Source organism: Saccostrea cucullata, unplaced genomic scaffold, assembly GCF_032062105.1.
Source record: "Saccostrea cucullata isolate Sc308-1 unplaced genomic scaffold, CSIRO_AGI_Scuc_v1 ctg854, whole genome shotgun sequence".
NCBI classification, from domain to species: domain Eukaryota; kingdom Metazoa; phylum Mollusca; class Bivalvia; order Ostreida; family Ostreidae; genus Saccostrea; species Saccostrea cuccullata.
In genome coordinates this window covers 449,915-594,093 of record NW_026934639.1, presented here as the reverse complement: position 1 = coordinate 594,093, position 144,179 = coordinate 449,915, and the positions used below count along the sequence as shown (strand labels likewise).

Here is a 144,179-nt window from a genome sequence, read left to right as displayed (position 1 = left end):
CAGATAACATTGTCCACAAAGATCTTGAGATATTTGATTTGAATATTGAATTTTGCACAAAATATCAAAAAATCAATGTGAGCGACGGCTGTGGACACTGTTTTCTAAAGGAAAATCACCATTGAAATGTATCATTTTGAGATTTTTTCTGTTGAAAATAGAGAAATGCTTCACATTAATGACGTCATATTTGCAGAATGGTAAACCTTCATGCCATATTCTTTCCTGATTTATCAGAGTCATTTATTTAACTAATATTTAAGCCAGTTTCAAAACTTTTTTGATATCATTACATTTTTAGGGTGCACTAAAGCTGAAACCGTACCTTCTTCTTTCTCTAGGAATGAAATTATCATTGATAATTGACAATACGTCCTCGATATATCTAAATGTCGAGTTGAAGTCCATAGCAAGTGTTTTCTTCTTTTCACGCATAATATTATGCACAAATTCTGCTTCATAAAAATAGGTCTGCTAATAACGGAGCGCAGTGGTACCCATTGGAATCCAAATAGATTGTTGGAAGACTTGGTCTCCAAAAGCGACTTAGATATCGTCAATCAGAAGCTTAATTTTTTTTCGATGTCAACTTCAGAGTACTTGTGTATGTAATCAGAAAGTATGTGTAATTTAAGGAATAACTGTCTTATTTTTCAATTGCATAATGTGATCAATCGATTTGCCTGCGTGATAATTTTATACATAAACGCATTCGACAATCGCGTTTATGCAAATTATCACGCAAAAACCAATGGATTGATCATCGCCATGAAAATGGAAAATCTGACAGCTTTTCCTCATACTGTAGATCACTTAATTTTCGCGACACTTTATTTTCGCGAGATAGTCATTGACTCTTTATAAGCGAGACATAATTTTCACGAATTGTTAATATTTCTCTATATTATCTTAAGGAATACAATTATACGCGAGAATGAAATTTTCGCGTGTTCATTGTCTCGCGTAATTACGCGAAAATAAAGTTCTCGCGAATAAAAAGTGATTTACAGTATTTACATGGTATTGATTTCGCCAATCCATGTGCTAGAAGCCCCGCTTCTTGTCTCTATTTGTCCCGGCCTGCACGTGGTTTTTAACCGCGCCAATCGATGAACAGTACATTGATGCAGAAATAAAGTACATTTACTGTATGTAATTTGATCACCTACAAAGACATTGGAAATGTATATATAACAAAAACTTTTTGCAGATGACCAATAACCAGGTAAGTAATTTTACGAGTTCCATTTTAGAATAAAAGAAATGAAGAACTGGATTGTCGGCGGATTTTCTGTTGTTTTCCGATCACGACATCTAGCACATGATCCCACCTCTGATGTTCTAGAGATTAGTTACTGTATTTGATCTGCTCCAAGGTTTGATGGACTTCTTAGATTAAATACTGTACCCAATCTCCATATATTTGATCAACTTGTATGTCAATAAAAAAATCGTCTTAGAAATTGCTCATACTTGGAGCATATTCTTACGTATCCAATCATCAGATACGCATACACCTCGATGAAGTTGAGACATGTTAGGGTACATATATATTGATTCATGCGTAAGGTAAATTGGAGATTGAAAAGTGTGTCATCATGTTTACCAATACTTTTACAACATTTGTTCGCAGATATAATAATCAAAAGACAATTTCTTTCATATTTTATTATTCAAGATATATCTTTTGAATATCAAGTATTATATCGTGATGCTAAATTTGATTTACTGTATTTCAGCTTTTGTGGAAAAATTTTAATCGTCAAAGTTGCACGCATCATAATCACTGCTGAATACAAGACATTCTGATAATATTTTGATTAGTCTGTGGTGTCACTAATATAATTTCATCTGATTTTGCATATAAAGAAACTTTTGTGTAGATTGGCATTGAAACATATATCGAACGTACTGAAACTCCGTGTCCGCCCAAAATATTATTAGCATACCTTTGAGAAAGCAGAACGGCACATTTTAAACCCGCTACAAAGTTCAGCAATAAATTACAATGTATATGAAATACAGGGGTTTCTTTATACATCTGATTACAGATACTGCATTTATGTATTCTAATGTACTGTTTTATTCCAATCACTTACATGTACTTTAATACCAACTCAATGGTTCAATTTGACGAAATTTAATTTCAACTATTCAGGAATGCTCGAATAAACAAGAAGTTCGTGAGCCAACGCTCACTAGTAATGTCCCACTCTGATTTGAATATACATGTATTCAGATAGAAAAGGAGATGAAGAAAAGTGACATCAGATTCGTTAAAAAATGAATCACGCTATATCGCATGATGTTTAAACGAAGAGTATACTGAAATAATACCAATATGCAATCAATAGCTGCTGCAAATATTCAACGAACATTTCTTACATGAAACATATGGAGATAACGAACAGTATTCAAGATCAAGGGTCCATAAATCAATGAAACAAAAATAGGAGCAGAGCAAACACAGATCTCCAAAACATCAGGGGTGGATTCAGGTGTCATGGAGGATTAAGCATCCTCTGCCTACCGGTCACAACGTGTGCTTCTTGTCATGCTCGGAAAATAACAGGAATATTCGTCGTCAATCCAGTGTATAAATAATGGATTCACAACTAGTATGAAAAACGCCGTCAGCATTTAACTCAATAAGAAATTGTATTTGCTGCCAAGGTGATTGTATCAGCCATAGAAGTGAAAATATTCTTGTTTCATCATCTTGTTTATCAATAATTTACCTTGTTTTGGAAATTGTTCATACGTAGAGCAAGTTCTTGCGTATCGAATCAACTGAGATACATTAACCCCGTATTCATATTTCATATGAAATTTTATATCTCAATGTAATATTTGATTCCTTATTGTGCCTCTTTTACCCCGGGGTCATGATATATTAAATATAAATCTACACAAGGATACTTCCACAGGTCTAGTGGTTCTTGAGGAGCAAATTTTTGGTTATTTTTATTTTAAATCAATGTTTAATTTGAATTTCATATTATGACTCAGCCCCACCGTTTGAGGTCAAGATGTGAAAACCTAAGATAATCTAGCTACGTTGCCCCAGGATGATTTCACATAAGATTGATCTTTTCTAGCCCAGTGGTTCTTGAAACTGGTAAATATTTATTCTATTTATTTTAATAAATATTTGGATTCGCTATTTTGGCCCCGCCCCGCCCGGGAGGGGAGGAGTTGGGGTCATGATCTGTACAATTTAAAATCTGAACTATTCTAAGGCACATCCATTCAAGTTTCAGCCCTGTGGGTCTTGATAACCTTTAAAAAATATTTCTTTTATATTTCAATGTAAAACTTTGTTTCCCTATTGTAAGACCCCCCCCCTCCGAAGGGTCATGATTTGAACATTTAAAATCTACCCTAACAAAGGATGCTTCCACATACTTTTCAGCTTTTCTGGCCCAATAGTTTTTTTAAGAAGATTTTTAATGACCGAACACTATTCTTTTTTTTATTATCCCCAATGTAAGGGGGCCGGTTTTCATTTTAGAAACTCTTCTTCACTCAGTGATGCTTTGTAACAATTTTGGTCCAGCGGTTCTCGAGAACACGTTGAAAATGTGATAAATTTACAGACGGACGGACAGACAGCTAGACAGACGCTGCACAAGGAGTGATCAGAAAAGCGCACTTGAGCTTTCAACTTAGGTGAGCTAAAACAGGTAGAAACGTTTACTTCGATCTGCAGTCGAAACTTCTAAGTTAATTATGTCGATCTTTCAAAGACCTTAAAAACTGAACCCCTGTTTAACGGCGGGCGTTGGCACGATTAAGATCCCCAATATTCATTAGCTATGAGTGTCGAGTAAAGGTCATAATTTGAAGCCCTTCACATGTATATGGTTACGTGTACGAGTTTAAAATTGTCTAATGGGACATCAAACAATATACAGTCATTCAGTCAATGTTATAAAGTCCGTTAATATATGGCTTTACCACATGACTTGTTGTCCCAATCTTGAAACCTGCTTTACAGTTCTTAGAAAACGCCTTTATTATAAAGTTTTAAAATGATATAAGACATATTCGAATTCAAAACGTTTCAGGATTTCACTTAAAAGGCAAATCTGCAAACAATGTTTACCTTTGCATTCACCGTTTTTATTTTTTTCGTATCCAATTTGGCACTCGCATGTGTAATTCCCATAGACATTTTGGCAGACTGTTGTTGATTGTGGGCAATCATTCAGCGATTCGTCAACGCACTCATCAATATCTTAAAATAAAAAGTACTTGATGTAAATATATATCAATCTTTCTTTTTAGAACAGAATGAAGTGTATTTTCTGGTTTAATGTTTACAATCGTTTTTGATTAATGTCCAATACCTGTGCATGCATCACCCTGAAGTTGAAATCCATCCTGACAGACACATTTATACGAGCCCTGTAGATTTTGACAGATCTTACTCAAACCACATACATGTGGAGTTGTAAAACATTCGTCAATATCTTCATTACAATCGCTGCCTCTCCAGCCTTCATTACAAATGCATCCCCTGACTGGATCATATCTGTTCCCACCCTGACCACAGCTGTAAATCTGGCTGCAGTTTTCGCCATAATTTGGTATAGTGCACTCTGTAGAACAAAAAACTCTTTAAAATTTTCAAATTTTACACATTCATACGGTGGCTGGTATTGGACATGGTATGAGAATTTGTTTTATTAATTCGTGGCCACGAAATAAAAATTCGTGGGAACGAAATAAAATTCGTGGCCACGAAATAAAAATTCGTGGGAACGAAATAAAATTCGTGGCCACGAAATAAAAATTCGTGGCCACAAAATAAAATTCGTGGCCACGAAATTAAATTCGTGGCCACAAAATAAAATTCGTGGGAACGAAATAAAAATTCGTGGGAACGAAATAAAATTCGTGGCCAGGAAATAAAAATTCGTGGGAACGAAATAAAATTCGTGGCCACGAAATAAAATTCGTGGGAACGAAATAAATTTCGTGGCCACGAAATAAAAATCCGTGGCGACGAAATAAAAGATAAAGAATCTAGTGTATTGACAGATCGGGTTCGTACATGTAATTTAGATGTGTCCATAGATGCGCGCGCGGATCTGCAGACAAAAAGCTGAGAATACATGTTATTTACAACAGTTAAGATTATGTCCAGTGCATTTTTATTTATTGCTAGATGTTTCAATTAATAGAATGTACTTGTAAGGTTTGTTTAGTCAAACACTCATTGTTTATTTATTTAACAATTAGTGGCAGAATAGGCCCCTATTATCGGGAAAGTGACATCTTAAAAATTAGAGCAATATTCATATATTGTCATGATTGTTTTCACATAAAATTCAACTGTTTAGTACAAATGAAAGTGTGTTTACTTCAATAAAGGTACATGTAATTGTCAAGGCATTGCTTGACATACAAGAGAAGAAGCTAAATATGACATTATATAGCAGAAAATTTATTTCGTTCCCACGAATTTTATTTCGTTCCCACGAATTTTATTTCGTGGCCACGAATTTTTATTTCGTGGGCACGAAATTTATTTCGTTCCCACGAAATTTATTTCGTGGCCACGAATTTTATTTCGTTCCCACGAATTTTATTTCGTGGCCACGAATTTTATTTCGTTCCCACGAATTTTATTTCGTTCCCACGAATTTTTATTTCGTGGCCACGAATTAATAAAACAAATTCTCATACCATGACCTATACCAGCCACCGTACATTCATAACTTTCTATTTGAAATAAACTGATCGGCTAATGAATCCAGCATTGATAAAAATATATAATACGCTTAGACATATTTTGTTATATACTAGTCAACTGGTCTCATATTTAATAAATTCAAATTGTCTTCAACAAAGCTTTTTTTGTAAAATGTTTACAAATTCACTCATTGTTACAAATTAAATTAATCAAAAGATGTTCATGAAACACCAATGCCCCCTCAAATAATTGTATTATTTTAAGTCCAAGAGGCTTAGTCTTGTCAAAAATGGCTCGATCGTCCCAAAACCAAAACTTGACCCAGAAAGCCTGATTAAAAATCTTAATACCACATATCATTTCAGCATGTGCAATCTCAATGAAGTAAATGAACGGAAACTGTACATTAATTAATTTGTTAAAGTCCACGGGAAATAATTGATCTTATTATATAGCTAATAAAAAGTCTCTAATTGAAAACTACCAAAAATCTAGAGAATTTAAGCGTTCAATATCTTGACGTTTTATTGAACGCTGTGTTTGTATAACGTATACGAGTATGCCTGAAACATTCCGAATACGAGCGTTCAATATTGAACGCCCCGTTATAAGCAAAAAAATTGTCTGGTAAAATTACCAGAGTTAAATGAAAGAAAGGAAGCGGCATCTAGGTAAGATGAAATTATTTATTTAAAATTTAGTACGTATAAGACCCATTAAAACCTACAAAAAGCAAATCATAACGCTCGGTATGGTCCTCGGAATGATGCGGTTTTGAACACTTACAGGACAGTCGTTAATTTGAATATCGATACTAAAAAATCATTAATTTGAGTTTTTTAGTTGAAATAATTATTTTAAATCATGAGGATATGTTTTAGCTATATAATAGAGGAGTTATTAAACTTATATTGGTGAATATTGGCACTCCTTGGCTGTACAAATGCACGAGCTTGCGAGTGCATTTGTACAGCCAACTTGTGCCAATATTCACCAATATAAGTTCAATAACCCTAAAGTATCCGAATCTGAACTTATATATATATTCTTAAGGATGGCGTTTACTTAAGGAATCACTGTCTAGTTAGTATAGTATGCTAGGGCATCAACAATAGTGGGAAACATGGAATAATATGCATAACGGAAGAAGCCCGTTATGCATAAATTATCCCATGTTTCCCACTATTGTTGATGTCCCTGGCATACTATACTAATTAGACAGTGATTTCTTTTATTTCCATTTCATTGTGAAATAAAATTGTAGATATAGACTTTATAAATGCAGATTTAGATTTAAATTACACGAGGACTCCCATTCCAATTTCAATAGTCCTCGCTCACTGAAGTAAAACACAATGGCAGCCGCACGAGATTTTCATGCGTATTTGTCCTCCTAAGCGTCAGACTCAGAGACAGATGCGCACGAGATTTGCATGCATATTTGGCCTCCTTAGCTCCTGACCTATTGACCTGCCTAATTTACATTCCGGTAGAATTATCAAGAAATTAACTCCGCTATTGTTCAAAGAGTTATCATAGAGAGAAAAAATAGAAATGGAAATATTCATGTTTCAGGTAACAGAAAGGACATTTTATATAGTATAATATGTTAAATCAAAAAATGTTCAATAAATACCGAAACATTTAAATTCAACTTAGCTATGGTAAACAAAAACAGCATATCACTATCTCTGTAAACATAAGGAAGATATACATTGTACTCATAGATTTGGTAAATTATATAATATAATAGATATGAACTCACTGCACGGGCAATATGCATTATAATGACCCAGGATTGCAGATATTAACCTCAGGCACATGTAGAATATTGACCTAGGATTAGCGCCCTCGGTCTATATACTCCATCAGTATTTGTATAATATACATATTTGTATACTATTTTTCAAAATTATAAAATATGATGAGTTATCCTGTATTGTACAATTTATAAGAGAAACACAAAATTTTATAGTCTTTTTTTAAATGGGGCATCTTAAAATATCAAAATTTATTAAATTTCTCTATTTATTTAGTACCGCAAAATATGACAAATACAATGGATGTACACATAAAATAATATATTTGATCAAAAGGTTCTCAATTTTTTCTGTTTAAAATTTGAATAGGCTATACAATTTTTTGAAAATTTAATATTTTTTAAAGATTTTTATGACCCCTTCTTAAAAGCTTCAGTTTATCAAAAACAGTGAAAAACAGACTTTAGTGAATTCAATATTCATATCAGTTGAAAAATCGTTTTGGAAATCAGTTTTATAAATCGAAATTCATTTTTCAACCTGTTAATATTTCTTATCTTTATAAAGTTTTAATATATTTATTTGAAAAAATTTTTAAAAAAGAAATAACGCTTCATTTTACTACATATGATGCGCGAAATATTGCACAAGGGAAAAACTAAGTTGGTCACCTTAAGAGCCCAAAGGTAAATTATACAAACGGAAACGGCTTTACAGGGAAGTGTCGGATTACCTTCTCACCTTTAGATTAGAAGAGTAAAACACTGTGGTATAAGGAAATGAACATCAACTTTACAAGAATGGTATAATTTCCAAAATCCAATACGATTGCTCAAAATCTTTTATTGAGCATTTTTATTTCTTTAAAATAAAAATTAGTCATGAAAATTAACCTGTACATGACGTTTTGTCTTCATTTAAATGGAATCCGGGTTTACAGGCACACTCAAATGAACCTTCTGTGTTGATGCACTTCTGTTCACATGTTGGGGTGTTATCACATTCATCAATATCTAAAACATAAGCAATATTCAATCATTTTAAATATTTTTTTTAAAAAGCATTATGTTTACGTTTCTTTTCGTGAAAAAAATGCACTAAACAACTTAGTATTTACATAAGACAGAAACGAAGCTCAATCGGTTGAGCACTGTGCTTACAAGCCGGAGACCCTAGGTTCAATCCCTAGCAGAGGCAGTTACATGTCTCTGTTACCTTTGGCGCCAACATTTTGGATGAGAGTGATTGCTCCAAAAACTTCGCCCAACTGGTATTGTCACTCCAAAAAAGAGTTAGGACATCTCATTCTCAATATAAGTGAAAAATTCTTGACGGGATGTTTAACAAAATAAAAACCAATCAATCTGATAAGAAGACAATTAAAATTTAAAAAAAAAAATATAATGAAACCAAATGAAACTTGAGCTTAGATGTTTACTAAATAATTGTTCCATTTCATTTATCTTCATTTTATACCTAATTTTGGATTAAGGCACACTTTTGTTAATTTTATTTCTTACCTGTGCAGTTGTTACCATTTTCTTCAAGCCGATATCCATTCATACAAATGCATTGAAAATTGCCGTTTTCAGAAATGCATGCGTATTCACACTTTTTCGAAGTGTTTTTACAAGGATCAGTTTCTACAACAGAAATAAAAGTTTTAAAGAAAAGGAGCTTTTAAATGTTGTTAAATACAATATACGACGGGTGATCAAAAAGTTCACGAACTCATTGAATGACTTCCAAAAAAATATGATATAGGTTTTCAGAGTGATAATTATTAAAACTAGTCCTCTCCGATTTTATGCGCATCTGCAACCGTTATGCCCATGCGCGGATCACGTGATATAGGCGGTCACGTGTCATGCTCCTTGGCATTATGTCACAAACGCTTAAAGCTTTTTCGACTCAAATTAATTTTTCCAACCATGCAAGGTATATTCAACAACAAAAACATTCAAATCTTGGCAATAGTTTTATGCACTTTTGCAGAATGAACATGGTGTTCATAAAAACTCAAGTTTGGAGCGTCGCTTTTTTAATGTGGATAAAGTGTGGGTATCTCTTTTTATCATATCTGATATGTTTGATATTTAAAGAGTTAAATAGTTATATTCTTGTTAAGATATTCAGTTATTTTTTATCTGTGAGATGGCGATCTCTCTTATAAAATTGCTTAGAAAAAGACACATATCTTCTCCAGCTTGCTTTAACTGGACAACAGAACAGCTATCATTTTTAAATATCTCCCTTCCTTCATTTAAACAATCAATTTCATTAATTACAATACTTCCGGCAATCCGGCAAGTCTTCTGTTTTCATAAACCGTGAATAAATTATATTAAGCGTCTGCAAAGGGATTTTAAAGATATACAAGTACGTTTGAGTTAAGAGCCGTTCGTTTCTCGAATACGATTGAGTCAATCACATTTTATCAGAAATGATCTACATAAAAACGTCATTTAAACATTCTGATTTCACAAACACGGAGAAAAACATTCCATTACATATGCTATTTATAGAACATGTGTATGACTCCAGGTATGCCAAATTTCATTCTGGTCTGAATTGTGGTTTTGTAAATATAGAGATAGTTAGCAAACTTTTTGATCATCTCTCGTATACATGTATGTATACCCATTTCCGTACTGGCCGGGGGTTGAACTCTAAGGAATCTGTCTCCTAGCGATTCAGGAACTAGGAGACAGATTCCCTAGGTAGACTTAATTCAAATATTTAATTTTTCTTCAAAACATAACTCAATTCCAATGTGCTTAAGGTTAAACATCTCTTATGAGAAAATCTCTGAAGAAATTTATATTTCTGATCTGCCTCAAAATTAATGTTTCAAAACATCAGCACATATACGAGCTTGCCTCAGATATGTTAGTTTATGTAAGTGACCCTATATATTAATTTGATCACTCCGGAGAAATTAAGTCCAAATAGAATCATAAATGTAATTCTTTTTGGATAATCATAGTCCATTTGGGTAATGTCTGATATACATAACTCAACTTCCTTCCTAGAAAATTCGAAAAACGTGTAAAGTCACAAATTTGCTGTAGGAAAAATCGCTCTTGGTATTATTATGTTTCAAACTATTATGATTATAAACAACTCAAACAAAAAGTAACAAGGAACAATAGCTAGAAATTAAGGTTCAGACTTTCTAAATTCCATATTCTTAAGTTTATTTTACTTGACAACTTTACCAAATATTATGCAATGCTTATCTTATATCTATAAACGGATAGAAAACTGACTGATGGGCGTTGGAATAGACAGACAGACAGATGGAGATTAGATTTGCAGTTTCAGGGTTTACAAGCAGAATAATAGTATCTGATCTGTCCAAAATTAAAATAAAATTAAAACTACAATCAAATATTATAGGAACGACATATTTAACAGAAATAATACATTTGTTATTAAGGGATTTTTTTTTCATAAAAAAATCAGAAATCGATTTACTTGTACTCACTAAATTAACTAAAATTAATTCATGAATACGTGGGTAAAAACTTATTTAATTCAATTATGGACAACGATTTAGTTAACATGATCTGATTATTGAAATTAAAGGATCGTGCAGAAAAAATACAATGTCTTTCTTATACATGTGTGGCTTAAATGCGTACCAAAAGGTTTAACTTCACGGAATATCAATTAAAGAAGAGATGTTTGCATATATATTACCTGTTTTATCACATTTTTTTCCATCTATGTTCAAGTCATAGCCTGCATGGCAACTACAGTTGAATGATCCTTTAGTATTTGTACATTTTTGCTCACATTTTGCAAGTCCTTCCTGACACTCATTCACGTCTTTGAAAATAGAAATTGACAGTGATGAATATATGATCATTATGGTACTTAAGTAAGAAGTAAGAGGATATCACGATAGAAAAAAATATGTAAACATGAGAGACTTGGAAATCGGAAATTCGAAATTTCCTTTTGTGATCATTTACGCTGTGTGACAACAATTTTCCCTCCATCGTCTGATCAGATAACGCATTAGTGTGAAAAAATTAATCTCCTATACTTGCAATCTTTTTGATGAATTCTATTTTTTTTTTATAATTTAAAGTCATTTGTATTGTTATGAGTTCTGCAGTTTTCACTGAAATATTAATTTTAAAAAGTTTTCGGTAAAATATGATGATTTAAGCAATCAAATTTAAACAAAGTGTGCACCTTGTTAACTGCATGATTGATGAATGAATAAACTGTATTATTTCTACATTATGATTTAATATTAGGTCTATACGTATTAAACAATACCAATGCAAGCGTTATTCGATTTCCTGTAGCCTGAAACACAATTACAGATAAATCCCCCTTCTGTATTCTCACAGGTCTCTGTTGTAGGATCGCAAACCTCTTTACTAGATACACATTCATCAATATCTGTAAAATATAAATCATTGAGGCGAATTACCAAATAATCTACTCTTAGTCATATACTTTCATGGGAATAAAATCACATGGAATATAAGCACACTTCATTGATATTTGATTGAGTATGGTAGAAAATGTTTATGTTTATACATCATTTCTGATAGTAAAAACTTTAAGAAACCACTTATTTCCACCACAGGCACTTTTGGTATGGACCCCCCCCCCCCTTTCCATTTTTTTCTTTTTATATCTGGGGTTGAGTCACCTTTTTCCTATTTTTCTATTCTAATATGCACTATATGTTATCAATAATTAACTCTCTTGTCTCTGTAAGCTGTTTTTAAATATATCGTTTTCGACTGATACATAATAAGAGAGGCTTATTTCAAGGATGTGCAATTGAAATTAACGCTTTCCATTCATCGAAAGTATCAGAATAAAACATCTAAGTCTAGCTGTGTAAACCCATAAGACCAAGGTGTGAATAAGTATAGTGGTGTTTTGTTTCATTCATTTGGGTTAGTCAAGTCTTATTTCTTTTTTAACAAAAGATTCCTTTTAACACCCCCATCCCCTAATGGTTTATTTGAAATTCAGATTTTAATCTTAGAAACAATTCCAGTACTATTTGCTCCGGATTAGGGAAGAAGAAATGAGTTCCATCCAAAATTTAATTTAATTTACTTAAAAATATGTTCAAATAGGTTAAAAAAAATAGTCACCTCGACATTTATTGTCAATTTCATTAAATCCCGTTGGACACTCTGAACAGTTATATCCGCGTTGTAGTCTGACTTCTTCTGATGGAGTTAGATCAGTACAGTTTCTACCATGAGGACACGGGCTTTGAAGACATGCATCAGAGTCATCTGCACAGGTTTCTCCTATTAAAAATATTTATATATATTCAGTGTAATTGATTTATGTACAAGTTGAAAAAGTCAATTGTACACATTGTATATCGCCCTACAAAGTTTCTTTTTATTATTATTATTATTATTATTATTATTCCTCCCAAATTTTGTGAGCGCGATTACTCAGAGATGGCTGGATAGATTTTCACAATTTTTCTCATGTAAGTAGGTTGATATATGAAGTTTATATAAAATTCCGTTTTTTGAAAAATTCACTTGCGGTCCGAAGTTATGGCCGATTTTCGAATTTTAAAATGGACTTTTGTCCGGCAGTTTTCTAGGAAACGGTTTGAGGTAAAGATATGAAATTTACAGGAGTATTAGATCATGATATTCTATTTGTTTTGAAGTTGTTTTCGTGTGTTTCCAGTACTTCCTGTCCGAACCGGAAGTAAATTTGTTTTTGGTCAATTTTTGATTTTTTTGTTTTTAGATATTTTTTCAAGATATTCTTATGTAAAACAGATATTTTTCTACAAATGCTAAATATATAATTTGTTTTTTAATCAGATTCCGCATTTTGTATATTTTCGGTACCGAAATTTTCTCTATTTACGTAGTATTTATAAGGTGGGCAAAGAAAGATAACTCTGACCTGTGAATGAGAATAGAACTTTCGAGATAAAGGCGGAAATAGTATTGATGACGTTAGAGACATATATATGCTCTCCAGATCAACATATTTACACATTCAATATTCTCTCTTTTGCATATTCACCCATTCTCAATATAAGGGCTCAAATAATGTCGCCTCGTTTTCATTTAGAAGACATACCACTGATGTAATTTTTAAATCAACATTATAAATAGTCATATAACAATGAATAAGAATTCATATAATTATCGATCCTAAAGGGTATTTAAGGAGTTCCAAATTCAAATATAGTAGCCTATTTGAAATGTACGTTACTGTCGCCGAGGCAAATATTATGCTGAATACCCTCTGTGTAATATATAGTTTTGATTCTCAAGTAAAAAATTTCTGATAAGTTAAACCCTGTATCATATATATTTCTTTTCATAACATTAAATACATTTTCTTTGTGATAATAAATAATTTTTATTGTGCAATGTCACTGTCGCTTAATTCTATTTCAACCACATTACAAGCAAACACAAAGATTATACACCTGATAGTTTTGTTCTCCTTTATTTATTGATGGGCTAAATTTGAAATTTGAGAGGATGAATAACTCCTACTTAGATAATGTAACATGAAATTGAACAATTTGAGCAACTTTTATAAATATGTTTACGGAATGAAAGACATTTTCAATCGTAGAGATAAGAAAGAAATGTACGTTACCTATATTCTTCCATTAAGAATATATATTAAGTAGAAAATATGAGACGACTCTGAATAAGCAACCCCTTGTATCCTGTAAACTGGCAAAGACGTTTTGCTTAACACAATTAAAAATTATTTTTTACATGAAAAGTGATCATTTTAAATGTACGTTACTGAAATGTACGTTACCATGAAATTCGAATTAAGTGAATCTCGCACGAATTATCATGTATTCTCATACTTTCACACACTCGAATGTGTACACAAAGGAAAGTTTCAAAGGTTGGAGGTCGGCTAAATCCAAAAATTAATGAAAAGAAACGTTTCTGCTGAGGAAAACAAAATATATTAAGGTCAATTATATGTAATATAATTTTGATACCTGGTATATATTTCTGAATACGAAACCTGTATGATGCATTTCTTATGATATGCAAGTTCAAATAGTATCAATATACTGCGTGTCTAACGTACGCTTGTGGAAGAGAATTGATTTTTATATTTGAAATGTACGTTACGTATGGTAACGTACATTTTGCGCATTTCTAACTGACATTTCTTTTTATTTAGTCAATGATTTGCGTTTACACGAGCGAAACAAAATTAACGTTACAATCCATTTGACAACTGACCACATAAATCCATCTAAATGTACCCCGAAATCCTCGTAAATGAGGTAGATTATTACCACATGCTAGAAAATTTATTTCGAAGTGTCTTAAATTCATCTTTAGCAACCTTTTTGCAGTTTGTTTACTTTTAATTTGCGCCTTTTCGTCAATATTAATTTAATTGTTGTTGATAATTTAAAACAAGGTATGCATAGGCTTATAATTGGTAAAAAAAAACAAAACAAAACAAAAAAAAAATAGAAAAGAAAAAGAAACAAAACAAATAAACCCAGAACACAAGACGGCCACGTACATTTCTAATACTGAAAGGCACACACTACTCAGTTTTGTTTTAATCATTGCATTTTGGGTTATATTGTTCCAGATCTGCTGAAAAGTACGTATGTTTGTGTTTTGACAAACGATGTTGCAACATACTAAATGAAATTGTTATCTAGACTGTGGATGGATATATTCGAAATAGATTTATGTTAAGTTTCAATGGCCAAACACAAGCATTTGTTAGATCATAGCAAACTACGTCTGATTCTTATTTTTTTGTCTGTACCCTTGCACACAGGTAGAAGTAACTAGGCTACGACCGGTGTCAATTTCAGCGAAACAGCACAAAAGAATGGTAATGAACTGAGATGGAGGGGACTCCCCAATAATATGTGAAATGAACGTTACCGAAGTGACGTGACATTCCTGTAGTTGATGACAAATAACCACGTTTGTTACATTATGATTTCTTATATTACTGCGTTAAAACGCTTCATTGAAATGATTTTTATGTCAATAATTGCTTTTTTTCAATAATCTTTCTTATTACTAATTTACATATTATTACAAGCTTGAAATGTACGTTACCTACTCATATTCCGAGGCAATCGTGTCTTTATAGTGGTGATTGTGACATATAACACAATGTGATTACATAGAGAATTTTTTTTGGAATAAACTGAAACAAAACGATGAATTTTTAGATGAATTTTAAGCTTTTTATTAAACAGAAATATATCTTGAAATGTACGTTACATCTACGTAGTTGTCTAAATCGGCATGGATATATGTTAAAAAAGACAGTAACTACAAAATAGAATTTTATTACATGTACATGTTAAGTTCCACTATCTATAGAAAATGACAAGATTACAAACTGATCGCTCTAAACAAAACAGAGAGAAGAATTTAAAGCATATATTTAAAAAAAGTTTTCATACATATGGATCAAAAAGTAACCTTTGTTTTTTGAAAGGAAAAATCAAACGCACGTTCGTATGCCGAGAAAATATGTTGTTGACAGAGTTGGTAGGATGTTCTGGTGTTAAGATGAGATATTCCAATTGTGATTTTAATGACTACATTTTTTTTTACATATCTTATTGGACATTGAAGAAAGAGTAACGTACATTTCAAGCTACATTTCTGAATAAAATCACCCTCTACTTTACCGTCTTGTCATTATTCCATGTATTAAAATTTGATGAAAAAAAACCTGGAAACAAAATCTTCAGATACTTTCTTTCAAAAGTAATTGATAGAAAAATTGTTATCTTGAACTTCATTTTTTTTAAAATCAGAGAGGCATTTGTGCCCTTATATTGAGAATGGGTGATTACTTAATTCACTATATGCATATTAGTTTAAATTTGGCTGTGTAGTGTTAGTCTGTATATTGAAAGTTTTTGATTTACAAATTTCTGTGTCATCTAAGCACTTTGAAGAAAATAATATTGTACGCAGTATACATTACAGCGATGTATATACAAATTATTCTACAAAAATACTAAACATATTATTTATTCCATCGGATTCTGCATTTTGGAGATTTAAGGTTCCGTCAATAAATTCATTTTCTCTATTTACGTAGTGACAATGACTCTGACTTGTAAGTGGGAATAGAACTTTCGAGATAAAGGCGGAGGTAGTATCCATGAAGTCGCAGACATTTATATCCACACTTTTCACATAAAAAAATAAGTAGACTTTGAGTTTCCATATCCACTTCTGCATGAAAGATTACGTTGGTTACTGCTTTCAGTATATGCATAGTTTAAAGTTGTCAGCGTAGTGTAAATCTGTAATGTCTATTATGATTATATTTAAAAAAAATATTCTTAATTCATTCTCTAATTTGAATGCGAAATTATCCCGGAATCCGAGTTTTATTTTCGATTCTAAAATATTATATGTACTCAAAAGGGAACTGAGAGATAGAAGAGTAATGTAATACCGTTGTAAAGCCTTTAGAAATAAATTGATATCTGCAACTTAAAAGAAAGAAAATCAATCTATAGATTGGATTTGGTTTTAACACGTATATTTCATTGATTAAAAGTCTTATAGTGTTATTTATTATACATGATCTATTCCTTTATATACCCGAGAAGTTATTAAAGATGAGAAAAAGCGTTTCTGTGTGAAATAATGCTACGCTAAAAACATGATACAAAAACATCTGCAAAGGTCTGTTGATATGTTAGATAAAGTATACGAATGAACACAATTTTATGCAATGCTATATAATTATATGTACTGTATGTACATGCAACCTTAAGTATTTTCCTTTTAATTCATAAAACATAAAATTACCGAGTATGTAATTCTTTTGAAGCCCCCCCCCCCCCTCTTGATTTTATTCGGAGACATTATTGCAACTATAGGCCTTTGAATTGTAAATTCGTTATACAATTAAATCTGGAACATTTGATTATAATTACCATTAACATGTATACAGAATTCTTATTCTATAATAGTAGATTTTTCATTACGCAAGATACTGAAATTTACATGTCTGAGAGAGAGAGATATTCCCTTTTAATCCTGATTATCCTATCCATTTACATAGACAAAAAATCAGTTCTATATCAGTTGTACCCATTATTTATTAAATATTTTCTGATTTCATAGTCCGTCATAGTCACTCTCTGTATATTTTTTCTGCTTAAGAAGTATTACACTAAGTGCACACATGTATTGACCTGTCAATCAAAATCACCGGACGCTGTATGCATTGCAATAAAGTTGTTCGAAATGATTTTTATTATTAAGTATGATCTTTAAGAAAATCTGATGCAACAAATTTGAGAAATGAAAAATAAAATAAAAACATGGCTAGAGCATCATATATCTGTATTATGGACTTCAGTTGTGGGACGTGGAGACCGGTCCGTCAGATGAGATCGTTTAAATCGAGGTCCCGTGTGTCAGATGGTACTGACTCAAAAAGATTCCTCACTGCTCAATGGCGATTAGAGCCAAATTATAGGACAACATTTTGCAGTCTCCACCGGCGAGTTGAGGCTTCTCCATGTGAAAAATTCTCGAGAGGGACATTAAACAACATATAATCAATTGATCGCTGAATAATTCCTGTAGCTGAATTCGAATAATCTTTCTGCCGATAAATCTCGATAGTATTACTGTAAAAATCAACGAATTTAGGTTTAATGTGGTACTAACTTAGTTCATGACATTTTTATAACACCATCACAATTGTGCCAGAACATAAACACAGTGAAGTTTATGATAGTACGGTGTTCGTTCGTCCGTTGGTTTGTCTATGATACACGTGTAGCTGTTATAAGTGCCAAAATGCATAAGAACAAGATTGGTCATGAAAATCAAAGTACCTTAAGTATTGAAAGACCTTTTTGCAGTTTTTTTTTCTTTCAGAGTATAAATGATATCTATGTTTTTTGCAGAGAAAAAAGCAAATTCTTACAGATTTAGAAGAACGGAAGACTTATTTGTTGCCATGGCAACAAGATTCTAGTTATTATTATTATTTTTCTTCTTCTTCCTGGAACTTTTTTGTCCGGGAATGATCTTTTAAACTGTTCGTCCGATGTAGGTAAAACTTTTTTAGGGTTAGTAGACATGTTATGTAGATTTGCGGAATCAAGGTCATTTTGCGCGCACGTGCTTGCAAGAGCGTGCACTTGCAACACGTGAAATGACCAACATAATAGATATAGCCACAACCGTTCTATTTTTAGATGAAATGCTTTGAAACTCATAATGTGAGGATATATTAGTAGTATAGACATGACGACATGGTAAAAATAGCAAGATCTCACGCGCATGCACGTGCACTTCGCTCTGATTGGCTGCAACGAAAGTCTCAATATCATTCTTGTTTTTTGACGAAATCCTTTGAAATTTTGAACATAGCCATGTATTAGAATATCCTACATGAAATAAAGCAATTATCATGAAAACACATGCATGCACGTGCGCTGCAATCTGATTGGCTGAAAATTTAAACAGCTATAACTCCCTTGGTTTTCAACCAAACAGGATGGGATTTGGAACATAGATAGATATAATGGACTTCTACAAGTAGGTATGGTCACCATGCACATGCATACACGTGCGTGTACATGTGCTGCAATCTGATTGGCTGAAACTTTAAACAGCTATAACTCCCTTAGTTTTCACCCAAACGGGGTGGAATTTAGAACATAGATAGATGTAATTGACTTCTACAAGAAGGTATGGTCACCATGCTCATGTATGCACGTGCGTGCACGTGAAATGAGTAAAATCAAACATACACTTGAATGAGCGTATTTTTTAAATAATTTTGGATGAAATACTTTAATATTCAGTGTATTAAAAATATAGATTGTGTAGACAAGATGATATGGTCATGACGCAAATGCATTCACATGTGCACGCGTGCAATACTAAAGTTTAAATGATTTTTGTACACTTCTTTGTAAATGTTGTTAAAATCTCAGATGCATAGAGTTTGTCTTATTTAATGAAGCTTACAGGGAATATGGCACCAAAAGGGAGTTGGGGAGCGTTTGGGGAACATCTGTAACGGTCCCCGTTACAATTAGCACAAGTATTCAAAATGCTTCTCTGTTACTTTTGTGGTATATAATTCAGGTCTTAAGATGAAAAAGTACATGTAAGAACCAAAATTTTAAAGTGATTATTTTATTCACATTTCTAATCATGCTTTCTTGAAATTTCTTAATTACAATTTCCTTTCACCATGTTAATTTACTCATTTACATGTTTTACATGTATCATTAACACATTAAATTTTTTAAGTGTTTAGCATGTGTTATATATTAAAACAAGAATGTTCTTACCTGTATATCCTTTATCACACTTACAAGGTGCTTCAAAAAATCTCTTAACTTCTGTTTTTATTCTGTTTTCAAAGTCACATTCCCCGTTTTCACAACCGGGACATAGAACAATTGTAATATCCAGTGATGCAGATTGTGCACCCTTATCATCTTCTGCTATTAAACTAAAAAATATCCATGAAAATTAGCAACAAAGTAGAAATAAAATGCATGTAATATAAAACCGAAAAGAGAAAAAAGTACAACATATATAAATAAAAAATGAATAAAAGATAAGTACATATAAAGAAAATATATCCTTTCTTTTAAACACTGAGTGCATTAAAGCAAAAACTTCACTGATCGGTGTTTTGTCTTTCCTGATATACTTTATTTTATCAAATAAAATATACAACATGACTATCTTAAGAAAGTCATGTTGTATATTTTATTTGATAAAATAAAGTGTATCAGGAAAGACAGTTTTACTCAAACTTTCACCTTATTTCGGCCGCACTGAAATTGCTTGGTGTCCATGTTGCAGTGATATTGTTCAGGGTAAAATTTGCAGGCTGCTTTTGTAGTTTTAACTTTGGTTTATTTATTCCATCGTCAGAAGCATTAAAGATCAGTTTCGCTTCCTTGTTAACTTCAACGTGTATGGTGGTATTTCCCGAGAGTTGCGGAGTTTCATTTTCTACAGCATAGAAAAGATAAAATGTAGTAGTACAGTAAATATAAATAAACGTAGTCAAGAACAAACATAAAGAAACACAGACCAAAAATCAAAGTTTTTGACTTTTTGAATGCAATTTATATTTACCAATTATTGAAAGGTCTGATTTAGATTCTTTTGCTTTGTTCCCAGAAGATTCAGCAAGACTTATATCCCCTGTTGCAAGATAGTCAAAAATGCAGGCTTGGGAAGGTTTTGGACCACATTTTTTCTCGGCTTCTTGCTTACGAGCATTGTCTACTTCGTCGGTAAATATCGGCACAAATTCAGGATGTGAGAAGTTCTTGAAAGTCAGTCCGTCATCATATTGAAACAGAGAACGGTTCTCTACGGACCCTGTGAAAATATAAGTTGGAAGTTAAAGGTTTAAAGGTTAAGGTTAATACAGTCAATTATAAAAAAGTGATCTATCATTATTAAATACAGTATTGTTGACTTACATTTCTGACCAAAGTTATTGAATATGAGTCTCTCAGTTTTGGTTTCATTTTCACTTAGCACTGTGCCATCAGGGAGGATAAAGTCATTCGTTGCATTTCCGTCAAAGTTTCCCATTAAGCCTAACGTTCGTGTCTTGTACATTTCGTTGACAAGGGTTTCACAAATCAAAAATCGCTTTCCAATGCTGACTTTAATAGTTATGCCTGGAAGGAAAATATTTATTTTATTGCATCTAGGAAAATCTAAGCTATATATGTATATATGTAAATGATTCTGGAGGTACTGCAATTCCGTTTATTTGTCTTTCTTCTGCTGAAATAGATTGTACTCACCAGAATTAAGAAAAGTGGCAGAAATGGATTGATTTTGCCAACGCAGCGATAAATTTTGCGTCAGGAAAGAATAGTTGGCATTGTCAAATTTGGTTGTCAGATCTATTTCGTTTCCTTTGATAATCATTCCTAAAATCAAAGTATGATATGAGACTGATACGAGTTACATACAATTATATATTAAAAGGTTAAGATATTGAAGTACATGCACCTTTATTAAAATTAAGTTTTTGTAAAAAATGTTTATCGATGAGTTATCCGAAATGCATGTTGGGGGCATATGTCACCATAATTCTTCTTTTTCGTCACCGATTTGGTCAGCGGATCAAAACTAAAAATAATATAACTGAAACGGATCGACTAACTGTACTTATGAAGCGTTTTCTTACCTTTTTTATCGCGAGACATTTCGACCTGTACTTTTGAACCAGTTTGGTCCTGTGCAACGAAGGCACTAAATATTGTTGCATTTGTAGTTGTTCCATTTTCCGTACTTGCTAAATCAGTCCTTGCTTGAAGATCAAATGTCATTTCACTAGTATTTATTTTCATCATTGTGTATTCACCATAACCATTGAATGTATAGTTCTTTCCATCAAGTGTAGTGATATGCGGATCGCCAAAATTTATCCCTAAAAATAACCTTAAAATGAAATCTCAGAAAACCAGACAAAACATTTAATTCAAATTCAATTAAGTTAACTATACTTCAATATGTGCCACATATTTGAAAAATGCGTTTTCAAAATGCATAAACTTACCTGGTTGGAAAGGAGATCTCACGTAACATTGTGGAATGGGACGCAGTTCGTAATACCAATCGCAATGCCCCGTTTTACAACATTGGTTTCTAGGTTTCATATCATAGTTGCTGTATTTGAATCGTTCAAAAAATGGATTATACTTTAACACGGTCCCTGCTAATGGTTCTGAACGTTCTAATGGTCCCAAATGTGCTGTGTCAGCATACATTTTATAGCAACATTCCTTAAACAAAATTAAAAATTATGTCGAAATTTCACTTTAAATATTGCAAAGCAGGAATATGGAAACAGAATATGAATTGAGTGGATTTTTTATTTCTTTTATAAACCAGCTTACAGTATTTCTTCCTATCGTCATTGAGGCATAACACAGCAGTCTATTATTTTTTTTTTTAACAAGTCTGTTAATTTCGTAACGTGGATCAAATCGAAGTAGACCGTTGTCACAGGGACACTGGATAGAGGACAATCGATGACCAGTGTCCTTATTATTGGTGTACCAAAGAAAACATTCCTTCTCATCTCTTACAGACTGCACACCCTCAGACATTTTGTAAATCCAGATTCCAGGTTCCCCTGTTTTGTGATAAATGCAAAGGTTAATAATTTTAATATAAGAATGCAATGAAAACTACTGTCTATCCTAGAAAAGATTTTCTGATAAAAGCAAAGACCAGTATCTTAAGAAAGTAATTGAGAAAAAATGCTTCATGCTTAAATTAATCTTTGAAAATGTGTATACGTATAAACTAATATTTCCCTCCCGTAATAAGTGTCTTTTCTAAATCATAATCTCAGACATACAATTGTTTTAAGATAAATGTAGTATAGCATTGTCCAATGACATAATACATGTACGTGTATGATCAATAATTGTTTGTAAAGAGCTCGGGTCACTTTATGCATAAAACAGCTCTGTAGATATACCAATTTATTGGTTCCATTTTAACATCAAAATAAAGTAGAGACATAGTACTTTCATTTCTTATTAAATTTTTCCCGTTAAACTCCAGGTCATAGAACACAGGCTTCATGAAATTTCAATGTTCTTGAACTTGAATTTAAACAAATATTTTTGAGTACTTTAAGAGAAGATAAATAATATGAACGCACCCTCTGATCTAAAAAATAGAACATGTCTTGAAATCTTCAGAATCAGCTTTATCATTTACTAATTGCTTATTTTGGATAAGGGGTTGTGCTTTATATAAAATATTGAAAAACATCTATAAAAATTGGCTGTTTTGTAGACTTTTTCAGAACATGAGGAAATTAAATTGACGCATGACGAATCTGTCATTTTTGATAAACTTGAAATCATCAATGGTCTAAATAATACTTCATGCATTGTTAACTAAAAGTAAACAGTTTTAGTTTTTCAGAAATTCACAGGACCAAAAAAGGCATAAGTGAAAATTGTTTTATTTCGGTTGATCGATTTTTTTGTAAAAATGCCTTTTTTGTACGCGGTGGTTTTTTGACCGATTAATGAAGACATAAAAAGATCTTGAAGTGAAACCAATGTCTTAGCAGAAATCCAATTTTTGTCTGCTAAAGTGCTAATGATTTCATTATCCGCCCAGCACGTCATGAAATTATGATTACAACATCCACGTCATCCAATACCATACTTAGGAAGGAACAAATAGCACCCCATTCGGCGAACCTAGGCATATGTTATGAAGTCCCCATGTAGATCTACCACAGAATGGCCTAGATCACGCCCTGAGGTTGACGAGCTAGAACACATTCCAGCAGAGGGTACTGTAGCTCTTGCACCCCGTGTTGAATCTCGATGCGCACAACATATGTGGCCTAGACCAGAAATTGCTGCAGTAGAAGCAAGGAAAATTCGCATTGTGAATAATGAAGATGAACCCAAGGAACTGAAGAAAAATGGACATTTCTGACCAGTCCTCCCTACTAAATCGGCGTCAATCAGCACCAATGAAACTGTCTCCAGATGCTTGTCTGCCTGTAATACTTCCCTGCACAGCACCGTCCATCACTCGGATACATAGTAATGTCAAGATCGACCCCGATCATATCCTAACCCATAGCTAAGGCTCAACAATTATTTCACAAAGTCCTCCAAGATCATAATTCTTTGTTCAATCCCCACGATGGAAAAGCGGGAAGATTTGACATGAAAATTATCTTGGGCTCAACGCAACACTCACAGAGGAAGGGCCGCCTTTCAAGGTATTCTAAAGAGATGTAAAAAATTCTGCAAGACAAGTGTAATGAACTGGATGTCCTTGGATCCTTTAAAAAACCAGAAGAGTTAAATATTACTTAAGAATACCTCAACCCATCTTTCCTTGTTTCTAAGCCTAGCAGAGGACACAGACTGGTAACCGCTTAAGAAGGTGTTGGACGCTTTTCAAAATCTCAACCATCCTTAATGCCATATATGGACTCCACTTTACGCACCATAAGTCAGTGGAACTATTTATAATAGTAAGAGACCTAACCAACGCTTTAAATAAGATTCAACTACCTAAAGAGTCGATGTGCTTCTTTGGCACTGTCACCCCATAAAAAGGCGTGCCTGTTTATACCAGATGTGCTATGGGGATGCCGGGATCAGAGACGGCTCTAGAAGAGCTTACATGTAATTATGTGCAGAATCTTAGGTGACAACCTCCCAGCAAACATTGTTTCAAAATTATCTGACGACCTGAACTGTGGCTGAAGAATTTCTACGACACTAGGTCAGCATAAAGAATGCTCTAGATTTTTGCGGACTGAGCCTAGCAGCAACCAACACAATAATCCGCCTATGTTATACTACAATATTAGGATGGATCTGGACACTAGACCACCTTTACGTAAGCCCTCATGCAAACTGCCTGATTCTGTCCATGGCCTTCGCTCATTTATTGAAGACTACAAAATGTTATCCCGCATCTTACCTGGTTGTGCACGTACATGCCATCGCCGCACTGAATAATGAAATCAGTGGCCGTCAGTCAAGAAACAAAATTAAGTGGTCTGAAGAGTTAATAGGACACTTCCACACACCCAGACAAAACTGAAAGATTTCCAAGATATCTTCTTTCGAACCACAGATGTCCATTTATGGATCATTACTGATGACTCTGGTAGCAAGCGTGGGATTTGTGCAACGCTATACTTCATGCGCAAAGATGAAATTCACTTAGTTGGATTCTTCAGCGTCAAGCTACGAAAACACCAAGTGACATAGCTCTCATTCGATATCGACATATCTGCCGCCTTAAAACATTTCAGCTCTTGTATCATTCAGTCCGCCAACAAAACATGGGTCCTTACAGACAGCAAACCATGCGCACAGGCTATACTTAAGCTTTTCCGCGGCAAATTCTCTTCAAGCCCTCGAGAAACATCCTTCCTCTTTACAGCTAGTCGTTATCAGGCCTGTGGGCCATGAAACTTAGACGAGCTCACTTTTGATCTCAGTCTCACTTTTTCCACTATATATTCCTTTGGAAAAAGTGAGACTGAGATCAAATGTGAGCTCGTCTAAGTTTTATTGACCCCAGGCCAGGTTGACCTACAACATCTTGTAGGTTCCGCAAATACACATTCCATTTGACTTCGCCAGCAGAAATGTAGCAGAGTGCAAGAATCCCTCATGCCAAATATCAACTTCATTATACAAATGAGGACTCAATCGTGCACATGACAAAAGTTATAGAGCAAAGTACCATTAATATGCAAATCTTGCCATTACCTTTCACAACCAGGTCAGTAAGGATCAATATCCAAGCAGAGTACCCGGATCTCAGATGAACTAACAATTCAACCAGGGTACCAGACCTTTGGATTTGTCTCAATCAGTCGACCGTGTATGCGACTCGTGCCATACCTGTACTTCACTCAAATACTTTCCAAATAGGTATATTGAGCTGTCATCCAAACCTCCTTCGGACATAACAGGGATTAGCTCTGCTATTGGTGTAATAAAGCAGAACCACCAACTAATCCTAGTCTTGAAAGAAGCAATATACAGTCACCTGTCCAATTAATGTTGAAACAGCCCATACCTTAAGGGAAGCTTTGCTCTTACTGTGCATGGATCTCCAACCAGTCGATGAGCAAAGAGATATTACATATGTATTCGTGTCAACACTGCGTCGGGTTTAGTGGTCTACACGTGGACTCTTAGATCACTCTCGCATCAACCCGGAAATTAGGAGAGTTAAGTAGCCGAAAAAGCTGTTGCAGAACTTAAGGTGGAAATACTTAGGCAAGATCCTGGAGGAGGTCCAGTTTCGCAGCTTAGCCTTTCCACTGCCGTAGCAAGACTCTCAACTCCCGTATCCGTAATGAGGGCATATCAGCACGAGAATATATATACAACACAATCAGTTCACACATGAACAGCTACCCATGACCGACTGTGAGATTATCGCCGAAAAACAAGCGTACTGGGACTCTAACTGCATCAGCAGTACATGGTCCAAGTAAAATAAAAAAGACCACGCCCTCTTTCCATTCCACCCGTTGATGATTTAGTGTATTTGTATTCAGACCGAGATATGATCAAAGCCCGTCCCAGGTACATTGAAGTCCGAGTGAATGATGAGTGGCGCTATATGAAAACTATACTACTACTATCAAACTCGTACAAGATCAACACAAGTGAGTGTTGCCGTGTTCAGACAGAAGTAACCTCTAAGACCCAACGACAACACATCCCTGAAAATAAAGACTTGAAGGATACCCCTATCATCCAACTCGACACTTCTGAGAAGCTTCTTTCCTCAAAGCCTGCAAGGACCATCCCACAAGACGAGGTCTCCAACTATGAATCACCTCCGATACAAGAACGCTATGTACAGCCCCACATACAACCGAAAAAGAGCAGGCAGAAGTGCTGGTTTCGGATACAGAGGACAAGGTCCAAGATGCCTCAAATCGCCCTCAGATAGCAAGAAACCATCTAACTTTCAGAAAATACCATGTTGTTAAGAGACAAAAATGAGAAAAGAGGTTGTGAAAGTATTTTTATGTACTTGTTTAACGTGAGGAGCTCTGTTATTTAAGGAAATAGTTTATGTCTTTGTTAATTCGCTTACAAGGGTTGTCCCAAAAAGTCGCAGACAGGAAAAACAGTTTATTTTCTCTTTGTTAAATTAAGTTTTTTCTTGTCATAACAAAAAGTAACATTTTATGATCATGCTTTTCAAATTTCATGATGATATCACATTTAATAAGAAAATTATGAAAAAATAAAGAAAGCAGGTAAGTGTACATCGGCGCACGAAAGCAAGCGTAATTTACGTCTCTTATAACGTCATGATCTATTTTTTTTTTGCTTCACACGCGCCTGTTAACATTCAATAATTTTTTTTAAGTGAAAGACCACTCTTGGCTAAGGGACTTATTTAAATTCAGTACTATCCGGCTTTTTGTTGCTGCTTTTTTTTTAAAAGTAGATTCAAATTTTAGTCGAAATTTAGTCGAAAGATCACCATACATTGTAGGTAGCAGAAAACACGCATTGTTTGACGTCGTTCGTGGTCAATACTGTTCCCCATTGTCTGCGTACCTTTACAAACAGTACTTTACTTCTTACATGCTATACATGTAACTATTTCCGGTATAGAGGAAAAACTCTCATTGAATCCCATGCCATTTAAAAATAACTTCCCTATTAATATCTAGTGTGTAATGTCACTTCTGTACTCTTTTTTTCTGTCTCTGATATATTTAAACCTTATTCAAAACAATTTATTATATATCCGTGCGCCGGTTACGCGATTGACGACGTCATTTTCATCAAAATCAATTCCAACAACACTTTGAAAATCATGACACCAATCGTCTGTTTCCAATGCTATTTATATGAAATTTTGACATATTATTAAGATTTTGATTCTGATTTCACTGATTTAAATTTGAGTTCAATATTTTACAAAGTACTTAAGAAATTAAAGCAAAAGTAATAGTTATATGCGTAAATTAATCCGAATTTTGTCCGTGCGCCGACAGACCTTATCGGCCATCATTTAAATCGTCCTAATATTATCAATATGAAAGATTTATATTTAAAAATCTACGATTTTAAAGAACATTGAATATAATATGTCTATGCAAAATTTGGTTAGTATTGGTTGCATGTTTAACAAGAGGCCCACGGGCCTTGTAGGTCACCTCAGTATCATGCGACAACTTTTCAACAATTGAATTTGATTCATGTTTTAAACCAGAGGCCATGAAATTCACAATTTTGAAAGAGGCACCATTGCTTATCATAATTATACACTCAGCATGCTTATTTTGGTTACTTAATACCCAGAGGTAGATCAGAGTAACAAAGAGAAAATGCATTTCCACTTTTAGTGAATTTCAGGGCCCCTGGGTCAGGGCTTCTTGTGTTAGGGCGGGTCCAAAGTTGAGCTCCTCATCCCACAGGAACCACTGACCCTGAGGCCATATCTTTCAAAATTTTGGATTTTTAAAGAAATTTATTTCATCATGCTGTTGATTAATACCAAAGTGCAGATTTCAAAGCATTAAATTATTTCAGACTATGTTACCCCCCCCCAAAGTACCTCTGTCCCAGGGGCCAGGTAATTAACTATTTTTGAAAGAAGCAGGGTTTTTTGTCATAAATATATACTAAGATCATTGGCATTATACCCAACAACAAAGGAAAAGATTTTCAAAGAATTCATGCATTTTCACTATATAAACATAAGAGCCCCGCCCTAACACAAGAAGCCCTAACCCAGGGACCCTGAAATTCAAAAATCTCAAAGAGACATCCTTCCTCCTCATAACTATGTACATAGTTCATTCGTTAAATACCCAGGTGCAGAAAAGAAGAGTTTTAAAGAATTTAGGCATTTTCACTACATAATCAATAAAAGCCCCGCCCTAACACCAGAACCCCCAACCCAGGGGCCATGAAATTCAAAATTTAGGAAGAGGTAGCCTTATTCAACCTAACTATGTACTTGGTTAGTTTATTTGATACTCAGGAGCAGAGAAGATTTTCAAAGAAATAATTCATTTCTTACTATATAATCTATATAGCCCCGCCCTAGCACTAGATCCCCTGACCCTGGGGCCATGACATTCACAATTTTGGGGGAGGCAACCTTATTCAACATAGCTATGCACTTGGTTAGTTTATTTAATGCCCATGAACAGAGAAGAAGAAGTTCAAAGAATTTTTATATTTTCACTATATAATCTATATAGCCCCACCCTACCACTAGAACCCCTGACCCTGGGGCCATTAAATTCACAATTTGAGAAGAGGCAGTCTTATTCAACATAATTATGCACTTGGTTAGTTTATCTAATGCCCACAAACAGATAAGAAGAATTTCAAAGAATGTATGCATTTTCACTATATAATCTATACAGCCCCACCCTAGCACTAGAACCCCTGACCCTGGGGTCATTTAATTCACAATTTTGGAAAAGGCGGTCATTTTCAACTTACCTATGCACTTGGTTAGTTTATTTAATGCCCAGGAGCAGAAAAGAAGAATTTCAAAGAAACGATGCATTTTCACTATATAACCTGTTTAGCCCCGCCCTAGCCTCTAGAACCCCTGACCCTGGGGCCATGAATTTCACAATTTTGGTAGAGGACTCAATGTTGATTACAATCATACCAACAGTTTGACTGCTTGATGTCCAGGAGTAAAGAAGAAGATTTTTAAAGATTGCACTTATTTTAGTGTTTTTGGCCCCACCCCCCAGTCCTCAGGGGGGCAGGGACCATGAAATTCACAATTTTTGTTCCCCTTCACCCATAGATGCTATATGCCAAATTTGGTTGAAATGGTTCAGTGGTTTCAGAGAAGAAGCTAAAAATGTTCAAATGTTAACGCACGACGCACGACGAACGACGACGGACGAAAACAGATAGCAATAGGTCACCTGAGTTTACTCAGGTGACCTAAAAAGTTATAAACATTGTCTACGACTTTTTGGGACAACCCTCGTATGTTTATGTTTTGGAGCCAAAACTTGTGTTTTATATAAACTCTCATCCTATTAGTTCTTTTGTTTATTATTGGCATTATTCATATATCAACTTAAGTATACCTGTATTTCCAGGCATCGAGGTCATCTTAAAAGCTCCTTTTTGGTTTGAAAAGGGATTTTTAATGAGAAATTTTTTATATCTGTATCCCATTACAATTTTGAGCTTCTTGACAGGATTCAAATTGACATCTAGATAATTGAACACCGCGAAGGTATTCTCGCCATCCGTTATCAGAAGGCACTGAACTGTAATTTTCTGAAACGAAGAAAAAAATATTGACAACTTATGGATTAACTTCTTTTTCTCTCAGTGACTGTCATTATTTTTCATAAAAAAAATTTGAGTCAATGTATGATAAAAAATCGATCAGACCTAGATCGTGACTAGATTAACTGAAACTTTTTAAAGTTCGAACGTCCAATACAGAAATTTCAGAATTCTTTCAACTTATCTAACAATTACTTCGAACTTATCAAGATGACCTTAGGGACAGAGTAGTGGAACATTCTTAATTAAATTAAATCATAATTAAAGGTTCTGCGTCCGTAAACGAACAATCATTTGCAAAATATGTTGTACACATAAAGAATAAACAATATGTTATTGTGCTCGGTAGAATATAATGAAACAAAAAATGGCAACAAATTTAATACCTGTTGGCTGTTTGAGATTAGTGACATATTCTGCCATGTAACTTTGACAAGCCATGTAGCTTTGAAATCTTTATAATCTTTAAAATATTTCTTCACAATACCATCTGCTTTTTGCATAAACATGGAATCGATTGTATCTTCATCTTTTACTCTGAAATTCAAATACAGAAATTACAGAGTTGATTCGACTGGAAGTCGAACATATGAATCAACATTTAACAAGTCCATAAATAAAAAATATTTTCAAAAAATACCTTTTATATGCGTTGTAATACACTTTTGCATGTGAGTCTGAGGAATTCAAATCCACCCAGAATGGACAAATAATTTTTCTGTTTTTCATTTTTTTATAATCCAATTCGTGCACGTCAGCGCTATTAAATTCTTCCCCCAGACCGATGATACCATTTGTACCAATCTTAAAAATGCATCGGACATGAAAATAACTCATCAATCTTGTTATTTGATCCCTCATCACATTATTTCATTGATGTTTATATTAAGAGAATGGACGCTTAAGATCCAATAGATTTCATGAATTGTTTCACATCTAATGAAAAATTTAAAAATGCCAACCAGCGTCCTATTTAGTAATCGACGTTTTAAAGCAAAAAGACATATTTTTAGAATTCATATTGATTATAAATTGTAAATACTTCTTAATTCTAAATTACTAGCAGTGAACAATTGTAGTAAATAACATAGAACAATAAAATATCTAAATTACTGTAACAAAGGTGAATCCTCCTTCTGTCCCATTTCCAATGTACACAGTTGTTGGTGAATTCAGTCTTTGACTAATCTTTTCATCTCCAGTAAGAATGAAATCTTCATTGCCGTATGGAATGTAAGCATCTCCACTATACCGACCTGGTTGAGGACAACAAATTAATTTAAATTAATAATTATAAAAATAATGGATAAAATTTGTCTCTGTTTACATATTTGTTACGATTTTCTCTAATGTGTAATTGTGATAAAATGAATAAGTTAAAGAACTGTTGGTTTGGATGATTCTATGGTCAAGTTCTGGTTATTTGAAATATGCATGCTAGCTGATTTGTCTGAAAACCCAGCACTGCTTATTTTTAAATGATAATTCATAGACAAGTAAAAAATAATAAAACTATTATTTTGAAAAATAACTATGGGTATGTACTTTCATGTGTTTTAATCTCATATTCGGAGGAAGAACTTTCTCTTGTTCCATTCCAAGGATAGTTAGTTGTATAACCGTAACTTATTGCTGTGATAGTAACGTTGTATTTGGTGAATGGTTCTAACAATTCTTCCCAAGATATCTCTGGAACTGCCCCCTCTGTCATTTGCTCATGGCCGTTTATCATCACTTTGTAACGGTTTACAAAACTATTATTTTCGGAATCATTCCATCTCAAGTACAGGTTGTCCGCGGAATAATTGCTCAATGTAGTCAGAGGTCCTGGTGGCATCGGTGCTACAATAGAAATAAAGGCTAAAAAGTTTCCCATTTATAAATCAAAAACATTGTTTATCATGTCACCTTAAACATATCCCCATTTTATAGAGATATGCAACGAATTTCGTTTTCAAAATTTGTAAATTTTTTAAAAAAATTCAACGTTCTTATATTCCATGGAAACGTCTTTCAATTAATAGAATTTAAAACAAACCAGAAGTCTCTGTCGAGACTGAAGCTCTACTGGTTTGTACTTATAGCAAAGGAAGAGAAAAGTACTTAAGCAGTTGGAAATTGAAACTTTTCAACAGCAATAAATAGAATAATGATCTTTGATTAAGTCTCTTTATGTTCTTAGTGCAGTCTACTTGCATGCCACATATATATTATAATCAAACTAAAATTGTATTTGGAGTAGCATTTTGAAAGAATTTCACAGAAATTTCTATTTTAAGTAACCACGGCAACACCGTTCATCGAAATCAAAAACCGATACACAGAATTATGTATCTTATTGTAGTCTACTTGTGTGCCAAGTTATATTGAAATCAGACTAAAACTGTAGAAGGAGTAGCATTTTGAAAGAATTTAACAGAAATTTCTATTTTTAGTAACCACGGCAACACTATTCATCGAAATCAAAAACTGATACACAGAATTATGTATCTTATTGTAGTCTACTTGTGTGCCAAGTTATATTGAAATCAGACTAAAACTGTAGAAGGAGTAGCATTTTGAAAGAATTTAACAGAAATTTCTATTTTTAGGAACCACGGCAACACCGTTCATCGAAATCAAAAACCGATAAACAGAATTATGTATCTTAGTGTAGTCTACTTGTGTGCCAAGTTATATTGAAATCAGACTAAAACTGTAGGAGGAGTAGCATTTTGAAAGAATTTCACAGAAATTTCTATTTTTAGTAACCACGTCAACACCGTTTATCGAAATCAAAAACCGATACATAGAATTATGTATCTTAGTGTAGTCTACTTGTGTGCCAAGTTATATTGAAATCAGACCAAAACTGTAGGAGGAGTAGCATTTTGAAAAATTGTTTACAGACAGACAGACGGATAGACAGACAGACGGACGTACGACGGACGCATTACTATCGCATAAGCTCTTCTGGTCTCTGACCAGTAGAGCTAAAAAAAAATGGAATAGACTTTAATTTCAATGACAAGTATTCAGTTTGAAGTAAGAATATATTTTTAACTTTTTGATAGGAAAACAAAATTAAACAAGATGTGTTTGTGAAACACTGATGCCCCCGTATGGCAACATTGTAAAGATTAATATTTTCGTAGATGCAAATTTAATATATTAGTACCCAAAGTGGGGTCTCCTAACTGGAAATACAATTGTAAAACATGAAAGCCCTATCACCATCTGTTCCCAAGTTATGGCAAGTCTAAAAAAATTTTCAAAAGTACAAGAATCTTCAAGATCAATGTCAGAAGGTCAAGGTTATTGATATCCAGTGAAAAGTCTTTCCACAAAGATCACATGTTTGAAGTATGGAAGCCATGGTCCTAACTGGTCAAATGTTATGGCCAAGGTTAAAAAGATTATATTAGTACGTTAAACTCCAAGATCAAGGTCAGAAAGTCAAGGTTTTTGGTATTGAATAAAAGGTCTTGTCTCAAGAATTACACATGTGAAGTATGAAAGCCCTAGCCGTTACTCTTAAAAGTTATTGCCAAGGTTAATGTTTTTTCATAAGCCCGGCAATCTCTAAGGCCAAGGTCAAAAGGTCAAGATTATTGGTATCCAATAAATGCTCTTGCTTCAAAGAATATATATGTGAAGTATGGAAGCTCTAGCCCTAACCGTTCAAAAGTTGTGGCCAAGGTTAAGATTTTTTAAAAGTAGGTCAAACTCTAAGGTCAAGATCAAAGGGTCAAAGGTCTATCAAATGAAAGGTCTTGTCACAAGGATTAATATGTAAAGTATTAAAGCACTAGCTCTTAACCTTTCAAAGATATGATCAAGGTTTAATTTTTTAAAATAGGTCAAACTCCAACGTCAAGGTAAAAGGGTCAACATTCTTAGTATCCAATGAAGCGTCTTCTTACAAGGATTACATATGTGAAGTATGGAAGCTCCAGCCCTCACCGTTCAAAAGTTATTGCCAAGGTTTAAGTTTTAATTTTCATTATTTCATAAATCTCCAAGGTCAAGGTTGCCGGTATCCAGTGAAAGGTCTTGTCACAAAGAACAAATTTGTGAAGTATAAATGTCCTGGTTTCTACTGTTCAAAAATTATGGCCAAAGTAAAAATTTGAATTTTTTGTGTAAAGGTGGGTCAAATTCCAAGGTCAAAAGGTCAAATTTGGTGGTACCCAAAGAAAGGTCTTGTCACAAGAAATACACATGTGAAATATGAAAGTCACAGCTCTACTAAATCAAAAGTTGTTGACAAGGTTAAAGTTTTTGCGGACAAACAGACAAACTGAGAGACAGAGAGACAGGCAGACAGACGGACACGATCAAAACTATATACCCCCGAAACTTCGTTTACAGGGGCATAAAAATAACTTGTTTTCGTTACATTACTAAAATTTACTCTTTTAAAGAAGAAAATTTACAATAATTGAAAACCAATTGCCTTCCCGGTAAGCTGAGTATCACACAACAATTCAAACGATGTATTACATATAAAACAAGATGTGTTTGTGAAACACTGATGCCCCTGTATGGCAGCATAGCAAAGATTAAACTTAAATGCAAATTTAATTAATTGGTACAAAAAGTAGGATATTTTCACTGGAAATCAATTGTGAAATTTAAAAGTAGGCTATAGTTAAGGTTTTTCGAAAAGTTCAAAGATCTCCAAGGTCAAGATCAAGGTAAAAAAGTCAAGGTCATTGGTATCCAATGAAAGGTCTTGCCACATAGAATACTTATGTAGAGCATGGAAGCCCTAGCCCTAACCGTTCAGAAGTTATGGCCAAGGTTAAAAATTTTTAAAGGTAGGTCAAACTCCAAGGTCAAGGTCAAAGGGTAAAAGATCTTGTTATCAAATGAAAGGTCATGTCACAAGAATTAAATATTTTAAGTATGAAAGTACTAGCCCTAACCCTTTAAAAGTTATGGTCAAGGTTTGCTTTTTTAATGTAGGTCAAACTCAAAGGTCAAGGTCAAAGGGTCAAATTTCTTAGTATCCAATGAAGGGTCTTCTTACAAGGATTTCATACATGTATATGAAGTATGAAAGCCCTACCCCTTACCGTTAAAAAGTAATGGCCAAGGTTAAAAAATTTTCACAAGTATGCAAAGGTCAAGGTCAAAGGGTCAAGGTTGTTGGTATCCAATAAAAGATCTTTCAACAAATAATATATATGTGAAGTATAAATGTCTTGGTATCTACTGTTCAAAATACATGGCCAAAGTAAAAGTTAAAAATTTTCATGTTAAAATGGGCCAAACTCCAAGGTCAAGGTCAAAAGGTCAAATTTGTGGTACCCAAGGAAAGGTCTTGTCACAAGGAATACACATGTGTTTAAAATACATTTCGTTTAAAATTGTCCTTAATATATCACTCTTACCATGCAGATTTTTAACAAGATATTAGTGCATACATGAAAGCATTGAAAAGAAATAATGGAATTTTGTTAATTATACAACCTATGTAAATGATAATCAAATGGTTATATGAAACACATGGAGTTAACAAACAGTAATTTAGATCAAAATTCCATAAAACAATACAAAATAGGAGCATTGCAAACACGGACCTCCACGAAGATTAGAGATGGGAGCAGGTGTCATGAAGGAGTGAGTATTCCCTACCGAGCGGTTATTACCGCTGTGTTTACCTTGTCATGTACAGTTTTCAATAAATAGAAATATTCGTAATGTAATGTCGTGACATCATTAGAATTTGTTATACACTGTATCTAATGTTTAAACAATTACCCAAAATAACTTCGGATTCACTGGAATAGGAGTCGACATAGATGATCTGCGATGGGTTCTTCAGTTGAAATTCGGATCTGATATGGATTTTATACAGGCGTCCAGGCCGTAGGCTACATGGGGTTGTGTACTCTGTTTGATTTCCAATGGAGACGTTTTCTGGTAGCATCCAGGAGCCAAAACTGTTTTCCTGCCAGAGTATCTGATATCCCGATATCAGATGTCCATCCTGTGAAGGTGGATCCCACTTTATTGAAATATTGCATGTCGAACTTTCTATTTGAATTGACTGTGCCTGTAATGCGTTTCCTATCGTGAAAAATTATATTGCAATTTAAAAGAAAAATTTAAAAAGATATGAAAAAATCGCAATTGACTCAGAAACGGCAATAAATGCAAGTGATGTGACATTCAGACACAACTTAACAACCTACACTGAAAGAAATACCTCGTTGATTTAACTAGTGTGTCTTGTAAAGCGTTCGTCCGGATGAGTAAACATTCTATTTACTAGCTAAGATAGTGAGAAATCTATGTTGATACCTAGTAAAAGTTACTTATAAATCATACATTTATCAATTATCTGGTAAATCTACCCAATACCTAGTAAAAACTCCTTATAAGATAGTAAAACTACTTAGAAGGTAGTGATTGTATGTACAGCAAATTTATTACACTTCTTATTAACTTGAACTAGTTATTTTTTCCAGCGTATTCTATCTTTTATATGCTCAAAGGCCGCAACTATAATTCTACAAGGAAAACATCACTGAAAACGGAATTCTTTTTCGAACGGCGAAAAAATAAAAACATACCTTTCTTAAAAAGTTTTTTTTTTCCGCAGACAATTTGACTGAAAAGTTATCCTTCTAAAGATATTATGATTTTAATTTATTTTTCTTATATCACTACTCCGACTCATATTAAATGCTAGCGATTATGGAACAAAAATCCTAAAGCAATTTGCTTTATTACATACACAAACATGACAAAGTTTTCAATACTCACTGTTATAGCAGATTGAGTCTTTATGATAAAAGGAAGAATTACACAGACATTGGTTTGATCGGCACTCCAGTCCAATATCTGGAATACACTCCCTCGATCTGTTACACTGCTCTTGAAACTTAAGGCCTGAAATATTATTTATGTCAAGGTTGTAATGGATAATAAAACAATGTATTGTGATAAGTGGGGTTTTGTTTGTGAATGGAAAATAAGTATTTCTTAAAGATCTTATTAAATACATGCAATGCTAAGTATTACAAAGCGGGTCAATGTCTAATATTGAGGTAGATGATACATATATTCTACAAATTTTATATGACTGTCAAATCATTTAGTTATCTTAATCTTAAATTATGATAGTAATTTTGATTTTTTATTTTCAATTTGAAATTTAACACTCACTTCCAACTACTGTGACGTTAACCATAGACAGACTCGATCCCCATCCCTCTGAATTAAGTGCCAGACATTGATAAGATGAACCATTTTCTGTGTCAAAGTCCACTCTGTTGATGACCAATAAGGGGCTACTTAAATCCTCAGTGCTGCCATTGTATCTCCCCTCTTTTATGTCTATATCCGTCACATTTCCATTTCTTAATTTTTGCCACTTCACCTTCGTTGCAGGTGGGAAGTTAATTTTTTCTATAACTTCAGCCGTTATTTTCAATGTAGAAAGGTATGGCGAAGTGACATTTTCTTCTGAGGTAATGTTTAAAGTGGGTGTGCCTAGAGTAAAGTTACTTTTAAAGCTTAAATATATTTCAGTATGTTAAAAAATATTTGAATATACGGCATGTAAATGTAACAAAACATATCTCTGTTCAGTAATTAAAACACCTAATAAATTGACTGACTTAGTTTCTAATTTAGAATCAAGGTTAATTTCTTTTCAAAACCTCTCTCTCTTTCTCATAGCAACAAGTTATGAGAAAAAAATAAAAGTATTGATGATTTAATGAAAAAATTAAAAGCATAATAACTGAAGAAATGCATTTTTCTTGATTTTACACTTACGCAGAGTCATTATTTGCTCCTGATAGTTAATGCTCTTATCCTTCCCCGTGCAGTGATTATTTTCGTAGTAATATCGGTGGAGTTCATCGTAGTAGTCATCACAGCTCATTGTCACGATAGTAACTGTGTAATTCCTTCCAGGTTCCAACCTTTGTTGCCAGGTTATATTGTTATATTTTGTATAATCATAGAACAAGTCAATTGTAACTCTGTAATAGCGTACCAGCGTGTTGTTTCCTGGAACAGTCCACTCGAGAAATAGATGTTCTGGGTGGAAATTGCTAGCATTGCTGTCAAGGGGTCCGGGAGGAAGAGGCTCTGTATGATTTAATATAAGATGTGTTTTAGTGCATATGGTACAATTGCAAGTTGCAAGCTTAGTTGACAACAAATTTATTTATATTTTTACTTCACATTTACTGAAAATGTTCTGAAAATTAATTGAAAAGACATTCATTATCATACCAACAATAAATATCCATGGACCACTTCTTTCTTTAAAGATTTCCACTGGATCACTAAGTAATGCGATAGAGATGATATAAAAATCGTATATGGCACCGGGAATAAAATACGAGTTAAATGTGTGACTGGTCAAATTTCCAACAGACTCGTTTGCAATCAAAGTTGAATTTTGCCGATCTCTGAGTTCTACGCTGTAAGACTGTATGAGGTCCGAGTCTCTGTATGGTTTTGTCCAATTTACACTGATACTTGATGTTGTAATGATATACCTTACGGCATTCGGCCCCAGATAAGATCCTAAAAAGCAATTTTGTCTTATAAATTTATGTAATTCTCTAAGAAAGAAAAGTAAGCCTTATATTCTTTGTATGTTTACTTGATAAAAAAATTTAATTACCACTGTAAAAATACTCAGTATATGAAAAAATTAATCATGACAATTTTTTTTACGTGTAAACTACTTGTAAAATTTCATCGTAATCTGTTACCATTTCAGAACTACTGAAATGTGTTAATAATTATATGCACGTGTACCGTAGAGCGGGTTATTTTAGTGGGGTGCACGTGCTAATTTTAGCTTTTTTGCGTTTCGATGGTAGCTTGCAAAAATTTTAATCGTTAGAATAGTCAGTTCTCTTCTTAGTGTTCATCTGCGAAGAGCTGAAACCCTGTGTCCGCGGAAATAAATAATAATGTGTTCCTCACAGACATCATTCTCTATGCTATGCTACAATATTTTCTACAATATGACAGAAGTCTTTGTTTCACGTTCTAAAATTTGATTGTTCAAAGTATGTGTAAGTATGTATTTTTTTGTTTGAAATAATGCAATAGTCAGACCCCTATACTATAAATAACACCTTTGTTGAAAAGAAGTTGTATGTCCTATCCCCCTTAATCCCATAAACCAGAAGTTATCTCTACAGGTCTATAATTATAAAAAAGTAAGAGAAAAGAAGCAGTTGGACTTTAATTTTTGCAACACAATTAATAGAATAGAGAACCTTGATAGTGTCAGAGGCAAGATTGCATTTAGATTAAAATTGAAGGATGAGAAGCCTTTCAAAAGATTTTGCAAAAATTTTTATTTTTTGTAACCATGGCAGCACTTTCAAAAAATGAAAAACAAAGAAAGAACATAATGAAAGCTATAAACTTTGTAAAACTACAAAACTGTACATAGGAGGAGTAGCTTTCTGAAATAAAAGAACCCCTTCATCGAAATCAAACAGAATTATGTATCTTACTGTAACCTACTTGTGTATCAAGATATACTGAAATCAGACCAAAACTGTAGGTGCGTTTTGAAAGTAAATCATAGAAATTTCTGTTTAAGTAACCACGGCAACCACTTTACAGATAACTATATAAGAAAGGGAAGTTAACGAATAATCGGATTGAAAAGCTGAAGTTATGCCGTTAGTCACATTCATTTACACAATAAATAAAAATATCCATATATTAAACACCTGTTGCAGAATCTGTAGTCAAATCACTGGTGTATCACGAATCGACATAGAGGTAAACTGTAACTTTTGTTAATTAAAAAAGATGTCGCTATATCCTTTAATAAATTGTTATGGTGAAGGCAAAAGCCAGAGTTTGCGTAGGAGTAAAATTTCTTTGTTTATAAAAGATCGCCCAATCAATCCATTTAGATCTATCACTGAGTCAAAACCTCACCGACTTATTTGAAATAAATTGTTTGACCATTATTTACACATCGAAGTTTCCATGGCGTTTCCTTTTACCCAATTATATGGAGAACACGGTGGGTGTGACCGGTTAACAGGGGATGCTTACTGCTCCATAGCACATGATCCCGCCACAGATGATATTTGATGTCGGTGTTTGATCTGCAACTGATTTGTAATGTTTGAATGTCCGTTGAATTTGGATACTATTTGTTATCTCTATATTTTATTTATCTATAATCACAAGAAATGAAGTTTGTTAATTTTTTATCTACAATCAATTTCCTATGCTTTCAAAAAGACTGTTCTGTAATGTGTCGCAAGGAATGAATGTCTAAAACAAACTTAAGTCATACATTTTGATTCAGTTAAACTCTCAAAAGGCTTCAAATATTTTTATCATAGAGTAATTATTCCTGAGAGATTTTCCTAAAATTGAAAACTTACCCCAGTAACATGTCTGATTCCGATGATAGTAACCACTACTGCACAGGCACTCCTCGTAGACAGGCGAGCAAAGTAAAGCATGTTTCCAACTGTCACACTCTCGACTTCTATTGCAAGGATCATGGTATTGCAAAACTGAAATGAAAAGGGTTTTTGTTGATTTTTTGTTTAATTTTTATTCATTTATTCAATTTTTGTAATTTTTATTTTTGTTAAATTAAATAGTTTCAATGTTCATAAATCATTCTTATTGATCAGATGCTGGAAAATATATCGATAAGCTGTTGTCCTTTAAACAATAAGGTATTCAATACGTGTTATACTCAAGCTTATTTGAAAAGATGCAAATTCATCGAGGTACTCAAATTAAATATACAAATATATTTTATCATTGTAGAAGAAAAAATATTTTTAGTGACAAAAATAAATCTTGAAAATGTATTTATATTCAACATCGCCGCCGCGTGTCACAGTGGTAGACCCGTCTGTAGAGTCGTGGCGGAAGCAGTTGATATTTAATTTAGTCGCGTGTTTAAAGGTACTTGGACACAGATTTGAAGTTAATTTTTTTCTGTATAATATCACGAATTATATATTTTAATAGCATTTCACACAAAAATTAATTAAAAATCTTATTTCATTTAAAAGTTATAAAAACTTTTAATTGTTTTGGCGGGTTTGATTGACACATTCTTTCACCAACACAAATTTTAACTTTATTCTTTATCCTTAGAAAAAGTGGCAATCTTGTTGTTTTGAGTTTTAGAATGTTAACGTATTAGTTCATATTTCTAAATTTTAGAAACTCAAACTCATTTGGTGTATTGAAATTCAATATTTAAGTTCAAAAATCTAAAATTTCATATTTCCAAACAGGTTTTGAAATTTTGATATTTTAGATTTTCACCTTAAAAGATCAAAATTCAAATTTCCAAAAACGAATTTTGTAATTTAAACAATTGAGTTTTTGTCTACCGATTGTTCAGAAAGTTTACACTTAACAATCTATAGTTCAGTAATATTTTTTGTCTTTTGATTATTTGAAATTAGCTTCAAACTTCTAAAATTCAACTTTGAAACGTTTTAGATTTTCAGAATTTTGGAAGTTTGATTCAAATATTCTAATTTCAAATAACCTAAACATTTTGAGTTTTATAATTTTACTTTAACAATCCAAAATATCTAATTTGTAAACCCGATTTGAATTTTGAATATCAGTTCAATATTTTAACTATCTTAAAGCTCTTTTGCTTAACCAAAAGTATTTTTGTAAAAGTTTCAAAATTCAAACCAGGTTTGGAATTTGATATTTTGGATATTTGAAGTATATATCTAAAAACTCCAAGTGTTTGGTTATTTGCGACTTGGATGTCTGAATCAAAATTCTAAACTTCAAAAAGTTTTAAACGTTTTGAAAGTTTAAATTTAGAAGTTTGAAGTAAATTTTGAAATATTCAAAGTCGTAAAACTGTACTGAACTTAGATTGTTAAGCGTAAACTTTTTAAATAAACGGTAGATTAAGACTCAAATGTTTTCAAACACAAAACTTGTTTTTGGAAATTTGAATTTTGAATGTTTAAGGTAAAATTCTAAGAACCTGTTTGGAAATTTGAAATTTTAGGTTTTTGAACTAAAATATTAAATTCCAATATACGAAATCAGTTTGAGGTTTTGAAATGAATAAAAAATTCACAAAAGGGACGTTAAACAACAAAGAAACAAATCCAAATGTAGGATGATTTTCTATGATAAAGGAATGAGTGTTGCTACGCAGCCGCAATAGTACATATCTACTGTTAACGATGAAACATGGGGTTAACGAAAAGTGTTCAAGATCAGAAATCCATAAAACAATACAAAATAGGAGCAGAACAAACACGGACCTCCGAAATATCAGAGGTAACATCAGGTGCCATGGAGGATATAGCATACCCTGCCGACCGGCCACACCCGCTGTGTGAGCCTTATCATTACGAAGATTTCCGATACGTGTTGCAAGGCCACAGTGGCTAAACAGAAGCCCCTTGTTACTCTATAGACCCTTTGCTATAAAGTTACAAACAAACTTGTTTATACAAGGCAACTAGTTTTGCAAGGTATCGGTCAATTGACGATGTTCTATTCCAGCTCCTCGCTTTCAGCAGTTCTAGAATTTAGCATTCGTTAGGGGATTTTCTTCCTCGTTTCTCAAAATTTCGCAAAATTTGGAGTCTGTTTACATGTTAAACTCGAGTCTTTCCACGTGGCCCGCAACTCACTTTGTATGTAATTTTAGTTGTTACTTTGTCTGTAACTTCATATGGACCTCGCCAGTAGCTCGTGAAATTTGAAGGCAGCCCAAATTTCTGCAAAGGGAATTAGACATAGACTTGGTCTCCCTTACTGAACCTTTGCCATGAGACCCGATCATGCTATTTCTTTTGCCGGACCATTAGTTTTCTTGATATACTCTCTGACAAAGTAATGAGTTGCCAAAGTCATTTGTTTTTGGTATGCACTTTTCTGCGTTTCTCATATCATACATCATTTAAAGAGGCGTACGTAGATACCTCTTTTTTGAGCATCATGTAATTTGGCGTAAAACCAGTGGTTTCATGTACTGATGCCCGGGATGCCATCATTACATACGAAAAGTAACTGTACCAGTCAGAGTGGTGCTTATTTACATATGCACTCAACATTGTGGTGAACGTTGTATTAAAGCGCTGGACCATCCCGTCACTTTGAAGGTGATACAAAATGGTACGAGTCATCTTTATTTGTAACACACGATACATCTCAGAGAAAAGTTCACTTTCATATTGGCCTCCTTGATTGGAATGAATACTGGACGGCACACCAGATCTTAACACTACATCCTCTACGATTATTCTTGCAACTTAGATGCCTCCATGTTAGCCATTAGAAAACCCATTTGGTAAATTTAACAGAGACAACAGGTTTATATTTGTTGCCATTTCTAGTTACAAGTACCTCAACAAAGATATCTATTGTAATTCTATTCATTGGTAATCTGCCTTCTGCAAGTGTCATCGGGGCCTTCTTTCGGGATTCTTTCGTCTGGAGCACGACTGACACCCTGCTATATAGGTTTTTGTATCTGTCTGTAAACCTGGCCAGTACCACTTCAGACGAATTTGTGCAAGTGTTTTGGTTATGCCCAAATGACCAACAGTCTTCAAGTCATCAAGTCATGGCAATGTTGGAGAAACATTCTACGCTCTATTGCTGGTACTATGGCCTGCAGGCTAAAAAATTCCTTTCCTTGTACTTTCTTTGCAAGACATTTTCAAAATAAGGATACTTCATTGAGACCAAAGAGATCTTGCAAAATATCCTAAGACAAATATCTCATTGTAGTCAGGTCATCTTTTCTCATCAAACCACTTTTGACAATCTTCAAGTCACTGTCCTGATGTTTAAAATCTTTTCTCTTACAGTATGGCTCTTCAAAAGCACTTGCTTTTGCTGCATTGCAAACGGTTGCCTCTTTGTCTCGTTCATATCCACACATGTGCTCAGGGCATGAGATTTCCATGTTGAAAGCCCTGGCGATACTGAAAATGGAATTTCAAAGCACTGAGTATTTCAAGGCCCCTAGCCATCTGGCCCTCTGGAATCTTAAACTTAACAACCATCTCAGTGACCTATGGTCACTGGCGACAAGAACTCTTTACCGTAAAGGTAGTGCTTGAAACACTTTACAAAGTAGAGAGAGAAGTTCTTTCTTTGTCATACAATACTTTCGCTTACATTTGGTTAGTATCCTGCTTGAATATACTACAACTCGCTCACTGCCATATATGCTTTGTGACAACACTGCTGCAATGACCTGATATCTCTAATTTGTGTCTTATAACGGGTGTATAGAATGTTCATTCCACATTTTTCTTTTAATTTTAAAAAGAAAAATACGATGAGAAGATATCTACAATTTGTGATATTTCATGTTTATAAAGTCCATTCTTGCCACTGATTACGTTTTAACTGTTATATGTTTTATCAATAAGGAGAGGACATGTATTAAAACAGATGATGTCTGTGCAGAAAAAAATAAGGAATGTCGCATATTTGTGACATATATTAAGCACACAGGCCAAAACATCCTTTCAAATACGAAAAATTCAAAAATGGCAAACCTATTTTTTGAAAAGTGATCCATTGATCTTTTGCCTACACTCATTAGCTTGTCTGATAAAAGATAAGCTATGAAAAAACAAAAGTAAATTATCCTTTATTTTCACTCAAAATTAGAAAATGAACGAGACTTACCTGTAAGTTGAAGTTTGATTGAGATTCTGTTACGTCATCAGGATACCAGGGGGATTACGTGAGATAGCATTACGTCTGCGTAATAGGGTCAGCCTTTAAAAAAAACGCAACTTGACTCATCAGGAACCACACCCACATCCCCAAAACTGGGTGGGACTAAATGGGTGGGCATGTAATCCCTTTGGTATCTTGATGACGTAACATAACATGATAGTATATGAACATAGCTTTCCTGTCCCTGTAGTTCCCGAGAAGAAGATTTTAAAGCATTTTTCCTCTATATTACTTTGTAAAATTTGGGTTTCCCATTGTAACCTCGCCAAATTCCTGAGGGTAATAATTTGAACAATTTAGAAGCTACACTACATTAGAATTCTCCTACATAGGTTTCAGCTTTTCTGGCCCAGTGGTTCTTGCCAAGAGGATTTTAAAATGATCCCATCCTATTTTTTTCTTGATTAACTCCCCTTTTGAGGAGACTTGGTTCTTCATTTTAACAATTTAAACTTCTCTTCTCCCAAGGATGCTTTGTACCAAGTTTGGTTAAAATTGGCCCACTGGTTCTCGAGAAGAAGTCGAAAATGTTTACAGACGGACGGACGACGGACAAAATGTTATCAGAAAAACTTATTTGAGCTTTCGGCTTTTATGTGAGCTGAAAAGTACAGTCGAGTTGTGGCGGCACTTATTACTATGTGTTTGTATGTATAAGTTTAAACATGTATATATTTTTCAATTTAGGTTTTCTGAATTCACCTGTTTATGTCCGAGTAAATATATATATAATCAAACACTGGTGCTATGGGTTTTGTATACTGATGCATCAATAATCATTGGGATCATTTATTTGGTTACCATAGCAACTGTTTTTTTTTCTACTTTTTATATTCTTCATCCTTTGATATTCTTCGTACGATTTAAAAAAAAACCTTTGAAAATCCTTTGAACGACTTCGTTTGTACGACTGAGAAATTATTTTGTACAATTTAGATTTTTTTTTTAGGTTCGATATGCAAATATCTTCAAAAACACTTTTTGGGACGCTCTCTCTCTCTCTCTCTCTCTCTCTCTCTCTCTCTCTCTCTCTCTCTCTCATGTACTCATCCTCACCCTCATATACCTATACAGTGTACAGACATACAGAGATAAAAAGAAAATGAATTACTTCCTCTGACTTCCAAAAAGACAGCTTTACTTGTACACCACCCTTCAGCAATCCTTACTTCAAGACCGTAATAGCCTGTGTCGTCAATATCTGCATCATGTATCACAAGTTTGGGGGTTGGTAAAAGTTTGCTTTCTTGAAACCTTTCTTCTGATTTATTGACGTATTTTAGATAACGGCGATAATAAGAATAACTGTGATAATAGTAAGAGTTCTCGATGTAGTATCTGTTTTGACTGTATATCCATCTCGCCTCTAGAATAGGTTCCAATTTAGCTTCCTCCACCACAGCAAATGTCGCTCTTTTCCCGGCATCGATGTGAAGATTGGATGGTGTAAGAAGTAAAAAAGGGCATTCTGGAAAAAATATCATACTTGCATGTACGACAAGTACATGTATTAGGTACGTATTTGATAGAAACTACATGCAATGCATCTACGAACAGTTTGTCAAGTTTTAAATACTAATATATATTAAAGCAAATCAAGCTCTTTTATGAGGTCGATGCATAGAAATATCGACTTGACAGAAAAGCATATCGACGGAACACAAAGTGGACAAATATTTGTATCATTTTTATCTTGAAACGCAGAGACGTTTATTGTCAACATTTAATAAGCGGAGGGGGGGGGGGGGTAAAAACAAATTAAAGAAAAGTAAAGAAAAACATTTCAAAAGGTTACCTTTGACATCGGCAAAAGTCATTGGTGTTGTCAAAGCATGTTGACAATATGATACTCCAGCACCAAATATGAGACAAAAAAATACATGTAAGTGAATGGAAAAATCACCAAACATGTCACTTTTTACTGCAAGTGGTTTTCCTCCAATGCGCGAGTTTGAGATGCACGTTCAACCTCTGTCTATGGAAATAAAACAAATACACACTTTGAAAGATTTTTTGAGAGAATTCACGATATTTTTAACCATCTGGCTGCGGGAAGGACATATATGTCCCTGGCGGCAGCATAACTTTTGAGACGGCTTTTCTTTATTATAAAAATGATATTTGACTGCATTTTTCGCTGAATAAAGGTTGTACAAAACCCCCCCATGAATTCTATTGTAACTAGTTTCTTTAAAAGTACAGGAAAAAGAAAGAGAGTAATATTACTATATTTACCATAATGAATGACCCTTGTAAGAAAGATAATAAGTTGTGGCATGTTTTCATCATACTTTAATTTAAAAAATCCATAGAATCCTAAGTATTGGTCTCTTAGGAGCTTACATTTTAAAATGTGTTTGCGCTTTCTAAATGCAGTAAACAAGCATGTAATAGTCTGTTATCAAATACAGTGTAACTTTTGTTCCACAAATAGAGGACTGATATTTGGACACATATAGAGTCCTTATGAACTTTAAAAGTCAAGGTCTTATCAAGAGGTCAAAGGTCAAATGTTGTGATGTGATCTACTGAATCTCTTTTTTGCAATTGAAATCTTTTTTATCGCCAAACTGAAACCACTGGTACGGAAGCCCGTTGAGGCCAGTTCAGTGAAAGAAATATTTTCTATTGCGTTTAATCGCAATAACTACTGTGTTTAAACGCAATATTATTTTTGCATTTAATCGCAATAATTTTTGCATATGAATATTTATTGGGAAAAATGAATTTATTGAATATTTTATTTAATATTAATCATCATATGTAAAAATGACTCCCATTTCTTGAAAAACAAATTTATACTTACAAATTAACAAGTTTTGCAAATAAACTCTGAAACAACTGCACAAGAGTTCTTACTTAAGCCTGTAGGAATACACTAGGTATATAAGATGATGTCCGTAAACTATATTCATATTTCACTTGCATAGTAATTACCGTCTTCCTTGGAAGACGGTATATGTATAGTTGAAGTTTTTTACGGTCTTCGGACTATGCACTTCCTCTCTTTTATGATTGGTAGAAAATGCATGATGAGAAAATTTTCAATTATTTCATTGGTTGAAATGCTGTTCAATGTAATGGAGATATCTTTCTAATGATCTAATTTTCGTACGACTTAACAATTTTGCAAGATTTTCAATCTTAAAAAAATGACAAAACGAACAACAACATCGGCAGTGATTAATTCCTAATAACATGATTTTTTGAATAGCAATAGATAAAAAGATTTCTTTAATTTCATTATAAATAAAATTTGATTTTTATTGCTTGCAGGCTTTACAATTTGTTATTATTCTTTTCCCCTTTCTTGTTTGAAGAAGGGAATGGAATCAGCCGAGGTTTGCCGAAAGCTCTCGGCCAGTCAAAGTTTACGGAGATGACCGAGCAACAACCGTGGTAGGGCTAATGCCAGTAAAAAGCTAATGTAGAAATACAAAATCAAGAAATTCAAAAGAATTATACGGCCCGATAGGTGTAGATCAGTTTAGTGTTTAAGATTGTTGCTAAAGACGGTAAGCTTTTTTAAAAAGCTCTACTTGTTATCGTAAATTTAATTAAAAGTCTACTTTCACTTTCGGTTAACAGCCTCGAAATAGCACTAAAGAGAGTAAAGTGGCGGATCTAAGTAACTGGCATTTAAAAAAAAACTGACTACAAGCAAGTGCTTATTAATTTCATAAAACGCCATTAATGAATTATTCAATCAAAACTTGATTTAAGTGATATAAAAGAAATAAGCTCTGATCATTGATTAAAAAACAAAGGGCGCGCTTGGTTTGTCTACACCTTACTACACCCGGTGTAGACAATTTACACCTTATAATCAAGTGAAATTAGGTGCAGCGTAGCAAATTCAACATGGGCGTCAAAATTTCAACCAGCTGAGGGGATCCTATTTGCGGACGATTTTTTAATAAAATAGTTGTTGTGATTGTGAGCATTTCTTAAAATCCATTTAAAACAAAACAAAATTATGAAAAGGCAAAGATTTTTTTTATAAAATTTTCCTAGCTACCCATAATTACCCTTATAACTAAATATCTAGCCATAGTCAAATATATCTAGAGACTTTATCACCCAAAGATGCAAAACTTGCGTATTTCTTATATTACAAATTATGAAGTTTTTCATTTTCCATAAAATGCACAAAACATGGTCCACTATATCACTAAAAACAAATTCATCACGATCAACATATCAAATACTTGACAGTAAACTAAAATACTGGAAAAGAAATTCTGCAGTTTTACCGTCTTGTCATTTGTCAGCCATATTGAATTTTCGGTGTAATTACCTACACATATCCTGCACAGAGTGTAGATGGTGTACACCTAAAGTGTACACTTTTGCACTTGATTATTGAAAAGTGTACACCGAGTGTAAGGTGTAGACAAATCAAGCGCGCCCAAAATGTGCAAATCCTTTCCGTTTATGTCCGATCTCGCTATTTGTTGAAAGTTCTAGAAAGTCAAGTGACATCGATCCCGATTTAAAAAAAAAAATCGAGGCGATTGTTTATCATGAATTGACATGGAAATAAATGTAAAGAAATTGGTAACACAGTGAGTTTGTGAATATATCTTAGTAAGTTGTGCAAATGTTTTATAAAAAAAAAATGTCGATGAATGGCCATGTTTATTTGTTTAGACATATAAAATGATACAAGTTTGACTTTTAGATATTTTGATGTGTTCTTTGATGAATATTCTACATTCAATATTAAAAAAAAAATTATATATACCTTTTATGCCCGTATGTTTATATATACCTTTTATGCCCGTATTTACATATGGGATGAAAACAAATGAAAGCTTTTTTTCAATATTTTAAAATGCTGACAAATATATGAAAATTATAGTTAGTTGTGTACATTGATTCTCTTATCCTTGACGTAAATGGAAACAGATCATCTGAAGTATAATAAGCAATAATATTAAAATAAAGTTTCTAACATATAAAGAGAAAATGCCATTGAGCACCTGTAGCACATAATGTATAAGATAGTGCAACCAAGGGCGGGTCCAGATTTTTTTTTCCAAAGGGGGGGGGGGGGTCCATCCCAGTCAAAAAAAAAATTCTATTCCAGAAATTTCTTTACAAGCAGAAAAAAAGAACCTATTTCGTGTAGTGGATGACTGTCAATGATTCTAATGACTTTCATACCAATATATATATATATATATATATATATATATATATACGTTGATAAGTTAAATTCTTGGTACAGTAAAAAATACTTAAATAAATAAAAACAGAATGCTGCAGTCCAAATTAAATAAAATCTTTACTGTTAGCGCTTTCAGCCATGTTGGCTCTTCAGACAGTTATAAAAAATTCAAAACGTTGTCAATAACGTTGCTAATGACGTCGTGAAAATTTAAGTCATTATGACGTCACAATGTAGTTTGTGGTAGCGGCTGCATGAACTTTTTCAACGCAGTTAAAGAATGTATAATTAAAGCATAGAAATAAAATAAATTTTGTGAATTATACATAATCTCATTTGCAATTCAGTTTTGGTTTAAAAAGTCTTATAAAATAGTCCTCTTTAGTAACACGGGCGATTTCATCCGATGTCCACATTTTGTAGAACGGGAAAATCTTAAATTTCCCTTTACCACATTCGGCGAAATGTTCTGAACAAGGGGTGCATCTGACAGTTTCGTCCCGTATATGTTGCTTGTGTACCCTTACTCGTGCGTTAAGCTGATTTGTCTGCCCTATATAATATTCGCCACAGGTTGGGCATATTGCACAATAAATCAAATTTGAAGATTTACAATTCATGCTAGTATTAGGTTTTAAAACTTTCCCGTTTTTAAGTGTAATTTGTTCGCCTTCCTGTATGAAATCACACGTTCCACATCGGGGGTCACTACACTTTCTGACGACACTCTGGTTGCTAGAGGAAAATTTTGCTTTGGTTAATATCCTCTTCAGGTTTGGTGCTTGTCTCCTGCTGTTAATAATTGATGATTTGTCCAGAAGATTTTTCATGTTTTCAGATTGTTCTAATATTGGAAAAAATCGCTTTGCTGAATTGAGAATATTGTGGTTACGGGGGTTGTGAGTTATCACAAATGGAATATTCTCTTCGTCGTTTTCCTCTGGATGGCGAATATTTCGTAATTGGGTTATAGGTATGTCTTTTGCCCGGTTGATTCCGTCCTCAATAAGGTTCATTGGGTAATTTTGTCGCGTCAGGTGTTGTTTTAGTTCTTGAAGTCTTTTCAAGCGTAGAGAAGAATCGGTCACGATTGTACAAATACGTCTCGCCATATTGTATGGAATGTTCCTTTTTGTATGTGACGGATGGCAAGAGCGAAAGTCCAAATATTGATGGGTATCTGTTTCTTTACAGAATAGGTCTGTAGAAATATCCTCTCCGTTTTTTATTAAAAGTATATCAAGGAAAGGAAGCGAGTTACGATTCATGTCACTTGTGAAATTAATTGAATCGTGTAACTCATTTATGACCGAATGGAATTTTGTAAGATCCTCTTCACTCTTTGTCCAAAAGATGAAGCAATCATCCAAGTACCTTTTCCAGTTCTCTTTAATGTACTGCGTAAATTCTAGATCAAATGTTTCCGGCAAAATGTTGTAAAGTTTTTCTTCTAAAAATCCCATTACTAAACAGGCATATGTAGGGGCGACTTTGGTGCCCATGGCAGTACCTTTGATTTGTAGATAATTTTCATCATCAAACTGAAAATTATTATTCTCTAGTACAATTCTAAGTCCTTCTAAAATGAAGTTTGCGGGGAATCTATCGTCGATTTCTTCCGGATACTTATCCAACCAATATTTGATCGCTTCAATTCCTAACTCATGCGTAATATTAGTGTACAAGCTGGTAACATCAAAACTAACAAGTAATGTTTCTCTTGGTACTGTTTGTGGAATATAGTTGAGGAAATCCATATCATCACGCACATAACTGGTACTAAAGAGGACTATTTTATAAGACTTTTTAAACCAAAACTGAATTGCAAATGAGATTATGTATAATTCACAAAATTTATTTTATTTCTATGCTTTAATTATACATTCTTTAACTGCGTTGAAAAAGTTCATGCAGCCGCTACCACAAACTACATTGTGACGTCATAATGACTTAAATTTTCACGACGTCATTAGCAACGTTATTGACAACGTTTTGAATTTTTTATAACTGTCTGAAGAGCCAACATGGCTGAAAGCGCTAACAGTAAAGATTTTATTTAATTTGGACTGCAGCATTCTGTTTTTATTTATTTAAGTATATATATATATATATATATATATATATATATATATATATATATATATATACAGTGGCGTAGCATCGTTTTTGAACGTGGGGGGGGGGGGCCAGCCAGAGAAAATTTTTTTTTTACATACCTGAAAAAGTTGACAAGCAAAAAAAAAAAAAAAGAAAAGAAAAGTTGCCCAAAGTCGAAAGTCCTATTTCGGGGGGGGGGGGGGAGGTTTGGGGGGTTGGAGGTAAACTTTTTCTCACTGTCAACTACTTTTAGTACCAATTCTAATGCTACATTTTTGGTACATCACTAAAAGTGGGGGGGGGGGGTCAACCAGGCTTTCAATTAACATTTCCTATAGGTTGGTCTTTTTTAAGGATTTTTAAAGATTTGTCATATATAATTCTATGAAAAAAATTGGATTCCCTTTTGTGGCCCCGCCCTGCCCCCAAATGTCATGTTTATAACAATTTAAAATCTACACTAATCAAGAATGCTTCTATATAAGTTTCAGTTCCACTGGTTCTTGAGAAGAAGATTTTTTCTGTATTTCTATGTAAAACTTAGATTCCCTATAAGAAATATTGAGGCCCCGTCCTAACCCCCCCCCCCCCCGTCATGATTTTTACAGTTTTAAATGTAGACTACGCAAGAATGCTTCCACAGAAGTTTCAGCTTTTCTGGCCCATTGGTTCTAGAGTAGAAGATTTTATAATGACCCCACCCTATTCTTGTCTTTTCTTGATTATCTTCCCTCGTAAGGGGACTTGGTCCTTCATTTTAACAATTTTTATTTCCCTTTAGTTACCCAAGAATGCTTTTTACCAAGTTTGGTTAAAAATTGGTCCAGTGGTTCTTGAGAAATGGAAAATGTGAAAAGCTTACAGACGGACGGACAGACGGACGACAGACAAAATGTGATCAGAAAAGCTCACTTGGGCTTTCGGCTCAGTGAGTTAAATATGAAACACTTCACATGCAATCAGTCAGTAAGATATGAAAATACGGCCCCGGGGGTGGGGATGGCCTTCCTATGCTCTAAATACAGAGAAAAACTTATTAATTCCTCAAAAAGGGACAAATCGAATACTGCAATATTACCTCTTGTAGTAGTGGAGTGGGCTCATATAGACCACGGTTTGAATTTCGCGCGCAATGACGTCATTAAACTTTCGACCAATCAGAAGGCAGCATTTGAATTTTGGTCACGTGACCCCATTTTGGAAGGCGGGAAAATCGGATTTTTGAAACACCTATGTTTAGCCCTGGGGTCAAATTCAAAAAGGTAACCAAAGAGTATCGTGTGCCTCATCACATGGAAGGTCTTGACAAGTAGGGGTCATCTAGTGCAAAAAACAAAAAGATACCCGAAGGGTATCATGGGACACATCAATTTGAAGGTCTCGACGAGTAGAGTTTAGCCCAGGGGTGTTCTGAGGTCATCAAGTGCAAAATCAACAAGTTACTCAAAAGGTATCGTGTGACATATTAAATGGAAGGTCTCGATGAGTAGAGTTCAGCCCGGGGGTGTTCCGGGGTCATCAAGTGCAAAAATCAAAAGGTTACCCAAAGGGTATCATGCAACTTATCAAATGGAAAGTCTCGACGAGTAGAGATCAGCCCGAGGGTATTCCGGGGTCATTAAGTGGAAAAAAAGAAATAAAAAAGTTTCCTCAGAGGTATCATGTTACATATCAAAAGGAAGGTCTTCAAGAGTAGATTTCGATCAGGAGTGTAAACCCCTCCTCCCCTTCCCTCAACTCAACACTTTGTTCTAGTAATAATGATCAATTACTACCTCATTCATAAATAATATAACCGTGCACAATACATAAAGGGGATTCTTGTAGCCCTTACTGGGAATTTTCCGTGACGTAAACATTGAAATTATCTTCGTCTTCAAACAACAAAGGTGACTTAAGATTCTATTAAAAATTCATTTTGAATAGATTTTTACTCGACCGAAATACTATGAGGTAGAGATATGTTTATTTCCATACCTCGCAACGGAGGTAAACAGGTAGAAACATGCCTCAATGAACTTTGGCATTTAAATGCCTGCATTTAATCCGTAAAAAGAAGTATACACCATAGGTAAATATAAAGATTTTTCTAGAGAGAGAATCATTCAATTGAAAAAAAAGACCACAGGTCAAAACACGTATATATTTACAAACCATGACCGAAATAACAGGTAGAGACATGTCTCAATGAAGCGGAGCATTTAAATATCTAGTGTATTCACACACCGTAAATTAAAAGTTCATTATCTCCACCAGTTATAACAATCCTGGCACAATCATGCGTAAAAGTACATTGTAAGAAAGGGAAGTGAAATACAGTTTTGAAATTCGGTTATATAAGCCTTCTGCCTAATCACGCCAAACATAAGGTGCCTGTGATTAATAAAATGTAACAAAGTTTTTCCTTTACGCTTGGATGGTGCATCAATCATTTATCTATAGTTATACATGTCTCAACACGTCCAGTCCATTTCGATCTGTCATCCGTCTAAAGTACAATTCGTCCTAGTTTTCGGAAAGGGTATTCAATAGATAATCGCTCAAGTGAGACGGTCGTAAGGTTCAACGCGACCTAGATTTTTACAGGGGGGAGAATACAATAGCTAATCTCTCAATAGAGATACAGGTGACCGAATTTTGTGAAAGAAACGACGACAAAAGATGATAAAGAATAAAACTATCGATGGAGGCAATGAGGGTGCACGAAAGGTTAAAAATGAATTGATAGAGTGATTATATGTGTACAATTACTAGGGTAGCCAATAAAAATGAGTTTAATTGATATGTTTCTATGGAAACAAAATGTGATTTTCGGTATGTATGACAAGTCACAATAAAGAGGTCCACTACAGGAGGAATTAAAATAAAATAATACTTTTAATGATCATAAAGTAACCAATCGTTTCACTTGTTTTTTGTTTGTTTCCATGACGACTTTAGAATGATATATAAGTTTCGGAATCTGGATACTGGTGTGTCATAAATCATACAGCACCCTAACGAGTAACATCGGGAAATCAACACGGTTGCTATTTAATTCTTTGGGATTTAATTTCTTTCTAAGGTAAGAAATCTATATATATTTTAGATAAATATTAAATTGGAAAATATAGTGATTCTTAATTTTACACTTGATTTGATGAAATATTACAGGTTTAAACTTGTTTATTCATGTTGTTGTCTAGTATCCATTCATGATCTCGAGATCATGAATGGATACTAGACAACAACATGAGCTTTTGTAAACACTACGATCGTAGTGTTTACAAAAGCTCGGTAGAGTAAGCAAGGAATTAACTACAAATCTCGTTCCCACGTGACCTTTTAAAAATATTCGACCTGTCACACAATTCGATATACTCTTTATTATATATTATATATATCCTAAAATTCAGCAAGCTTGTCTAAGACTCTTAGAGAGAAAATCTTTATTTACAAACAATATATTCTAAAATGTGAAAAAGAAATAAATTTCAAATAAAAGACTGTTGTTATAGTATAGTACTTAACGGACTTTGAATCAAAGAGTACGTACTACTAATGCAGTTTACATAAAAATATATATATTGTAGAATATGGAAGCATACAGATGTGACGTTTGCGGGAAAAGGTTTGCAAGGGAAGGTAATCTTGCGCAACATAGAAAAAAGCACGGTCTGTATCAATGTTCAGATTGTCCTCAGGCCTTTACAACAGAGAATAATTTAGAACTGCATCGTTATCACCGTCATGGTCAGTCCGGAAGAGGGAAAAAGAGGACAAACGAATCTCCTCAATCCGGACCTTCAATGAAAAGACGAATTACCAGGATGGATGACCCTACAGTAAACTACAGAGTTACGCCACTTTGTGAACAAAAAATGCGGAAATTTAACACCACGGCAAACAGATATCCAGTGCACTTTCAAGACCTGGATATTAGGTATCTACCTAATATTCTACAAAGTCTTCGTCGCCTCTTTTCTTCGGTGATAAAAGATTTGACAGGTATAAATACCTTCAATATCTATGGATGTTGCACTGGTAAATTAGATTTTAAGCAACACATTCTTAAACACCTTTTAACAAGGCTGGATAATAAAACATACCTTTTCATCCAACATTTGTTAACTCCATATCCTTCTTGTTATAGATGGCTGATATCCCATCTTCTCCCTCTTAAATAAATGCATCAGGTAAATATCTAGTGATATTTTTTAAACAGGATTCATGGACTCCGGAGACTTAATTCGCTTAACTGTCCAGTGTCCTGAGCTGGATTACCCCATAAGTCTACCCTTCATGCGGGTAGCGCAGCTATCAGCGGATCGTCTTCTCACCGAAATCGAACGAGTTCTTCAGTCTTATGAGGAATTTGTTGTCGATCAGTCGTTAGAAATGGAAGTGATCCATGTCAAACTGCCCTCAGGGAAAGGGCATAAAAAGAAATGCTTTGTTGATTTGGAACGAGAATTGACAAAGAAAAAATGTTTCATCCGCATTAAAAACAAGGATGATTTGTGCTGTGCTCGGGCCATTATTACGGCCAGAGCTAAACTTGACAAGGACCAAAGATGGAACTCAATTCGACAGGGTCGAAACATACAGAGAACTCTAGCAGAAGAATTACATAAACTTGCCAATGTACCTCCAGGGCAGTGCGATTTAGAGGACGTGAAGGCCTTTCAGTCAGTGTTACCTGGATACCAGATCCACGTTCTTTCCAAAGATTGCTTCAACGCCATCGTGTACCAAGGCCCAGAGGCAGAGAAGAAGATCTACTTGTATCATCACAAGAATCATTATGATGTTATCACTACGATGTCGGGGTTCTTGAACAGAAGTTATTTTTGCCAGAAATGCCAGAAAGGATTTAATACCAAAGAAAAGCATATCTGCAATGAGCCATGCCATCTATGTCACAGATGCCACGACGACCAATCAGAAAACTGGCAGTATTGTTCCACGTGCAAACGTCATTTCAAGAATACTACCTGTTTCCAACTTCACGCTGAATTGTCCTCCCAAGGCAATTCCACGTGTCATACATACTATCGTTGCCGCCAGTGCTCCACCACAGTAAACAGAAACAAATCGAGACAACCGCACGTGTGTGGAAACAAATACTGTGACACTTGCAAAATGTTTATGTCCGAAGATCACGTGTGTTACATGAAAACCACGGCAGAGGAAGAAGAAACGAAGCTGTTGAAAAGAAAACGGAATGTAACGGTCGATGAAGACGACGAACAACTCAAACAGTGGATATTTTTCGATTTTGAATGCACACAGGATGACATGATCCAGTGTGATGGGGGCTATTTTCCCCAGATATCCATCAAGTGTGGAAATTGCCATCGCAAAAACTGTCACTCGAATCCGTGCGAACAGGGCTTTGTTCCAAGGAAAATCACTTCTTGCAAAAATTGCAACCAATCGTCGTGTGGTTCATATCGACACGTGCCCAATTTATGCGTGGTTCATAAAGTGTGCGAAGAATGCATTGACGAAGACGAGATCAACGAGCATAGCTACTCTTCATCATGCCAATACAAGCAACGCATTTTCAATAGTCCAAACACACGTGACGATTTCTGTAAATGGTTATTCTCGGACGAAAACGAAGGAGCCAAAATCTTCTGTCATAACTTTCGATGGTACGATAGCTATCCCATCGTCAGTTACTTGTACGAGAACGCCATCTTGCCTGAAGTCATCATGAACGGATCCAAATTCATGAGCATCGAGATACCTCGTCTCAAAATGAAATTCCTGGATTCAATGAATTTCATACCCATGGCTCTCTCAAAGATGCCAAAGGCGTTTGACATACCTGAAGTCGCCAAGGGCTATTTTCCACACCTATACAATCGAAAAGAAAATCAGAGGGTTATCGTGAATCACCTACCAGACGTACAGTTTTATAATGCAGATGGTATGATGCCCGATGATCGCACCAAGTTTCTTCAATGGTACAAAGAACATCAACACGATAGTTTTGATTTTCAGAAAGAAATAATCAAATATTGTCGGTCTGACGTCGATATCCTCAGGCGAGGGTGTCTCAAATTCCGCGACATCTTCATGGACATGACGTCAAGAGATGATCGGGACGGTGTTGACCCTTTCGAACGCTGCATCACCATTGCCTCGGATTGTAATCTGGTATTTCGCAGTCTCTTTTTGGAAAGAGAGTCTATCGGCATTATACCACCCCAAGGGTATCGACCGAAAGACAGACAGTCCGTCAAGGCCATGCAGTGGATAAAATACCATGCTCATCAAACAAACATAGATATTCAACATGCAGGCAACGTAGGGGAAAAAGCGATTGGTCCGTACAGAGTTGATGGATACTATGAAATAGGGAATCAGAAAATAGTGATGGAATTCCATGGTGATTATTGGCACGGTAACCCCAAATGCTATTCTGCCAACACCCTCAATAAAGTCGTGGGAATGACCATGGGAGACCTCTATCAGAGAACCTTGGTAAAGAGAAGGTACTTGGAATCTTTGGGATATACTTACCTGCAGATGTGGGAGTCTGATTTTGACCGGGCTGTAGAGTCCACAGACGAAATGAAGTCTTTTTTAGAGCACCTAGAGTTAACCTCGCCCTTACAACCTAGAGATGCTTTTTTCGGCGGTAGAACCGAAGCCTTTAAACTGCATGCCCAGGCAGATGAAAACATTGATATCAAATATTTTGATGTGACTTCACTCTATCCCTTCATCAATAAAACGGGCAAGATTCCATTGGGACGCCCCCAGATCGTGACCGAAAATTTCGATCTTCTTCAAAACTACGAAGGCCTCATCAAATGCCGCATCCTTCCCCCAAAGCATCTATACATGCCAGTCCTTCCATCGAAAATCAACAATAAGCTCCTGTTTGGCCTCTGTCGAACGTGCATGGAGAAACAAATACAGACCTGTGAGCACACCGACCGGGAAAGGATGATTTCTGGAACCTGGGTCACCGACGAGGTCAAAAAAAGCCGTAGAAATGGGTTATGTAATGGACAAGATTTTCGAAGTGTGGCATTTCGATCGCATATCACAGTACGATGCACAAACAAAATCGGGCGGGGCATTCACTGACTACGTCAATACATTCCTCAAAACGAAGCAAGAGGCATCCGGTTGGCCAAAATGGTGTCAAACAGAAGAAGACAGATGCAAGTACATAGAAGAATACCACCAAAGAGAAGGAATTTGTCTCAAATATCATAACATCGTAACGAACCCAGGTCTCAGATCGCTCGCCAAATTGATGCTCAATAGTTTTGGGGTAAATTTGGTCAGCGAGAAAACATGCCCAAAACAACTTATGTGACTGATCCCTGTGAATATTTCGATATGTTGACTAGCAATCACCAACAGGTCAAAGACGTCAGTTATGTGTCCGAAGAGATGGTACGACTCCAGTGGGTCTTAGACGACGATTTCGTGGAGACCAGCGGTCGAACCAACGTTGTCATCGCAGCGTACACTACGGCACAGGCCCGTTTAAAATTATACTCCTATCTGGAAAAATTAGGTGACCGGACTATATATGCTGACACAGATTCTGTCATCTTCATTGCACGGTCTGGGGAATGGTCACCACCTCTGGGTGATTACTTGGGGGACATGACAGACGAGACCCCCGGAATGAAAATCCTTTCCTTTGTCACCGGCGGACCGAAAAATTATGCGTATACCGCCCAAGACCAAGATGGGAAGATAAGTACGTGTTGCAAAGTTAAAGGCATCACACTGAATTACAAGAACAGTTTGGATATCAACTTTGATACCATCAGAAATATGCTCACTACCAACGAAGCGTCTGTCGTCACGGTCCGAAACGATTATAAAATTGCCCGAGATTCCAAAACCACAGAAATCATCACCAGAAAGGAAAATAAAGACTACAAACTTGTTTTTGACAAAAGAGTCTTGCAAAGTGGATTGATATCGGTACCATACAGATATTAGAATGTATCATAGAGAGCTTACTTTGTACTCAGAAACTGTAATTTGTGATGTTATGATTTCTTGTATCGAACAATGCTATTATGATAGTCCTTTTATCTCGATGTATTGGTAATACACAGTTATATTTGAACGTATCATAGATAACTTTATTCTTAGAAACTGTAATTTGTGATGGTGCGACTTCTTGTATCGAACAATGCTATTATGATAGTCCTTTTATCTCGATGTATTGGTAATACACAGTTATATTTGAATGTATCATAGATAGCTTACTTTGTACTCAAAAACTGTAATTTGTGATGGTGTGACTTCTTGTATCGAACAATGCTATTATGATAGTCCTTTTATCTCGATGCATTGGTAATACACAGTTATATTTGAATGTATCATAGAAAGCTTACTTTGTACTCAGAAACTGTAATTTGTGATATTATGATTTCTTGTATCGAACAATGCTACGGTGATAGTCCTTCTATCTCGATGTATTGGTAATATACAGGTATATTTGAATGTATCAGAGATAACTTACTTTGTACTCAGAAACTGTAATGTGAGTATGTTATGATCTCTTGTATCATACAATGCTATTATGTCTTTCTATCTCGATGTATTGGTAACACACAGTTATGTTTTTTTGAATTATTATTAAAATGATGAAAACATTTTCTGTCTTTAAATGAGAAGTATCTTTGGGAAGAAAAAAGGTGAAGATAGCGAACCATATCATGACTTTTCATAGAGTCGTCTTCGACCGGTCACGGTAGCCTAGTGGTAGAGCGTTCGCTTCGTGATCGGAAGACCCGGGTTCGATTCTCAATCGCGGCGCCGCGTCATACCTTTGTTAAACATAGGGAGTGACTATTCCTTCGCCAAGCGCTCGGCACTAGATGTGAAAGTCACGGGTCTTTCGGATATGACCTTAAAAACGTAGTTCCCGTGTCACGGTAAAGAACCCTCACTGCTCAATGGCCCTGAGTGCCGAGTATAGGTCTAAATTTGAAGCCCTTCATCGGCAGACGTCTCCATATGAGTGACAAATTATCGAAAAGGAGTTAAACAGTATACAATCAATCGATCGGTCATACCCTGTGACAACAAGAATTAAACAAAAGACATAGACAAAGGCTCCCGGGGGCCCCATCGCGGAACTTTGGGCCTCCGGATCCCTCATTCCGGAATCCCAAGTTACCGGAAACTTTGATCTGGTTGTAATGCACAGTGTAATGAGCCAATCACCGACGAGATCTCGTGTATAAAAGGGGATTTACAGTTCATGTATGTCATGAAGTGAGAGGACACCAAAGGATCAACATGTATACTTGCCAACATTGTTCGAAGGCTTACGTCTGGCCAAACGACCTCATTCGTCATGTTAAACACAAACACACAGAATGGCAACAGCAGCAGCAACAACAACAGCAGCAGCAGCAGCAACAACAACAACTGCAGCAGCAGCCGCAGCAGCAACAACAACAACAGCAACAGCAGCAACAACAGAAGCAGCAGCAACACCAACAGCAGCAGCAGCAGCAACAACAACAGGATTTTAAGTTTCAACATCCTTTTACGGCTAATGTATCGGGACCAACCTCCTCGGGCAAGACGTTTTTCGTAAAAACGTTGTTGCAACATTGTATGAGCAAGATTTCCCCTCCACCAGAGAGAATCCTGTGGCTCTATAAGCGATGGCAACCCCTGTACGACATCATCAAAGCCACGGTGTATCCCTCAGTCGAATTTATACAGGGTATTCCATTAGATCTGGAGCAAGATTCTTTCGTTCATCCCGGAACGAGGAATCTCGTCATTTTAGACGATCTCATGTCGACGACGGCCAAAGATTCTAGAATCAACGAGTTGTTCACGGAGGGCAGCCATAACAGAAATCTATCGGTCGTGGCTATCAATCAAAATCTTTACTATAACAAAGATCCCACCCAAAGACGAAATTGTCACTACCTGGTCCTGTTTAACAGTCCTGTGGATAGACAGCAAATCATGACCTTGGCTCGCCAGATGTATCCCGAAAATCCTCAACACCTGCTGAGACATTTTAAAGACGCAACTTCCAAACCTTATGGATATCTGTTGGTGGATTTGAAGCCCACTACACCCGAACACTGCGCATGCGCACTGATGTCTTGGATCCTATAAAACAGCAAGAAGTAGAGAATTTCTCTCATTCTCATACAGATATTCCTACCGAGCGGACGTACCACGGGCCGGTTCCGTCAACCTACCAATCCATTGATATCTTGAATCCTATAAAACAGCAAGGAGCAGAGAATTTCCCTCATTCTCTGACAGATATTCCTACCGATCGGACGTACCACGCATCGGTTCCTTCAACCAACCAATCCATCGGTTCGGATTTCCAAAACGTCACACCTACAGAAGATATGCCTTCCTGTGACGATTGTGGTCTGGTCTTTGAAAACGTCCATGATCTTCAAAGACATGTGAAAAGATGGTGTCCAGAAAACGGACAAAGGAAAGATGATGCCCTTATGGAGGTAGATGAGTCAAATGCCTCTCCTTTCAAACCAGAGAAGGAAAATGATGACGAACACGAAGTCTTTAACTTTCTCATGGAAAGGGCTAAAGAAGACAACGAAAAACTATGGGACCTGAAATATGATAAATACTTAAAGGAAGGTCTATCACGAGAAGACGCCAGAGTTCAAACGGAGGAAAAAATGAACTCTAAAGACCTCAAGAAATTCTCAGAAAAGTATGGACAACTCATCCTGTACATCCTTCAGTTACAAAACGGATCCATTCACACCAAGGTCATGGATGATGTTAAAGATTTCCTCTCCGAAGGCTATGACGAACGCAGAGCCATCAGAATGGCTTTGAATAAGAATCGTCCTGTCCTTGAAGAAATGTGGGATCCCGAGAGTGATATGGAGATCGACGATGCTTCCGAAAGCGAAGACCAAGAGAGAGGGGATGACGAGAGCGAGATGGAAGAAGATAGTGATGAATCCTAAGAAGCCTACATAACATTTTGAGACTATTCCTAATTATTGTTTGAAGAATGGACTATCGATTGTATATTGTTGCATTAACTTGAATAAACAGTGAAAAAAGCAGTGCCGTTATTTATGTCATTATAGGTCACGTGATTAGGTATTATATAAGGGGTGGGGGTACATTGAAGCTTCATTTTAACGTTGTCCATGCCAGAAGAAACATGTCTTGGGAGGATTATCTCAAGCAAGTGTATTACGATCCATCCACAGCTGGTAGTTTTACCGGAGTGGATAAATTATTCAGATACGTTCAAAAAGAGGGAAAATATGATATCAGCAAGTACAAGGTACTCAAATGGTTACAGAGACAAGAACCCTACAGTCTTCAGCGACCCGTGAGACGACATTATCGTCGCAATCAGGTGGTCGTCGCTGGCCTTGATGATCAATGGGACGCTGATCTCATGGACATGAACAAATTCAGCAAAGAAAATGAGGGTGTGCAGTTCGTACTCTTGGTCATCGATATCTTCTCCAAGTACCTGTGGATGCGACCTTTAAAGGATAAGAAAGGGTCAACGGCAGCTCGGGCATTCGAAGACGTATTGCGTGAGGGGAGGCAACCTACGAAGCTTTGCACGGACAAAGGACAAGAATTTCGATCAAAAGCCTTCAACAATGTATTAAAGGATCATAACATAGAACATTTTTATTCTCAAAACACTGAAGTGAAAGCCAACTATGCAGAGAGAGCCATCAAGACGATCAAAACTAAGATGTATCGTTACATGACATTCAAACAATCCCGACGATACATTGATCGTCTTCAGGAATTCGCTCGAAATTACAACAAGACGTACCACCGCACTATTGACACCGAACCTGAACTGGTGAGACCAAACAACGAAGAAGAAGTGCGCGTATCAACATTCCTGTCTCGAGAGGAGATCCCACGCAAGCAATCAAAGCGGCCCTACAAGTTCAAAGTGGGTGATAAAGTGCGCATTTCGAAAATATCATCCATTTTTGACAGAGAATACGATCAAAAGTGGTCTGGTGAAATTTTCATCGTGTTCCGACGTTCCCTGAGGAACGGCATTCCAGTGTACAAACTCAAGGACTTTGACGAAGCCATTACTGGGACATTCTATCAACCGGAACTCCAAAAATTGGATGTTAGAGACGAGGATACGTTTAAGATTGAAAAGATCCTCAAGACCCGTGGAAGAGGACCAAACAAGCAATATTTTGTAAAATGGCTGCATTGGCCAAAGAAGTTTAATTCTTGGATAAATGCTGATGACATGTCTGCATAATTTTGTGCAATTATCATCTTTTACCTCAAATGTATACAGATTTATGTAGAAAATATTACTCTTCATGTCTTTTAATAAAATATAAACAAAAAATGTGTTGTTTTGATCAACCCTAGGCTGACGTTTACTCGTCGAAACCTTCCATTTGATATGTATTTTTTATTTGCTCTTGATGACCCCGATAGACACCCGGGCTCAACGTTACTCGTCAAGACCTTCCATTTGATTGGTCGCGCGATACCCTTTGGTTAATGTTTGATTTTGCACTTAATGACCCCGGACCACCCCGGGCTGAACTCTCCTTGTTATGACCTTCCATTTGATAGGTCACACAATACCCTTTAGGTAACCTTTTGATTTAACACTCGATGACCCCGGACCACCCCCGGGATGACCTCTCCTCGTTTAGACCTTCCATTTGATATGTCACACGTTATCTTTTAAGTAACTTTTGATTTTGCACTTAATGACCCCGGACCACCCCCGGGTTGACCTCTCCTCGTCCAGACCTTTCATTTGATATGTCGCACCCTGCCCTTCGGGACATTTTTTTTTAATTTGACCCTTGACCCCAGGGATAAACATAGGTGATTCAAAACTCGGGTTTCCCGCCTTCCATTGTATGGTCACGTGACCAAAATTCAAATGCCGCCTTCTGATTGGTCGAAAGTTTGATGACGTCATTGCGTACGAAATTCAAACCGTGGTCTATATGAGCCCACTCCACTACTTCTTGTAACTACATACAATCAAAAGAACAGGAATATTACTGCTACTACAGTGCTACACCTCAACAACACTTTACAGACTGAGGAGAAAATGTCCAAAGTACTGGATATAATGAAATTCATCAACAGTATAAGACAACCTGAAAACTTGCGGAGAATACTGTGCAAATCATTATTTCAAAAACGGAATTCATACATGGTCAATAATTGCTATGATTCACGTTGTGGAACCTGCCATTATATTAAAGAGGGAAGAACTTTTATTTACGCTTGGAAATAACGAATTTACCATGTATGCAGATATGACATTATTTATTGTATAAAATGCGCTGGATGCGTACAATAATACTTAGGAGAAATGGGGACTACGCTAAGCACTTGTCTACTCATACATGTATACAAACAACATATCAACCAACCCGAGTACAGAGAAATAAAACCCAGTGAACATCTTGCTGTTTGTGGACAGGGGCAAATTTTACAATTATTATCGTTCGTGTCATTTCACATTTTTTAGTACATTATATATATATTTCTGTTTCTAATGTAAACATACTTGTAGTAGGTCAGAATTCGCGGGTCTCATGCACTGTTTGATCTTGCATATATGTGCAGATAAGACAACTGTTTTATCTTGATAAGGATAACCTATCAATAATTCTGACGTATTGCAATGAAAGGGGATCCACCATAACTATCCCTTTTTTCGGTTATTTACCTAAATTATTTTTGTGTGCATTTTACTTCATTGATATATGTTTTATGTAGTATTTCAAAAGTATACCGAAAGTAGAGTTTTGCATAAACATGTATGCTATATTAAGAATAATACTGGAATCAGTGATAAACAAAAGTCATCTCGCTTCAACCCGCTCATTCCAATCCCATTTAAAAAATAAAAATTAGCATTTTATATATATATATATATATATATATATATATATATATATATATATATATATATTATGATATAGGATATTTTCACGTCAAGATTTTATAATTTGAAGTTCTAAACGTGTGTTTCCGTGTTTCTATCAGTGTAAAAATGTTTTAATTAAATTGTCAAATCTTAACAAGGTTTTTTTTAGTCTTGAGCCTCAGACGGTACTGAAGTCATATTTAAGCATGTACTATTTACATTACAATCCTCTAGATAATTTCTTATTGCACAAAATTGTCTTATTACTAATATAAAATATCAACTTCTCAACTCTTGAAGAAAAGAACGAGAAGATAATATTGCATACCATTCGTGATATGTACTTTATTACATTTCCATATTTCATTACTTATTTCATTCAAACACAGTAACAAATTAAATGCAATTACTCAAGTATCTGCGTAACCTTTTTGGGGGAAAATTTTACCATAAGCAGTTTTGAATTTTATTTAACAATGAGCATACTATAAGATTTTAAAACAGAAAGGGTGCATCTCCTGTAATTTAATTAACGAGTTTGCTTATTAATACAAATTCAAACATAAACATATTGGTCAACGTTTAAGATAAATAAATTTAAGTGTACCATTCCTTACCAGGAAGACTTTCAAAATTATTGTGTTCCTCTAAGAGAGATGATCAAGAGGTTTGCGAACAAATTGAATAACTTCCATAGAAGAAATGATATAAGGTTTCAGTGTTGAAATTTGTTTTAAGGTAATACTTTCCAGTTTCAACGCCCTGCAACCTTTTCGCCTATGCGCGAATCACGTGATATAGACGGTCACGTGACATGTACTGTAGCGTTTTGCCATAGAAGTTAAAAAAATTATTGACACTTATATTTCTTATAACCACGCAGGTTATTATTTTTATAACAAAAACAGTTCATTTGTCAGAAATGGCAAAATCTATGTTATGGATGGATAAGAACGAATATCCTTTTCAATAATGAGCAAAATATGTATTTTTGACTTAAAAAACAAGGAAAATTGTGTTAATCACTATAATGTGCGGTGTTAAGTGACACGTTCACAAAATGTCAAATGGATCAGCTTCTGCATCATTGCTGGTGTGACTTTCAAATGACGTCATAATGGCCTTACCGAGTCTGATTGTAGAAGTAAAATTTTAATTCACATTAAAATAATTAGTTTACTTCTTATTAGCATGAGTAAACTCTCCGTGTGAACAGGTCATAAATGTCGAATTGAAGGTGACAGTAAGATTTTTTTTAAAAAAAGATTTGTTACTTTAATTCATCTGAATTAAAAAAAGGTCTGACAACAAGCATTCTTATAGTATTGCATAAGCAATACTTGTCCTTACTGGGTTTCTCTTTTCTCTATAGAATGTCATTTTATAATATCCTCTTTATAAAAAAAAGTTCCCCCAAACTGTGGACATTTTGATAATTACATGATTATGATGTCTTAAAATAAGAAATCAGTCTGTCTTACAAAGAGAAACGTCTATGAATGTCATACATGATCTGGTCAAACAGCTCATTTTACGTGGTTAAAAAAACAATTTATATAAACAAATCAAACTTGATATATGGTTTGTTACTTGGTTACAATCTAATCTGTCTCGGAACAAGCCCTGACTATAGCTAGAATGCCTCTAATACATTCGTAATCTGGCAAAAAATATTGCAGAATGAGAATTGCTCCGGTTTGATTTTGAAGAATACAAAAGGATTTGCATTGAAATTCCTACTAACGCAAACATTTTTGAGGTTGTGCATGTCTTTAATAAAAAAATCCACAGAAAGTCTAAAAATTCAAAATTTGCTTGTCAACTTTTTTTCTGGGTAAGTAAAAAAAAAAAATTAAGGTTGGCCCCCCCACTTTCAAAAACGATGCTACGTGCCTGCCTTTATCGCCTTTCTAGAGTTCTTCACAGAATTTGAGAATCCACATATGATTAACAACTTGTCTGAAATTCGTATCTCATTTCTTCCCCGACTTTAAGCTTAAGTTTATAAATAACATTGGACACTTCTCTTCGTTCTTACCTCAGCTGGGATCCTGATTGATTGTGAAGAGATCAATAGTTAACTTTTATCAACATTTTTGTATTACCTGTAAAAAATTAACCAGTAGAATTCAAGCAGATAAGTCTGTCTAAGTCATTTTGAAAGAATTTTGGCCCCCTTAAAATGAACATTTTAGAACTAAAATATCTTTAAAAATTTCCGGAGAACACCTAATCCATGATAAGTATTTTATATGGAACTAATGGAAGCATCTTCAGGTGGTTAAGATTCAGGTTTGTTCAAATTTTGACCCGGGGTTAGGGTGTGGCCATAATTGGGATCAAAGTTTGGTATAAGATATATAGAAAAGAATATTCTCCAGAACAGAAAAGATTTGTTTAGTCAAATTGACATGTAAGCATTCGCAAATAGCGAAGATATAAATTTATTCAAATAATGTCCCGGGGTTCGGAGGGGGGAAGGGGCTAGTGATGGGTCACAGTGGGAGATCAAGTTATATGTTAGAAAAATCTTTAAAATGTCTTTTCCAGTATGGCAAATTTATACATGTATGCTTTATTGATATAGTTACATTCTCAAGCAATAGAAAATATAATCTTCGCTCCCCTAACAAGAGGACTTTTTCAATACTGAGCTGATTTGTGTTTTTTTAACTAGTCCATGTGCTTTGGTGAGCGATGTGACCCATGGACCTCTTTTTTAAAAGTGGGCCAAATTCTAAGCTCAAGGTCAAAAGGTAAAATATTTTAATACCCACTAAAAGGTCTTGTGACTGTAAATAAACATACCCAACCAAGGACTATTCAAAAGTTCTAAAGAATACACCTAAGAAACATTAAAGGCATATCCCATTCCACTCAAAAGTTATGGACAAGGTTCAAGTATTTTTGGACAAGCAGACTGACAGATAAAGAGACAGACAGACGGACGGATGGAAGGGGCAAAAGCTACATCCCGACCCCTGAGTCTTCAAATACGGGGCATAAAACACTAGACAATCAGTAAAATCAAAATTCAGTATACGTGTATGTTTTCTGCTGTGTGTCATTAGCGATAAGATAAATTACCTTGTTTCTATAATATAAAATGAAATATTATATTAACAGTTGTTATAAGGCTGTCATATGATACCAGTAAAATGTCAAACTTTTGATATATTTTGCCCCCCCGAAAAAACTCAGTTAACCGAGCATTTAACTAATGACCTCTTCGTTGTTTTGTTAATACATGCCTAGACATGAATATATACCATTGCCAAATCACACAGAAAGACAATGAATATTTATGGTGAGATATAGAAACAAGGGATCTGTGGGTCCTTTTATCAGGTGAATAGTTTTTATTGATAAACTTTAACACATACACTAGTCTGATTTGTCATTGTTTGACACTAACAAATTCTTATGTGATATTTCACACAAGGAAAAGTTTAGGCTTCGTTTTTTTCTATGCTATCATGAATCATGGTATATTATCAATCGATCTTAATGCTTTGAAAGTTCGGTCACAGTAGTCAATATGGTGATCCCTTCTTTATTAAATTCTCAAAAAAACCTAATGCAGTTGATTCAGTGTAAAAACGTACGGCTTTTCAACTTTAAACATAAAAGTCCCCACTTTCCTATATCAATGAAGGTGTTTCTATTATTAATAGAAATTGAACTTACCTTGTCTTTGGTTATTTGCAAAATTATTTTGTTAAAAACATTCTGAATGAACTCACAAGTACTCATTACAAGTACTCTGATGTTGACATCACAGGCACGTAGCATCGTTTTTGAAAGCGGGGGGGGGGGGGGGGGGAACCAGAGAAAAGTTTTTTTTTACTTACCTGTAAAAATTGACAAGCAAAAAAAAAAAAGGAAATTGACCACCAAACTCTCAAATCCTATTTCGTGGGGGGGGGGGGGGGGGGGGGGGGGTAGTGGCCTACTTTTTGGCTAACTTCTTTTTGCTTCCAATTTTTTTTGCATACAGTAAGTAACATTTCCTTCATATCACTATACTGTGGTAAGAAGTGGGGGGGGGGGGGCAACCAACCTTTCACTGGACATTTTCACAAGTAAAGGTCATGTTAGGGAAAAAAGTGGGGGGGGGGGGGGGCACCCCCCCCCCCGTTGCTACGTCCCTGCATCAAGAAGGTACTTGAGTTTCTTATTGACGATGCTTCTGTGGATTTTGAAGACAATGCCTTCCAACAATCAAATGGAATACCCATGGGTACCAACTGTGCCCAGTTATTAGCAGACGTATTTTTGTATTCACATGTAAAGCAGAATTTGTTCAAAATCATGTATGTTTAAATTACGTGAAAAGAAGAAAGCACTTGCTGTGGCCTTCAACTAGAAATTTGGATTTATTGAAACGGTACTGTCAAAAAACAATGGTTATATTTCGATTAATATGTTGATACGATGTATCCCAGTGCGCTCAAAATAATAGATATCACAGAGTCTAACACATCGGTTTCATATTATCTGGAAATTTTACTTGAAAAAGACGTTAATGGGAATCTAACAACCAAGCTCGTTGATAAACCTAATGACTTTTACTTAACAATCTTCTACTTTCCTTTACCGGGTATTTAAGCAGCAATAGACCTTCATCATCCACATACCGAGTTTATATCTTTCAACTGATTTGATACGCAAGAGCATGTTCTACGTACAATGTACAATTCTTAAAACGAGGTGAATTGTTGACAATCAAGTTGATGAAGCAAGGATCTCAGCAGTCTCGATTAAACTAATCATTGTGTAAGTTCTATGGTCGATACAATAGTATTGTCAACAAATACGATTTATCATTAAGTCAAAAAATTCTAAAAAAAAAAAATATATATATATATATATATATATTCACTTTCCTAAACTTGTGACATGAAATTAAGTATCCTTCAAAGAAATAATTTGTTTGTATCATCTGTCCTTAAGATATAAAAGCCCTTGCTTGAACAGATGTACATGTAAGTTTTTGACAAGTTTTAAAATGGCTGCGGACAGTACAAAAGACTGACCAAAATTTACACAGTATAAACAACACAACATATAGAGGGAAAAAAAACAATTTAAAAAGTTATTCTGCATTGGTTTGACATTTCGATTTATGTAAATACAGCGTTAAAAAGATAATTTTTCAGAATAATACTTCCTTAAATGAAGAACTCTATCAGTGTGAGGACGGACGGGGTCCCCCTCTTTCCAAACAAAGTTCTTTTCTATTTAAAAATGTTCATAGTAGTTTTTATCGCTGTCAAAAAAACGAGACAACAAACTAGACTGTGTTACTGAGCATATCTTTATCGACAAGAAAAATGTCGATTTATTATAATTGAAAATCAAATTAACTTTCTTAAGACTTGTTCGGTGTCGTTTGTCATGTTTTATCTACACCCGGAAGTAGTTCAATAGAATACATGTATCAAGAATTTATTTATGCCAACCGTTGCTGTTTATTAAAATATTAGGTAAGTTGATTAGGTGGATTCCCAGTGTCCTAATTTGCTGAAACAAACAAAACAATTCATTAATGCAACAAATGTGTTCCTTTATCGCAATGCTCTGACAATAATAGCTTTCTTCCCAAAGAATAATTTTTTGTAAGATACACCATACGTGTTCATGTATAATCAATTCATAATTTTATTTATGCATATACGCAGCTTTTTTGCATAATTGCTATTCCACTTTGGGAAATAAATTGAACACATGGTCTTCCGCGGCACTCATATTAAGTTTTAAAGGAGACAGTCGTCAAACGGTCCATTCTGTGAGAGAAAGAACTGTTTGAGGACCGAAGGACCGAGAATAATTTTTCTCTTGCAGAATGGACTGTTTGAGGATTTTATCTATATTTTCTGTATTGTAAACTTAAAAATCTGTCCCAGGTGATGCCCCTGCGAAATGATATTCATAATTCTAAGAACCTTTATGAGTTGTTCATAATTGTTCATGAATGGTTCTTAAAGGATTCTTAACAGGTTCATAAAAGTAGTTCATGAACAAAGTTCATGAAAACATTCATAATTCATAGTTCATGAACAAATGATGAACAAATATGAATATTGGTAATTTTCAGTTTAAAGAAAAAAATTAGTAGTTCAAGGTAATGAATGTTCATGAATTTTCATGAAGACTAAAAATGTAAAAATAATTGTCACAAACGATCGCCAGAAAACACTCATTACTCCCATAATACAACTTTTGCATGCAGATGCAATTGTTGAACAAGCCCCTGATTTAATTAATAACATGCTTTTGTTTTGATTTTGAAAGTATGGGATCAGAGCCGAGAAGGGGAACATAAGGGTTAAAATCACTATTTTCTACTCTATGTAATTGATAACTTAGATTCTTCAGGATAATAAAACTCTGTTATGAACTGTCTAGAAGGGTAAACTTATATTAATTTAAAAAAATAATTTCAATGAAAAATCATTCAGATAGTGTTTGTTATTTTTTGTTTAACAAAAATCTTGGCAATCCGAAACTATTTCTTAATTAGCTCTGCATGACACTTTTTAAAAGGCGCAAACTTTGAAACGCGCGAGACGTTGGAAAGTAAATCGGTAGAGTGGGAGGATTATTAGCGTAGTCATTCTTTGTCAACCTTTGAAGAAAATAACAGAATACGAAGAAGGAATATCCAGAGGATCAATTTATTCATAACTGCGGATATTAGTGGTGAGTTACAAAAAAATGGAGGCAATCGCTGAATCTGTGAGATATTTGTCAAGATGTTACTGTCTATTTGTAAGAGTTGAGTTATGTCCTTTTTAATGAAAATTTTGTCAAACTTTGTTATGAGTAAGGATCCAACCAAATTACATTACATTTAATAATTAAAGATTGAAACATTCATCCTGTTCACTTATAACATCTTGAACATGGCGGGCAAAGGAAACAGGCTAATTCCCGCTCGGAATGCTTTAAAATATGGCAGTGCCTATGATGCAGAATTAAATGAAACAAATATGCAAGTCTTAAGTTTTCACATTTATGAGCATTTTCAGAAAATCTTTGTTCTTGTAGGGAAAAGAGAAGCAGTTCACAGATAATGTTGATGAGTTGAGATCAGAAGATTAAAAAACTCTGGCTGCCAAAAAAAAAAGAATATAAAAAATCCAGGCTCTTGAAGAAAAACAAAAGAAAGGAATGAAAATATGAATCGTAATCGATCAAAGGATCCAAGTGATGAAATTCTGAAAATTCCACAGGGAAAGCCAATAAGATTTTTTTATTTGACCACCTCTGCTCGAAATCCTTGAAAGCTCTTTTAGCTGATGCCCTAATTGCTGAACACACTTTTCTGCCAGACAGTGAGACTTGGATTAAAAATCATTCCATTTTAGGCATACACTTTGAAATACGCTGAATAAGGAACCCACTCTTCTCTTGACCAAGTAAGGTTAAGGATTCTGCAAAGAGTCGCGTTTGAATTGAAATTTTTCATAATTTATTAGGAATGAACTACATAATTTATTTATGATCGTTATTAATTATCAGAGTTGTTTACTTGAAGAAAGATTTTGTTACCATGATTGGAAAACAAAAATTCTGTGAAATCTTTCAAGATGCTATTAAAATATTTTCTTTTACAGTTTTTCATTTTGCATAACATATTACATTTTTGTTTACTAAAAGCAAGAACATTCATGAATAGGTCATGAACATTCCTAAATAACTTTTACAAATTATTCATGAATAGTTCATGAAAATGCATTGATCCTATTAATATCATTCATGAAATTTTCTTGAAAGTTCATGGATATAATTTATGAACTTTTCTTGAAAGTTCAAGAATTATTCTTCATCATTTTGCAGGCATTTAAAAAATCCAAGTTTGTTCATGAACAACAAATAATTCTTGAATATTCTTGAACTTGGTTTTCATGAATAAAATCCATGAAATCATGAGGGTCCAATTTTAACTTCATGGGATCTTCATGAACAATTCATGAGCTGATTCAAGAATATAATTCATGAACTTTTCTTAAAAGTTCAAGAATTATTCTTGATCGTTTCGCAGGGGTGGTTAGACATTAGCTATTATTACGTAACACACTTGATTGTCCAGAGAGTGAGGGATAAAAACAATAGCTTTACTACTTCCCATGTTAAGTTTCATGAGTGAAGATGTCGTCATAGGATGGGGAAAGTAAAACATGTTTCTCCAAAATACAGGCCGAAGGGTGGCAAACACTCTAGCACAGATAGGAACAAGCAGAAAATTGCAAGAATGTAGTTTCTGAAGTTGGTGTTCAAGTTTTGACACAAGAAATCGCATATCTTTGTGATCAATCAGGATTTAAGGGACACTATAAGAAATATTCTTTAAGAAAAACAGCGGCGACCCTTGTATGACGTTGGAATTGAGAGACAGCTCATAACGGAGAAAAATGACCACAACTGACAAATCTATTACAGTTTAATTCCACAAATGAACCAACATTTCATGAATAGCAGCAGAGAGTGAATAAAATAATTCCTGTTAATAAGGAGGAGCCAGATGATGGCAAGTGTAGGGGGGAAAAATTAAATTTGTGATCCCTGTCCAAAAAATGATTCCAACAGCAGTGCATCTACTGAGATTATCATTTAAAATTAAAATTGCTATTGGATATATTTTAAAACATTCATGGAATAGATCTACCACATCCAGCATTCATTTACAGATATGAAGAGGGTGAGGCGTTTGTTTATCAATGATGATACTTCTGTATGTGGATGTTCTAAAATTATAATGCATAAGGATATTACATAATTTATGTGCCTTTTTTGCATTGGATTTGTCATTTTTAATATGAAGATCATATACTAATCATACTAATGTTTGATATTCATGCATAATTGCGTATTAAATAAAAAAAAATATATGCCTGTATTTTTATATATTTCATTACAAATGAAGTCTGTTCAGAAAGTTAATTTTATGTATTAATTACAACGTTTAAAACCTGTACCTTAAGATACATGTAAAGGTATATTAAGTTGACAACATTGTGTACAGCAAAGTGCCATAAATGAGTCAACTTTTTTAATGGCTGCCATTTGAATCATGCAAAATCAACTTACCTGAATTCCTTCCCAGACTCTTAAATGAACTCTAATCAGTCTAATATTTTGTGATTTCACCTTTCTGGATGAGTACTTTTCTGCATCTTCTTGGAAGGCTTGCATAAAGTTTTTGAATGTAAAATAAAGGGATTTCATTTAGTAACTGAGTTTTCAAGTCATTTACGTTGTGTATCAGGTAAAGGCTGTTTTTGATTTTGTTTTTCATAAGTAGCCAAACATTTTCGATTGGGCTCAGGTCGGGGGATTGAGGAGGCCAACTTATCTGTGGGATTCTGCACTATGTAGATTAATTTAATTAAGAGATTTGTCAACGAAATGTACAGTTACAGGTGACTTAATGTACATATTTCAAATATCCAAATCTACTTTGCTAAGATGTTATGCACTAAAAAAAAATCCAAAGAATAATTGCAGAACAAAATTGGTTAAAGGAATGAGAATGAGACAAATTGCACCAAACCTCAAATTTGATGAGATTTAATTTCCTATTATTTCATTAGAAAAAATTAAAAATAAGAGATTATGTAAAATAAATTGTAAAACTCCATTTTAGGCAGACGTTTTCCTTTGGAGACATTTTTATTATATATCCTCCAATCATCTTAAAGCTCACCTCTCGTTTCTAAGTGGCGTTATCCTATACTTTTAAAATGTTCTTATTGATTTATCTGACAGCCTTCTCACATATTCTTTAAATATAAAATACAGGGTCTGCACTAGGATTAAAATTGATGTCAGAGATTTAACACATCTTCCTGGTGCGTGTCAATTTGTAGATATGGATATATCATGTCAAGATAAAATATACCTGGGCTACAAATATATATGTCAGAGGTATACATATAAATCCACCCAAAATAATTCTTTAAGTAAAAATTTAATTTCAAATTCTATCACATGTAATATAACATGTGATATGGAACCAATACATTATATTTGCATTGATCTATTGTTTCTGATTTGTTTACATTTGCACGTGCTGTAGACCTGTACAAAAAAATAACACAATACATTTTTCATTATGAAAATGGGACAATGCTTCGACGATATACATGTATATGGAGATATCAAACAGTATTCGAATTCAGAAGTCCTTTTGAAATAGTACAGATCAAAAGCAGAGCAAACACTGACTTCTAAAAAATCGAAATTGTGATCAAGTGACGAGGATTAGTGAGCATCTCTTTTCTCTTTTCATTAAGAAGATTTTGACCAAATTCTGATTCATTTGGAATATATAAAAAAATTTGTCTTCTAATAACGGGGTGTCATTGGTACCCATTTATAGTGATTTTAAACATATTGGAAGGATAGTGCAAGAATAACTTTTCTCCGTGAAATGATTCTATTTTTCTTATGTATTGTTTAGTAATAGTATATGTGTATCTAATTTTTAAAAGCATCTTCAATGAACGTTAAAAATCCCTTTTATGAGTTATGAGTTATTGAAATCATATGACGATACCCAAAAATTGACAATAAAAAATTTCTCATTATCTTCAATGTATCCTTTACTTATTTGTCACAGGTTTGATTATCTTTTGCATGGAGTTCAGAATGTTTATCCTTCAGATATGGATATTATACAACCCTTTTAACAAGGAAGGTCTTAGTTGAAAGAGACCAGCTAGGAATTTAGTTTGCCAAGGGTTATTTTTTCAGCAGCACAAAACAAGACGCCTAAATAGTTTCATGAGAGTGGTATCATTTGATAATGTTTTATTCATAATGTCAACCATTGCATGATTATCGGACATGAATAATACTTTCTTGTTGCTTAACAATGGGGCCCAAACTTCTATTGAAAACAACAGGAAATATTTCTACAATAGCTACTAGTATTCAAGATCCTTTGACAATTTTGGAACAAACCACTTGTTTCCAAGCACCACAGCAAACCCAACAGACCTTGCTGCATCAGTAAAAAGTGTAATTCTCCACATGTCGATATCAGCTCGAGCTTCATTGCTTAGGTTGAAAGCATGAGAGGGCTTTGGAATTGTACAGGTGAGATTTATTAATATCAACGGCGTAGAAAGGCAAAGACTCACCCCGTACTATAAATTATTATGCAAAATTAAGGAGGCCTATGAGAGTTTAAAATTCTCATAAGGGGGTTTTAAAATTGCCCTGACATTCCTGTAATTTGTTTCCATCATTTTCTGCTTTGACTTGTGGTAAGCGGCATCCCATAGAAACTGTATCAACTTCTTTACCATAGATGGTAAGACAAGTTGTTGGAGAAAATGTTTTATTACGCTACGTTATTAGCGGACCTATTTTTATATTCATATGAATTCGTGCATAAATCTTAAGTGTGAAAAGAAGAAAACATTTGCTGTGGCCTTTAACTCGACATTTAGATATATCAATGATGTATTGTCAATTAAAATGATAATTTCCTTTCCTACGTCGATACGACATATCCTGGTGAGCTTAAGATAAGATACTACAGAGTCTGATACATCTGTTTCATACTTGGAAATTTTACTTGAAAAGAATGTATAATGGCAAACTAACAACCAAGCTTTAGGATAAACGTATTGACTTTAAATTTTCTATAGTCAACTTCCCTTACTTTTGCAGCAATATACCTTCATCACCTGCATACAGAGTATATATATTTCAGTTGATTGGATACGTAATGCTCTACGTATGAACAATTTCTTAAACGAGGTAAAATATTGACAAGCAAGTTGATGATACAAGAATATCAGCAGTCTCGTTCAAAATCATCATTTTGTAAGTTCTATGGTCGATACAATGACCTTGTCAGCAAATACAATTTATCATTGAATCAAATGCTGACTGACGTTTTTCATACCAATTGTTGGTCCATCATTTATACACTGAATTAACGACGGATTTTCCCGCTATTTTCTGATCATGAAGAAATTGCAAGGAGCACACGGCTGGTGTGACCGTCAGCAGGGGATGCTGACCTTCCATGGCACCTAATCCCATCTCTAAAGTTTCGGAGGTCCGTGTTTGCTCTGCTCCTGTTTTATATTGTTTAATGGATTTTGAGATTGAATACTGTTCGTTATCTCCATATCCTATTTTGACTGGAACATTCAACCTGGCACGGAGATACAGAATATAAGTTAAGTCAATTCGAGAAGTTAACTTTTCAGGAAGACCTATAAAGATAAAATAATCCAAAATATGTAGCATACCTAGAGCACCAAATTTTGCATTCATTATCCGCTTTAAAGCAGTGCTAAAGGACTAAAAAGAATTGGCAGGAGGTACTAGCCCCCATCGGAAGACGACGGTCATAGTAAAATTTGCCCTTCCAAGGAAAACCCGCTAGATGACCCTGGCCAACAAACTTCCTGTGCCAAACTTTTGAACGAGTTCAACAAAATTATCGATAGAATCGTAGTTTATATACTTTTGAGTTTTCGGGGGAGGATTGTACTTTTATCTTAGTTTGTTATTTGGATAAGATAACTTATGGATAATGCAAAATTTGCCTGGCTCAGATTTCGGGAGAACGCTTAGTCGGGAGAATTTAAATACTGGAAAGGTGGCAATTCAAAGGGACCAGCTAAATATTTCTCATGTAAGCCTTCTTGAATGAATGAATACATGTATATAATTTCAATTTATGGGTGCTTCGCACAGCTCATTTGATATTTAGAGATATACCTTGAAGGAAAACTTCGACAGCATATATGACCCCAACCCCTGAAAAGTACTAATTTCGCGCGGGCTTGCGTGTCATTGCCGGAGAAGAAGGAATTAAATTTTTTTAGGGTGTACTGGTGTCGGCAGATGAGGTGTTGTATTTAGATTGTTTGGTGTAACTCCCTTGCAATTTCACTTTAGATGGTGTTTTTTGCATAGTTGGCAGAGGTGTTGGTAAAGACAAAGGGATTTTACCCCCCCCCCCCCATTTGAAGGCAAAGCTGACTTCTTCCCTCTGGTGAACTGTCTGGCTTTGCGAAAAGCATCATTTGTATATCGTATATTGACCATTTAATTTCGAAAACGCTTTGATTTGTAGTTCCTCCACTAGTTTTTGTCAAGGAAGATATGCTGATTACCAGAAACGATAGAAATTTTCATCATATACACCAAGCCCCATTGGTCTAAAGTGCGTAAATCTCTCTTCACTTCAACACTAAAATCTTATTAGACTCTGCCAAACAAGCATGTTTGCAAACCTTCTAGAAAACCAATAAAATAAAACCAATTGCGAAATTCTTCTTTCATAATTTATTTGCTCTGACATGAAACGTATCCTTTGATTAATTGAATTTGAATAATTCTGTTCAAGTTTATATTAAAAGGAGTCCAACACATTTGTTTTCACTCTAGGATGGATTCAAGGCTTTTTTCGATCGGAAAACGCATTTAATTATAATCCTAAACCCTTGGTATGTTCATTCCACCTACTATTAAGATTGGTTCATAAGGTCTTTGATCTGGATAGTTATCTGGAATACCCATTCTTCATAAATTTGCTGCAAGTTCAAAGCTTTATTTTAGCATCTAGTTTTTTTTTGCTAGCGTAATAAATATTATCTATTATTTCAAAATTTAAAATGAACAATACATCACTTAAAACTTCCCATTTTAATAGCAAACTTTTCAAGAATGTAATGTTGTACTATAATAAGGATATAGGTAATTATGCAATGCAAATCAACCAATTGCTACACCTAGTTAATTTATCATTTTTAAAAAGTCATATTGCTAACAATTTTATGAATCATCAACAAATATGAAAAAAACATCATTTTCTCTAAATCTACAAATTTTCAAAGTATAAATAAGTATCTTTATGTAGCAAAATTGCTAAATACGTAAGAGTAATATAAATTCGAAATTTCATTGTAACTACAGTGTATTTAAGTATGTAATATTATGCTAATTTTTATAAACATTTTAATTAAAAGCAAAAGATTAAATTTCCTTTTCTTATAAAAAGGAGAGTAATGATTTGTTCATCAATAGAAGTGTGTTTTCTTTTCGATTTCCATTATTCCGTGTAATTGTCTTCTCGTTGTTTAATGTTGCTGCTCCTAAAATAGATTATATTTTAATCAATTGTAATATTTAAAGAAACAAGATGTGTTTTTTTATCTTTGATGCCCCCGTGTGGCAACTTGGTGAAGCTGTTAAACTTTCTCAAATGCAACTCAAATAGGTCAAAGGGCCAAAGTTGTTGGTTTCTAAAGAAAGGTCTTGTCACAAGAAATCATTATATATTTGAAGTATGAAAGCCCAAATTTTTACCGTTCAAAAGTCATGGCCAAGGTAAAAGTTTTTCTAAAGTATATCAAATACCTAGGTCGAAATCAAAGGATCACAATTGTTTGTATCATATATACGGAATGTTTTGTCACAAGGATTAAATGTGTGAAGTATCAGAGCCCTAGCCCTTACCGTTAAAAAGTGATGACTAATATTAAAGTTTTTATATGAAGTCAACCTCCCAATGTAAAGGTCAAAGAATTATTGTTGAAATCGAATGAAATAACTTGTCGCGAAGAATACGCTAGAGAAGTATAAAAGCCCAAGCACCAATAATTTAAAAGATATGCCCAAAGAAAAAGTTTGGTATTTATTGTAAAAGTAGGCCAATTTCCAAGGTTAAGAGGACAAGTTTGGTTGTATCGAAAGAAAGGTCTAGTCACAAGGAATAAATCTGTGAAATACATGTATGAAAGTCATAGCCCCACCCACTGAAAACTTAAGGGCAATGTTAAAGTTTTTGCGGACAGACAGACAAACGGACAGGACAAAACAATATACCCCGAATCTTTGAATACGGGGACATACATTTTTTGATTTCTTTAAAATTCATTTTTAAAATATTACTTTAAAATTTCTTTTATGCATGTCATAAAAAAAGTAAACATTATTGGAAATACTTTATTTTTAAAATACTTTACAATATTTATCAAAAATATTTTTCTTGAAAATTATTCAATGCAAAAGATGAAGTTAATATTTTTCTTTCATATGACTTACTCGTGTCACGTTGTACTTTATTTTAGGCCGTTTAATGTGAAACTGTTAAAATTAAATAAATTAACTATATACATGTAAATATTCAAATTCAAAGAAAAAATATATGCTAACCAATCCAATAATAATGCTATTTGTCAAGTATTGTCTTCGTGTTTTAATACATGACATTGTTATTAATCGTATCTAATTTTAGATCCATTATTTCGCTTTAAGAGTCACATTTCATACATACATAATGTTCAATAGCAGGTACATTGTAATTGCAAATTCTCTGAATTTGGGAAACAGTAAGGGAAAAACATGATATTGGTTTATTATAGCATAAACAAATTAATTTTTACATTAAACAAGAGGCCCATGGGCCACATCGCTCACCTGAGAAGCTTTGACCATTCTGTTCTTTACCAGATTTCACCCTTGTTATACATAATGCATCCCCACCCTACCCCACTGATCATAATTTAGACATTTTGAAATCTACACTACCCCATGATCCTTCCATGGGCACATATGTTTCAGCTTTTTTGGCCCAGTGGTTCCTGAGAAGAAGATTTTCAAAGATTTTTCCTATATATTTCTATATAAAACTTTGATTCCCCATTGTGGCCCCACCCATCTCCCGGGGGTCATTATTTGAACAATTTAGAATCTACATTATACCAGGATGCTTCCACATAAGTTTCAGCTTTTCTGGCCCAGTGGTTCTTGAGAAGAAGATTTTCAAAGATTTTTCCTATATATTTCTATGTAAAACTTTGATTCCCCATTGTGGCCCCGCCCTTCCCCCGGGGATCATGATTTGAACAATTAAGAATCTACACTATACCAGGATGCTTCCATATAAGTTTCAGCTTTTCTGGCCCAGTGGTTCTTGAGAAGAAGATTTTCAAAGATTTTTCCTATATATTCTATATAAAACTTTGATTCCCCATTGTGGCCCCGCCCTTCCCCAGGGGGTCATGATTTGAACAATTTAGAATCTACACTACCCCAGGATGCTTCCACATAAGTTTCAGCTTTACTGGCCCAGTGGTTCTTGAGAAGATTTTTTTAATGACCCCACCCTATTTTTGTCTTTTCTTGATTATCTCCCCTTGCGAGGGAATATATCCCTTCATTTTAACAATTTAAATTTCCCTTTACCCAAGAATGCTTTGTACCAAGTTTGGTCAAAATTGGCCCAGTGGTTCTTGAGAAGAAGTCGAAAATGTGAAAAGTTTACAGACGGACAGACAGACGGACGGACGGACGGACGGACAGACGGACAGACAGACGGACGGACGGACGGACGGACAAAATGTGATCAGAAAAGCTCACTTGAGCCTTCGGCTCAGGTGAGCTAAAAAGCTGTGCCAAACTGACAGACCTAAATATAAATAATATAATATACAAGTTTATGGTTTAAGATTTAAAAGCAAAAGAAGATACCGAAAAGACCCTAACCACAGCGTCATATGTAAGTGCAGTTATCCTAAGTTACGATACAGATGCAAAGATTAAGAAATCAATAAATATCATTTTTTTTCTTACATGCAATATTAAATTTTTTAGACTTGTACTATTATTGAAGAAAAACAAAAATAATGACTTTATTTCTTACTTGCTCCTCAGAATGAAGTTTCTCAAAAGTGGAATCCAGTGTATAATTCGGATTACTGCATCCTTTTTAGAAAAAAAAAACAGGAGAATGTGTCATAGTAAGATAAAAATTACCAAAAACGTTTCCAAAATCATCCAAGCTTAAAAAAATAATTTCTCAGATTGCAATAAATAACATTCTTATTTAAATCTAATTTCCGGTCTTCACACCGAATCTAATTTCTTAGTTTTAAGATCCATAATCGGAGCAGATATGAGAATTTGCAATAGGTCATAGGCCCAAGTATTAATCTACGAAGTGAAAGAATAATTTTCAAACACCCTAGTCTTCTTGTAAATACACATTTTATGACCATATTATCAACTCTTTTGAACATTTATGCAACTTACCCTCGGATATATTTCCGTTTCCTGTTTCCATTCCAAGAGAATCAGCAAAAGTATCCCCAGAATACCCATTTCCTTCGGTTTTTCTCTGGAGCATGTTTTTTGATTTGATAGAATCATAATCTGTGGTCGACTTAAGACAGCTATTCTTTTCTCTGAAGTCTATACTCTTGTTTGATCTGTAGTAAGCATTGTATGAAATAAAACTGGGAAGATGATGTGCCAATAGTTTACGTTTAAAAGATGATGTCTTAAACACAATTTCGTTGCAGGCCACATTAAATATATTTATATGTGGTTGTGACAGACCCTTCCAGATTGTCCAAGTCTATCCATAAATGCTTCAGATCTTTAAATTACAATTTTCAACGTTCATAAACGTGTCTTACTTTTTGTCAATGGCAAATTGCAACTATTTCCAATTAAATTTCTTTCTATGTCAAAACGTTCTATGTAAAGTTGCAAATAGATTAACGTTTTAAAATTACATGTACCACCGCTTAATCAAATTATATGTTAGATGTCAGAAAATTTTTCTCGAGTGCAAGGTTTCGAATTGATATCCAGGCTATTATAAATTAATTTATATTTCTTAAACAAAAATTATACGGATTGCATACAATATCCATTGATCACTTAATTACTTTAATAAACAAAAAAGTACATGAATTAATGACATCACAAAAAAGTATATATATCTGAGCTTGATACAGTCATATACAATTCTAAGGTTAGGCACTGAATGTGTTTCACTCGAAGAGAATTATAGAGAGGCTTAACAAAAATTTTAATTTATTTTTCACAATATTCATCATATTTTTGTGCATCTATCGAATATGCAAAAGAGTATATTGTTGAATGTAAATAAATCCCTAGTAATCGATGCGAATGGACTAATACCCATGTCCTAATAAAATGAGCTAGTCCATGCTTTGGAAGCTATTTCCAGGTAGTCTGTTATAATCTACATTTTTGTATTAGTATTATACATTAATGTTTAGTAGACTGGGCTAATTTCCGCCCCGAAAGCTATTTGAAATTCCCATTTATCCATAATCCTTCATTTTATTTACTTTTTAATCGCTACATTAAAACAAATAAAAGCAAACTTTTGAGTTATCAAGATTCATGATCCTCTCAAACAGGATTATTCCCCGAGGCGCAGCTAAAGGAAATGCAAATATGAAGTCAGCCTTGGGAAAATGGTTTCTAGGAACGTCCCTTAATGATGACATTGTACTTAAATTGTCTTATTATGCCAAGCCAGCAACAGTTACCCACAGAAGCACACATATTTATATTCGAAGTAATTAAAAGTAAATTCACAAAGAATGTATATAATAAGCATACTCCTTTATTTCTTTCTTGTCGGTCCGCTTTTGATAACGCAAACAGATGATAACTAGAACGATGATTGTTATCAGCAGAGGAATGCCTACTCCTAGGATGACAATGTAGGTTGAAAAGTCTGAAGAAAAGAAAACAAATATATATAGCAAGTTTAAGCAGTTCGGTATTGAATCTCTTCAGAAAAAAAACATATATTCCTGAAAACATCGAAAGTATCTATTACCTATACATTAAAGTAATTATATAATATTCTAAAAAGTGAAAACTATTATCTCTGTATTTAGAGTTTTCAATAAAACTTTACCTGATAAATCTGACTTTTCTTTCCTGTGAAGATGGAAATAATCTTTTTAAAGTATCTTTGTTTATGTACACAATGCAGTTATAAAATCAATAGTTGCCTCCAGTAAAAAATGAAATAATAAGTAATGGAAACTCTATATGAAGCACTTGACTCACACACAGGTTGCTGCACCGGACGACTCCTCACATTTCTGACCGGTAGTACAAACATCCAGGCCTTCAAAGGATGCACAAGCTGATACAGTACCAGTTGTTAAAACTGAAATGTATATTGCATTCATTTTAATAGAACAAACCCCTTACAAATAATCATCTAAATGATATTAAAAGCAATATGAGCTGCGTGTTTGACATCGGAAAATTTTATTGCAAATTTGTAATTAACTAATTTAATGACAGAAAAATAAATCATTTATAAACTTCTGTTATTCATATTTGCGATGGAATTTTTTTTATTAGCTTTCATTGAAGCAAATTTGAATTATTGTCGTCCTGTATAATAATGATTTCTTATAAAAAAAAACTGTATACTCCGTTGTACAGAAATATTTCTTCTGAAACATTTTTTTAACTTAATTTGGGCTTGTTGGTCATAAAGGTTTAAATTACATATAAACTAATCATAATAGCACAATTTACCAGCAAAATAAAATTCTCCATGATACAGCTCATATTGCTTTAAGAGATAACCCGAGAATTAAATTGACTATTGAGTTACACGTTTAGGTGTGGAAAATAAAGCCTTACTTACCTTTCTTCACTGTTCCATTCTCATCTTTAAATCTAATTTCCTTTATGCCTGACGTCTGGTTCAACATACTAAGTTTTTGTACACCAGTAGAAAGTCCTGTCACGGCGTTAGCAAAGTCACGTTTTAGATTACTTTCCTTGTCTTTACTCCCAATCACTTCATGATCAAAATCTACACTTCCATATCTGAATTAAACACATCTCTATGAAAGTGTTTTATTTGACTTATACAAAATTAGCAAAAACAAGCTGCGGTGAGCTTGCCTATAAGCATAAGAATACATAAAAAGGTTTTTTAAAAAGAAATTTCGAGCTAACGTTTGAAAAAAGATGTACTTTACCTTCGAAATTGTAATTTTGAGGAATAATATTCAATAAAGATGAATGTTAACATTTAAAAAGACTTACCGGATAGACAGAACCAATACTTTAATAAACCCGCGAATCTTTTCTTTGTAGAATTTATCCAGCTGTTTTATATTTTATAAAAATAAAAAAGAATATGAATCAAAAAATCTCAAAAATATAAATGATGATAATATTTCACATGATTCACGAAGTACATAAATATGCTTATTTTGCTCTTGTGGCAGTTATGTTTATTCTTACCGATGTTTGGATTTCTGTAAGCCACGTCTGGCTATTTTTCAGGAAGTCCTCTCTACTTATATTGACATCAAATTTGAATTCAGCTCTCACCTTAACCTCTGTTCTACCTAAAATGATACATGTATAATGTTTCATAAATATCGCAGCCGAAAAAAGTTTCAGCTATGTAGTCACAGAAACTGGACTGGAACTAGATTTTCTAGTTGGTATCTATAACTAGATTCTTGCCAAATTTAAACTTATTGAACATTTGATGGGATTGATTATTTTTATGCATCAATATTTTTTTATTATAAAGCTTGGTAATTTAAAACTGCTCATTTCCTTTGTTCATGTAAGCAAGTAGAGAGAAAAAAATGAAATATGCAAAGGAAAGGTCTTCGACTTGTTAGACTTAGTCGATAGGTAAAAATGCAACTTCTTCAGCTGTTAAAGTGTGCATCAAGGGAAAAACAAATCACTGCAAAGAATGTTTAACATATTTGTAAATTTATGTCAATGACTGTTTTGACAAAACTGTTTTCTTCAGATTTTCCCCCTTGTTAACCCCTCACTGCAGGAGGGTTTGTGGTGCAACTATGTGGATGCCACCTGGAATTAACTCATTTATGTTATATTTTATGCATATTTACATGTTATCTGATATTTTCACTGCATGTAAATCTCTAGTCAGTCTTAGAGGGATCACACTTGTACCTTTCATATATGTACATGTATCCAAGTATTTTTTTAATATTAGGTGATCCCCCTTAATGATTCAATTAAATAAAATAATCGACAAAACTGCATATCTGTGTTTTGTCGTGTTTTACTGCTCTATCAGGCTGATATTTCTCATAGGTGGCATAAATTGTAATTTTTTGTACACTTAATAATTAAGATTGGACACGGTGTAGACAAACTATTAGTATTAAGAAGCAGACAGAATTGTTAGAAAATTACAAATCATTTAGTTTCTTGCTTTTTTTTCTTTTTAATTTCTTTTTTGAATAAAATATTCCTGCACGTAAGGATTTTAAGAGAGTCAATAGAATTGATCGATTTTATTGTAACTCGCAAAGCGTACTTTTAGTGAAACGCGCTTACGTGCTACATTCAAGTTGACGTCCACGTTTACGTGTTACGACCTGTTAGTGATACGGTTGTCAGTATTGTAGACTTTTTAAAGTTTCTCAACAATAGATTAAAATGTTTCAAAACCGAATTGCCAATAACTGAACAAAAACCAAAATCTTTAAAAAGAGGTTAAATGTTTAATCTTTACCTGGAATATGTGGCGCTTTTGGTTCTACAAACAAGAAAAATATTTCTGATGATCTGTGCATGCACATGTAGCTTACAAAGATAATTTTCAATTGAAGCATCTTATATAAATAAGGTTTCAGACTTACGTATACAATCAGAAAGATTTTGTCCACCAAATTCGCATTCGCAATGGGAAGAACCAGGAGTGTTAACACAAATTTGATATGGGGCTGTACTGCAGATCTGTGTTTCTTCCTTGCACTCATCTACATCTTCTGAACAGTCAGCGCCAGTCCATCCGATTTTACATCGACATGTTCCGTTGCCAGTATCGCATTCTTTGGTTTTGTCAGGAACACACGTACATTGCTCAGAACATTGGTCCCCAAAGGTGAAGTTTTGGCAGTCTAATAAAAAGTAGAATTAGAGGTTTAATTCATTTTATGTTTGAATGAATGTCATACTTAAACCATTGAATGTTGTTTTTTAGACTCAATTTTTAAAGATATATAATTTCGAAACTTACTATCACGTCAACAATTAAAGATTTAAAATCTATAATCTATATAAAAATATCTAACAAATACCAGTTTATAATAAAAAAAAAAGTAAGTTGTCGCGATCTTTAAATTAATATTATTTAAGATAAGGATAAGAAATATTCTTTTCGTTAATATTTTTAATCCTAAAAAAGTACTTTTTAGTACACTCACAGTAACTTTTTTTTCTTAATCGAGTACCTGTACATGTTAATCCATTGCCTTTGAATCCTCTCAAACAGCTACAATTAAAACTGCCTTCTGTATCCATACAAATGGCGTTTTCGGAGCAATTGTCAATGTGTTCGAAACATTCATCAATATCTTTAAAAAAAAAAGTAGAAGCTTACAATGCTTTTACCTGAGCAGTATATTCAACTCAATTCAAGAATTTTATATGCTGTACTTTCCGTCAAGCGTTTATATTCGACAGTCTAGAATCAATGGTACAATATTTTGCGTTTTAAAAAATATATTAAAAAGCACATTTTCTTGAATAATTTGAAAGAACATTGTTGTACAATTTTAAAATTTATTGAAAACAACGTGTGGTATTGTATGTTTACACTGATAATTATGATACAAATGAAAATTTCGACGGTTGTTTCTGATATTACTTACTAAAGCAGTCTTTTTGTGTGGTTGCGTTCAGTCGGAATCCTTCATTACAAGAACATTCGAAGCCCCCAGGAAAATTAGAACAATGGTCACAATGAGCGGATTCACATTCGTTTATATCTTTGCAATTTTTCTCACTTATAAGCTCGTATCCTGTTTTACAACTACATTTGTAACTTCCCGGTGTATTTTCACATTTCTGATGACATACAAAATGTTCCTCGCATTCGTCTATGTCTGCATAAGATTCAAATTATCAAGATAATATGGAGGAATTCAGTAATGTTTTATTTATATGTACAATAGAAAGATTCAAGACATATATAATATCAAAAATTTACAAAAAGGTTGAAAATATTTAAAGAAAATTATCACAAGTAGCTTTGTGCTATTCTCCTACAATCATTTTGAAAGAGAATATCAGTTTCTTGAAATATTAATTTGAATACTAGCGTTAAGTTGAAAACAACGAATGCATACAATAAATATTTTTTTTTTAATTCATGGTAAATGATAAATATTTCAGTTTGATGTTGACTAAATTTTATGTAATTATCTCGTCAAATTTAAAATAAAGTGTCAAGGAAATTATGTACCCTCAAAATAAAGATTCACATTAAATATCTCTATGGAGTAAGACGCTGAAAAGGACAGAATTTATCAGTAGATAAGTGCCTACAATTTAAAATTATTTACTCTATAGCTATCAGATAATTTCAGTGCATCTGTTGCCATTGTCAAGATTCACGATTTACAACCCCTAACAAATAAATTGTGCATTTACCTTTACAGACTCCCGAACGATTTTTGAATCCTTCAATACAATCACATCGGTAGTATCCCGGAGCATTAACACATCTCTCATGTGGTCCCGTACATGGTCTATTCTCACATTCGTTGATATCTACATCACAGGTGTCCCCAATCCAACCTGGCTTACATACACACCCGTGTACATTGTCACATACACGGGCTCCTCTTCCACATCGACAAAGCTCCTCACAGTTCATACCGTAGTGATACTGGTCACATGCTAGAATTAATTATTTGTTAGATTGTTTTTGATTTTTTTTTCAAAACATAATCAATCAAACCCCAGGATTATTTACTTCAAAATTATAGTTGCTAAAATGCACTTTTTTTTCAAAAATCAAAATTTGTGTATTATCACATTTCAACACGATAGTATAAGGATAAAATCTGAATGGCTTTATCTAAGGGAGGATATGCAGATATTGAAAAGTTTTCCATATCAAAGTCCATAAAACAAATCAAATTAGGAGCAGAGCAAACTCGGACCTCCGAAACATCAGACATGGGATCAGGTGCCATGGAGGAGTGAGTATCCCCTGCTGACCGGTTACATCCGACGTTTGCTCCTTGTCATGATCGGGAAATAACGGATTTACGGAAATATTCGTCGTCAATTCAGTGTATAAATAATGGACTAATAATGAGTATGAAAAAAGCCAGTAAGCATGGGACTCAATGATAAATTGTATTTGCTGACAAGGTATCGACTACAAAACTTATGAAATGATGACTGTTTCATCAACTTGCTTGTCAATAATTTACCTCGTTTTAGAAATTGTTCATACGTAGAGCATACTCTTGCGTATCGAATCAATTGAGATATATATAATTATATAATCCGTTTGCAGGTGATGAAAGTATATTGCTGAATATGTAAGTGAAGTTGACGATAGAAAAGTTAAAATCATCAAGTTTATCATATAAATTGGTTGTTAGATTACCATTAACGTCTTTTTCAAGTAAAATATCCAGGTATGAAACAGATTTGTCAGAATCTTTGGTATACTTTATATCATGCTCACAATTATATATCGTATCGACGTAGGAATGAAAATAAGATTTGTTAATTGACAATATATATCGTCGATATATCTAAATGTCGAGTTGAATGCCACAGCAAGCGTTTTCCTCTTTTCATGCATACGATTTTGCATAAATTCTGCTTTATATGAATATAAAAATAGGTTTGCTAATAAAGGGGCGCAGTTGCTACCCATGATATCTCCAATAGATTGTTGGAATTTTCGTATTCACTGGTACTTGAGCAGTTACTCAGTTCCAAAGATTTTGTTTAAGGAATAAATTAAAAAACAACCCAAAGCATGCTGTATAACCTGGGTTGGGACAGTTTACGCTTATATATTTCAATGTTTATTTAAAAAAAAGGCTAACTGCTTCAACCCAGAATATAGCAGTATAACTTGTGTAGCTATTTTATTTATTCTTTATCTAATTTTTAATAATTAAATATAGAAAAAAAAGACAATTGGTCCTTAAAACCTCTTCAATTATGAATATTTTAAACGTAAAATTCTGCAAACGGACTGATACGTTTTGACTAGTCATTGTGATGTACATGTAGGCAACCAAGGTTACAGTTTAGAATAATTTTTATCCACTCAAATGATGCGTTACAACCTAAATTAAATTATAAAATGATATTTTCAAAATACTCCAAAATGAACTCAAATAAGTGTTTTCTATAGTTTACTTCGAATATTTCACCTTTACAGGATCTGCCATCATTTTCAAGTCTGTAACCAGTTGCACAGCTGCAGTTGTATGAGCCCTCCTTATTGGTACAATTGTGATCGCAGGTAGACACTTCTTTACATTCATCAATGTCTTCATACAAAAATGGATTTTATTATATACATGAAGATAATTATGGTACATAATTAATACTTTAAATTGAAGTCATAGAAGAAATGTAATTTACAGATTATCAAAAAGTTACAAAATCAACAAATATCAGTCAGATTACCTTAAAGTTTCACTTTTCTATCTAGAACCGATCTGTTGACAAACCGACCGACCAAAAAACATGAACGAAAATTACGTCAAAACAGAATAAGAGGAACATGGGCCTTATAAGTCATTTGAAGAACAATGCAACAACTTTCCAACAATTGAATTTGGTTCATGTTTTGAACTAGAAATCATGGCATTCACAATTTTTAAAGAGGCACCATTGCTTATCATAACTATACAGTAAGCATGTTAAGTTTGGTTATTTTATACCCATAGACAGAGTAGGGGAACACAAAAATGCATTTCAACTGATCAGTAATATTCAGCAATGATTAGTAGTGCAACTACCACACAGGAACCCCTGACCCTGGGTCCACACATTTCACAATTTTGGAAAATACACCCTTGCTTATAAAAAATGTTTGATTAATACCAAGGAGCAAATTTCAAACAATTAATTTATTTTTATTTTATATTACGTAGACCCCCTCTATGCTACCATTGACTCAGGGGCCTTGCCTGCAATTCACAATTCAGGAAGAATGGACCTTGCTCATCATAAGTATATAGGTAGTTCATCTGCTACCCAGGAGCCTAGAAGAAAACTTTCTATGATTTAATGTAATTTCACTAGAAGATATTCAAGGAATTAATATTTTTTCACTATATAATCAATAGAGCCCCACCCTAACTCCAGAACACTTGACCATAGGGCCATCAAATTTACAATTTGGGAAGAGGAATTCTTCCCCATCATAACTATGTACTAATTTTATTTAATACCCAGGATCATAAAAGAAAATTTTCAAGGAATTAATGTATTTTCACATATAATCAATAGAGCCCCGCCCTAACACTATAACCCTTGACACTGGAGCCATAAAATTCACAATATGGGAAGAGGCATTCTTCCCCATTATAACTAAGTACATGTTCTTATTTTATTTGATACCCAGGATCAAAGAAGATTTTAAATAATTATTGTATTTTCACTATATAATCAATAGAGCCCAGCCCTAACACCAGAACCCTTGATCTTGGGGCCTTAAAATTCACAATTTGGGAAGTGACGTACTTCCCCATCATAACTAAGTACTTATTTTATACCAAGGATCAAAGAAGAATTTTTTCAAAGAATTAATGTGTTTTCACCTATAATCATTAGAGCCCCGCCTTAACACCAGAACTCCTGACCCTGGGGCCATAAAATTCACAATTTTGGAAGAGACATTCTTCTAAATCATAACTGTATACTTATTTTATTTAATACCCAGTGGCAGAGAAGAAGATTTTCAAAGAATTAATGTATTTTCACATTTAATCAATATTACCCCGCCTTAGCACCAGAACTCCTGACCCTGAAATTCATAATTTGGGAAGAGGCATTTTTCCTCATCATATCTGTATATTTAGTTAGTTTGTCTAATATCAAGGAGCAGAGAAGAAGAAGATTTTCAAATAATTTCTGCATTTTCTTATATAAATAAAAGAGTGCCACCCTAACATCAGAACCCCTGATCCTGGGGCCATAAAATTTATATTTTTGTAAGAGGCATTCTTCCTCATAATAATTATGTAGGCCTACTAGATAGTTTATTTGATACACAGGAGCAGAAAAGAAGATTTTTTTTAAAAAGAAATAATGCATTTTCACTATATAATCAAAAGAGCTCTGCACTAGAACTCATGATTCTGTGGAAATTAATTTAGCAATTTTTGTAAAGGACTCAATATTCTTTACCTTCATGCAAACAATTTAACTGCTTGATGTCCTGGAGTAAAGAAGATTTTTTAAAAATTGTATTACTCTAAGTGAATTTGGCAACTTCCCTTAGACCAAGGGGGGGGGGGGGGGCAGGGACCATGAAATTCACAATTTTTGTTTACCTTTACCCATAGATGCTTTCTGCCAAATTTGGTTGAAATTGGTTGAGTGGTTGCAGAGAAAAGGCTAAAAATGTTCAAAAGTTTACGACCGATTGATGACGGACGACGTACGACGGACGACAATATGTCACCCGAGTGACTCAGGTGACCAAAAAAAAACAGATAATGTTCATTAGATGTTATACATGTATTTAACCTGAATCGGTGAGAACCTTTATAACAAATAGTCTAGAGCATTTTATGAAAAAAATAACAAGAGGCCCACGGGTCTTATAGGTCACCTGATGCAACAACTTTCAAATGATTGAATTTGGTTCATGTTTTAAACTAGATGCTATTGCATTCACAATTTTGAAAGAGGCACCAATGCTAATCATAACTATACACTTAGCAATTGTTTGGTTTGTTTACTTAATACCCATAGGCAGGGTAGGGGAACAAAAATGTATGTCAACTAATCAGTAATATTCAGCGATAATAAGGAGTGCTCCTACTACACATGAACCCCTGACCCTAGGTCTACAGATTGCACAATTTTTGAAAAGGCACACTCGCTTATCAAAATTTTTGATTAATACCAAGGAGCATATTTCAAACAATTCATTTTCAGTATATAAGTAGAGCCCCCCCCCCAATTTTGGTATCCCAGACCCAGGGGCCTTGAAATTCACAATTCTGGAAGAAGACCCCATCATAAATATCTAAATAGTTCATCTGCTTATTACCCAGAAGTAGAGAAAAAGATTTTCATAGATGTAATGCATTTTCACTATATAATCAATAGAGCCCCGCCCTAACACCATAACCCCTGACCCTGGGGCAATAAAATTCACAATTTATGTAGAGACACTCTTGCGCATCATAATTATGTACTAAATGAGTTTATTTAATACTCAGGAACAGAGTAGAAGATTTTCAAAGAAATAATGCATTTTCACTATATAATCAATAGAGCCCCGCCCTAACACCATAACCCCTGACCCTGGGGCCATAAAATTCAAAATTTTGGTAGAGGCACTCTTGCTCATCATAACTATGAACTTAATTAGTTTATTTAATACCCAGGACCAGAGAAGAAGATTTTTAAAGAAATAATGCATTTTAACTATATAATCAATAGAGCCCCACCCTAACACCAGAACCCCTGACCCAGGGGCCATGAATTTCACAATTTTGGTAGAAGACTCAATGCTGATTACAATCATACCAACAGTTTGACTGCTTGATGTCCGGGAGTAAAGAAGAAGATTTTTAAAGATTGCACTTAATTTAGTGGTTTTTGCCCCACCCTCCAGGCCCCAGGGGGGCAGGGACCACGAAATTCATAATTTTTGTTACTCTTCACCCATAGATGCTTTATGCCAAAATTGGTTGAAATTGGTTCAGCGGTTTCAGAGAAGAAGCTGAAAATGTTTAAATGTTAACGCACGACGGACGACGACGGACGAAAACAGATAGCAATAGGTCACCTGAGTTTACTAAGGTGACCAAAAATAAAACCAATAAGGTCACCTTAGAAGACGAATGACCCTCAAAAATACAAATAAAAAAAATCTGAGGGTAGTATATCTTCCACTGAAGAAGGAAGATCTCGGTGAATTACAATTTTGGTGCAAATGACCTTTTAAGAATCCCTTTTTGTTTGTATTTTTTTTTGTAATAAGCTTTTTCAATTCTGAATCATATAATTACAAAAGAAAAAAACTTGTGCAAGTAATATTTACCTTTGCAAGATCTGTTGTCTTCATCAAGCTCATATCCACTTTCACAAAAACAAAAGCCTTTACTTTTATCAATGACATCTCGTTTGCAACCATAAGTGCAGTTTAATTCTGGGAATGATGAACAAGAATCCCTTTCTGCATTATAAAAAGGAATTAAACGAATTATCCAAAGAGCCATATCAAATTATATTTCGGAATTAACTCATATTTAATTAAAAATGGAGAATTTCAAAAAACAGGGTATTCATTTTTTAATGGGGACTGCAAAATTATTGTTTATAAACTAATCAAGCAGAACCGCTGATTAAGTGTTTGTGAAACGTTTTACATTATAGATCCTGTGTTCATTGCACTCAGCCATTTTTCGCTTTATAACACATGAACACTGGGTAGACATTTTATTAAATGAATGTAAACTGTTCTGCGTGTTGTATCTCTGGCATATTTCATTGAATATCAATAAAGCATTATTTTTTTCACATTTGTATTACTAGCTTAATCCCAAATAGTTATTATGTTTTAATGTACATTCCTAGAATAATATTTGCTATTTTGCGTAAAGAATCGTACAATGGCTCTGACGATCACGATTTTTCTTGTATCGTAAATATTTATATGCGTAAAAAATTGTTTTTGTATAGGTTTAAACGAGTGTGATCTTTTGTGTATCCCGCATAAAATGTTAACGCTACCGTTTGACGACAATATATCTACTTTTCTATGAAGGATATGGAGATAACGAACAGTATTCAATATCGAAGTCCATAAAACAATACAAAAAAGAAGCAGAGCAAACACGGACCTCCTACACATCAGAGTTGGGATAAGGTGCCATGGAGGAGTGAGCATTCCCTTCTGACCGGTCACACCCACCGTGTGCTCCTTGTCACGATCAGGAAATAACGGGGGAATTTCAGTGTATAAATAATGGACTAACTAATTAGTATGAATAAAGAAAGTCAGCATTTGACTCAATGAGAAATTTTATTTGCTGACAAGGTCATTGTATTGACCATAGAAATGTCTTTAAACGAGACTGATGATATTTTTATTTCATCAACTTGCTAGTCAAGTTACCTCGTTTTAGAAATTATTCATACATAGAGCATGCTCTTGTGTATTGCATCAGCTATATATATATACTCCGTATGCGGACAATGAAGGTATATTGCTGCATAAGTAAGGAAAGCTGACGATAGAAAAGTTAAAGTCATCACGTTTTTCATAAAGCTTGGTTGTTAGATTACCATTAACCTTTTTTAAACGAGTAAACTTATAGTAATAAGAATAACGTTAAAATTTGCGAAAGTTTCAGCATGTGTCCATCAAACACATCCATAAATTCGAAATTTCAATAACTTCCAGATGAAAATATTTCATTATGTTTTTTTCACATGAAATGCTTTAGCATCATATAAGTCATGAAATTATACAGCCACCTTTTTAATCTTCATATTTCCTTTTCATTTGTTCTTAATTGATTTACTTCATTTTCAATTCGATATTTTTTTCGATCGCAATAAAAAGCCAATTTTATATTACATTTTTTATTAATTTGTTAAAATATTGGTTATTTGTTATGCTTCCGAAATGAAAAAAATGTACATTCTGTCAATTGCTCTTTTGAAAAATAAAGAAAATACCTATTTCACACGTCTTGCGATCGTCCGACAAAGCAAATCCATAGAAACATGTACAGCTGTAGCCACCCAACATATTGACACAGTCATGGGAGCAGCCATGAAGAGATGCCAAGCATTCGTCAATATCTGTTGTTTAAGTCAGAGTTAAATATTCAGGAGAAGGCCAAAGTATGAATCTTTCATTCAATCCTTTGATAAGATTTTGAAAATGACTAGTTATCCTGTATCTTAATGTTTCTATTTTGGTATAAGACATTTTCAAACATTTTTTCCCTAAATCTACTTTTTGAATTAAAACAAAACCAGAGAGCTTCTTATTTCTATAGAACACAAAAATTTATATTACATTTGACATAGGATTTATGTTGAAATTTATATGCATATAAATTAGTAAATTAACAAATCAAACTAATGAAAAATGAAATACCTTCACACACATTGTTTTTCTTCTGAAACCCTTCCTTACATTCGCAGGTGTAGTTACCGAATGTGTTAGAGCATTCTGTCGTGTCCTGTGGGCAGTCATTCAATGTGGCGTCAAAGCACTCATCAATATCTTAAAAGAATATTTAGTTATACAGTCCATGAGCCAGGTCATGAATTTTTCCGTTGCAGTATTATCTTAATATATGAATATTTTTTATATGTAAGTTTTTACAGACATGTTGATTTTCTTAAGTGTCTCTTTAAAGTTTCCATGTATGATGATTGAATTTTGAACAATTTTTAAAAATTTAAAAAATGCACTGCTTCATAACGATAAAAGTGAAATATAACAATTTCCGCCATTAGTAATATTTCTTGGAGGGATTCAATGCACATCTTCACAAGGATATTTGAAATTCAATTATTATTTTTACAGTACCTTATAAAAACATCCACTGCCAATACACTTTAATATAAAAAGTCAAGGTGTAATGAATTGAACAATAATCAATTTTTTTCTAATTCCTTTGGTGGAGCCTTTTTACTTGATAACAACTTCAAATTGCAACAATGATTAAAAATGTCGGATCATTGGTACAAAATATGGTCATTTTACATTTATTTTCCTAAAGAGATTAACATTTGTACATTTATTCAGTTTTATCTTGTTTTATTTTGATATCTGTATGAATATGGTTTAAGTTGCAGCTTCTGCATTGTGCTGTTTAATATACCATGTAGGGATATCTCTAATCATTTATCTTAATTTGAAGTTTTGACTTTATTCTTTAAAAATGCCATAACACTATTTTCAGTGAATTCTTGTTAAAAAAAACAAATTAAAAATATAACACCCACATACAATTTAAGGCCATTTTATGAAGAAAACGAACAATAATAATAACAACTTTTTATCAAAACATTTATCAGATTGGGGGGAAACGTAATTTGAAATAATGAATGTGACCTTCATATTTGTTTGCAACATTAGAAATGAGAGTATTTAAGCAAAAAAAAAAATCCCAAACCTGTACACGAATCTTCAAAGGCTTGGAACCCATCCACACAACGACAGTTGAAGGAACCCTCTGTGTTTATGCATAATTTATTAATTCCGCATATTGATGGATTTTGATGGCATTCATCTATGTCAATGCTGCAGTTCTTCCCCGTCCATCCCTTTTTACAAACACACCCAAGACCCGGATCACACCTGTCTCCACCTTGACCACAATTACACTCCTGGGAACAGTTGACTCCGTAGCTTAGTTCCTCGCATCCTTTGAACGTTTTTAAAAGTGCAGAAAAAAACATTTTTATTGGATGCATATCAATATATCACAGTTTATAAAATGGATCCATTATTCCTGATATGCACAGGCTAAACAAAAGAGTATAGCAGATCAACATGAGAGCATGCGGTCTAAAGTTTTTGGATTGCATTAAAAACATTTTAGACTTGGAAATGAACTCGTTTTTAGCGAAAGTAAAATCAAATGTGTTTTCTTCTGAAATATATAGAATAATTATCAAGCTTAAGTGTTTCTAAAAACAAGACAAGTCATTGACAAACAAGTTGATGAAGCAACAATATCAACAATTTCATTTCAATTTTTTTGTAAGATCTATGGTCGATACTATGACCTTGTCAGCAAATTCAAGTTTTCATTAAGTCAAATGCTTCAATGACAATAAAAACGTAAGTCCTGTGTCGCAGTGCTCTGGCACGAAAAGACACCTCCCTGCTCAATGGCCCTGAGTGCCGAGTATTGGTCAAAATTTGCAGCTCTCCACCGGAAACACATTTATCAATTAATACCTGCTATAACCTACGTAATGTAAAAGTTGTTTCGTGTTTTGAAACCCCAACGCACTCGATAATCAAAAGCATGAGTCGCCTGCGTGTTGCAGTGATGAGAACGTTTGCTTTAAAAGTCGCAATATATTAAGATGAAAAAAAAACCTTACAGCACGGGTTTGAATCTCGTTGTGTGACATGGAGACCGCTTTTTTTTAGATCTTATAATGACCTCATTAGCAAATATATTGTATCAGTGTTTGTATTTTGGCTGACTTCTTAGATAGGCCCTCGTTTATACTGAATTGGTCTACAGAATGTTCCATCTATGGTACCTTATATTATCAATTCGCTAACGTCAAGGCGAAATCAAATAGTCAACAATCTTTATACCTCCTTGGCACCGGGATCATGAAGCATCTTAAGCTTAAGTCAAAAAACTGTCTTAGATGCTGAAATTTTTTAGAGGTCTAGCAGCCCAAAATGAAAATGCTTTCCGATTTTGTATCATCAGTCTGCTGTTGTATGCAAATTATGAGTATCCTTTAACAAGTTTTAAAGATTTTATAGGTAATTGAAAATTTTGACTTAAGTCTAAGATTGTTTCATGACCCCGGGGCCTGATCACACTTCTTATCCTTCTCGCTCATGTAATTCATTTCACAAAACAATGATATTTAAATTTGAATTTTCAACGCACGTTACTATAGTAATCTAAAATTTAGGAAATACTTAAAAAATAAATGTGACATCCACTTATCTATTAAAAGTATACCTAGGTTTAAAACTATGAAGTTGCTCAGAATATGTTATTGCATGCCTATATTACTGACAGGGAACATTTCTACATAAATATAGGAACTTAAAAATAAAAACTGCAATTCTCCTTATTACACCAACATTGGTACATTTAATCTCCTTCAGAGTAATGGTGATTTGCAAGTGCGATGTACAGTTATTAGTGCAAATATATATAACCCTTTGCAGTGAGTTGGCATCACAGTAATTAAATTTTGTTTAATGTTATATAACTTTCACGTTCATTTGAAATTTAACTTTATAAGAAATTTTAGATATTATAAAAATAGTTATGTTATGTAGAACATTCACTATACAGTTTGTAACCTTACTTGCACAAGACGTTTTATCGGCCATAACACTAAATCCTGGACGACATGCACATTGAAATGATCCATTGAGGTTCATACAGTCTTGTTCACATGGAGAAGTTTTCAATGCACATTCGTCAATATCTGAAATGAGATTTATATTTTGCATTGCAAAACCATGACGGTAAAAGAAGATTAATCTTAGAAAGTGGCATAGTCTAGAATTTGCATAATATAAAATTTTGACCTTAACTCCGTTTTGCAATATACGAGTGGAAATACCTGTGCAGTTTTTTCCATTAGTTGTAAGCATATACCCAGATGGGCAGAAACATTGAGTCATTCCATTTATTTCGCTGCAATCGTATTCACATTGCAGCTCAGAACCACAAACTTTGTTGTCTGAAGAAAAAAAAATATATTATAACATATATCTAATGATTTAAAGAAATTCCTCATTCCATAAATAAGTAAAACGAAGAAAATGTTTTTAATTTGGAAAGTTTTATATCAATATAATTTGAACTTTTATAGTAAAACAAAAAATTAAATATAAGAATTTAAAAGTAAATGACTCCATTAATAAAACCATTCAAAAATGAAACATTTTTTATCACAACCACATGATTTTACAAATTTCAAGGAGGAAATGAATCATACATTTCAAAATCCTGATTCTAGTTCTAGTAATAATGAATATCAGCTGCTATAATTATATATTCAAATAGACACTAACTTCACTGGTTACTTTTTTAAGTTTACTTGAATTTGCTTTGTTATGTATCATCTAACTGCTTTTATGTGTGTTAAACTATATCTTTGATAAGTATATATACACGATTGAATACTAAATAGATATTTTATTTACAATATGTGTTCCATTTACTGAAGATTTTTAATGATAGTTTTTGCTTATTTATCGAAATGAAATATCCACAACGATATATATAATGTATTTTACCCATTCTTTTTCTGTTGCTATAAATCTGTGATTAAATATTTAACAAAAATATCTTTCCAGGGAACTCCTGGCACCCCCAGATTAACAGAGGGCTTTAGTGGAAATTGCCTCAATATTTTGTATATGGTATTTAGAAAAAAAAATATGATTTTAAAAAAATGATGATACCTTTCTTATTGCAAGTAATATTGTCCTTATTTAGATTGAAGCCTGGGTGACACATACAAAGATAGGATCCTGGAGTGTTTGTACATAAATGTTCACATTCAGAATGCCCTTCAAGGCACTCGTTAATATCTGGAATATAAAACAAAACATGGGGAATTAAAATTACATAAGCATCAAGATGTTTCATATATTAAAAAGAAACACATATTTGAATTTCAAAAATTTCCATTTAAATAATAAAATGAATCATGGAGTCTTTTTTTAATTTGTTGAATGCATGGAATTAGCACTATTTTCAAAACTCCATGAGGATCTGACCGATTCGAAAAAAGATTCATCATCTCAACTCCCCTATTTTCGTACACAAATTTTAATATTTCTTCTTACGATACACAAGAACTTACCGTTACACTTGTTGTCCAGTTTTCTGTATCCCTTTTTACAGTTACAGATGTAACCCCCGTCCATATTTTCACACGTCTCTTTTGTCTCATTACAAGTGTTCAGATCAGGCCTTGCACATTCGTCGACATCTTAAATCAATCACGTTAAATTCAAGAACAAGAAATATGATATTACATGTATACACGAATTTCATCTTTCGTAGAGAATTTATTCTTTAGGTCCTTTTTAAAATATAATATCACACAAAATATCTCAATTTTATGAATTTTAAGAATAAAACTCCTTCTTATATTCCGGTCGCCCTCGTGGCGCAGTGGTTAGAGCGTCTGCTCTAGAGTCGCGAAGTAAGGCGTCAATCCTTACGTCGCGGGTTCGAATCCCACTGCGGGACGTGGAGACCGGTCCTTCGGGTGAGACCGTATAAACCGAGGCCCCGTGTCGCAGTAGGTGCTGGCACGAAAAAGATCCCTCACTGCTCAAAGGCCCTAAGTGCCGAGCATAGGACAAAATTTGTAGCCCTCCACCGGCAAGTGGTGGCGTCTCCATATGAGTGAAAAATTCTCGAGAGGGACGTTAAACAATATACAATCAATCAATCTTCTATTCCGCATAAATGTATATAAAAGGACATTATTTTAAAAAATATTTTGAACATTTTTTAAGTTACTTAAAAAGATTCTTCAATTAATTTTATTTTAAGTGGGAAATTTAAATACGTACCTTGACATTTATTATCAATGTCTTTATAACCACGCGGACATTCAGTGCAGTTATATCCACGACCTAGTCTGATCTCTTCGTCAGGGGTCAGATCGGTACAGTTTCTACCCAGAGGACAGGGAAATTCCAGGCAGGCGTCGGTATCCCTCTCACAGTTCTCGCCTATAAAGTCATATTGAAATTTAAACATCTGTCTGGTATTTACGAGTAATTTCGGATTGCACAAGGATACATTGGAACAGATATTTTGAAAACATGTTGAAGGGTTGAGCGAAAAAAAATTACATGTTAAATAATAAATCGATGAAGTGTAACTTTTATGTTTTTTATTTCAAGTAGAAGAAAAGATTTTTTTAAAAAAAATTGTTTTCATTTTAGTAAATACCGGAATATCCTCTATGACAGCTACAGACTGCTTTGTGAAATCGGTCATTTTCTGTAGGTATGACATTGTCATAATTACAAACTCCATGGTCACCACACCCAGAACACGATATTATAGAGATATCTAATGAAGGAGACTGTGCCCCCATGTCATCTATTGCTACAATGCTAAAACAGAAGGAAAGAGAATAGATTTAGATTTAGATTAGCATTTAAGATGTACCCGTCTTCAACATATAATTCATGTATCTATACCATTGTTTCACAACATAGTACATGTACATGTTAGATTTCTAACTCAATATTCCTCTTTGTAAATTACTATAATAGTTTTGATTAAATAAAATATGTCTTAAAACATTTCATTTTTTTCTTATTACAAATTATTAGCCAAATACCTGAATATGCTGTAATTACAAAGACTTATGATCCAAGTTTTGTTTGGAGAGTATCCGATGTTGATACCCATCCGATTTACCTGATTTCAGAGACATTGCTGTTTGAAGGCTTCCATCTTGCTATTCCAGTTTCATTGTCAAAATCAAAATCATCGGGTTGTTTCCAAAGTTTATATGTCGGTTTCTCTTTACCGTCGTCGGAAGCATTAAATATCAATTCCACTTCTTTGTTGACTTCGACATTAATTGTAACATTCCCTGATATTCGTGGTGTTTCGTTTTCTAACAAAACAAAATCTATAAGCTGTAGAATTGTAAACTTGAATATTACGCAAACATCAGTTCAGATTCTTTGAAATATTAAAAAAAGAAAAACAACAAGAAAATTTCAACAGATTATTTGTTGCAATTTTATTCGTGTTACCTATGACCTGTACATCTGTCTTCGAATCCTTTTCCTTGTTACCGGAGTTTTCAGCCAATTTAATATCACCTGTTGCAAGGTAATCTGATATACAAGCTTGAGAAGGGTTAGGTCCACATTTTTGTTTTGCTTCAATCAGTCGGCTTTCATCAACTTCATCAGTAAAAAGTGGCACAAACTCGGGATGAGTAAAGTTTTTGAAAGTAAATCCATCCTCATATTGAAATAAAGACTGTTCGTTAACAGACCCTTGGAATGAAATCATGATACAAAATTATCAATATCAACAAGGATAAAAGATAAATTTTATTTTATTTTTTGTTGTTGTTGTCGATTAATATAATTAAAACTTACAAACTTGCCCGAAATTGTAGTAGATTAGCCTTTCGGTGCTTGTTGCATTCTCTCCTAATAAGGTTCCATTCGGGAGAATAAAGTCATTTGTCTTGTTTCCATCAAAGTTCCCCATCAGACCTATCGTTAGTCCTTTGTATTTTTTGTTTACAAGAGTTTCACAAATCAAAAACCGTTTTCCAAGACTTATTTTTATTATTATATCTGAAATAACAAATAAGATTATGCATGATTACACGTGAAAAATGCAATAAAGTATCGTTGGTAACTTTAAAGTAGCTGACACTCACCTGGTTTGAGGAATACTGCTGAGATCGTCTGGTTTTCCCATTGAAGTGATATGTTTGGTGTTCTGTATACATAGCTAGCGTTTCTAAATTTTGTTGTCAGGTCCACCCCATTAGCTCGAATAATCATTTCTGAAACAGTTAAACAACATAGATAAATCGTAAATAGTTCTTTGCTAAAATCAATGAAAAATGAGTTAAAAGTTTTCATTTCAAAACGTTGTTTTAATATGAGAAAGCTAAGGAGTTAAACTATGACATTAAAAAAATGACATTAGAATTGATCATTAATGACTTCTCTTATATATAACCTGAGAAAATATCAAAATGTTAAGGATGTAAATATATCTTATTTACTTTTCTGAAATTTATTTGCATTGAAATTTATTAGATTTATTATCAATATTTTTTATAAATGTCACCAAAGTTCTATGTTTATTATTTGAACATATCATATGCTTCCTTTGATTGTAGGTAACACTTAATAATTGGACAGAAAAACACTTAATAATTGCACAGAAAAATTAACAGCACCCATGCATGCTGGAGAAATATGTTTTTTTTTTCTAACGAAGTAAAAGAATTTTAATTTATTTTCATATCTGTATAAAAAAATAAATGCATTAGGATTAAATTTGTTTGGTATTTTACACTTAATATATACGTAATTCATTGATTGAAATTTATATTGCAGTTGAAATACATGTATATACAAATGGTTTAAAAAGCCATTTGTACAAGTTAATAGGCTTTAACGTATCGTTTCGGTCAGGGAAGAGGTTCTTAATCAGAAATAAACGAAAAACAAAACCTTTTGGATAATGTTGATCTTAAGCATTGCATATGCACGAAGTCTAATATTAATGTTATAATGATTATCTAATAAGAAAACGTTATACATTTAGGACATATCTCTTACATATGCATTATCAAAAAATCCTTTCAAAATTTGATATGCATGCCAATGATTTGTCTATTCTCGTATAACAATTGAACAAAATCCGTCAGTAATATTTATGAATGATACAGCATAAATACATGTGAAATAAGTAAATACCTTTTTTGTTTCGGGACATTTCAATCTGCACTTTTGAACCCGTTTGGTCTTTGGCGGCAAAAGCACTAAAAATTGTTGCATTGATAGAAGTTCCATTTTCAGCTGTAGCAAGCTCAGTCCGGGCCTGAAGGTCAAAGATTGTTGTGCTAGTGTTTATTTTTATCATGGTGTACTCCCCGTAACCATTAAATGTGTAGTCTTTGCCGTCAAGTGTAGTAATATGAGGGTCGCCAAAATTAATTCCTAGATTAAAATAATTAAACACCTAACACATACTTGAGAATAATGATTCTGATCGTTTTATCATGAATTTAATTGTATAATATGACACCAAGATTTATTCCATGATTTTAAATACTACATTTTATACACCTACATCGGAAATGTTTCAACAACTGAGATGGATGCCAATTGATGATTATTTTACGTATAGAACTGTCATCCTTGTTTTTAAAGTCTTTAAAGGATTAACCCCAGATTATTTAGATGCTTTTAAATTTGTACATGAAATAAACAACAGATCTACAAGATTGAGTCAAAGCAATTCATTGTATATTCCAAGGGCAAAAACAGAATATTATAGAAGATCTTTTACAATTTACGGTTCTCAGCTATGGAATAAATTGCCAGAATTTTTAAAGAATTGTCCATCATTGCAAAGTTTTAAATCAGCATATATAAGAAATTATCTCCAGTCTTCAAACTAATAATGTTAATCACATAGATCATACTTCTGATGTTTTTAGACGCAGCTTAGACAAACCATCTGTAAATATTGATTTTTATATTCTATTCGCTCTATATTTATATGTTTCTGTACATAATCTTCTGTCTGTACAAATGTTTTCAGGACCACAATGTGAACTAGTTGTTAACTAATTGTGCCATCCTGTATAAATAAAGGATATTATTATTATTATTCATAAGCATTCCATGAACAGTATTTATGTCCGTAAACAGAATTCATTTGTATCCAGTCATATTTTTCAAGTATATCTGAAAAAATTTATCGTGAAAATACCAAAAACTGTTTGTGCTTTTAACTAGAATTCATTCACGAAAATTCAAATGCTGAGAATGCAAAGGGTGCATTGTTTTTAAGGAGACTTAAAATCATGAAATATTTATGAAAATTAAATACTTTAGAATGAAAATTATTTTTGAAAATACGGATGGAAAATTATTCAAATACAAGTATATTAACGGCAAATATAAAAATGAAATTTGAAGATCCAAATACAAATTGAGAAGATTGAATATTACAATGTTAACATTTTAGCATCGTCATTGTTTTCTTTTCCATCTGCAATCAATCAGTTTCCTTTTAATGATTTTTTTAAATCCTAAAAACCAACTGAACGCATTTTCTGAAACAAAAGTTTTTTTCCATTGTATAGGCTTAATATTTGCAAAATTTTACCTCCTAGGCTCGCAATTAACATTGACACTTGTCGTTATTTTATTCATTAATTACTGTCCATGTATATTTTTTTGCAATTGTTTCTTTATTATGTTTATTTTGATGAGATTTTAGAAAAGATACTAATACATGAAGTTGACTATCTTTTGGTGCGAATAATACCAATGAATATATTTTAAATTTGCTATATGTTACAGTGAAAGATAACAAATACATGTACCAGGTTGAAAAGGTGACCTCAGGTAGCAACGTGGAATAGGACGAACTTCATAGTACAAGTCACAATGTCCTGTTTTACAACACTGGTTTTTTGGTTTCAAATCAAAATTATTGTACTTGTATCTTTCAAAAAACGGGTTGAAAAGCAGCACAGTACCACCTAATGGCATAACACGGGCTAAAGGACCTAAATGTTCCGTGTCGGCGTACATCTTAAAGCAACATTCCTAAAAATACAAAACTATACTTTTACAAGTACACAAGACGTAGAGGATTATATTGTTAAAACATAAGTATATTGTCAGAAGATTGTTTTATTTATTTAAAGAAATGAAAGATTAAAATCCAAAATCTGAGTATATATTTTCAAAGAACAAAATAGTTTACCACATTCATCCCGAGAGTCATAGAGGCATAGCACAGCATTCGATTTTTGTTGTCAAATCTGTTAATGGTGAACCGTGGATCAAACCTCAGCAAGCGGGGATCACACGGACATTTCAGTTCTTCTTTTGTGGCTAATAGCTTCTCATAAATACGGTTTTCAACATTATGTGAATACCACAAGTAACATTCTTTTTCATCCTTCTGTGATTTAACTCCGTCTGTCATCTTATAAATCCAGAAACCACGTCGATTTTCTTTTGAATAAAAAAGAAGTGTGGGAAAAAAATGTTTTTACATAGGACACAGTAATTTTGTTTCAATAAAAATTCGCTACTCATCTTCTCACCATATACATAATATATACATCAAAGAATGTGTTGATACATGAAGTAAAATGTACAATTTATTCCATATTATCATGTAAACCCCTCCTCTATTATAAAAAGAAGCTTGCATATAATTATTATATATTAGATATTATATCTTTTTTTATTCAATGCACTTACCTTAAGAATAATTTTTGTTTGAATCAAAAAGTGAGCTTTATGAAAATAATATTGAAGTTGCCCTAAATAACTAGTTAATAACATTATTAATAATTGAAAAAGCGAAATAGTTAAATAAATGAAAAAAAATAATACAAAAATTAAATTAAAAAACAAAATATGGAGCGTTGTAAGGACGAACACACATTAATCTACTGGTATTCAGTGTATCAAAGCATTAATGCCATAGACTCAATTTTATTTGGACATTGAAAAGGTTGCAAGTTTACAAACATATTTCCTGATAATTCGCGATGTCAGATGGAGTAGATTTTCACACTGGTGGAGAATTTTGACTTTGGTTATCTGATAGTTTTAAATAATGGAATTCATTAAATAATTTAATTATTTTTACTTCAGATAATTTAATTTTCGTTGCGGTTTGTAAAGAATAAAGTACTCCAAGCCAGGTTATGTAGTATACATGTAACTTGGGTTGCTATTTAATTCATTTCCTGTATAAATACTGTTAAAAAAAAAAATTTATTATCTAAAATGTAATCCATGCATGTATTTATATCCAGAACATCATTTATATCAAAACTTTGTTGACAGTATCATAAAATCAGAAATATCGTATTGAATAAAGGGCAGTCATTACAATCCATCCAATTTACACACTTCGATAATTTGCAATGCTTTCTTGAATATGTGCTTTGAAAAATTATGTCAACTAAACCTGCAAAATCCTATTGGTAATGTTTCCTTTACAGCATTTGTTGCGATAAGTTGACAAATGATGTATTGACATGGAGATTTCCCTAATTTTATCAGGTTAAACAGTTATTAAAACAAAATTCTAGGAGAAATTAGGGAATAACTATCTTTTAATTTGGTATTTTCGACCGGTAATATTGATTTCACGGTCGCAAACTGAGTTTTACCGGCGACTCGTTTAATAAAGTTGGTAGTACCCAGATACAATTAGTACCCACCTGCTAAATTAATAAAACCTTCACGTAAACATTAAACATATAAACAATTTTCATACTTGTATTTCCTGGCATTATGCTCATTTGAAAAGCTCTTTTGTGGTTTGTGAGAGAGTTCTTAACATAAAAATGTTTATAGCGGTATCCGATGGAAATATCCCGATTCCGTTGCGCTTTTACATTGACATCAATGTAGTTAAAAACTGTGAAGGTATTCTCTCCATCTGTTATAAGGAAACATTGGAGTGTGACTTTCTGCAAAAAAAATATATATATATATATATTAAAAAAAAGGGTAAAAAGAAAACACAAAAATCCTCAGTTAAGCTTTAGCGCTTTCATATTCAATCTTCAGAAGCTTACAATAGTATCATAGTAACAGTGATTATGACGTCATGTTAAGCGGAACGTTAAAAGTCTATTATGACGTCATAGATACAATATGACAAAAGTACGGGGAAATCACAAGTAATTTATAAAACACTATTAAGTTTTGGCTGAAAAATACTAATAAAATGTTTTTCTTTTTCCCGTCTTTGGATATCAGTGGCACAACTGAGTTTATAGAAAGGGAAAATTTTGAATTGTTTTTTACCACACGCCTCCAGGTGTGAACTTAATTGAATTTGTCTGTATTCGGGTGTACTAATGTGTTGCTTATGTACACGTACACGGGCACGGAGAGTGTTGCCGGTTTCACCAATATAATATTCCTTGCATCCCGGACATGTGATGACATAAATGACATTTTTTGTATCGCATGACATGTTTTCTTTAACTCTAAATTCACGCCCATTGAAATTATAGCTGGTCCCTTCTGTAATGTATTCACATGTACCGCATCGAGGGTCCCTACACTTAGAGACTGTATAAGTATGGTCGTTGAATTTGGAAGAACAAAGTATTCTCTTTAGGTTTTTGGGTTGGCGTTTACTGTTGATAAAACGACAATTCTTGTATACGTTTTTTGTTTGTTCGTCCTCTCTAAGTACGTTGTTCAATTCATGAATAATTGAACTCACGTTTTGATTTCTCGGGTTATGCGTGTGCACAAATGGAATTATTTCAACGTCATTCGCACGTCGTATGTTTAAAAGTAACTGACTTCTATCGCACTCCTTGGCTTTCTTTATACCATTATCTACAAGTTGTTCTGGATATTTTTGGTTTAATAAATACAATTTTAATTCCTCCAGTCGAATATCCCTGATATTGGTATTACTCACAATGGTGCATATCCTTCTTGCGAGGTTATATGGTATAGCTGTTTTAGTGTGATGGGGATGGCTTGATCCAAAATGCAGATATTGGTGTGTGTCGGTTGGTTTATAGTAAATATCCGTATTTAAGCTGGTATTATCCTTTGTTACAAGAACATCGAGGAATGGCATTTGCAAATCATCTGTTTCCATCGTGAATTTGATATCCGAATTCATTTGGTTAAGTAGATCATAAAACTCCGTTAGTTTATCGACATCCTCCTCCCATAAGATAAAACAATCGTCTAAAAATCTTTTCCATTTAGACCGTATTTTGTTTGCAGATTCTATCCCCCACAACGTACACAGTTTATCATGTAATTTATGTTCTAGATAACCAAGGGTTAATGTTGCATAGGTAGGTGCGACTTTTGTCCCCATTGCTGTTCCCTTAATTTGGAGGTAATGATGGTCTGCAAACTCAAACGTATTGTTATCTAGAACTAATTTTAGAGCCTCTAGGATGAAGTCCCGTTGAAACCTGTTGTTTAGAACATCGGGATAATTTTCAGTCCAGAATTTGACAGCTAGCAATCCCAATTCTGTAGGAATATTTGTATACAAACTTACAACATCCAGTGTGACAAGTTTGGTGTTAGAGGTGACATGAGTAGGTAAATGATTTATAAAATCAAGATCGTCTCTCACAAAGCTGGATACTTTTTGACAATATGGTTTTAAAAGTATATCCAATAAATGACTCAGTCTTTGCGTTGAAGAGTTCGGTCCTCCTACAATTGGTCTGAAGCTTAAATCAGCGGGATCATCACATGTAATACATATACTATTTTGCTCTTTTATGGCATCCTTTATAATTTTAGACTTGTGCACTTTAGGTAAACCATAGAATTGACTCTCTCGGAATTCAAAGTTTGTCAGGTAGTCCTTTTCCTTATCTGTTAAACCCTCCGATAGTGGTCCATATACTAAGTTTTTTATTTTTGTAATTGTTTTCTTCTCATGACAGTTGCGCAATTTTTCATAAAAATTATTGTCTTGCAACATTTGTAAAATTTTACTTTTGTAAAAATCCTTATTCATAAGGACGACTCCGCCTCCTTTATCGGCCTCTTTGATTATGATGGTAGGGTCATCGCTGAGGTTTTTAAGAGCCTTTTCTTCTTCCTTAGAAAGGTTTGGTTTAATAGTCCTGGGTTTATTTGGGAAATGAATATTTTCCAATGTGTCGCAAACAGCATCCAAAGTTTTATTTCTTCCTCGTTTTGGGTTAAACTTGGATTTGTTTCTTACAAGGTCTGTTTCTTCTGCGTCTGTAGACTCGGAATCAGATTCACTGGTATCACTTTCATGAAAATATTCACGTAGCCTGAGTCGCCGAGTATAAGCTTTTATATCCGTTTTAAGCTCTTGATTATTTACTTGAGGCGTAGGGGTGTATTTTAGACCCTTAGACAGTAACTTGATTTCGGAATCCGTTAGTTGTCTATGGGAAAGATTAAATATTTTTGGTTCCATCTTAATTACATTCTTGGACGTGTCCCCGGCATTGCTGTTGCTTATAATTGTGGCATTTGATTTTTGTATCTTTGACCTTGGTTCATTTTGCCTCCTCCTAAAAAATACTTGTGTACCCCTCTTCCGATGTATGTTGTTTTTTCGTTTCTGTAAAAGTTTGGTAGTTGTTTATTTGTACCACTTCCTCGGTGATTTTTATGCTTACCGTTATTGTCCCGATTCTGTATGTCTCTGTGCTGCTTAGGAAATGGTCAGTTTTGTGAAATGGCTGAACGAGAACTGTAACTCATGTGTTTAGAGTTCTCCTGTTGATTCATCCTTTTATATTTTCGTTTCCCCGAAAATGTATTCATTGCTTTTGTTGCATTTTCCATAGGAAGATCCACAGTTTCTGTAGAATTATTTGTTGAGTTGTTTCTAACGGCGGACGCGTAACTTTTCCTAGAAACTTGTTTATTGGACAATTGCTGTAGTCTTGTGTTTTTAGGTTTAGTAAGTTCCTTACCGTAATTCTTTTCATAATCCAAAAGCCAGGTTTCTGTATATCTCCATCTGTTGTATGAGAATTGTTCTTCCTTTAGGCATTCAGATTTCCACATATCTTGAAGTATTTCTAATATTCTGCCGTATGCTTTAGTTTTCAGTATGCGTTCCATTTCTAGGTCAATGGACATAACTTTTTTATGGTTGTTTTCTGCCCTCATTCTGAGTATCTTTATTTCCCCTATCACACGGTTCTTAGCTGTCTCAATTCTGACATTTGTTTGTTCTACTGGTTCTCCCCGAATTGGCTTGATTCTGAATTTCCTAGGGATTACGGGATTTTCCAGGTTTACCCATTTTTCGTAATATTCTGCGCGGTTGGCATTACTTATTTGTTTAAAGTAGGTTTGTTTCCTGGAGTTGAGAGTTTGCATCCAACTTACTTTGATCCTTTGTTTAATTCTGGTTGCTTCTTTTTGCAAAGCAAGTTCATTAACTTCCCTCTGTATCAATTGAGTTGGAGACTGATATGAGCTTACCTCAAAATTTGGCGTTGGCACGGTTTTCAAATTTGTTTCCTCTGCATCCACAAAGTGATTTAAATCAAAATTTGAATTGAGTTGATGCGTGGGTAGTAAATTACTACAAACCGCAATTAAATCTTGAAGAAGTTGATTTGTTACATCTGTTTTCTTTAAAAGTTCCGCTAACAAAATGTCACTGTCAAGATCCTTTCGTTCTTCATATGTAGAATTTTGTGATTCCATCTCGATCACTGGTTAGGTATATCCAAAATTTAAATAATGTCTCAGTAATCGGATAACAATATTAAAAAAAGTTAAAAAGAAAACACAGAAATCCTCAGTTAAGCTTTAGCGCTTTCATATTCAATCTTCAGAAGCTTACAATAGTATCATAGTAACAGTGATTATGACGTCATGTTAAGATATAAAAGCTTATACTCGGCGACTCAGGCTACGTGAATATTTTCATGAAAGTGATACCAGTGAATCTGATTCCGAGTCTACAGACGCAGAAGAAACAGACCTTGTAAGAAACAAATCCAAGTTTAACCCAAAACGAGGAAGAAATAAAACTTTGGATGCTGTTTGCGACACATTGGAAAATATTCATTTCCCAAATAAACCCAGGACTATTAAACCAAACCTTTCTAAGGAAGAAGAAAAGGCTCTTAAAAACCTCAGCGATGACCCTACCATCATAATCAAAGAGGCCGATAAAGGAGGCGGAGTCGTCCTTATGAATAAGGATTTTTACAAAAGTAAAATTTTACAAATGTTGCAAGACAATAATTTTTATGAAAAATTGCGCAACTGTCATGAGAAGAAAACAATTACAAAAATAAAAAACTTAGTATATGGACCACTATCGGAGGGTTTAACAGATAAGGAAAAGGACTACCTGACAAACTTTGAATTCCGAGAGAGTCAATTCTATGGTTTACCTAAAGTGCACAAGTCTAAAATTATAAAGGATGCCATAAAAGAGCAAAATAGTATATGTATTACATGTGATGATCCCGCTGATTTAAGCTTCAGACCAATTGTAGGAGGACCGAACTCTTCAACGCAAAGACTGAGTCATTTATTGGATATACTTTTAAAACCATATTGTCAAAAAGTATCCAGCTTTGTGAGAGACGATCTTGATTTTATAAATCATTTACCTACTCATGTCACCTCTAACACCAAACTTGTCACACTGGATGTTGTAAGTTTGTATACAAATATTCCTACAGAATTGGGATTGCTAGCTGTCAAATTCTGGACTGAAAATTATCCCGATGTTCTAAACAACAGGTTTCAACGGGACTTCATCCTAGAGGCTCTAAAATTAGTTCTAGATAACAATACGTTTGAGTTTGCAGACCATCATTACCTCCAAATTAAGGGAACAGCAATGGGGACAAAAGTCGCACCTACCTATGCAACATTAACCCTTGGTTATCTAGAACATAAATTACATGATAAACTGTGTACGTTGTGGGGGATAGAATCTGCAAACAAAATACGGTCTAAATGGAAAAGATTTTTAGACGATTGTTTTATCTTATGGGAGGAGGATGTCGATAAACTAACGGAGTTTTATGATCTACTTAACCAAATGAATTCGGATATCAAATTCACGATGGAAACAGATGATTTGCAAATGCCATTCCTCGATGTTCTTGTAACAAAGGATAATACCAGCTTAAATACGGATATTTACTATAAACCAACCGACACACACCAATATCTGCATTTTGGATCAAGCCATCCCCATCACACTAAAACAGCTATACCATATAACCTCGCAAGAAGGATATGCACCATTGTGAGTAATACCAATATCAGGGATATTCGACTGGAGGAATTAAAATTGTATTTATTAAACCAAAAATATCCAGAACAACTTGTAGATAATGGTATAAAGAAAGCCAAGGAGTGCGATAGAAGTCAGTTACTTTTAAACATACGACGTGCGAATGACGTTGAAATAATTCCATTTGTGCACACGCATAACCCGAGAAATCAAAACGTGAGTTCAATTATTCATGAATTGAACAACGTACTTAGAGAGGACGAACAAACAAAAACGTATACAAGAATTGTCGTTTTATCAACAGTAAACGCCAACCCAAAAACCTAAAGAGAATACTTTGTTCTTCCAAATTCAACGACCATACTTATACAGTCTCTAAGTGTAGGGACCCTCGATGCGGTACATGTGAATACATTACAGAAGGGACCAGCTATAATTTCAATGGGCGTGAATTTAGAGTTAAAGAAAACATGTCATGCGATACAAAAAATGTCATTTATGTCATCACATGTCCGGGATGCAAGGAATATTATATTGGTGAAACCGGCAACACTCTCCGTGCCCGTGTACGTGTACATAAGCAACACATTAGTACACCCGAATACAGACAAATTCAATTAAGTTCACACCTGGAGGCGTGTGGTAAAAAACAATTCAAAATTTTCCCTTTCTATAAACTCAGTTGTGCCACTGATATCCAGAGACGGGAAAAAGAAAAACATTTTATTAGTATTTTTCAGCCAAAACTTAATAGTGTTTTATAAATTACTTGTGATTTCCTCGTACTTTTGTCATATAGTATCTATGACGTCATAATAGACATTAAATGTTCCGTTTAACATGACGTCATAATCACTGTTACTATTGTAAGCTTCTGAAGATGAAAGCGCTAAAGCTTAACTGAGGATTTTTGTGTTTTCTTGTTACCCCTTTTTTTTAATATTGTTATCCGATTACTGAGACATTATTTAAATTTTGGATATATATATATATATATATATATATATATATATATATATATATATATATATATATATATATATATATATATATATATATATATATAAGCGTTCATTTATTGTCAATTAGACTCTTAAGGACAGACGCAATGTACCTTACCTACTGATAATTTTTCAAGGTAATCTAAATGTAAACTTATAATACCATTACATGGTCTTAGACAAAAAATCAGCATGCCTTACCAGGGTTTTGAAAAGATATCAAATTTTGAAAATTTTTACCATATTCAAAGAAAAATTTACAAAAATTGCAAAACATAAACTCAACATTTTTTTTCATCGAAAATTGTTTTAGAAGAGGTGTCCATATATAGACATTAAAAATATTGCACACAGGTCCTTCCCTTAGTGGATCTCTTCAACTTCAGGAAAGAATAAAAAAAAAGTTCAAACTACGTTGCGTATGACCTTAAGGAAAAACATGTAAATTGACAATGATTTGATATTTACCCTTTCCTTGTATCCATACAGTGTCATATTTTCCCATGTTACTTTTACGAGCCACGTGGCTTTAAAATCTTTCAAGTCCCGGAAATTGCCGATAATAATATCATCTGCTTTCTCCATAAATTGTGAATCCACGCTGTTTACCGTAGATCCCCTTTTAAAACAATTAATAAATAATTATTATTTATTTCAATTACATTTGTTTTTTTTAAAAAAATAGATTGATTTTTACACTTTAGATTTTAAATAATATTTCAGCTCAGTTTAAGTTGCAGTTTACAAGTGCATATATTCTTGAATGTTAAGTATAAGTAATATTTTAGAAAAAAAAACCCTTTCACCTTTTATAGGCTCTGTAGTACACTTTTCCAACTCCATCTGACTTTAAATCCGTCCAAAATGGACAAATAATTCGTTTTTCTTTAATTTTACTTGAGTCCATTTCGAACACAGACAGGCTGTTAAAGTTTTCACCAAGTCCTATAATGCCGTTGGATCCAATCTAAAATAGGTTATTGTTGTAAGAAAATCTAATCATTAATGTATAATTTTTATAATGATAACCAGTTTATTAGATGCCTAATCAAGTTAAAATGTTGCAGCCATGCCGTTTTGCAAACAAACAAATAAATGCTTTAAGGAACACTTATTTCAAAAAGATGCAAAGTCATTATTTACACATTGAAGTATAATAATCATGTTCTTTACACCTACATAAACTGTATTGAAGCCACCATCAGACCCATCTCCAACATACACAGTGGTGGGGGACCTTAGAGGACCTCTTGTTTCATCATCACCCATAAAAACTTCATCATCAGTACCATACGGCATATACGCCTTTCCTGTGTACTGAGCTAAAACATAAGTACATGTTATTTGAAAAAAAAAACTTCAGAATCAAAATCTAAGTATTATTGGTAACTATTTTTTTCCAACGCCTGTTTCATGTTTAATAGAACATTGTACCAAAGAACTTACTTTGATCTACAGTTCTGGAGTTAACGATTGTTTTCTTATATATATTTTATATGCATAATATTTTCTCTTACCCAAAGCTCGACAGTTTGAGCTTTATCGCCTTTTTCCTTGGAGTTGAGAGTTCCAAAACTTAATGTAAAGGAAGTGTGTGCTTCATTTTGATGTCTTTGTATACTCATGCACACTTTTCTAAAACACTTTTGCATAAACCAAGCATCTAGAATATACGTCTAGTATTTGTTGAATATATTTTTCTTTGATTTATACAAGAATTTTCATCAATTGATAACTTTTCAAAACCCGTGATTACATGTACGTATGATGATTATTTTTTTTTGTCTACGAACATCTCATGGCACTATAATCTTAAAAAAGGAATACCTGGAAAAATTATCAGTAGGTAAGGTATGTTGTATATGTCCTTAAGGGGTACTGTACTTCGTGTACTTATTTTCATTTTTATATTTTTTACCAAAGGACACTTCGTAATTTAGTAGCAAATAATTTTGGTTTTTTTTTATTTATTTCTTCGTTGTAAAAAAAAAATTCAAAACCGCGACGTATAATCACCTCCTTACTTCGCGATTCTAGAGCAGTCGCTGTAACCACTGCGCCACGCGGGCGACCCGATGAATTAAAACAACAGGCATACTTACCGTAATTGAGAATTGTTATAGACGCATGTGCTTTCTGTCATTGCTGATTGATCGTTAACTTATACGATGCATACTGTTGCTACTGATACTTACTACTGATAGATTTATGCTGAAGTTTTGTTTACAACAGATAAGTTTTTATCGAATATTTATATTGATAGATTTTGTACACTTTGTTTTTATTTTATATGGCTTATATAATATATATAAAGCACAAAGAAATTCACTTTTACATGGATACCCACTTCCGCCCCAGCCCGGGGTTGAACAATCCTCTGTTAAAACTAATGTCCAAATAACTGTATCTCACTTCTATTCTCAATGACCGTGTAGTGTAGGACAGCGCCGCGAGAATTCCATCGGCATCGAAAGCAAGTTTTTTGACTTGCCTAGATAGCCGAGCGGTCTAGCGCGCTGTTCCTGCACTGCTAGGAGACAGATTCCGAAAGCCGAGAGTTCAACCCCGGGCTGGGGCGGAAGTGGGTATCCATGTTAAAGTGAATTTCTTTGTGCTTTCTATATTAATATTTCTTCACTTAGGGCTGTTATGTTAGTTTAAGAGTTGTTGTTAAATGTGCTTTATATATATATATATATATATATATATATATATATATATATATATATATATATATATATATATATATATATATTAGAAGTATTACCTATATTAAGTGACTTATATGCACATTCATTTATTGGTTTACGTACATTCCTCTGTTAGTATCCAGTCGTATGATGGGAGGCTTTCCTTTGAGCCGTAAGAAGCATAATTGGTGGAATATCCGTAACTTATCGCTGTAATGGTTACGTTGTACTGAGTATTAGGCAGTAGCAGTACACCCCAGTGAATTTCTGGTTCATATCCCGTTGTTTCCTGACTACGACCATCAATTGTCACTCTGTAGCGGTTTACGAAGGAATTCTTTCCGGATTTTTCCCATCGTAAGTACAAGTAGTCAGCGGAACGATTACAAAGATTTTGAAGTAGTTGCCCAGGTTTGACAGGATCTGTATCGATAAATCAACAAAATTAAAAAATAGTCCTGACATAAGTATATGAAACAAGATGTGTTTGTAAAACACTGATGCCCCCGTATGGAAACATAGCAAAGATTAAGCTTTTCTTAAACGCAAATTTAATTAATTGGTACCAAAAGTAGGGTATTCTCACTGGAAAACAATTGTGAAATTTGAAAGTAAGCTAATGTTAAAGTTTTAATAATAATTACAAAAATCTCCAAGGTCAAGGTCAAAAGGTCAATGTAATCAGTATCAAATGAAAGGTCTTGCCACATAAATACTTTTGTACAGCATGAAAGCCCTAGCCCTAACCGTTCAGAAGGTATGGTCAACGTTCAATTTCTTAAAAAGTAGGTCAAACTCCAAGGTCAAGGTCAAAGGGTCAAAGTTATTGTTATCAAATGAAAGGTCTTGTCATAATGATCAAATATGTAAAGTATGAAAGCACTGGCCCTAACTCTTTAAAAGTTATGGCTAAGGTTTGCTTTTTTAAAGTAGGTCAATCTCAAAGGTCAAGGTCAAAGGGTCAAAGTTCTTAGTATCCAATAAAGGGTCTTCTCACAAGGATAAAAAAAGTAAAAAAAAATCTACAAGGTCAAGGTCAAAGGGTCAAAGTTGTTGGTATCCAGTGAAAGGTCTTTTAACAAACATTATATATGTGAAGTATAAATATCCTGGTGTCTTCTGTTCAAAAGATATGGCCGAAGTAAAATTTTAGAATTTTTGTGTAAAAGTGGGCCAAACACCAAGGTCAAAGTCAAAAGGTCAAATTTGGTGGTACCAAAAGAAAGGTCTTGTCATAAGGATCAAATATTAAAAGTATGAAAGCACTGGCCCTAACTCTTTAAAGTTATAGTCAAGGTTTGCTTTTTTAAAGTAGGTCAATCTCAAAGGTCAAGGTCAAAGGGTCAAAGATCTTGGTATCCAATGAAGGGTCTTCTCACAAGGATTACATGTATGAGGTATGAAAGCCCAATCCCTTACCGTACAAAAGTTATGGCCAAGGTTAAAGTTTTTTCACAAGTACAGAAATCTACAAGGTCAAGGTCAAAGGGTCAAAGTTGTTGGTATCCAGTGAAAGGTCTTTTAACAAGCATTACATATATGAAGTATAAATGTCCTGGTGTCTACTGTTCAAAAGATATGGCCAAAGTAAAATTTTAAAATTTTCATGTAAAAGTGGGTCAAACTCCAAGGTCAAGGTCAAAAGGTCAAATTTGGTGGTACCCAAAGAAGGGTCTTGTCACAAGGAATACACATATGAAATATGAAAGTCATAGCTCCACTAAATCAAAAGTTATGGGCAAGATTAAAGTTTTTGCAGACAAACAGAGAGACAGAAAGACAGAGACTCAGACAGATAGACACGACAAAAACTATATACCCCCGAAACTTCGTTTACGGGGGCATAAAAACATTGAGAAAACGGTATACTATAGTAATATTCACTGACTGCTATATTGATAAAACACATCACTCATTTTATTATCAAATTACATGTATAAAATGAAAGCAGTGCAGGATAATTTTTTGTGAAGAAAATAAAAAAAGTACGAAAAAGGGCTTTCGGAAAGTCTGTGTACTGATGCAATTAAAAAATGTGATTGGTACTTACAAAATTGTCAACCAACACGAAACAACAAAAGTTACAAAAGACGTGTTGAACATTTTAGTTTGAAAATTCATAACTTGTCGAAATTTCATTAAATACAAAGAAATTATTTGATCATGAAGTCCTATAGGACTACTGTATACTGGTTTATTTTCGCCCCGCTTTATTTTCGGCCTTTCACACTTGCAAACTATTTTGCCCCGCTTTAAATTCGCCCAGTAACAGTTCTGTTTAAGAAATTATACTGTATTCTTTGAATCTGCCCCGTTTGAAATTCGTATAATCGAGAGAAGGGCGAAAGGGGCGAAAATAAAACGGGGGCGAAAATTTTCCTGTATACAGTATTGATTTTCATTGCCCGCCTAATCTAGTAAAGCATAAAAACAAGATCATTTGTTGCGTAGTTCTAAACACAGAAAGAGCCTCCATTGCCAATGACCACTAGAACTTATTATAGGTAAAAGTTCGAAGCCCTTCACCGAGATGAAATGTATTTTACCAAATCAACAGTACTGAGGGAACCAATGAGATTGCTTCGAGGTCACGTGATGGTCAGTGCTTTGAGGTTTCTTTGTTTACAAAGACGTGCATCTTCATCTCTGTGGAATTTATTAATTTTTAAAGTAATTCTGACTTTGTTTGCTTGCCATTGAATGCGTTAAAACTTGTGAAAGAGTTACAGAACTACTAAGAACATTTTCCTAGAGTGGTATAATTTCTGTAAATACAGAATGCCACGATCCGCGAGGCGGGAGGTTGATGCTGCCATTGTTGAGCCCCATTGTGGGCCAGGCACTGCTTTATCTCATACACCCAATTCTGGGTTTGAGAGTTCTGAAAATACTGAGCCCAATTTTGGGACAAAGACGCAGTCAAAAAACAATTTTGGATCTGCGGGAGACAGGAGCATTCACATAGCTGACTGCGAACCGAGCGTTGGAGATTACGTAACAGAATCCCGATCCAGCACCCATGCTTCTGAATCGGGATTGGAATGTCAAAATGACTTCCGGCAAAAACAAAAACAATGCAGCTGGAGAAATGATGCCATCGGCATTGGAGACATTTCTCATGAAACAGACTGAGTTAATGCAGCAAATGATGGTTAATATGAGCCATGTGCCAAAACTAAACCAGCCATCGGCAACCATTACTAGACCACTGGACGAAAATGACGACAATTCATACTCAATCGCATTATCTGAGGAGTCGCAAGGAAATTCGGATGAAGAACCGGATACGGATTGGACGAATGAATTAGACAAAATAGCTGATCCAGCCGCAATCGAGGATGATATTATAGACGAAAAGGATTCAGATGACTTACTTTCTTCTATGGAACTATTTTATAAACAGGAAGAAAAATGTTCTGGTAAAATTGAAGACAGACTTGCAAAAATTGTAAATGATAGCATGAGGACACGTATTGGAGAAACAAAAAAGAAAGACTTACTGGCAAAACACATGAAACCACAGAACTGTGAGAAAATAACAGTCCCTAGAATTAACAAGGGCATCTGATCAAGCCTACCAAGGAAAGCACGGGACCAAGATTTAAAACTACAACACATACAAAGTACTATGTGTAAAACCTTTTATCCATTGATACACTTAATGGACAAACTTCTGAAAGCACAGACTGGGAAACAAGGACTTACACAGACAGATGTTACTGACTGTTTTGCTCTGTGCAATGACACTTTCAAACTGTTACAACTGGGGTTCTCGGAGATGTCACAACGAAGAAGATTGTCACTCAGACCTGAGCTGTCTAACGAGTACAAGGCATTATGTGCAGCAGAAATTCCTGTCACATATTATTTGTTTGGGGACGAACTAGAGAAACAAATCAAAGAAATAACTGATGCCAAAAAAGTCAGCAGGAAAATCACAGACAAACACAACCAGTCTCAGCGATACTCCCCCATCTATTCAAATTTCAAGAACCGTTACACACAGAACAGGCAGAACAGCTTTAAGTCTCCATCTTATGGACGACATACAATGAATAACAGGAACAACACCAACAAGAGCTCTTTTTTAGAGAAGCGCCAGTTCCAAAAATTTCAAAGGAACAAAAAAGACTAGAACAAAACCCTACAACTGTAAGTACTGATACAAGAAACATGAGACTGAAAAATAACCCTGACAATTTTACGGGGGGAAAAATTTCTTCATTCAGAAATAAATGGTCAGAGATCACCTCTGATCCCTGGACTCTAAATGTTGTATCAGGTTATGAAATTGAACTTGCAAGTGAACCCTTACAAAAATTGGTTCCAAGGAACATAAAATTTTCTATGACTGAGGAAGAAGGTCTAGATAGGGAAATTTCTAAATTCTTAGATAAAAACATAATTGAAAAAGGGAATGATTTTTATTGTGATCAGTATATATCAACAATCTTTCCTCGTGAGAAAAAAGATGGCTCAATCAGACTCATTTTGAATTTGAAAAAATTTAATTCAGAAGTAGAACACATCCATTTCAAGATGGACACATTAAAATCAGCTATAAACCTAATGAAAAAAGACTGTTGGTTTGCTTCCATTGACCTAAAAGATGCCTATTATTCAGTCCCAGTAACAAGGGCAGACAGAAAATATCTCCGATTCATGTGGAAAGACCAATTATTTCAATTTACCTGTCTACCCATGGGATTATCTACATCTCCAAGAGTGTTCACAAAACTTTTGAAACCAGTTCTTTTACAACTGAGGAAATTGGGTCATTCAATAGTGTGCTACATAGATGACTGCTTGCTACAGGGTGATTCTTATTATTCTTGTAAAAACAACGTGTTAGACACAGTAACACTTATGGATAATTTAGGACTAACAATTCATCCGGAGAAGTCAATATTTGTTCCAACTAAAGAAATAGAATTTTTGGGATTTTTATTGAATTCAGAAAAAATGACTGTGTCAGTAACTTGTGAAAAAGCAGACAAAATTGTCCTACTGTGCAAAAAAGTACTTAATAAAGTTGAAATCTCTATCAGAGACTTTTCACAAATCATAGGAAAATTGGTTGCATGTCAGCCAGGTGTCCAGTTCGCACCACTATTTTTGAAAGACTTAGAACATGAAAAAGAACAAGCATTAAAATGTGCTAAAGGTGATTATGATTCAGTTATTAAAATATCAGAATCAGCACGAGACATCTTATCATGGTGGATTAACAATCTCCACACAAGTCTCTACCCTATCAATAGACCCGAACCACATGTGGTGTTAGAGAGCGATAGTTCAGGCTTAGGATGGGGGGGACTACTCCAAGGTGACTCTTCAAAAAAACAGGGGGACACTGGTCTTACACAGAACAGCAAAACCACATCAATTATTTGGAACTGTTAGCTGGGTTCTTGACCTTAAAAAGTTTTTGCTCTATCATGAAAGACTGTCATATAAAACTGTGCATGGACAATACAGTAGCTGTCTCCTACTTGCAAAATATGGGAGGTAAAACTCCGACATTACACAACTTGGCACGAGAAATTTGGCTTTGGTGTAAACGTCGAAATATTTGGTTAACTGCATGTCACCTTCCTGGTAAGAAAAATTATGAAGCAGACAAACTCTCAAGAAACTTATCTAAGGATATGGAATGGATGTTAGACAAGACTGTATTTCAAAATATTTGTGAACAGCTTGGAACCCCTGATATTGATTTATTTGCTTCCAGAATCAATACACAGTTGACTACATATGTGTCATTTTTACCAGACCCCACAGCAATTGCTGTAGATGCTTTTAGCTTTGCATGGACATATGATAAACTATATTATATGTTTCCTCCTTTTAGCTTGTTGGGGAGAGTCATTCAAAAGATAGAGACAGACAGATGCAAAGCAGTTCTGGTGGCACCTCTTTGGACAACTCAGCATTGGTTCACAAAATTACTCCAATTACTGGTGGAACCACCTATTCTAATACCAAAGCGACATCATCTATTAACTCTTCCCATGTCACCAAACGAGAAGCATCCACTGTCAAAAATGCGACTTTTTGTGTGCAAAATATCAGGGAGAGCCTCAGACAGCAAAATATATCGGAGGACATTGCAGACATTTTGCTATCATCCTGGAGACAATCCACACAACAACAATATTGGACGTATTTCCATAAATGGATGCTATTTTGTGAGCGAAAATCAATTAATACATTTCAAGCATCTGTAAATAATGTTTTAGAGTTCTTATTACAATTGTACAACAGTGGATTAGGTTATAGTGCTGTGAACACAGCAAAGTCATGTATTTCTTCAGTGTTTGAAATTATTAATCCGGAAACTAGTCTTGGTAGCAATAGTTTGATTAAAAAATTTATGAGAGGCATATTTAACAAAAGACCATCATTGCCTAGATATGCATGTACATGGGATGTTTCATTAGTTTTAGAATATTTGAAAACTCTTATTCCTGTAAATACTATTAGTCTTAGACTTTTGAGTTGGAAGTTAGCTATGTTGATTGCTTTATTGACAGGACAAAGATGTCAGTCTTTACATCTGATAGATATTAGAAATATTTTCATATACAATGTTTTTGTAAAAATTCATTTCGGAGACTTGTTGAAACAATCCAAACCTGGCAGTCATTTACAACCTATTGAACTTGTGCGATACAAACAAGATGAACGCTTATGTGTTGTGAAAACCTTACAAGAATACTTAGGACGTACAAAATCTTTGCGTGGCGAAGAAATACAGCTGTTCGTTAGCACCATGACACCTCATCAAAAGATTTCCAAACAGACAATTAGCAACTGGATAAGGACTGTGTTAGAAAATTCTGGTATTGATGTAAAAATGTTTAAGGCTCACAGCACAAGAACAGCATCAATGAGTGCTGCAAAATCCGCAAATGTACCAATTACGACCATTTTGAATGTTGCCGGTTGGAAATCAGATTGTACATTTCGAAAGTTTTATAATAAGCCATGTAGTGAAGAAAAAGTGAATGTAGGAAATATTATTTTGGAAAATTATTCAAAGTCATGAAATCTAATTGTGTCGCTTTTGTTTAAAATGTCAATACATCATCATGTTAAATGCATGTTTATGTTATATTCAACTAGTCGAAAATAAAAGTGAACTGTTTGCATTTGTTTTTAATATATACAATACATTTTGAATCCTTGGAAGTATTGTCTCTAAAATCTCATTGGTTCCCTCAGTACTGTTGATTTGGTAAAATTAGAAAATTAAATGAATATTACTTGTAAGATGAAATTTGATTATAATTTTACCAAATCAACTTAGTACTGAGGGATCAAATGCCCATCCCATATCCACCCTTTGTATATGGGATGCTGGAAATCATCTAAATCTAAATGGATATTATTATTATTAAAATTACATCAATACTTCCAAGGATCTCTGAATACTGACCATCACGTGACCTCGAAGCAATCTCATTTGATCCCTCAGTACTAAGTTGATTTGGTAAAATTATAATCAAATTTCATCTTACAAGTAATATTCATTTAATTTTCTAATTAGAACCGCTGGTATGTCAAGTATTTATTCAAAAAAAACTTTCACTACTTTTGGGATTATTCATACGTACTTTTGACTGACGTAAAAAAATGATGAAAGTACCCACATGTACAAGCGATTCTCAGGTGTAAAGACGAATAAAGACCCCCATCGAATAATGACCGGGGGTCATTATTCGACAGCGAAAAATGACCCCCGGTCATTATTCGACGTAGAAAAATGACCCTTTTGCCCGTAGAAAAAGTGTCACCACCCTAAAAATTTGCAGAACCCACGTGAAGAAAAATGACCCCCGTAGAAAAAAGACTCCCTGTTGATTAAAGCTGAAATTTTTAGGGGGCAAAAAAATATTGGATAAAGAAGCATATTGGCCAAAAAGCTCACCTGAGCTTCTTTGGAATAAATTGATGATATGTTGATCTCATAACATACGATTATAGATATATTTTAAGGTCAATGCGATGATTCAGAATCTAAAGGAGTAAAGATTTATCGAGCCTAAAGGGTTAGATAAACATTGTTTTTCAATGGTAGGAATCATCGTTCTGACAGGAAAAATCAGCAGTATCATATATTATTTTATCCTCCGCTTGAAAAGCGGGAGGGTTTATAGTGATTTGGATGTCTGTCCGTCTGTTATGCTTTGGGGTATCCATCTGTTATCCGCAACTCCTCTTATATATAACAAGATCAACATGTGTTTGTAAAACACTGATGCCCCCGTATGGCAACATAGCAAAGATTAAGCTTTTCTTAAATGCTAATTTAATTAATTGGTACCAAAAGTAGGGTATTCTCACTAGAAAACAATTGTGAAATTTGAAAGTAAGCTAATGTTAAAGTTTTTTAATAAGCAGGGATGGGGTAATAGAATAAAGTAATTGTAATTGAGTGTAATTACTTACATTTTTCAAAGTAATTGAAAGTAATTTGTATTTGAGCGAGGCTTCAATTACAAGTAATTGAATGTATTTAAATACATTTCAAAAAAGGTCATGTATTTTCAATTATTTTTCAATTACATTTCAATTACTTTTTTTTCGAAAATGAAAGTTTATATTTAAAAAGATGTCTTATAATGATACATATATATATGGTTGCTGGTTGGTTTATATTACTTATTCCCATGTTTTATAAATCTTAGTTCTTGTTATTACCACTTGCAAATAACAATGATTGTTTAGATGGTTACCGGTAATTTATTTTACAGCAATTAGACTAACTACATCCCCTTTTAGATTTACCTGTATTCTATTCATTTTAAGATAGAAAATAATGAATTGAATTGTGATAGATATTATTTATTTCCTTCAAAAATGTGGACTTGAGAAAGTAACAAAAAAAGATCATGCCATACACCATACTGGTGTAGCATGGGCTTGTGTTTGTACAATAATTAATTGTCTCATAATTTTTAATTTGTTTATACAGTGTGTCACACTCATTAGAAGGCAATGGTCTAATCTTGACCAGGTGTGAACCCCTATCATACCCAAGTACAAAAACACTGAATGAAAATTCGAATTTGATTTTATTTTTGTTTTTTTTTTTATAAAAATAAAACTCAAAGTAATTGAAATGTATTTAATTACATTTGTCAAAGTAATTGAAAGTATTTGATTACATTTGAAAAAATCAATGTAATTGTGATTGCAAGTAATTGACAAAATTATCAATGTATTTGAAAGTAATTAATTACATTACAAAGTAATTGACCCAAAGCCTGTTAATAAGTACAAAAATCTGCAAGGCCAAGGTCAAAAGGTCAATGTAATTAGTATCAAATGAAAGGTCTTGCCACATAAAATACTTATGTAGAGCATGAAAGCCCTAGCCCCAACCGTTCAGAAGTTATGGTCAACTTTCAATTTCTTAAAAAGTAGGTCAAACTCCAAGGTCAAAGTCAAAGGGTCAAAGTTATTGTTATCAAATGAAAGGTCTTGTCATAAGGATCAAATATGTAAAGTATGCAAGCATTAGCCCTAACTCTTTAAAAGTTATGGTTAAGGTTTGCTTTTTTAAAGTAGGTCAAAGTCAAAGGGTCAAAGATCTTTGTATCCAATGAATGTTCTTTTCACAAGGATTACATATATGAAGTATGAAAGCCCTATCCCTTACCGTTCAAAAGTTTTGGCCAAGGTTAAAGTTTTTCACAAGTACGGAAATCTACAAGGTCAAAGGGTCAAAGTTGTTGGTATTCATTGAAAGGTCTTTTAACAAACATAACATATATGAAGTACAAATGTCCTGGTGTCTATTGTTCAAAAGATATGGCCAAAATAAAATTTTAAAATTTTCATGTAAAAGTGGGTCAAAGTCCAAGGTCAAGGTCAAAAGGTCAAATTTGGTGGTACCCAAAGAAAGGTCTTGTCACAAGAAATACATATATGAAATATGAAAGTCATAGCTCCACTAAATCGAAAGTTATGGGCAAGGTTAAAGTTTTTGCAGACAAACAGAGAGACAGCTAGACAGACAGAGAGACAGACAGACGGACACGACAAAAACTATAACCCCGAAACTTCGTTTACGGGGCATAAAAATATGTATTTTAAACAGCTATGCCCCTGTATGGCAACATAGCGAAGATTAAATTTTTCTTAAAGGCAATTTAAATATAATGGTACCCAAAGTAGGGTCTTCTCACAAGAAATACAATTGCAAAATAAGAAGGCCCTAGCACCACTTGTTAAAAATTAATGGCTAAGGATAAGTGTTTGAAAGGAAGGTCAAACTCAAAGGTCAAAGGGTCAAAGTTGATGGTTTCTTAAGAAAGGTTTAATGTAAGAAGGATTACATTAATTAAATTTTGTGAAGTATGAGAGTACTAGTATCTTCCGTTTAAAAGTTATAGCCAAAGTAAATTAATAAAAAATTTGGCATTTTTGTGTAAAATGGGACAAACTGCAATGTAAAAGTCAAAAGGTCAAATCTTGTGGTACCCAAAGTAAGGTCTTGTCACAAGGAATGTACACATATTGAATTTGAAAGACATAGCTACAATAAATGAAAAGTTATGGTAAAGGTTAAAGTTTTTGCGGAGAAACAGACATACAGACGGACACGATAAAACTATATACCCCCGAATCTTCGATTACAGGGACATAAAAAGAAATAGTCTTCAATTAACTTTTCATATTATGATACAGTATAAAGAAGACGTTACAAAAATGAAAATGTTTGTTCTGATTTTCATATATAAATTCTCTGAAAAATATATACTCAGAACTGGGTAAAATCGTGGAGTAAAACAAGAAATAAGAAATGTAATGAATACTGTGCGCTAAATCAAATGGTTATGTCTACATCTACATGTATAGTTTTTGCATTAGAATGTGTATTTTACACTAGCCCATAGCTTTACAGAGCATACTTTTAGGTGTAATACCCACCCCACCCCCTTACTTATTTAGGAGGAAGTTGATTATCAACAAAAGCAACAAAAAAAAAACTACCCTACCTTTATTCTTCTATAAGGAGGGACTAAAAATAAGCTGAAAATGATCTACTATTCTACTTATTTTTAACTGTTACTCTGCCAGAATACTTTCAAGTATACCCCCACCAACATTTAAAGTATATTTTAATCATGGCGAAGTAAATTGTGATATGATTGAACTTGTGTGAAGGCTTAATTTCATTTCAATATTTTATCTACAGCCTCTTTCAGTATTATTGAAAGGTACAGAGTTTTATTTATATTTTTGCTTTTCATTTATTATGCCCCTGTAAACAAAGTTTCGGGGGTATACAGTTTTTGTCGTGTCCGTCTGTCTGTCTGTCTCTCTGTCTGTCTAGCTGTCTCTCTGTTTGTCTGTTTGTCTGCAAAAACTTTAACCTTGCCCATAACTTTTGATTTAGTGGAGCTATGACTTTCATATTTCATATATGTATTTCTTGTGACAAGACCTTTCTTTGGGTACCACCAAATTTGACCCTTTGACCTTGACCTTGGAGTTTGACCCACTTTTACATGAAAATTTTAAAATTTTACTTTGGCCATATCTTTTGAATAGTAGACACCAGGACATTTATACTTCACATATATAATGATTGTCAAAAGACCTTTCACTAGATACCAACAACTTTGACCCTTTGACCTTGACCTTGTAGATTTCCTTACTTGTGAAAAAACTGTAACCTTGGCCATACCTTTTGAACGGTAAGGGATAGGGCTTTCATACTCCATATATGTAATTCTTGTGAGAAGACCCTTTATTGGATATGAAGATCCTTGACACTTTGACCTTGACTTTTGAGATTGACCTACTTTAAAAAATCAAACCTTGACCATAACTTTTAAAAACTTAGGGCTATTGCTTTCATACTTTACATATTTAATTCTTATGACAAGACCTTTCATTTGATAACAATAACTTTGACCCTTTCACCTTGACCTTGGAGATTGACCTGCTATAAAAATACATCATTGACCATAACTTTGAAAGGGTTTGGGCTAGGGTATTCATACAGTGTACTTCACATATTTAATCCTTGTGGCAAGACCTTTCGTTTGATATCAAGAGCTTTGACCTTTTGACGTTGACATTGGAGTTTGACTTACTTTTTACAAAGATTAACCTTGACCATAACATTTGAACAGTAGGGGCTAAAACTTTCATTTTTCACATGTGTTATCCGTGTGACAAGACCTTTCATTGGATATCAAGAATCTTGACCCTTTGACCTTGACTTTTGAGTTTTTTTGTTTTTTTTTTTTTGGGGGGGGGGGGTAAAAATTTCCTCCTCTTTCACTGTCAAATAGGATTTGCCAAACTTATACAATCTAAAAGATGAAATGAAGGAAAAATTAATTTTTCTATTAAAGAGTATTGGAACCCGATTGTTGCATGGTTTGATTTCTAAAAACAAGTGGAATATCATTCTTTAAGCAAACACTATAAGGAGGAATATTAAAAAGAAATTTTATTTACTTTACAATTAAAGAATCTCTTTTCACTTTAAAGGGGGCCTTTTTCAATGGGGGTCAATTTTTTATAGGAATAACATATAAAATAATGACCCCTAGGGCATTTTTTCTACAAAAAATGAATTTTTTCTACGGGTAGGGGGTCATTTTTTGTCATTGAAAAATGACCCCCGGTCATTATTCGACGGGGGGTCATTATTCGTCTTTACACCGGCTCTAATACAAGGTTTAAAGTTTTTTTATTACATGCATATATAGATTATGACCCGAGTTTTTATTGAATTTGACATAATGACATCGTAGCTTATGCATTATTATAATATTGCACTATGTAAAAGCGATATAATAATTTAGTCAGCCGATGCAGAAATCAGTATATATATTTTCTCTAGCACACATAGTCTCAATAAAAGTTTGTAAGAGCTTTAGAAGCACTGTAAACCAACTTTTATTCGCGACGACTATACTTTGCGATATGCCAGGGGTAAACTGCTTCGCGACGATTAAAAAGCCTCGTAATCGCGAATATTTCGCCGCAGACTGGTCTTTTAATTCTCTGTGTCTATGAAATACAGATTTGAAAAAAGCTTAATCGCGAAAATTAATCTTTCATTGTCAAATAGGATTTGCCAAACTTGTACAATCTAAAAGATGAAATGAAGGAAAAATTAAGCGAATAAAAGTTAGATAACAGTTGTTTTGAATCAGTTTCTTTGTTATCTCTTTAGATTGCGATTACACGTTTTATTATATATACAAAAAGTTTTAAAATGCATTATCCATAGATTTAGATATATTAACAAAGGATGCTTGAATTTGATCAATTATTTTTTTGTATTCATCTCCATGTCTTTAGAACGTTGGAGCTCATCTTTTTAAAGCCCATTTGATTTCGTTCAGATGCTGGTTGCTCTACACCCGTCCACTTTCACTCACCAGCTCCCATCCCAAGTAGATTTTTTGAGATTTGACGGTTAACAGATAACTTGATTGTTTTGACACCCCCGTATAAATTCGTTGCTACGGTCTATTTTTACGTCTATTTAAATACATGACTTATAGGCAATGCTTTCTCCTACCTTTGTATTCAATAATAAGCAAAGTGTATTGGGGGTGATAGTGGTTTGTAATTCAGTAACTACAAACAAAACATGTAGTTTTTAAAAAAAATAATTTAAATTTCAACAGTACAAAGAAGTGCATGTACGAAAGCTAGGTGAAGACCATGCAGTCGTAGTTATACAATAAAACTGGATAGACTATTGTGGAATCTTGAAGGAATACGACCATATTCATCCGATGCTTCACGATACTGCTTTAATGCTTGTCTCTGATATTTCTTTACTTTCCCAGTGTCTAATTTTAAATTTAATATTACGTATCTCTTATTCATCCGTCACTTTTTACGAAAATACATCTGCATCATCAGTTTATTCTTAGAGAATACCCTAGCAATGACCTACTTAATTATATTTTCAAAAATGTTCTCAAATTATACTTTTATAGGTATTATCGTATACGTATAAACTTATTTTTATCTTTGAATTCTTCATTATCAAAACAAAAAAGTTGTGTAAAGACTAGGAACTTAGGCGTACTCATGAGCAGCCGTAGATTCTTAGCTAATAAATTAACTTTGTCCGATTTTAGGTTTAGTCACGCAGATTCAATCTCGAAGTTTACGCATAGTCGTAGGCTGTTTTGAGAAACGGGCCCCTGGTTGTTAAAAGTCCTTGTTTGCTGTCCCTCCGACTTGATTTATTTCAATAGATTTTTTAGCTTTATGAATAATCATTATTTTTTCTATATTTCATTTAGAAAAGATTTTTTTGAAAAGATATATAAAATTTGCTTCAGTGAACTTATTTAAACTTCTTATTTTTCCTATTTTCATTTTTTTATGAAAAACCTATAAACGTTCACCTTACCTAAGATTATATAATTTCTTCCTGAATCTACAATAATTTCGTCTGTTGGATCGCTTAAATGAATCTTTGAACGAATGTAGATTGAATGTCGCTTTCCTGGTTGTAATTTACATGGAGTTGTATATTCCGATATATTTCCGACAGAAACTGTTTTTGAAGAAATGGCTTGGTTTCCATTCATAATATGTGTATCAGAAGTGATGACTTGGTATCCTGTTATCAGCTCTCGGTCCCTTGTAGGATGCTCCCATGTAATGGTTATGTCACACGTGGAGCTCCAAATATGGATTGATCGTGCTTGTAAATCACTCCCTGTAATAAAAAGACATATTTTTAATCTTGCTTTTTAACAACATTAAAATATCAAATGCTTAAATGATGTTGGGAATTTTTTTTATGTATTATATAAAATATTAATCATACAAAGCATACTCACTGCTGTAGCATTCTTTTCCCTTATGATAAGTATCTGTATTGCACAGACATTTGCCGCTAGAACATTCCAAATATTTATGTTCAAGGCATTCTCTTGTATAGTTACATGGCTCAGAAAATTTTAGACCTGTGGAAGAAATCATGAATGAATACAGCGTTAAGAAGCAAGCTTTTAAAAAAAGAGTTTTGACTTCTGTTGTTTAAACGCAGAAAATTATATGCACAACATCACGTACTTCCATGAACGTCAACATTTGATGTATATTCACTTGTTCCCCAACCTTCCGAATTTCGTGCAGAGCATCGAAACCAAGCTCCTTCTTCATGATAAAAATCCACCCTGTTGATAACCAGTTTTGGGTTGAAGAGGTCAAGGGAACTGCCGTTATATCTACTGTGCGTTATGTTGAACCCGCTGAAATTTGTTTCCCACTTCATTTCCAAAGTCGGCGGAAAATCAGACATATTTTTGACTGTTGCTGTTATTTCCATGTTTGAGAGGTATGGAACATCGACCGAATGCCCTGAAGTGATTATCACCCAAGGAGTACCTTGTGAAGACATAAGATACAGAAAAATAACTTCTCTACTTGTAAAAACAACTTGGCCAATTTTATTAAAGAATGATTTAGAAAAACAAATAAATAAATAAATAATAAAATTACGTAAATGTTATAATAATTAAACCTGAGTTTGAGTACTGAACATTTCATTACAGCAAATTGTTTGTTTAAAAAAACGTAAATTCTTTCAACTGGTATACTTTGGGAAGCTATTACATTTATTCCTTTTTCATCATTTTTTTTCTAAAAACAAATTAACAATTTTTTCAATTACAAATGTCCTCAAACTGAAATATTTCTTTAAAAAAAAAGATTGATCAAATCAATACCTATTTGATGTAATTCATCGTGACATAAGCAAGAAAGTTTTGAATTTTTTTCCGATCGAAAGACACACAGAATAAAAATTAGATCGTTGGTATTGAAAATACAGAAAAAAATGTAAACTTCATGTACATAAGTGTTTGATGAAAATGTGATTTGGTATAGAATAATACATACTACAGCTTACTCCACTTATATTGAACTCGCTTATTTTGAAATTCCGCTTATTTTGAAATAGAAATAAATCCCCCGTTTTTGCCTCTCATATTCTTTGCATTGAAATAACGGTTATATTGAAATCCGATATATTGAAATTTTGCTTATATTGAAGCCACTGATCGGTCCCCACAGGTGATAATGAGTTGTTTTCATAAAGGTTATATTGAAGTACTCCCTGGCGGCTGTCATTACAGTTGGTGGCAATAATTATGCCTGATTGACCAGCTGATATACAAAGGTGTGAATAATTAAGTTTTCACCTTATGTGTTTTTATACTGCATGTTCTTACGAAATAAAATTCTTCACTGTTAAATTCTTTGCGGCCATGTATATAATACGGACATATCGAGGCTAAACAGATAAACGTAATATTATAATAGTAACCCCCACAGATCTAGAAAAAAAACCCATAACTTTGAAATTAAATGAGTGCTGTTAATGGCTATTGATACGCCTAAATTCGAAATAACTAAGGGATTACCCCGAGTACACTTACGATGAAATACAAGCAGCGTTCAGCAGTACTCAACCGTTTTAGTCCGGTGAATTTTCTCCAAAACGCAAATAAATGTGATCGGGGAATAATAATGAGGTTGGAAATTGTCTTTTCAATGTAAAAGAAATAAAAAAAAATATTTAAACTTTCAAGGACTCATATTCTTTGTTATTTGTTCACTGTTATAGATAAACGAGAACAAAGTTAATTTGTTCGGGTTTGTTCTTCTTTATTTAAGATCGGGGTTGAACTTGTAAAAATGGCGGCTTCACGATTTCGCTTATATTGAATTACGGATATATTGAAATAATTTGCATGGTCCCCTGAATTTCAATATATCCGGAGTAGGCTGTATTATGTAATAAGAAACATCACACTTACGTAGAGTACCGATTACTTCCTTATAAGCCTTACTACTTTTCCCATAACTTCTGGCAACGATAGATACAGTGTAATTTTTACCAGGCTCCAACCTATTTGACAAGGACCCTTTATTAGTATATGTAACGAAGGCATAGGTTTGTGCATTACTATATATATTGATAATGTATCTATCAACACGAGTATTGTTTTCCGGAGGTGTCCATTCTAGATGTAGTTTTTCAGGGTGAAAGATACTAGTGTTCCTAATCACAGAGCCTGGTGGAAGAGGTTCTGAAAGTAAAACAATTTCATTTCTTATCTATGTTAATGGTTTGTTTACTACACCTTAATAATATTTTGTTGAATGTTATTAAGAAATCACTGCATGGTATTGAAGAATCTCCTCAAATACATTGTAACAGTAAACAAATAAAAGAAATCATAAAAACTGACCTACAATTAATGCCTGTCGTTTTTCAACGGTAAAGGTTTCTGAAGGGTCGGTCACTTTCACATTGGATGTAATTGTGAAATAGTATCTATGTCCAGGAACATAATAAGAGTGGTACCTATAACTCTTTTGTTTCCCTACAGATGCTGACTTTATGGTGGTACCTCCATTATCCGTGATGCTTATGCCGTAATTCTGTATTAAATCGGAGTCAGTACTTGGATCTCTCCACCCAAGGTTGATCTCAGAGGATGTTATGTTAGAATGTATATTTGTGGCTAAAAGTCTGGACTCTGCATTAGAAAATATTAAACAATTATAGTGTATTACTTTTATAGTCATTGGAAGTCATTATTAATATGATTGATTACTTGTGACAAGGAATTATAACCTATTGAGTAGTTAAGAGGCCAAATTCACTGATGTATTTTATGCAGTATTTACAATGATTAATTTGCATCAATTATTGTGAGTTAAAGTTGCTTATCTGCATAATTTCACATAATTATGTGGTACCAGGAATAAAAACATACGTATTTTATACATGTGAAGGTAGAAGTTAACAACTAAAACCTACTTTCAAAACACTTTTGGTTACGATGATAAAAACCATTACGGCAAAGGCACTTTTTCTGGTTGTTTGTTGGCAAGCATAGTAAATATTTCCTTTCATCACATTCCCGAGATTCATTGCATCTGCTATTATATTGTAAAACTGAAGAAGCAAGAACATAAAAATTAAATGACTGAATAAAATGAACTTCAACATCTATGTTACCACCACTGTTAATTACTAGTATAGGTTTATAGGATCATCTGATGTTTAGATAATTAAGATGGGTAAAAAAAGTTTTCTTTGTCTTTATTTAACACACAGAATCAAAAACTAAAAAAACATACTTCCCCGAACTTTCTGTAAGTGAACTCTTGAGCTTGTACACCAGCCATCAGAAATCTTGACTTGCAGCCGATAATAACCAGTGTCATCAAAGTTAAGATTATTAATAACAAGTTTTGGAGATGGTAAATGTTCCGTCTCGTCATATTTTGGGTCAAATCTGTCAATATCTTCAGAATGACCATTATTTTCAATTCTCTGCCATATAGCATCAATAGGGGATTCTTGTTTTGCTTCTACGTTTACAGTAAACACCGCTTTTTTCCCAAAATCTACTTCTTGAAAAGGCGGGATAGACAACATGGATGGGCACACTAAAACAAGAAGCATTTAATGCAGATAAGCTGTGATTGTACTTTCAAGACAAGTACATGAAATGGAAAGTATGAACATTTTTTTAATCTAAATTTAAACCAAAAAATTAAATTACGCTTTGAGGAAACAATTAGAAATACAATTATATGCTAAAAATAGAAATATACTACACGTTTAGAATTAAGTATAATGAATGAACTGTATTTAACATTTTATGTTAGATTCCATAGCAGCTCAACATGTATGCTAAAAAAAACCCTACAAGAAGCATTTGCCCTCTGTAGTATGATCCCACTGATATGGTTCACGTCAAATGTCAGTATGAACAACAGTACACAAAAAAGGTTGGATTGAGACATGTTTTCCAAAATAAAACACTTTTGACGTTATCAGCTTTGTGATATTGTGTTTAATCTCACATCTCAGAGATCTAAAAAGAGAAGTTAAAAATAAATTTTGTTATTATATAGTCTATTTATAGTCCCTATATAATCTATACAAACGCAAACAGTTCATAACACTAAATATTCACCGGATTTTAAGCCGTATTCACCGGAGGGTCAATGCGCGTGCAACAGCATTGTGACGTCACAATCAAAACATCAAACAACGTTGAAAACAACGGTTGCAACAGCTGCAGCGAGCTACGTATCTGAGCAGAAAAAACAATTATTCAAACCTTTTTTCAGGATTATTTTTTAACATCTGGACGTCTTACACATAGCGAAACTCGGAAAGGAAAACACATTGGCTACAAACACTGTAATCTAGAGATTTTTTTTTTATTTTCAACAATGGAAGATCGCAAATGAAAATGGTGTCGTCATACAGCCTTCAATGTCTTATCTATTCAAATCCCGACTATATAATAAAACAATCATGTACTCTTTTGGTGTTGAATATGGTTTGTTATTCACCAGAAAAATATCCATATTGACCTCGGTCAATATGAATATTTTTCTGGTGAATAACAAACCATATTCAACACCAAAAGAGTCCATAATTGTATATTAGATGTCGATATAAGGGCGAATAACGATCCCTGTGAAACAATCATTCCGACGTTGAAGAATAAATACGGTCATGCGCGGAATAAGGAACACTTGAAGATTTTTTAAGAGATATTTTTTGTTATTTGATAAATTGAGAATAAAAAGTAAAGAGTATCGTGGATCAATTGCTCTTCGGAATTACATTAATTTAATCTTTCAATGAGGCTTTACTTTATTATAAATTGATAGACTAATCTTTCATCTTCAGAGTGTAAAAATATTCCCGAATTGATCTAACAAATGTTTATCTACCGGTTATGTTAGTTTTTTTCCGAATACCCTTTTTAAGTCAAAGATTTTAACAGTGGGCAATACTGTTCATATAATATATATATATATCCCTTAAAAATTAAAATTAGAAGAGTACATGATATTTAATTGAAGACATATTCGGACTTTTCACAAAAATCGTTAACAACAAGAATTAATCAATTATAGTGTATTCGATGCATGTCCAAACAAAAAATGAGATAATCTTGTTCAATTATCTATGATATTTCGTACAGTTCAAACATAATGCTTAATATATGTACTTTAATTGATGTACTGTATGTTCTTCTTTATCAGAGAAAAGCATGACAATTTAGTCGAAACAAACAAACTTTAACAAATAAATCATAACAAGTAGGTCATTGTCAATCCAGGGCTTCCGTGCATAACTGTCTCCTTGTCGGAGCAAATAATGTGTCAGAAAAAAATTCTGGGCATCACCAGCACAATATTTTTTTTTAATTTTTTTTCTGAATTTAGAAAACTTACAGTCTATGGATTTAGTTACTAACAAGATTTTTTAAAATGATCTACATCTTTTCGAAATGATTGCTTTGATTAAGGTCTTGAAAGCCTTGTAACACTAACGTATTGTCATCAGAATCCTACTTGTTTTAAAAAAATGAATCTACTTAGACAATTTATCTTTAGTAAACCGTATAAGTTGCGATACATAAACATATGCGTTGGCAAACTAGGAAAACTACGAAATCAATACATATAAAAAGGTGGCTAGGTAAAAGCTAGTTATGATGTCATTTTTATTCGGCCATAAATGATAATAAGAGGTAAAATATTGAAAAAAGAACAGATTTAAAAAATAATCATGACGAAGACAAGACAAAAACTTAATCATCATTTTGATATCAACTTCAGAGTATTTGCATGTACAATCAGAATGTTTTTTAACAAAATAATTTTGTAAATGACTAATGACAAGGTACTAAGTAAGTAAATGAACGAGCTTCATTTGTATTGAAAAAGAAGCTGTCAATAATATTTAAAGACTTTTTTTTCTTGAGTATTGGGTATAGGTAATTTTGGTGCTTTTATCTCTTGAAAGTTACGAGTATTTCTTTAAAAAAGGAGGGGGAATTTTATAATTATTTACCGATATGCCAAATTCACTTATATGGTATTTCATGCTTCATGAAAGAAATTAAAAGGTTACGCTGTACATTCGTCTGAAGTCACTCTAAGTATAGTGCCGTCTCTATTAGAACCTGCAAAGTAAATTTTGTTTAATATATTTTATTTCAATATGTTTAACCTCTGCAAAGAAAATGAATGGAAATTGCAAATTAGAACTTTTTCAAAGTCAAAGGGGTATAAATCTGTCCAAAAAGGTCCAATCGTACCTAAAAAGAACTGGACCTAGATACTCTGATGAAAATTATGCATACCAAAGAAGAAGGTATGGTTTTGGCTTTATTGTGCCCTTAAAATGTATGATTTTAAAAAATTATGATATTGGCTTTAGCAATAATTGAGTAGACAAATATGTTAAATCATTAAAGAATACGGCGACATTAAGGAGGACCATTCTGAAAATATGACGTCACTAATGGGTACATTTCTAAGTTTAAGGGTTTTCCACTCTCACAATTTTAATGATTCAAAGTACAAAAACTGCATTTCTTTTCATTTAATATAGTTTAAATTTACTATCTATTGCAAAAAAATGTATAGGTCGCCATATTATTTAGGATAGGAGACATAAATAAACAGAAGTGTGTGTCAACATAAAAAAATAAATTTTTTGTAATTATTATAAAAATTTTGTAAAATCTGGTTCAAATGCAGAATTCTGATGCTGAAAGTCCCGATATACTTGCTACTTCTGATGAGAAAATTTTGAATCGTGAATACCAGCTGGGAAACTAAGAAATACAATATAGAAAATACCTGAATGAAGATACATGAGAAGGAGATTGAATCTTTACATCCACTGAATATTTTTCCATTTATTTCTTATGAAGACTATTGCCATTAATAAGTGCATGAACAACAATGAGTAAGCCACGTATGTAGTTTTCGTGAAAAATGGCTCTTCTTACTCTTTTACATAGAATGATATATTCATCTCAAAAACAATAGTTAACAAATTTTATTTTACTTTGAATGACTTTTGATACTGTTGTAAATATAAACGATAATATGCTTTCTTTGTTTGAATGTACGGGAATTAACGTCGGAGCAATTTCAAAAAAAAACAAGATGTGTTTGTAAAACACTGATGCCCCCGTATGGCAACATAGCAAAGATTAAACTTTTCTTAAATGCAAATTTAATTAATTGGTACCAAAAGTAGGGTATTCTCACTGGAAAACAATTGTGAAATTTGAAAATAAGCTAATGTTAAAATTTTTTAATAAGTACAAAAATCTCCAAGGTCAAGGTCAAAAGGTCAATGTAATTAGTATCAAATGAAAGGTTTTGTCACATAAAATACCTATGTAGACTATGAAAGCCCTATCCCTAACCGTTCAGAAGTAATGGTTAACGTTCAATTTCTTAAAAAGTAGGTCAAACTCTAAGGTCAAGGTCAAAGGGTCAAAGTCATTGTTATCAAATGAAAGGTCTTGTAATAAGGATCAAATATGTAAAGTATGAAAGCACTAACCCTAACTCTTGAAAAGTTATGGTCAAGGTTTGCTTTTTTAAAGTAGGTCAATCTCAAAGGTCAAAGGGTCAAAGTTCTTGGTATCCAATGAAGGGTCTTCTCACAAAGATTACATAAATGAAGTATGAAAGCCGTTCAACAGCCGTTACCGTTCAAAAGTTATGGCCAAGGTTAAAGTTTTTTCACAAGTACGGAAATCTACAAGGTCAAGGTCAAAGGGTCAAGGTTGTTGGTATCTAGTGAAAGGTCTTTTAATAAACATTACATATGTGAAGTATAAATGTCCTGGTGTCTACTGTTCAAAAAATATGACCAAAGTAAAATTTTAAAATTTTCATGTAAAAGTGGGACAAACTCCAAGGTCAAGGTCAAAAGGTCACATTTGGTGGTACCCAAAGAAAGGTCTTGTCACAAGGAATACACATATGAAGTATGAAGTCATAGCTCCACTAAATCAAAAGTTATGGGCAAGGTTAAAGTTTTTGCGGACAAACAGACAGACAGACAGACAGACAGACGGACACGACAAAAACTATATACCCCCGAAACTTCGTTTACGGGGGCATAATTACATACTCAAATGACATAGTAACCTGCTTACGCTTATCCTTGAATCTGAATCAGAGGGAGTTAACTTTTACCAAAAACAAGGCAGTGTATTAGGACACATTTCACCTTAACATGCTAATAGTGATATGAGTATTCAACACCTATACATATGTAATTTATTCAATTTCATTGAATTTGTTCTTATTTGAGATAAAATACATTTACAAGGTCCAAGAATTGACGCACTTTGATTTACTCTATCATAGCACCATGTTGGTGACCAGTCATCTTTCTAAAACCCTTGACTAGCGAAGGTAGTGACCAGTTGACTGTTAACCAGTGCTAAACTTAAGGAGGAATGCCACATCAACTTTTTATTCTAAAGATCTCTGAGTTAATCTTTTTAAACAAAGATTCAGCATTGAAAGGCCGACATTAGCTCTTAATTATTTTATGATTTTTTTTGTATTTTTCCAAAGAAAATGAAAAAAAAGATATTTACATTAAAAAAATGCTTTCTTGGAAAAAAAATTACTGTAAATAAATGTTTCACATGAATACCTAATAAATATGTATAAACAAGCCGTGTAGATATTAAAAAAAAATTTTGATAAAAAAATATTTATGAAAATAAAACACATAATTTGTTAATATTGACCAAACCTGTTGTTAAATCTTCTAAAAACCAGTCACAACTGGGGAGAACATGATTGTTAATCATATAAAAGAAATTGAAACGAAATAGCTAAATTTTAGAGAAATATTTTTTTTAAATTTTGGCCAATCCCGATCAAAATTGAACCGATTCCAACCATAATTGAACAATAATTGGAAATAAATAATATTTTCTCTTGAACACTTGTCTGATTAGGTGTAATAAGGTTTAAAACCTTATTGAACTACTTATTGAACTACTGTGTATTGAATAAAATACATTTATTCATTGTAAATACGTATACACTATACATGAAGAAGAAATGAATTAGTATTTTATTCATTTTGTGTTAATTTTGATCAGAATCAGTTTAATTTTGATCTGGTCAGGTCCCAATATTTAAAAAATCAATTTCTCTCACATTTCGCCATTTCGTTTCAATTTCTTTTTACAATATGATTGTCAAACATGTTCACCTCAGTTGTAACTTGTTTTATGATGATTTTGACCATAGGTTTACAAAAATATTCACAAATAATGTGTTTTATTTTCATAAATAATTTTTATTTAAAAAAAAATAAAAAGCCTAACCAACCTTTCTTTCCATATTTTATTAGATACTCATATGATGCATTCATTTACAGCAAACTTTTAACTTGAAAACAACTTATTTGGACATAGATAATGTTTTTCATTTTCTTTGAAAACAAACAAAAACATTAATATGAAATAATTAAGAGATAATATCAGCTTTTCAATGCTGAAACCATTTAAAAAAGGATGACTCAAAGATTTATAAAATAAAAAGTTGTTGTGGCATTCCACCTTAAGATTGTTAAGCTTCTAAACAATCGATAGATTAAAATTCAAAAGTTTAAAATACTACATTTATTTAATTATTCATTCAATCTAAATTTTCTTTCTCTTTTCAGATGAATGTCTATTTATTATATCATAATATGCTTCGAAAAAAACATTTCTTGAGTATATATTAAATCAATCTAAGACATGTCTTTCCATTTAAAATGTTAATAACAGTTGGGGAAAATGTTGTTTTAATTAAAAAAATTGATTTGGAGAATATAGTCCCTAAATATAACATTTTAACATCATAGACTTTATCACACTTGTGATGGAAAGGATATTAAAAAATCATACGAGTTTAGAACTCACCTTCCTTGTCCGATCAAACCTTCTGATTGAAAGAGAAAGAAATAATGGTTTGCTTTTAAATATTGTTATCTTTTCTTAAACTAACCAATAGAATCAGGGTAGATAAGAAATGTCTAAATTTAGTTTGAAATATAAGTAAAGATTCCGTACAAAAAGGAAAGGAAAATTTTATTTACAAGCATAATTTTACCTCGGGACTCAGGAGAAGATTTGAAAGTATATTTTTAGAAATTATCTAGGATATACTGATAATTTTATTTGAAAAATTCAGTTTGATTCAGTTATAATTGCAACATTTAAATACTTAAAAAAATAAATATAAATGGAAAACTAGAGAATGTCACTGTATATTGATCGTTCGCTGCATGGTCGATCGTGGATTGAACCTTAATTAGCTAAGACTGACCTAGGTCGATGAAAGTTGTAGTAAATGATCCTTCGATATAAGCTCTTGGTAATTTGAAATAAATGTATTTGGGATGGAACCTCGAAAACCGATGTCCAGTATCACGAAAGTCGTTGGCCAGTATATAAACGAGTCCTTCACTGGCTGCTTATGGCCTTACGTGCAGTGTCAAGTTCTTTTAAAGCGCATTCCATGTATTGCATGTACCATGCTGAAGTCTCTTTATAAGCGAACCCATCTTAAATTGGAATCAAACAAAACTACAAATATATGTAAAATTTCTCTCTCCCTCTCTCTCTCTCTTTCTCTCCATATTGCCGCCTATTCTGCATAAATGTGCAGAGAAAATTTTCTCCGTGTTGTTAAAATGTACTGTTGGACGACAAAATGAATCACACTAGATCGATATTTCAAAAATTTTGAATTGATTACATCTTCAGATTTCTTCTAGAAAATCGTTAATTTTATCAAATGACCTAGTCATTCCTGAACGTTAAAACTGAAAGCCGTGTTATCGGGAATAGATGCTTTTTTAATTGAATTCTAGCTGATAAAATTGACCTAAATTTTCTGCAGAATAAACCAGGAAGAACTTCTACACTAGAATGTATGTATTGATATTTAACCCAATCAGTAATGAAGAGAGTAGGTAACACTTAAATCTAGTATGGTTTACTTTTATCTTCAAAAATCTTTCAAAACGTAAGCTTCAAATAGAGATTATCAACCGAGTATAGAAAAATATATGTTCTGAAACAATCTGAAATATCTATTCAAAGGCTTTAGATAATCAGAAAACAGTTGAAAGATTGTTGCTAGTTTCAAAAAAATTATTCGACTCTTTTTTTTGAGAGGGGTATACTATTTAGTTATAAGAAACATAAATACTCATAAGATTTTCTATATATATCTGTAACTATTAAATTTTGTTTAAAATAAGCTTTATAAACACACATTCTACCAACTTTTCAGGACAATTTGTATGCATTTGATTTTGTGCAATCGGAAAAATTGCACACAAATCACTCGGGAAATACTGAGTAATAGCCCAACAATTTGTATGAAAAAACACCTGT

At 33.6% G+C, this 144,179-nt stretch overlaps 5 protein-coding genes across 5 annotated transcripts in view; 2 read left to right on the top strand and 3 right to left on the bottom strand.

Annotated features, from left to right (window-relative positions):
• The window catches only part of LOC134241103 (uncharacterized), a 59,138-nt gene extending 12,178 nt beyond the window's left edge, over positions 1-46,960 (bottom strand). The window contains exons 1-28 of the mRNA XM_062723191.1: positions 46,797-46,960; positions 46,113-46,469; positions 40,675-40,809; positions 38,534-38,830; positions 38,069-38,386; positions 37,454-37,780; positions 37,052-37,177; positions 36,044-36,352; positions 31,844-32,140; positions 31,412-31,554; positions 30,939-31,102; positions 30,685-30,835; positions 30,091-30,286; positions 22,376-22,614; positions 22,036-22,261; positions 21,664-21,906; positions 21,275-21,403; positions 20,942-21,145; positions 20,589-20,837; positions 20,267-20,462; positions 19,787-19,950; positions 12,588-12,749; positions 11,749-11,874; positions 11,161-11,289; positions 8,979-9,101; positions 8,352-8,471; positions 4,350-4,601; positions 4,106-4,237 (exon numbers count right to left, since the gene is read on the bottom strand). Coding sequence (XP_062579175.1) covers positions 4,106-4,237; positions 4,350-4,601; positions 8,352-8,471; positions 8,979-9,101; positions 11,161-11,289; positions 11,749-11,874; positions 12,588-12,749; positions 19,787-19,950; positions 20,267-20,462; positions 20,589-20,837; positions 20,942-21,145; positions 21,275-21,403; positions 21,664-21,906; positions 22,036-22,261; positions 22,376-22,614; positions 30,091-30,286; positions 30,685-30,835; positions 30,939-31,102; positions 31,412-31,554; positions 31,844-32,140; positions 36,044-36,352; positions 37,052-37,177; positions 37,454-37,780; positions 38,069-38,386; positions 38,534-38,830; positions 40,675-40,809; positions 46,113-46,469; positions 46,797-46,911 — 5,629 coding nt within the window. The 5' untranslated portion in view covers positions 46,912-46,960. The remainder of the gene's footprint in view (positions 1-4,105; positions 4,238-4,349; positions 4,602-8,351; positions 8,472-8,978; positions 9,102-11,160; positions 11,290-11,748; positions 11,875-12,587; positions 12,750-19,786; positions 19,951-20,266; positions 20,463-20,588; positions 20,838-20,941; positions 21,146-21,274; positions 21,404-21,663; positions 21,907-22,035; positions 22,262-22,375; positions 22,615-30,090; positions 30,287-30,684; positions 30,836-30,938; positions 31,103-31,411; positions 31,555-31,843; positions 32,141-36,043; positions 36,353-37,051; positions 37,178-37,453; positions 37,781-38,068; positions 38,387-38,533; positions 38,831-40,674; positions 40,810-46,112; positions 46,470-46,796) is intronic.
• Positions 46,961-50,503: 3,543 nt separating this feature from the next.
• LOC134241086 (uncharacterized) lies at positions 50,504-51,928 on the bottom strand. The gene has a single exon (XM_062723170.1). The coding sequence runs from the start codon at positions 51,926-51,928 to the stop codon at positions 50,504-50,506; it is 1,425 nt and encodes a 474-aa protein (XP_062579154.1).
• A 4,717-nt stretch (positions 51,929-56,645) lies between these two features.
• On the top strand, positions 56,646-59,351 carry LOC134241085 (uncharacterized). The gene has a single exon (XM_062723169.1). It carries the CDS (start codon positions 56,646-56,648, stop codon positions 59,349-59,351), a length of 2,706 nt encoding a protein of 901 aa, XP_062579153.1.
• Positions 59,352-79,770: 20,419 nt separating this feature from the next.
• Positions 79,771-136,801, bottom strand: LOC134241084 (uncharacterized). The gene is made up of 46 exons (XM_062723168.1): positions 136,638-136,801; positions 136,063-136,374; positions 135,740-135,877; positions 135,165-135,455; positions 134,730-135,002; positions 132,982-133,296; positions 132,747-132,872; positions 132,311-132,622; positions 118,030-118,329; positions 116,396-116,538; positions 116,023-116,183; positions 115,685-115,835; positions 108,735-108,930; positions 107,199-107,452; positions 106,813-107,038; positions 105,173-105,415; positions 104,119-104,247; positions 103,829-104,032; positions 103,475-103,723; positions 103,131-103,332; positions 102,654-102,820; positions 102,269-102,430; positions 101,548-101,676; positions 101,144-101,272; positions 100,297-100,416; positions 100,036-100,158; positions 98,136-98,387; positions 97,109-97,237; positions 96,682-96,807; positions 95,039-95,173; positions 91,182-91,301; positions 89,428-89,676; positions 88,647-88,880; positions 88,227-88,349; positions 87,633-87,893; positions 87,506-87,529; positions 86,242-86,348; positions 86,041-86,102; positions 85,634-85,818; positions 85,039-85,141; positions 84,884-84,906; positions 84,580-84,697; positions 83,233-83,408; positions 82,844-82,905; positions 81,244-81,285; positions 79,771-80,291 (listed from the first exon to the last, which is right to left on the bottom strand). Exons 1-46 carry the CDS (start codon positions 136,732-136,734, stop codon positions 80,277-80,279), a joined length of 7,698 nt encoding a protein of 2,565 aa, XP_062579152.1. The 5' UTR covers positions 136,735-136,801; the 3' UTR covers positions 79,771-80,276.
• Positions 121,743-125,448, top strand: LOC134241105 (uncharacterized). Its single transcript, XM_062723193.1, has 2 exons — positions 121,743-122,058; positions 123,758-125,448. The coding sequence occupies exon 2, from the start codon at positions 123,797-123,799 to the stop codon at positions 124,952-124,954; it is 1,158 nt and encodes a 385-aa protein (XP_062579177.1). The 5' UTR covers positions 121,743-122,058; positions 123,758-123,796; the 3' UTR covers positions 124,955-125,448.
• Positions 136,802-144,179: the final 7,378 nt, after the last annotated feature.

What these genes read in the sequence shown, in the direction of transcription:
- LOC134241086 (XM_062723170.1), bottom strand. Translation starts at nt 51,928, where the DNA reads ATGGATTTCCTCAACTATATTCCACAAACAGTACCAAGAGAAACATTA.
- LOC134241085 (XM_062723169.1), top strand. Translation starts at nt 56,646, where the DNA reads ATGGAAGTGATCCATGTCAAACTGCCCTCAGGGAAAGGGCATAAAAAG.
- LOC134241105 (XM_062723193.1), top strand. Translation starts at nt 123,797, where the DNA reads ATGCAAAGCAGTTCTGGTGGCACCTCTTTGGACAACTCAGCATTGGTT.
- LOC134241084 (XM_062723168.1), bottom strand. Translation starts at nt 136,734, where the DNA reads ATGTCTCAATCCAACCTTTTTTGTGTACTGTTGTTCATACTGACATTT. An exon ending in TACTACAGAGCCTATAAAAG is followed by an intron (nt 115,836 to 116,022) that starts GTGAAAGGGTTT and finishes TTGTTTTAAAAG; the next exon opens with GGGATCTACGGTAAACAGCG. An exon ending in CTGTCATAGAGGATATTCCG is followed by an intron (nt 102,431 to 102,653) that starts GTATTTACTAAA and finishes ATGACTTTATAG; the next exon opens with GCGAGAACTGTGAGAGGGAT.